The sequence below is a fragment of the Polypterus senegalus genome, chromosome 17, assembly GCF_016835505.1.
Source record: "Polypterus senegalus isolate Bchr_013 chromosome 17, ASM1683550v1, whole genome shotgun sequence".
In the NCBI taxonomy this organism is placed as follows: Eukaryota; Metazoa; Chordata; class Cladistia; order Polypteriformes; family Polypteridae; genus Polypterus; species Polypterus senegalus.
The window spans coordinates 84,379,515-84,523,693 of NC_053170.1; the positions used below are offsets into that span (position 1 = coordinate 84,379,515).

General features: G+C 37.4%; 4 protein-coding genes across 6 annotated transcripts in view; 2 read left to right on the forward strand and 2 right to left on the reverse strand.

Moving 5' to 3' along the window:
- Positions 1-7,738: 7,738 nt before the first annotated feature.
- Positions 7,739-16,505, forward strand: tefm (transcription elongation factor, mitochondrial). The gene is made up of 4 exons (XM_039740787.1): positions 7,739-7,898; positions 12,662-13,128; positions 13,342-13,491; positions 15,661-16,505. Exons 1-4 carry the CDS (start codon positions 7,859-7,861, stop codon positions 16,087-16,089), a joined length of 1,086 nt encoding a protein of 361 aa, XP_039596721.1. The 5' UTR covers positions 7,739-7,858; the 3' UTR covers positions 16,090-16,505.
- Positions 16,506-19,721: 3,216 nt separating this feature from the next.
- Positions 19,722-47,486, reverse strand: atad5a (ATPase family AAA domain containing 5a). 2 transcript variants are annotated; one of them, XM_039740784.1, is made up of 24 exons: positions 47,161-47,486; positions 44,584-44,653; positions 42,680-44,385; positions 42,295-42,367; positions 42,033-42,188; positions 41,337-41,457; positions 38,026-38,101; positions 37,261-37,442; positions 35,915-36,069; positions 35,561-35,711; positions 33,495-33,842; positions 32,285-32,375; positions 31,372-31,451; positions 27,369-27,514; positions 27,075-27,240; positions 26,761-26,937; positions 26,502-26,644; positions 24,895-24,988; positions 24,747-24,811; positions 24,330-24,510; positions 24,027-24,142; positions 20,897-21,750; positions 20,203-20,361; positions 19,722-20,098 (listed from the first exon to the last, which is right to left on the reverse strand). In XM_039740784.1, exons 2-24 carry the CDS (start codon positions 44,632-44,634, stop codon positions 20,020-20,022), a joined length of 5,370 nt encoding a protein of 1,789 aa, XP_039596718.1. In that variant the 5' UTR covers positions 44,635-44,653; positions 47,161-47,486; the 3' UTR covers positions 19,722-20,019. The 2 variants fall into 2 exon arrangements, with proteins under 2 accessions (XP_039596718.1, XP_039596719.1); XM_039740785.1 differs by lacking the exon at positions 47,161-47,486 and having other exon boundaries at positions 44,545-44,629.
- Positions 47,487-53,758: 6,272 nt separating this feature from the next.
- crlf3 (cytokine receptor-like factor 3) lies at positions 53,759-93,347 on the forward strand. The gene is made up of 9 exons (XM_039739574.1): positions 53,759-53,898; positions 59,097-59,233; positions 74,620-74,827; positions 75,419-75,506; positions 75,969-76,146; positions 76,776-76,998; positions 77,090-77,228; positions 77,308-77,420; positions 90,946-93,347. Exons 2-9 carry the CDS (start codon positions 59,117-59,119, stop codon positions 91,203-91,205), a joined length of 1,326 nt encoding a protein of 441 aa, XP_039595508.1. The 5' UTR covers positions 53,759-53,898; positions 59,097-59,116; the 3' UTR covers positions 91,206-93,347.
- A 4,733-nt stretch (positions 93,348-98,080) lies between these two features.
- Positions 98,081-144,179, reverse strand: part of LOC120517995 (polycomb protein SUZ12-like) — a 48,111-nt gene continuing 2,012 nt past the window's right edge. The window contains exons 2-16 of one of the 2 annotated variants that reach the window (XM_039740540.1): positions 120,121-120,167; positions 117,540-117,604; positions 113,174-113,242; positions 112,949-112,998; positions 111,398-111,483; positions 110,782-111,013; positions 110,314-110,416; positions 104,527-104,632; positions 102,952-103,129; positions 102,644-102,732; positions 102,096-102,239; positions 100,976-101,133; positions 100,517-100,772; positions 100,044-100,123; positions 98,081-99,866 (exon numbers count right to left, since the gene is read on the reverse strand). In XM_039740540.1, the coding sequence (XP_039596474.1) occupies positions 99,524-99,866; positions 100,044-100,123; positions 100,517-100,772; positions 100,976-101,133; positions 102,096-102,239; positions 102,644-102,732; positions 102,952-103,129; positions 104,527-104,632; positions 110,314-110,416; positions 110,782-111,013; positions 111,398-111,483; positions 112,949-112,998; positions 113,174-113,242; positions 117,540-117,604; positions 120,121-120,167 (2,006 nt within the window). In that variant the 3' untranslated portion in view covers positions 98,081-99,523. The remainder of the gene's footprint in view (positions 99,867-100,043; positions 100,124-100,516; positions 100,773-100,975; positions 101,134-102,095; positions 102,240-102,643; positions 102,733-102,951; positions 103,130-104,526; positions 104,633-110,313; positions 110,417-110,781; positions 111,014-111,397; positions 111,484-112,948; positions 112,999-113,173; positions 113,243-117,539; positions 117,605-120,120; positions 120,168-144,179) is intronic. The other variant, XM_039740541.1, reaches the window with a different exon arrangement.

The window sequence follows — 144,179 nt, forward strand, 5'->3', positions numbered from 1 at the left end:
TTGGTGATTCTAAATTGGCCCGTGGGTGTGTTTGTGTGTGTCCTGCCCAGCATTGGTTCCTGCCTTGTGCCCTGTGTTGGCTGGAATTGGCTCCAGCAGACCCCTGTGACCCTGTATTTGGATTCAGCGGGTTAGAAACTGGATGGATGGATGGATGGATGTATTCAACAAAAAGTGTTACTGAGGCTCCTTTATACCTATGGCAATACACCTTTAAATGCCAGACTGTGACTACTCTTTAATCTTTAGCCCAGTCAGAAGTTCTTTTTATTTTTCTTCTTTTTTGTAACTCTGGTGTGCATCTTACTGCAATCGTTGCTGTGTGTTATATTTCTTGATCTTCTGTAAGAAGACAAATAATGTACTATCTATACGATAAAAACACTGTACAACAAAAATAACGTTTATTTATATAGCACATTTTCATACATGGTCCGATGGCCATGGAGGACAGAAAATACAAAAAAAACTCCAGACGACTGGAGAAAAAAATAAAATCTGCAGGGGCTCCAAGGCCACAAGACCACCCAGCCCCCTCTAGGCACTCTACCTAATATAAATGACCTCAATCAGTCCTCGTGGTATTCAGGGTTCTCATGGAAGAACTTGATGACGATGGTCATGTGGACTTCTGGCCTTTAATCCATCAATGTACAAAGAACTAATGAGTGATCCACTGCTAGCTGAATATTCTGCATTCTGGGTGAGCATTTCATTTTTTTTTTTTTTTTGACATGAGTTTACTTAGCTTGTGGCATGAAATAGTAAACCACTTTAGTCTTCAAAAGAGATGGTTATGAGGAGACCTAATCCAGATTTTTTTTTTCCCAAAGGCATTCATAAAATTTGATCCGGTGGGATCCTTTCATATGTGACGGACAGCCGGGTCCCATGCCCGGCTGGGACGCCCCTGCTGTGTATATTCCGGGGGAGCCACTACGGACAGCTCAGTACCTCCCCCGGGGCGCTTGGTGGCAGCCCACATGGCGGACAGTGATTCCCCAACCACCCGCAGGGCTCCATGGGAGATGGAGTCCTCCACAGCCTGGTTGGGGGCTCGGGTGGCCGGCAGGGGGGAGCTGTATGGACTCCGCAGCCCAGCTGCTTGAATTCTCAGCCCCACCCGGAGGGGCAATTAGGACCAGGTGGTCAGCCACCTGGAACTCTTCCGGGTGGGGTATAAAATGGGCCAGCCACCTCCACTCGAGGCCAGAATCGGGAGGAAGAGGACGAGGTTGGCTGGGAGGAGTGGTGGTGCCAGGAAGCGGTTGGTTTGTGTGAGTTTTGGTGCTTGAACTCTGTTGGGCCTGTGGGACACGGGGAAGACGTGTGCCCACGGCTGAAGAAACAAAAATAAAGCCCTTTGAGTGTGAACACGTGCCTCTGCGTAGTCTGTGCCGGGTCGGGCGCTATATAGCGCTTGTTTACACATATAAATAATGAATATGCACTTGAAGACACTGGTGGAAACTAAAAGGCCTGTATTCACAATGAAGGCCAAGAAGGACTTCTTAACACAAACCAACTCTCACAGTTGCAGCAGAAACCTTGACAGCCCTTACAAAATATTTAAATGAGACATTGTGGCAGTTAGCTAATAAAAGATTAACAGTCTCCTCTTCTTTGCCCCACTTACTATGATTGACTTACCAATTAGACCATAATACTATGTAAAAACATTCATATTTTTGGACCTTCTGCTCTTATTGCTTATTTGCATGATGTCAAGTTATGGCTGACCACCAATTGTTTTTAACAGTGAAAAAAAAAAACAATAGAAATAAAATCCTGCAGTACTTCTTTATATTCCCTGCTCTGTGCCCCAATAAATGCAAGTTATTGGCAATATACTGATAACCCAATTGTGCTTCACTCGCTCAGAATATGGAACCAATGTAGAAAGCATTTTAAGATGGAGAATCTTTTATCAGTGGCACCTCTGCAAGAGAACCACCTCTTTCAACCTTTACAAACATATGCAGTTTTTAATATCTGAAAAAAATTTGGGATTAACTTACTTAGAGATCTATATATAGACAATGTCTTTGCGTCCTATGAACAATTACATTCCAAATTTAACATTCCAGCTGCACATTTCTTTCACTATCTTCAAATCAGGAACTTTGTTAAACAGAACCTTCCCGATTTTCCTCATCTTGCACCCTCATCCCTGCTGGAAAAAATATTGCTCAATTTTAAGGACTCAGACACCATCTCTGCAATATATAAAATCAGTCCCAGATCCAAGAGGACACTGGGAAAAAGATCTCTCAATTAATATATCAGAAAAGGAGTGGAAAGTAGCAATGCAGAGAATTCACTCGAGCTCCATATGCGCAAAGCATACAATTATACAACTTAAAATTATATATCGAGCACATCTGTCTCGACTAAAACTCTCCAAAATGTTTCCAGGGCAAAATCCAACCTGCGAACACTGCAATCAAGTCCCAGCCTCACTGGGTCAGCACCATATTAACATCATTCTGGGCCAAAATTTTTAATTACCTTTCAGACAGCCTTGGACTCACAATCCCTCCTAACCCATTAACAGCTGTGTTTGGTGTTCTTCCAGAGGGGCTTAAAGTGGAGAAGGACAAACAAACAGTGATTGCCTTCACTACACTTTTGGCACGCAGACTTATTCTGCTAAACTAGAAGAATCCTAACTCTCCTCTTTTAAGTCAGTAGGAAACCAATGTTTCATACTATTTGAAATTGGAAAAAATCAAATTCTCAGTTAGAGGATCTGTACAGATTTTTTTCAAAACATGACAGGATTTAATCTGTAATATTTTACAACTAGCAAAATACCCGTGCTTCACAGCAGAGAAGAAGTGTGTTAAAGATGTTATGAAAAAGAAAAGGAAACATTTTAAAAATAACGTAACATTTGCTTTCTATCCCTTTGCATAAGCACAGTCCTTCACCAGCAATTATTTAATGGTAGCTCAGACCCGGCACTTAAAAGTTTCTGTCGCACTTTTGCTGAGTTTGTGCCAAACACTATTCTATCTCTGACCATCTCATCTCCGTTTGCATAAGCACAGTCCTTCACCAGCAATTTTAACTCCATTACAAAGTGATCAAAAGTCTTGTTTATACCCTGGATCCTCTCAGTAAACTTGTATCTTGTGAATATCGTATTCGTCGTAGGCATGACAAACGCCAGCAGTAGCGTGTCTATGAACTTAATTTAAACGTACGCTTTACACTGTGCTTTGTTTCTGCAGTAGCTACACTTATGAATATTCTTGTATGCGTCACTCATTTCATATTCTTTTGCTGTCTTCTCAATTATGTACTGTGTTTTTTGTTCAGCGCTCTTCCTTGTTCTCTGCGTATGGCGTTCACAGTCAGTTCACGTGAGCCGCTCGGAGTACATGCATCAAAGGTTCTCAGCTGTGTTTGTGCTATCTCGTGCGATCTTGCAATGTCTACGGCTTTATTTAATGTTAGCTAAGACCCGGCACTTAAAAGTTTTTCTCGCACTTTCGCTGAGTTTGTGCCAAACACTAGTCTATCCATGACCATCTCATCTTCGTTTGCATAAGCACAGTCCTTCATCTGCAAATATTTAGCGGCAGCGTGTCTATTGGATTGCTGCCGACGGACGGCCTTATATGGGCAGGCACTCAATTACGTAGGAGGCGTGATGATGGGGGACGCAACTCCACGTCACACGGTGACCGAGCTGCAAGCTATGGCCGTATATATGTACGAAAGAAGGTTCCAGTTATGACCGTTACACGTAGAATTTCGAAATGAAACCTGCCTAACTTTTGCAAGTAGGCTGTAAGGAATGAGCCTGCCAAATTTCAGCCTTCCACCAACAGGGGAAGTTGGAGAATTAGTGATGAGTCAGTCAGTCAGTCAGTCAGTCAGTGAGTGAGGACTTTGCCTTTTATTAGTATAGATAAGCTCTTAAAGCACAGAGGAAGCAAATATTTCTGTATTTCTTTTTCTTTTCCATTCATCTCTATTGGCTTATCAAACTCATCAATTTAGGTATGTTTACAAGCCTTCAGTTTTACTCCGTTGGCCTTGCTCTCTCTCTCAGGGGTGGGTGTCGATTTGCTCTCAATCCTACTTTCTGTAAAAATTGATTGATTTGTATGGAATGATTGCAATAAAATAAATCCATCCATCCAGCCATTTCCTAACCCGCTGAATCTGAATAGGGTCACGGGGGTCTGCCGGAGCCAATCCCAGCCAACGCAGGGCACAAGGCAGGAACCAATCCTGGGCAGGGTGCCAACCTACCGCAGGACACACACAAACACACCCACACACCAATCACACACTAGGGCCAATTCAGAATCGCCAATCCACCTAACCTGCATGTCTTTGGATTGTGGGAGGAAACCGGAGTGCCCGGAGGAAACCCACGCAGACACGGGGAGAACATGCAAACTCCACGCAGGGAGGACCCGGGAAGAGAACCCGGGTCCCCTAACTGCGAGGCAGCAATGCTACCACTGCGCCACCGTGCCGCCCCAATAAAATAAAAAAAAAAAACTGAAATACTTTTGACTGCAAATAAGTCTAAGATGGCTAGAATGGATTATTTTACATTAGTAGTTGATGATATTCATGTTCAGGCTTCAGCTGTAGTTAGAAGTCTGGAAGTTTCAATTGATTATTTCTGTCACTTGTAAATAAGTTAACAGAAACTTCCTTTTATCATTTAATGACTTCTGACTGACTTCAACTATCTTTGACCTTGGCAGATGCGGAGTGTTTAGCCCATGCATTTATTACATCTAGGCTAGACTACTTTAAAGTCTGACTCTACGGCCTTCCAAAGTTCATTCTAAATAAACTGCAGTATGTTCTGGACTCTGCTGCTAGGACTCTCACTTACACCAATGCCCTGGGAACATATTACGCCCAGTTTTCAGGGAACTATATTGGCTCCCTAATGAATCTTGTATTTATTACAAAATACTTCCATTAATTTAAAATGACCAAGCTATATTTTATTTCTGTGACCTTTTACACCTGTAAGTCCCCAACCGGCAATTCCATCAGCAGAAATCAGTCTACTACTTAGCTTACCTAAGACTAGGAAGAGTACAATGAGTGACAGAGGATTCTGTGTCTCAGTTCCATCATTGTGAAATGTGCTCCTCAGAAGCTCAGAGAAGTCAAGTCAATGCCAGTTTTTAAAAGTAGACTTAAAACTAATTTGTTTAATAAATCTTTGGTATAATCTGTTTTGTTATTCTTTTCTGGTTTCTTTTATGCAAAGAGAAGTCAATCAAAATGACACCTTTTACTGGCTAACTAAAAAGATAACAATATGCAAGCTTTCGAGGCAGCTCAGGTCCCTTCTTTAGGTCAGAGCTGCTTTGAAAGCTTGCATATTGTAATCTTTTTAGTTAGCTAGTGTTTTATCTTGGTAGAGTAATATATATATATTGCTCTACTGTCCCATATTGTATTATTAATATGTAGCCTTAGAATTACTAATCTCACAGACTTACCACTGTATATAACTTATCCCCACCTTCCCTTCTATATCTATAACAGCAGGCAATTAGATGTAATAAAAAGACAGGCAGGAGTTAAGTTACACATAAAATAATGTATTACTGATAATATTCATAAATAATAACAAAATGCAAAGTACATTTGAATATTGGCAACCATACAACCTGATCAAATGGTGATGTGTAATTCAGGTGGCATACAGACTTGCAGTTACTTAAAATGTCTCTAGTTAAGGCATCGTTGGTGCTCAGCTTTCAGCTGCATGTCTGTTCAATATGGCTGCTGAGCTGTGTGTGCTCTTCATTGTGTTGTCTTCATCATCACAGGTTAGCAAGAGAGGTGCTTCTTCATCATATGTTGGTTAGAGAGAGAGAATGCGGTTGAGCAAGTACATTTATAGGTTCTCTCCAATTCCTAGAACCAATAGGACATCATGGTACTTAAAGGCCTCTGAGACAAGCCAATTCCAAACAGCCATATCTCAGACCAATGGGAGAAATGGTATATTTTAATACCTGCAACCCCCCCAAGACCATATGTTAAGCTAATCTGGCTTTGTGTGGGAGATGAGACAAAGCCTTTAGCAAAGAAACATTCAAACTGGTTTAAGACATTCCCCTAAATCCTGTCATAAAATTACAAAGAGACAGTCGTAAAAAGGGGGGGCTAACACGAATACCTCTCACCACTTGGTTTGCCTAAATTATAAATAAAGACATACAAAACATTTATCAAGTTATATGCAAAATCCCACATCACAACAGCTAGTAAGAGTGTAATTTTGATTGACTTTTCATTGCATCCGTAATGGGTAGCAACACCCTACTACCCTACTACTACAGACATACATGGTCTCATTTTAATTATTTTGACTATTTTTGTTATGTTTTGTCCTTTATTCCTGGCCTTTGAAAGGCACGTTATAAACATATTATTATGTCACCCAATATTTTCTTTCATTTTGCAGTCCTAGTGAATCCAATACCAACTGCTGTGGAGAAGAGCATATCCCAGCAGCTCTGGCTGGCCACAAAGTTAAAATCAACCGTGGATATTGTACCAAACCACAAGGCATACTCATAATAATAAAGCCAAAGACAGATTTCTTTATCTTTTACGTCAGCTTTTCAAGCAATCAATTCAATAATTCCATTACCTCTGATTTGGGTCAACTATGCAATGCAGGCATTCTGTCCGATACTTATTTATTATCAAATAAATAAGTCTTCTCTTGACTCAGAAAGTCAGTAATACTCCAAAAGCTCAGTAAACATGTTGTGTTCCCTATATACATACAAGAAACAATGACGATTTTCTGAATTTTAGACTCCACACTGTCTGAAAGTCAATCTCTAAAACCTTTGTTAAACATACATTTCATTTTATATCTCTCACACTCTATAAAAACCTCTGTTGATGAGGCCTAATTAATTGTATTATTTATAACAGAAAATGTTTGGAGTATAACTAATACAATATGTATAAACCAATACTTACACTCCTCTGGTCCTTTTCTCTTCTCAATATCTCTCTACTCTCTACTGACAAACTGTTCTCCTGCCCATGGAAATGTCATCTCATGTACTTCTTTCATAAGATTGGATGGCCCTGCAGAGATTTCACTAAAGAATGATCAGTCAGAGGTGGTAGCTAGTTGACCAAGGTCTCAAGGACTGTGACCGTGTGTTACTATGTCTGTTATAACCAATCGTGAAACCCCAGGGGTTTATTTTCTTCAGGGATGGCACCAATTGCACTTTTCCTTTCCTCTCCTCTGTTGGCAATTGGCCATAGTCAAACAATGAATTAATGCCAGATATTCTTGGTTAATCAATTTCTACTTTCTTTTCTGTGTGTTTTAATAAATCTGTGTCTTCATATGTAGTAATTCTGCAATTAGCAATTTGTGAATTCTAAACGTATATTTTACCTGACAACTTGTCACAGCGCTCTGCGCTTGCACCCAGTAAAGAACGCAATACAAAAATAAATTGAATTGAAGACGGAAACCTGCATTTTACTCACGTACTCTCTAACTGCTATTACTACAAATAGATCTTAATGTGCTTTAGAACATCTTTCACTGTCTATCGTTGATCATTCTTTTCTTTTTTGCTGTACTTTTAAAATTCCCCAGGGTGCAGAACATTCTGACATTCTCCAGTCTTATTACTATAGTTGTTTTAAAATGTTAATTTGTGCGCGACGTTCAGATTTATACCGTAATCCTATAAAAAGACATGTACGCACCCATACGGGTGCCTCGAATGACACAATTTAAAAAGCCGCACGACTGCACGGACGGAGATTCGTTGTGGCGCCACCCGGATACCGGAAGTGGCGGACTAGTGGGCCACGTGATGCCATGGCGGCACTAAAGAGGTTTTGCTTGCCGCTGTTTCGAGGTGAGTGAGAGGCGGCTTGGGAAATGTCGAGATCAAAGAAACAGAAAAACAGTTTATGTAATGCTTCTAATGAGATGATGCTATTTATCTGTTCATATTTATCATCTGCGCTATTTTCTGTAAACTCTTGTGAGCGCCTCGGGATGCATTTCATTTAGAACTCTTGGAGTTCTGATTAGTCGACAAGGGGGTCTTGTTGAACGTGTGTGGTACACCCTCAGTAAACAGAGTCCTAGTAGCGGATACCTTGTGGAAAGCCTAAGCTGACATAGAGAGAATGTTAAAATTCCACACGGTTGTGACCGCATGAATAGATAAAAGATAAAAATGCAAACAGGTGTTAAGATAGAGTCGAACTACTATAGATATCCCTTCGCGTATGGCCGAAGTTAACCAACCTTTCGATCTGTAAAGTATAGTTTTGCAGCAGTGCCAAAGCGACTCAAGTTGAAAGACCATTTCAGGTTGCTGCTGTAGTAAGAATTTGGCTTATAAACAGCACCGAGGTGTGAAAAAGATGATGTCAACACTAAAAGATGGACGCCAAACTCGGATCCTGGAGGATCCTGCTGCAGCATTTCATCCCAGCCACTTTTTCCATTATTAACCAATTAATAATGATAATGGAACATTGTGTTGCCATTTTAATTGTTTCTTCTTTAACAAAGCAGCCAAACAATGACAGACGCAAAGCGTGTCACAAGATGACTGCGCTGAGATCTCATTTGCAACTGGGTCTTTCATACAGTCAGTCATTCGCTATATCAATATCTGTTTAAATGAAATATCTGAAAAGAGAAAAATGAAGGTCTGAGCAATACTGATCTGCTTTGGTCCATAATCAGATTAGGATCAGTTTTGTAAATTACTAGTGTGGCAGAATGAGAATGGTAACAAGCCATCAAATTAAAAAAATGTGTTTCATCAATTGCTAAATAGGAGATTAACTGTAGCGAAAATGGTGGCCCCCAAGGACTGTTTGAGACACCTGAGTTTGTCTTCTGCTGGCTTACTTTGTATCTCTTTATTATTTGACTTCCAGTTAAGGAAAAAAGCAATTAAGCAAGCCAATCATAATTAGAGAAGATGTATTAACTGAAATTAGGAACAGTAACTGGACACTAATTAAGAAATCCCTTTAACAAAAACCTGCCGCCACAGTAACTCTCTTGGACTAAAGGCACTGTAGCACTTTAGGAGGAGAAGCGCTGCAGAATATAGGAAAACGCTGTCACACGCATAGAGTACAGTGAAATTCTCATTTGCATGTCCAACCAATGTGCATTATATAGAATTACACAATGTATGACATTTGAGCTCCTATCTATTGTTAAAGAAAATGAGACTAATCATACAGGCCAAGTATATTTTCACAGACCGATCACGCAGTACACAATAGCTGCATATTTTTATACAACCCAGTTGGCTTAATTTAAGATCCATCCTTGACGATAATATATTTAACCTCATAGCTTGTATTTTCATTCTGCCACGTCAAGTCGCCCTTAGATTTTTCCTTTCCAAGGATATCATCCAAATGATTTGTGACCCAGAGCTTACTAATTCTTAACCATTCTCTTTTTTTGCAATTCATTTCTTTCCAAATATGTTACTAAAACAGGTATTTCATGATGAACATAGACTTTTTGCAAATAAGACTACGGTATGTGGTTCCTTTTGTCATTTGCACTTCATTGTTAATTGGCAGCTGGTTAAGAAAACGAGGCAATTCAAAAAGTGAATGCTTCTTCTTATAATCTTCAGAAGTGCAAAAATGTTGTTTGGAACAACAGCTGCTTCTGCAATAATTGGTTTGGCACCAAACAACTGCAGCCACTGTGCACCTCCATTACTGAACCTGCACCATGTCATGACCAAATCTACAACTGTTATGTGTTAAGTTATATAACAGAAATGTGAAGCCACTTATGGAATAATGGATGGATTTTTTTTACTCTTGTATTAGCAGGGCTAGACAAAGTAAATAAACGAACTACTGCTACGTATATGAAATAGGTAATACTCGTTTTAAAGGAATGTAAGTAAGCATAGTGACCTTAAAAACTCTCCAACTGATGCTTTCTTAGAAGCATTTGGCAGAATGGCTTGTCGCAATACCCATGTCAGAGCTATCATGTTTAGAAAGCAGTGGACCATCCATGCTTTTTCAAAATCTCCAGTGCATGGTGTATTGGGAGAGTTGCCCATTTCAGCTGCAGTGGGCACACAAGGCTAACCCTGGGCAGGGCATGCTTGCTCATACAGGGCCATACTGGACTCCTCATTAAGTGTAAGCTGTCTTTGGGAAGTTCTATATGGACATGGGGAGAACATGGAAACTGTGCAGGAGTTTGATTTGAGTCCAGGAGTCTGAACTTGTCAGGCAGGACCACCAAACGTACTACTCCTTGCTACACCATGCCACTGCAGTACACTTGTAATTTTACAATTTAAACGTTTAATGCCAGTGATAATCTTTTCCCTTTAATTATATAAAAGTGAACAAAATGTTAATTGGCATATGATATAGTAGTAAAAACAAAGATGTACAACTTTATCTTTTAAAATATAGTAGGTTAAAAAGGACCGGTACTTTTGATCTGTAGAAGTTCGAAATATTTTCCCTCATCTTTCCAGTAGGTGGTAGTAAAACATCATCGTATGTGAAGGATGATGAGGTTAGGAGCACACACTGATACAGTGCATTGCCGCACCCACCACACGACAAACCAACTCGGGATCCAGATTCGGACCCGAGTGCAGCTATACAACGGGTGATACCTCCGCACCACACTAGTTCAGACTGCCAGTAAAAGGGTTACGAGATTTAAATAGACAAAAAAAAGTTTTTACCAATTTGCTGAAGGCCACGTGTCCTGGGATTTTTGTTCTTTAAAAGAACTGCAGTAGTATCTGTGGTATGTCAAGAAATTACTCTACATGACCAAAGATAAGAGAAGTGAATTACAATTAGTTACAGTATAGTATACTGTATTAATAACATTTACCCCAATATAAATGTGTAGGTTATGATCTACTGTGTATACTTGTTGTGTATGCAGCTTTTTGTCTATTTTGGTTGATTTGTGTTTCTGCCTGGCATTTCTTCCGAGGTCAGAGCTAGCAGGGTAGAAGGTAGGTTGAGCCTCTGGTGCCAGTCCATTATAGGGCCCACTCACGCAAATGTCTTTTGCTATATAATACAGTTTTTAGCAAAACTATTTGCTACGAAGAGAAACATTTTGAAGGTTCTACAGCAGTGTTGTATTATGCATGTAGACCACTTTCTCTAGTACCTGGAAATATTTCTTACAGGGTGGTAGCATATATAGTGCCAGGAGACTTGGTGTAAATATGGTCTATTTAGAGTATTCAGATTGGTTTTTTTTTTTTTTGGATACTTCATTTTCTTCCTACATCCCCAAAGTATGCATGTCTAGCTAATTACCATCCCTCATCTGGCCTAGAATGAGTAGTGTGAGTGTGTGCTTTATTCAGGGTTGATTTGTGCAAACCCCTGCCCCGATCCTGAATTAGAATACAGGTATTTGGAAACAGATGAAATATTTCATAAATAAATGTAAGATGACAGAAAAATTACCCATCTTTCTGTCCTTTTTTTTTGGATAGACAATATTAGTGTCCTGGAAGTGTTGTCTTAAGGTGGAAACAAACCCTGGGTGAGGTGCCAGTCGCAGCCAAGCAAATGTTCATACTCACTTATACTGGGAATGTTCAGAGTTGACATTTAACCAGAACTACACGTCTTATGGATGAGGGTGGAAAACCTCACCAAAAAAAAACACCACCCAGACAAGGGGACAACTTAACAGGTTCCACAAAGGCCATGCCAGTGCTGAGATTTAATACCAGCACTCTGGGGTGCCAGACAGCAGTGCTAAACTACTGCACCATGATGCCACACTGTTGACAAAATATCAACCTGAAATGGGTTATTTTATAAATGATTACAAACTTTGCTTCTGGTCTTTAAAATTCCTAAAACAAAAGCTAAATTGTTGCAATTTCTTAGAATATATAGGTTTTACTACTAATACAAAGAATGCAGATGAAATTTTATTATACATTTTTATTTATATTGACATTTTTATTTATATTGCGCCTTTCCCATGCTCAAGGCACTTGCAGAATATAAGAAAGAACGGCAGGGTATACAGTATATAGCATTATACTAAACCAGATAAATAAATAAAGGAGATTACGACAGTAAATTCAGAGAAAGCCTAACAGACAACAGAATTGATTATAAAGCCCAACTTGCCTTGAACAAGCTATATCTTTCTAAGCCTGTTCATGGAGGTCATTTTTAATTTATATGTATTAACATTTTTTTTGTTCAATTTTATATGAATTGTTATGGCTTGAACTTTAGAATTGCCTACTAAAACATAAAAAGGAATACTGGAGATTGTGCAGAATGGATGGGATGAGAATCCATTATTTGGACTCTATAATCATAAGAAACAACACAGAAGTGAGGACCTTCTATGTTGCTCCTTTTATGCATCTCCTCACTCAGAAACAACAATACTAGAAGTTTACTTCAAGGAATGCAACTCCTTACAATAACATGTTAAGTTTTGAAGTACTTTTCTCTGCCAGAGCACCCAGTTATTACTGGACATGTTTTTTATTTTTTACAAGTATATGGCATGACAATGATATTCAGTATTACAGAAATCCTAAAATGCATATTTTACAAATGAAAGATTTAAATTCAATTTTCCTTCTTGTTTATTTAGGTCCTGGCTTGTTTCTCTGCCCCCAAGTCTTCTACTCCTTTAGACCGTGTCGTCAGTGTACGCTATGTCGACAGAACTGTATTTCATCTACCACCCTTGAGCATCGACCCTCTTCACAGACATGCTTTGACAACAATGAAGACCAGAACCAGGCTCCGCTTGATTCTCTCTACACGCCTGAGCAGCGTGCGATGATTCTGCATGTCCTGAACACCGCATCCGAGAGTGAGCTGGCAGCTGTGAAGCTGCTGCGGGGCCGCAAGGCAACCAACATTGTTGAATACCGAGGCAAACATGGCCCCTTCCTTGACCTGAACAGTGTCCTTAGTGTTCCCCTGCTGAAGCACAAAACGACAGCTATTGTGTTCAGCTCTATCCTGAGCCCTTCTTCAGTACCAGCAAGGAAAGTGTCCAAAGGAATAGCTGTGAAGTTCATCAAGCCCGAGGTGGACAGAGAAATACTAAAGGCAAGTAAGTCATTGCAAATGTGTGTGATGAACAAGAGCAAATATTCTTGCAGGGGTAAAATGAAGCACTTTCACGACACATACCACTGCTTGAGACTTTGCTTTGAAAACCAGGTGACTTGAGATCAGCATGTATGCATTAAACCTCTTTATATAAGAAGAAAACTTTTTTTTTTGGGTAATCTGTTTTTGTCTTATTTTAAATGTCTTCAGAGTGCAGAGAGCATAGTGTCGATAGTGTATGGCACGAATAGGATTGCATGGGCTCACATGGATCACAAGTGTGTAGTCCAGGATTGGCAAGAAGCAGAGTGCCCAGCATTCATGAGGGGTACCTACCTGGCTGCAGTGTATTTGGAGGATGTAAGTTGCATCTATCGTATTGTTTAAACTTTTTCAATGTCTTGGCTTAACAGTTTAATAAATTCCTTGTTGAAAAATAACGTTAACAGATATGATCTAAACCTCAATTTACTTCATTTTTGTGTGCTTTCTATCTACACAAAGTGTTATAAGCAGTAACGGGACAAGACTTGAATGAAATGAACTTCATTGGAAGAAGAGTGAGAGGGTAGATCTCAGTTAACACAAGATTATAGTTCTGTTCTTAACAACAGAACAATTTTCTTTACATGAGTGAGACTTTTTACATTCACTGATGCCTGGGAAGTAATTTGTTAATATACACTGCTGAAAAACAAAAAAGGGAACACTTAATCATCACCGTCTAACATCAAGTCAGTGAAGCTTCAGGGATATCGGACTGTCCACTTAGGAAGCATAAGTGATTGTGAATCAACATTACCTTCTTTGGTGCAAATGAAAGTGACAAGAGGTGCACTGCAGAGGCAACAGCAAGACAACCCCCCCCCCAAAATGAAATAGTTTTGTAGGTGGTGGCAACATACCATTGCTCTCTCTTTATCCTTCCTGACTGATTCTTTTCTAGTTTTGCATTTTGCCAGCGTCCTGGTAGCATGATGTGGTACCTACTGCTGATTCAGATTGTAAAGGTAATTCGGCTTCTCCAGGGTGGCACATCCATAAATGACATCACAAAGTTTGCTGTGTCTCCCAGCACAGTCTCAAGAGCATAAAGAAGATAGCAGGATACGGGTCTTTACACGAGGAGAGCTAGACCGGGCCATAAAAGGGTATCAACCAAGCAGCAGGACCTGTATCTGCTCCTCTGAGTGAGGATGAACAAGGAGTACAGCCTTACAAAGTTACCTCTTGCTAGCTACAGGTGTGTGTTTTTCTGACCAAATTGTCACAAACAGACTTCATGAGGATGGGTGGCAGGAGGGCCCAATGTTCTCTAGTGGGCCCTGTGCTCACAGCCCATTACTGTGCAGCTTGATGGGCATTTGTCAGAGCATATCCTTTAGAGGGTTACTGCACATGCTAGGCTACAGTATCCTGACTGCTGTTAGGTACCAGGATGAAATCCTTAGAGCCATTATCAGACCTTGCGCTGCTGTAGTGGGTCCTGGGTTCCTCCTGGTGAAGGACAAAGCCCGGCCTGATATGGCCAGAGTGTAAATAGGCATCGGTGCCTTCATCATCCAGAACCTGCCTAGACTGCCCTGCACGTTTCCCCAGACATGAATCCAATTGAGAACCGCTGGCACATTACATACCGGTGCATTCGATGGCGTCAAGTAGCACCACAGACTGTCCAGAAGCTCACTGGTGCCCTGATTCAGGTCTGGGAGGAGATACCCCAAAGGCACCATCCACCATCTCATCAGGAGCATGCCCAGACATTGGCGGGAGTTCATATAGGCACGTGAAGGCCATACACACTACTGACTCGTATTATGAGTTGCCATGATGAAACTGACGTAAGTTGGGTCAGCCTGTGATTTCAGTTTTTGACTTGGATTTTCAGTGTGATCTTGAATCCAGCCCTCAATGGGTTGATGATTTTTGTCTCCACTGACCATTGTTACATCATTTTGTTCTCATTACATTACATCATATTAATCAGTAAAAAAATTTCACTTTTATATTTCATTTGAAATTCAATGTATGATTTAAGTCTTCCCTTCATTTTGTGAGTAGTGTAAATTCTAAAATAAAGCTTCCTCTTTCGCAGGTCAGTACAGAGATAAAGTCAACAGTGTTTGTAACGTGAGTGTGTAGGGCAATCTTTAACCCCCTTTACGTGTTACATTACATGATTAAGTATACAGTACTGACATCAACTTTAATGTTCTAAGACATGTAATGGATGTGGTCTTTAATTGGTGTGCATCACATTCATGAGAGGTGATTACTAAACAGCAGTTAGTCTCAGTGTAGTCTGACATCTGATGATCATGTATATCATCACTTTTTCTGCATAATATATAATATTTTGGTTTTCTGCAGTTTTTGTCGATTCAAAGCTAAAAATTGCCAATATGGTGCATTTATAAATGACATGCAATGTGACACCATTTTTGCCTAATACCCAATTCACGTTACAGGTACAGCATTTAAAAGCCTGTTTTAATTTGCTTGTCTTTATTTTAATTTTTTTTTTGGTAGATTTCTGCTGTCGCATCCAGGATTCCACAAGCAGATTTGTATATTCTGGAGAAAAGTGCACTTTCTCTTCAAAACACCAACTTGTTTCCCATTATGCTACACCTGCGTACAGTTGAAGCAATGCTCTTAACTCTGTTGGCTGCTAGGTTCAAAGAGGAGAACTACCCAAGGGTACTGAACATGCAGCGTACTAGTGTTGGCAAGCATTTTGGTCTCATGGTGGGGGAATCGAGAACAAGTGGAATCACACTATTGCAGCAGATGTTGTGCGACTCTGTAATACAGAAACACTCAAGGGTATATTTTCTTAAGGATATGGTGGTGCGCTATAAGAATATGTTTCAGCCAGGTGCAAGAAAGCGAAGGGAGGAGATGTGTGATGCTTTACTACAGGCTATAGCATTTTATGAATTACTGTCCAGCACCTAATATTTAAGGTGTGAATTATGTGAAAGGATGTACAAGACGTGTGCTATTCGTGTGGGTGATCACAGTATGTGGATAGATAAAACACCAGTTAGAATTCTTCATGCACAGTATTTTCAAACCCCTTTTTTCTTATTACAGCTCACTATTTGAGATATGAAACCATTTTCTGGACTTTGGCTTTTTTTTTTTTTGAGGGATTAAATACTTCTCAAAACATTCTACAAGGTTACATGAAAACCATTATGCAATAATTAAAAAGGATTTTTGATCTAAGCATTTGCATGGAAAATTTTTATGGTCCTAACATTGTGGTTGGAAACATACAAAATGCATTTATAGATCTTAAATTATAGGTTAGTATGGTAGAATAAACATGCATATGGAGACAGTACCTACCACACTCAAATTTTGGATATTGTTGAGCAAAAAAATTAAATATGGTTGTAATTAAAAATACAAAAGAAGAATTCTAACAACCATACATGCATATGTTCTTAATCCTGTTTAATGTAATTCAGGGTTGCGGCCTATCCTCACAGCACTGGATAGAGTACAGGGGAAAAAAAAAAATAAAAAACCTAGATATGGAACTAGTATGTTTCATGGCAGCACAGATGTGTACCTTCCCACACTCTCCTCTTCAGTGGGGCAAATTTAGAGACCACAGCTAACCTAACCTGTCCATGTTTGAGGATATGGGAGGAAAACCTACAATCAGTGGAGGAGAAAATGTACAAATTCCATAGTGGCAACTTGACACAAAATTCATTTGGGGGAAGTCGTACTAACCACTATGCCACCTAAATCCAATGTTAAAAACCTAAAGAGAAAACACAAAATTTAAATTAGAAAATACTAATTTAACCTCTTTGGCATTAACATCAAACATGACTCCTGTTCAGAATTCTGTGTGAAAATATGGTCTGAATCAGGTTAAACTGGAATAACTTGAGATGGTATTCTGACACTATCTAATGCAGTGGTTATCAACGTCGGTCCTGGGGACCCCTTTGGCTATAAGTTTTTGTTTCAGCCAGCTATTGTTTTTAATTGTAATCTTGGGCTAATTAAGTGAACTGTTATTGTCCAGATTCTGTGGGAACAATGTAGAAATTAGAAAACAAGGCTTGGTATATATAAATAAATTAAAAATGTACTAAGCAGTTATATGGAATTTTTTTTGTCTTTTTAACAATATTTTTCATCTTGATGTTCTATTTTTCCAGGTGTTGTAATTGTTTAATTAATCCATTGTTTAATTAGTGGGTCTGACACTAAAGTAGTTGCAGCCTTTCATGATTCAGTGTTTGCTCGTTTTTAATTGTCATATTAAGATACAATGAAGGGACCAAACTGCACAGAGGGGGTAAAATATAATGAAATCAACAAAAGTGAGTTAAGCATTTAAATCTATAGCAAATGCAGAAATATTTCTAAATGTCTTATGAATGTAAAAAATAATGCTGCTGTGCTTTCTTAATGTAGAATAAGAGGAAAAAAATATCAGCTAATTAATTGAGATCAGTGTTACCAGTTGTCACGGATTATGAATGTGCTTGAAGCAAAAAACAGAAGCCACAGTAGGCCCATCCCTGATCTAATGGATAAAATATGCTTTGAAAAATTAATATTTCAATATGTTATGCTTTATGATAACTGGAGCCTTCTGCCAAAAACACAATACCAAACAAAAAGCCGCAAAGCCAGATTTAGAACAAACTGAACCACTGCTTGACTCGCGCAATAGTGATGCTGATGTGAATTGATCATTCAAGAATCCAGCACCTCCTTTTTGCTCATTAACATGTAACCCTGGTATAAAGATGTCTGTTGATCATGATTATCTGGACTATTTACAGTTTTTTTAGCAATTATCTGGTGGAGAAAATAGTTGTTGGAATGAACCTCTATGATGAGCAGTGTCGGAAAAGTCACAGTAAACCATTATCTTGTCACAGTTGCTGTAGACAATGTGGGTGTTTTTCATTCTCCTGATACTGCTGTGCATAGTAGATAAAGCAGTCCAGAGATGGTACTGGAACACAAACCGGTTGTAGCAGGCACCCATTTTCGTTGAAGTTAGGAGTGAATGTCATTTTTCACTTATCATGAGATACCTGCATTTAACTAAGAACGATGGCTATGATGAAGCCAATCACTCAGGGTCGAAGTTGTAGGATGTTTATCAGACGACCATCAAAAATATGCAGACGGTGTATGTTTCCAAGTGGAGTAGCATGTATAGTCAATACATCATCTGTGCTATCATTGGTGGAACCTTTACTGGACCAAGGTTACTATATAACAGTTGACAGTTTCCATACCTCACTTGAACTGCTTGAGATATTACTTCAAAGGAAAACTGATGCATACGACCAAACCACTGTGAAATGCCTCGTGAATGGGTCAAGCTTTAATGTGTTGCAGTAGCTGGTGTGACAAAAAGGCAAAGTGATTGTGATCAAGTGTTAGAACAAAAAAAAAAAAAAATGTCTGCCTTCTAACCACTGTTCACAATGCAGCACTTGCCAATGTTCGTGTCAAAGAAAATGAAGTCACTAGGCCTTGTGGTGTGGTAGGCTACAGCACGCTGGGCAAAGTCGACCTTGCAGGTCAGGAACTGATATTCTACCCTGCCAAGTGCAAGCAACAGAAACAAATATTACAAAAAAAAAATATTTAACATCTGGTTGAATACTGTCGATGTGCATTGGTGACTGTTTAACATAATGCCACATACAGAAATCAGTATGCATGCTTCATTAGTATAGCAGTGGACAATAGATCGGTCCTGCTGCATTGATGTTGACATTTTGGTATTCAACAGAAACATGTAAACTTTTTTTTTGGTTCAAAAAAATGTAATGCTTACAGTAAATTAATTGCCTACATGCTTTATTACTTCATCATTTAGGATACGTCTGCTGCTGTGATGACCTGCTGGATGAATGGCCAGGTCTCCACATAAGTCTCATACAGCCATCCTAACTACACAATTTCTAGGACGACCAACATAGATATCTATCTATAATAAATATCTATATATAAAAAACGTCAAAGTCTTAACACTGCAGATGTGAAGAGATTATGTGCACATATTTATTAGTACGTGACCAGGTTCATTCATAACTACCTTTATTGATTATGCAGCACTTTGTGAAAATGTAAAAGTTCGTCCGGTAGATAACTTTTTAAAACTAAGGTAAGCTGAACAAGTCATTCTTACAATAGAACTTGCACCAGATTATGATTCTACTGGAGAATATTTTTGTTATTTGAGGTGATTTATTGTAATGATCTCATAACAAGAAAAAAAAAGTAAGACTCTGTATGGCTATAATTGGCACATGCTGTAAGAATCAGAAGTCTAAACACACAATCCAAACAAACTAAACTCCCAAAGATCCCTGACAATATGTGAATGCCTTGACCGAGTTTACCTGGAGGCAGTCTATTTTGACATCCTTTGTCTACTGGTAGAAGCAGAAACTTTGCTCTTGTTTGGATGCTAGTAATTTAAACTTCACAGCTTGTAGTTCCACACTTCTTACCGTCAATAGAGAAATGCCATTTACACTTCTTTCTAGGAATACTACATTCAATAAATAACTTTCCTTTTAACCAAACACAGATACAAAACAAATGTAATGGATTTATTTAATGTGTACACTCTTTATAGAAAATATTGGCTGTTATACAGCAAAAGGATGCTTATGTACAAATGATTTCCAAAAGTAAAAACATGATTAATAATTAGAAAACGTCTAATCACGTTTAAAGACTGCACTATATACAACGTCATTTATACCAGCATTTAAGTACTGAAATTCAAAATTAAAATTCATAAATAGTTATTTTTTCCTTATAAATGTTGCGTCATTGAGTTTGACAGGCCTAAGGATTTAGCATCTAACATCGTCTTTGAACAGATCAAGGAAAACCAGCTGCCATAGCATCGAGAATGGGTCTTGGAAAATTAAAGTGAATTCCTTCCAAGTAGTGCATGAATCTGTTTGGGAGAATAAGCCATTAGAGTATGATTACTGATAAGCAGCTTTATTTCAAGCCAAATAATTTGGCGTTTTTCTCCTTTGTGAAAAGAGTAGCTCTTACCTTCGTTTGAGTTTGCACTGCTCTCTAAGCTTTTCAGCTTTACAGATCAAACGAAGTACTGGAAGACAGTCCACGGCAATCACCTGTCTACTTCCTGAATTTGCAAAGAGCCTGCTGGAGGTGATGGCTTCCATAACCTCTGATCTCTTCCGCAGAAGGCTAGTTTAATAAAGCAAAAAAAAAAAAGTTCAAACACTTTAGTTCAAAATCTGATAAGAAGCACATATGCTATACTATTAGTAGTTGTACATAAGCCTAGTACAACACCCAAGAAAAGTGAAAAACAGTTTTGTCCTAAAAATCATAACCCATATGGTACCCTGAAAGTGTTAAAAATTTAAGACTGTGAGAGTTTACTTTTATTTTGTCTGATCTTTTATAACATCACCACCCCCAGAAACTAAAAATGTTGCCAAGCCAGCAACACAACAGATGCATCCCAATTTTTCATCCATTGTTTCCAAATCTCTAGAAAAAATAAAATTGAAGCTCCCACACCCAACCCACAGGGTGCTAACTTCAAGTACATTTCTGCTGAACCATTTGCATGTAACTGATTTTAAAAAAGTCTGTGCGAAAAAGCATACGTCATACATTACAATCAAACGTTTTTAGTTAACCTGATTTTTAAATGTTCGTAAATATTTTAAAATACATTAAAATGATCCAGAGGAATGAATCTCCTTTGAGTTACCTGGGCTTACACATCGCTTGCTGAACAAGGCTCACTCCCAATCGGTGATCAGCAAGTGGGAGAGTGATTTCTTCAGTTGAATCACTCCCTAGTTCTATACACTGAATTAGTGTGCCATTTAGTGCTTTATCAATCTGCATATGGCATCTCTGAAAACTCAGAGCCTCCACAGTAGCCTTCATTTTAGTGGCACTGTAGCTATGCCACCACACGTTGTTTTCTATTCTGGCCTCATCTGAAAGACCATTTTTTATTTCAGCAGCTGACCAACAGCAAACCCCATTATTGTAAGGTCCTTCTTTTTCATTTTTTTCTGTATACAAGGAGGAGTCCAGAAAAGATACATTCTCGAGGAAATCAGCAAGTGAATCAAGAGTTTTGGACACTAGCACGCAGCTCTGTTTTTCTGATGAAGTTTTTGGTTTTCTTTCATGTCTCTCTTTCTGTTGCTTGACAAGGTCGAGATCAATTGTTGCATTCTTTTCAATACAGGAGGTAGAATGTGTTGCTGATAAAGTGACAAAGTTGTCCTCAGAATCGGACTGAAATAAATCCTCATCATCCCTTAGACAAAGCATTCGTTTTCTTTTCATCCTAGATGACAATTTCAAAGGGCTGGGGTCTGGGGACTGGTTATTATCCTCTTGTTTGGAAATCTCCATTGGACTATGTACTGTATCCTCCATCTCCCTTGCGTTGTCTGTTTGTGGTATGTCGCCACATGCAGGAATAATTTTTACTGGCAAAGGGAGCAGGAACTCTAAATTATTGTAGGTAAAATACAGTTTCATATCCTGACATTCAGCCAGCATTCTGATGTGATCGTTCAGCTGCTCTTCGCTTGTAATCTTACTCTGAAAGACACAATTTCAGTTCAGTTTAAGACGCAGTGCATCTCAGACTATAAGCACAGAAAGGTATACAAATTTTAAACTGCAAGGAGTACACTTGGAAATGCATTTCAATTTTCATTAGCTTAAAACTAGACAAACAATTCTAGCATACACAGGACTGATCCTCTCCCCACGCTGTGTTTCAATAAATATATTAAAATACATACTTCACCGACTGCTGGGAGAAATTACTGTGTGAAATACAGAAGCCTAAAACTAAAAACTTTCTGTACATTTATTTACATGCCTTTACTTAACTATTTAATTATATGATGACAGGACACTATTATGTCTTTTAATACTTAAGATTTAATGTAATTTAATTGGAATATTTATTTCATGGATAGCCTGAAATGAAGAAATGCTCAGTTGCAGTGAACCACAAAAAAAAAAAAATTCTATTGCTGGGAAAGGCAACTGTAAATTGGCCCCACTTGAATTTGGGTGTATGCATGATTGGGTCTTACGATGGATTGCTGCTCTTATCAGGGCTTGCTCCTTCTTTGTGCCTTGTATAGCCACATAGGTTCAGACCCTCTATAACCCTGAATTCAACGGCTTTGAGGAGGTTATGTAAACATTGCTGTGTTTGGTAGATACGTATCTAACAATGTAACATTTTTGCTCAATTGTTTTGAAAGCTGCTAACTATATTTACTGAACATTAGGTTTAACTTTATATTGAACTTCATTCATATTGAATTTCATTCAAGGAACACAGGGTGACATATTAGAGTGGAGGAAGATTCACACAGGTAGAGTATATCCTATACAGGAGGAAGGAGACTGGACACAGCCAAGTGGTGGCAGGAGAAAGTGTAGTTAGGCTACATAGGTTGGTGGTCTGCAGGATGATGCTGGATATCAAGAGGAGAAAGAGTGAGGGTAGAGTCAAGGATCAAATGGTGGAAGTTAAAAAAGGAAGACTGTAAGGCTGAGTTTAGGGAGAAGGTAACACAGGCACTGGGTGGCAGTGAAGAGTTACCAGATACCTGGGCAACTACAGCAGAAGTAGTAAGGGTGATAGCTAGAAGGGGTGCTTGGCGTGACCTCTGGGACCTCAGGACAGTGGAAGGAGGATAAGGAAATCTGGTGGTGGAATGGGGAAGTACAGGAGAGTATACAGAGGAAGAGGTTGTTGAAGGAGGAGCAGGATAGTCGGATAGATACAGACAGTAGACAGGAGTACAAGGAGATAAGGAATAAGGTGAAAAGAAGGGTGGCGAAGGCTAAAGAAAAGGAGGTCAGAGGAATGGTGAGGATGCAGGGAATAGAGTTGGCAGAGGTGGAGGAGTTTAAATACTTGGTATCAACAGTACAAAGTAACAGGGAATGTGGAAGAGAGTGTAGGCAGGGTGTAGAAGAGTGCCAGAAGTGATTTGTGACAGGTGTGTACCAGCAAGAGTGAAAAGGGAAGGTCTACAAACAGCAGTGAGACCAGCTGATGGGTTGAAGACGGTGGCACTAACCAAAACACAGGAGACAGAGCAGGAGGTGGCAGAGTTAAAGGTGTTAAGATTTGCACTGGGTGTGACAAGGATGGATAGGATTAGAAATGAGGACATTAGAGGGTCAGCTCAGGTTGGACAGTTAGGAGACAAAGTCAGAGAGGCGAGATTGCTTTTTTATGGACATGTGCAGAGGAGAGATGCTGGGTATATTGAGAGAACGATGTTAAGGATGGAGCTGCCAGGTAAAAGGAAAACAGGAAGGCCAAAGAGGTGGTTTATGGATGTGGTGAGAGAGGACATGAAGGTGGTGGGTATAACGGAGCTAGATGCAGAAGACAGAATGATATGAAAAGAGATGACCCGCTGTGGTGACCCCTAACTGGAGCAGCCAAAAGGAGAAGGTTTAACTTCATATATTTACAATTGATCTATACATCTTGTTTGACCTTTCACATAATCATAATTCAATAAATATATATCTGATTGACTTTGCAAAGAAAATGACTATTCAGAAATTGACCCCATGTATAGTAGATTTGATTCTATAGTGTTCCATTTTACTGTTTACTTTCATGTTTACTATATTTCTGAAAATGTACATCAATTTTAAATGTTTGCAGTAAAAGAATAAACTATTAAAAAAAAAAATCAATGAATTCCATTTATTGTTCTCAAGCTTCCGGTTAGCAACATATTGTCATTTACATTCCTAAAAAATGCACATGAACATGTAACCAGTCTCCTCTAATTCCATTATCCTGTAATCATGAGCAGCATGATAATTACCTTTAGAAAAGAGAGAAGATCTGGTGAAGTCTTATTATTATGTAAACCTAGCAGGCTTTCTGTGCTTCCTTGGTCACAAAATGGTACATGATGCAACTTTTCATTACTTGGTGGGGCTATAAGAGGAAAGAAAAAAAATAAGTTTGTTACCTTCGATTGATGCAGTTTCCATAGAAATTTATAACAATTCAACATTTGGCTACAAAATTGGACTTTAGCCACAAACTACCTCACAAAAGTTTTGAAAAAAATGACAATACAGCACAATAGCAGAAAGCCGAAGTCTGAGAAATGAAATGTTACCTTGACCACAAGTCTGCTGAACCAAAGCATTACTGCCACCACTTCTTATCCAGAACTGCAGGTGCAGCAAACTCTGACGTATATCACAGTTATTCCACGCAAGTAGAGTTGCACAGTCTTTTACATTGGTTTTCAGATTTTCAGCCAAACACACAAGTTGTAGGTAAGTAGTAACTGTGCTCTTAAAACAGAGAGGAAAAAAAAAAAAAAAGAAAGAGTTTCACATGCTCAGTATAGTCAATTCAGTTAGTGATACGAAAAGTAGCAATTTCATATTGGCTCAGTAAGTTAAATACATTTTTTTCTGAAGTTTTCCTATTCTACACTTGGAAAATTCTTTAATATGAGGGCTCATGTGATAAGTCAGACTTAAGCCTGTTAGTTTATAAGTTAAAGAACTTTTGTGCTGTCACTTACCACATCAGGCATTTTGAAAATTACTTCTTCAAAGCAACCATCAAATTTCAGACTGAAATATGGATCTAGGAGTGTAACAGAGAAGGACAGCATCACAGACAAATATCCAGAAAGTGCATACAATTAACAGAAGAAAGCAAAAGCTCACCATTTGTTGTTAGAATTACAGGCCTTTTTGTTGTTGCCATGAAAGTCTTAATAGCTGCCCAAAAACCAGAGTCGTCATCAAAGATGATGTCCACCTCAATAGAAATAACACAAGTGTTAATTGCTCAACAGTACAGCATGCTCTTACATACAATCAGTTACTTCCACAAACAGAAAGCACAGAGGTAGGCAGATGAGGAGAGCGTATTCAATTTTAAAAATCTAAGTAATGCCAAATCAAAAATAAGTATTGTTAAACGGAAATGCAGCAGTCCTGTTCTGTACAATTTATTATGGTACTGCATTCATTTAAATGCAAAAATTGTATATTTAATTTACCAGTGACAAATAAGTCATCACCCTAAAGTACATGTCTTTTGTGCTGCATTAAATGAATTCACGTACTTCATTCTTGATTATAATGTCACCTGAGAGTGGTGTTATGTTGCATGTCGGTGGATTATGCAATTATGAATTTCATTGTACTCGATGCACAAGACAACACTACAACAGCTAATGCTACTACTGCCGCCACCACCACTGCCAGAATGAGGTTCTATAACAAGGTTTCCAGGCTCATTCTTGGTGACAACAGAAATTCTCCAAAGAGAGCTACAGCTCTTACAGACAGAGGAAAAACCAGTTGAGTTAAACTGATCATTTAGTGAGGATGCCCCCAGATGTCTCACAAGGGAGATGCATCAGTCTAAGCTTGCTGGGAGGAGGCCAGAGTCTTGCTTAAGAATTGTAACTCTCAGTTGCTTTGGGAGCACCTGATTTCCCAACTGAAGCTGGAAACCCTTGCTGTGGAAAATCATTTATGATGGAAATATTGAGTAGGAAAGACTAATTTTCAACAAAAGTGATATTTAAAAAAAAAAAAGGGAGAATAAATCTGAGATTCATTTAATATACTTAACTGTTCCTTACCTGACTGCTATAATTGTGTTTATAATATAAACCACCATATTTCACTTTTACACAATGGTTTGTAATTAAGATGCATTTTTAATACATCCGATTGTTTTTCCTGCACATAATACGCTCTCTGGGTCAAGGAAGCAGTCAAGTAAGAAAAGTTAAGGTGCCCAAGTCCTATACCAGTCATGGAAAGTGGAATACACCTTTAAATTTGAAGTTATTATTTGTTTGAAATTTAAATTTGTACACCCCTTTTCTTTTGACATGATAAACTTTGAAAACAATAAATAACTGCAATTTCCTCAAGAACTATGCTCAAAGCTACCAAAACTGTGAGGGGGAAAATTGGCCTTTAAAAATATACTGATGGCTAGGAATATTTTCAGTCCAAAAATTGCTAAGCTGTATTTTTTGTTCTTTTTAGGAAGTATAAATATTCACCGTTTCTGTAAGTTGAGCAATGACACTTTATGAGAAGTGATTTGCTCAGTAATGGGAGGTGTAATTTACATTCAACGACAGATCACACTACTTCATTTATTTAAATGAATACATTTTCAAGATTAAAATGAATTTTGGTCTTTGTCTTCATTTTATATTTCCCTTTAAAATTTTGTAAAGATATTAGGTGTCACATACAATATACAGGTTGGCAAAACACTTCAAAGTTAAAATGCAAAAACCTACCTCCTCGAAGAGGATGAGAGATGTAGCACCTTTCTTGTTTGGCTCCTCGAAAACAGAACTTTTAATTTCAGATAAACCCGTCTTTAATGCCTCAACTTTTTCAAAGCTACTTTCTTTTTCTTTAGGATGGTTTTGCTTTTTATCTGTGTATAAACATATATTTTTGCTTCAACAAGCAAATTCGTCTGTATACATCATTTAACATGTTTCCAGAAATTAAGTATTTAAGCAAATAACAGTGATAGTCACCCAGTCCCACCTTTAAATTCCCTCTCTGACTTTATCTTTTCGTTTTTACCAGCAGGCCTTGAACCTAGTTTGAAGAACTTTTCCAGGGCTGTGGGTGCCAATCCTCCTTTACTTATTCCTGTTCTACGATTTGACTGAGGAGAATTTCGAGGAGATGAAACCACCTTTTTTGGAGAATTAACTTTTCCTACATTTGATAGAAATAACAAACAGACTATAATGCAAACTCCAGCTAGTTTAAAATTTAGAAACATTTGGAGGGGAAAAAAAAAAAACAAAAAACCTCATATTACCCAAATGTAAGAAAACATTTCAAAAGCTTACGTGGGGAAGTGCTGCTGCCACTGAATGACCTACTAGGATTACTGAAGTAAGCTGGTTTGTGTGTGTTCACTCCTTGAATGTCTACCTGATGAGACTGGGTTGCTTCCTTAAGCTGTGACAGAACCTGTCGGCCACTTCGCTGTGAGGAAGCATTCACCTCAAACACCTGGTAAAACAAGTAAACCATACTTATCATACACAAAATTACAATTGCCCAAAAAAACTGACATGTTAATTTGGATAAAGAACGTGCCAGCAAACTGAGCAACCTTAATCACTCTGCAGGGGTCACACCTTAAAACCTAGCTCATGTGCGCAGGCATACACAGCTGCTGTCTTTCCAACTCCAGAAGGACCAGTAACTAGCATAGTGTTACACAGAAAGTCATCATTTTCTTCTTCCGAGTCGTCTTCCTTAAAATCCCCAATGTCCCAAGTATCTGAAAACAGAGAATAAAACATATGAAATGGTTGTGCATGCCCATTTCATGACCAACCATAAGTAAAATTAACTAAATATTAGGCACAATGAATCAAGAGCAAACCTATAAATTAAGGCAGAATGGTGGCACAGTGGTTATCACTGTTGCTATACAGCTAGAGAACAGAGTTCAAACCGGCCCTGTTATAATATATGTGGATTTACAGATACTCTTTGTCTGCAATGAATTTCTCACATCACAAAAATGTATATGTTAGGTTCTTTGGCTGACGTAATGGGCCGATATTCAATTCAGAGCTGGTTCCAATTACCCACAGCTGCTGCAACTAGAAGAAAACTGATGACTCTCTTAAATGTGGAAAATCAGCTGATATTAATAGGTCATTAATTAATCCAAAACAAACAAGTAAAATACTCTTAATAGTGCTGAAGTACCAGTGGTATCCAGTGAAAATTCACCAAACAGTAGACAGCATAAATCACTTGATATTTTACAACGTAACTACTGACTCGGTTCAGTAGGCAATCTGGACAAACCTGTTTTAAAAAGCCAAATATTTTTTAATAATATTGTGCAAATGCAAGAGCATGGCGAACCACAAAGTCAACAGGTCAGAGCAATCAAAAGTCAAAAGGACTCCTATTAGCCTATATTCACTAGTTATCTTTTACCAGCGAACCTGACAAGACCACAGGCTGTTTAGCAGATGAATGTCCAGAAGAAAAGTATGTAATTTAGTTTGAAAATTTCCAAAGAAATGACTGTTTACTTCCTTTCCACAGAATAATCCCAAACAGAGGGCAAGAAAAGCTATATATGACCACAACGTCAAGGTGTTTGCATTTCTTAAGGTGGGCAATACAAAGTCTACTTCTGTCACAACCCAGATAAATAGAAAACTAGAAATTATCACATCTTCAGATTTACAAAAATGTTAAGCTCATATTTTTAAAGTTTTGTCTGAATAGACAATAAACATGGTGCATTTGCCTGGAAGGTATATCATTTAGTATACTGTAGGGATGGGAATTCTGTGTTATTTGCTTTTTCTCATTTTAGCAATGTCAATTAGCTAGCCTATTTCTGATACTGAAAGCATGTTTTTCAAACAGTCCCTTTTTCTCTCTTTGCTATTATTAAGTCAAAAGTTTATAAACTCAGCACAAGCTGAAATCAATTTAGTTATGGATCGACAAGGAAGAAAATATTCCATTTTTTCTACTTGATAAAAAAAAAGTAACTGGCATAAGTGCCATAAACCAGTGAAAATTAGTAAACATTTTCAAGATACACACACACATAAAATTAAAAGACTCTTTCCAGATTAGTTAAAAACATGAAATTTGGCAGGATGGTACCTCTAGGCCATCAAAGAACTGCTAAGAAAGAACATTTCAATATATTAATATTTAGGGTTATACCCCTAACCACAATTTAAAAACTAAGTATTTTTGATTTTGATATGCTTTTGCCACTCTGTGATATACACAAAAATCTCAGAAATGCTTTCACTGATTTGACTGAAATTTGGTGATGTTGCACAAAAAATAAAATTAGATATTTTTTTAATCGATATTTGTCAGTAATAATGTTGTAGCAAGTGGGATATTTTTAGATGGCAGCATGTCCTTTTTTCGCTTCAGTTATGATTACACAGAGAAATATACATGCACATGAACACCAAAAGCAGAAGTGTGCCACTGACCAAGCAGCAGCAATAATTGTGCACAGAAACGAGACTGCCAGCGAGTGAAGGACTGTTGCCCTTGAAGTGAACAAAGTTATTCAAAACTCAAAGAAAACAAGGTTATCTAGAGTCCTCTGGAGGTTCATGCAGTACTCGCTATTCTGTTGGCTTCTTCTTACTCCTCCTGTTTTATGCACATGGACTCTGCTGCCAGAAGTGGAAGGAAATCAAGCAAAGCTTTTTGAAGACATGCTTAGCAAGTTGCATTATTGGGTGCACATTGTACTCCCTATCGTTGAATTAATCTTGCAACCCCTGTGGTTGGGTATAAAATACATACAAATTCAAGCTAGACTGGTTTGCCGGACACGCTTAAATACATAGCCTTCAAAAAATAAGGTGGAGAGACAACGGGCCTTGGAAGTGAAATATAAGCTGTGAAGAACTAAGGTGTTCTCCTTGGAGGTCAGACTATGATGTGGCACTATGCTTCGGTTCACAAAGCTGAAACAGTGAAGTGTCAGTAACTTACCCAATCAATTCCAAGCCCATGGTACAGCACAACCCCAGAGCGATAGCATGCCTTGGTCACTTCGCACAGCTCAGTAAATGGGTCCCCACAGAAGAGGTGGACATTGTACATAATTTACAATATTATTTCATGTCATCTGCTCTTTTCTGGACAATGCTTGGAACATTCAATTCATTGCACAGCCCATGTAAATGAGCAGACTATAAATGTCAAAGCTGTATGTAATTAAAGTAAACCCAATTCATATTGATCTAAACACTCAAAAACTTTGTATATATAGAAGAGTACTCAATTAGTTAAATAGTATTTCTGATATATTCAATTAACCCTCAGCACTATAACTGAGGTCAATCGTCTAAGGAAATTTCATAACACAGCTAGTTATTTATAAACTAGCCACGTGCGCCCAACTACGTTGCACGTGTTAAAGTTGTCTGTGAAGGACTCCCTGTTTCAACGCGGCTGCCAGTCGTGAACTGGGCCCTTCGTCGCACAGCATTATGATTTTTTATAAGGGAAACAAAATTACAAAAGAAAACCCTTGGACATTGATTCAATAGGAACGGCCTAATCGGAATCACTGTCCGAATCGTAATTATGTGGTGGTGTAGGAGCATTTCTGCTTCTGTCCGTTCACAGTCCATCTCGTTTTCACGATGCTATCGTTTTCTCTCACAATGTCTTCTCAACCTTTCTCCAATCTCGCAGGTTGCTTTGTGGCAATCCAAAGAGTAAGGTAATATACATGGAGCAATGATTTTAAAAGTGGGACACATAGGTATCCAGGCTCTTTAAAGCATAAACAGGGATCACTTCACGGACATGTGAGCAAGCCACGGTACAACTGTGAGACACGCAGCACTCGCCGGCTACAACGTAACAATAATAATTTCTGGAACATGGCGTTACTTTGTCATTCATTTTACCCACTGTCTCTCTTTCATTCATATGTTACGTAGGCACGTACCTTTTATCTTCGACAATCTCATTCTCTAACCAGGTCTCAGGAGCTAACCAGCGTAACACTGTCCACCACCCCTTCCGTTATTCCGGCACATTGTTGACATCCGTGAGTAACAACAACGTACTAAACTGGAAGGTGGTCTACGCATGCGTGGAATTCACGGACAAAGATCAAGATCTAAATGAAGATCTCTTTAGTTAATTTAAAGCACAACAATTTGTTTAGTTTGAATGTCTGTGTTTTGAGGTGTGACTGGAGTACTACAGTCTTCAGTAGTATAAGCCTGGAGAAGATTCTTAATGCAATGCCTATGTTTTAGCTGTCTCTCTACTGCCATCTAGTGCTTCTTCTAATTCATTCACGGACAAAGATCAAGATCCAAATAAATGAATATATATATAGAGATTAGGATTGACAAATCATTGGTGTTTTTACATGGTTTTTAGGATTTGTCATGTTATAATAATGTGCTATTTATTACACAGTATAAGTAACCATGTGGAGACAATTCACTCCAATATTCCTGGTCTAAGGATATCTAATAAGAGTCACTGTCATAAACCTATCTGCATTATAATAAAATCTAATTAATTTAGTCATTTCTCAAATTTTCCTCATGCCTGCCACAAGGAGAAACCAATTAGTGGCAAGATAGCAACTTTAATATTTACCATTTTTGTCTTTTAGCTTGGATTCAGTCTGATTCTTGCTTTCTTCACGGTCCGTTCTCAGCTTCCATTCCTTTAACCAACTATTTAAAATAATTATAAATGAACACTGAAATATCAAAACACAAGAATTTAAGCATAAAATTTCTGAGCACTATAACTTCTCAATTTTACAGAATACCAGATTTTAGACTGCCAAGTATGCGGCTTGGGACTGTCCATCTCAGTCCATGGATATAGAGAATACAAGGTGACTACTAGAATTGCAAACAATCCCCTAGATTCAGGACAACTGCCACCCATACAAGCAAGGAAACAACACCTTTTTGTTATTGTATTGTTCACCCACTCATGTAACTGTCTTGTATACATATTAACTACATATAGTTTTAATTATGTTTTATTTTGTAATTGCATGTAATGTGAACCAGAAAAGCTCATGTACACATAGCAATTAATGAATTGTACAGGACTCGTTACTTTGTAATTAGTATTTTATTGGAGTGGAAGCCTTTCACTTTAGTACTTTCTAAACAATTCTCAAAGCCCGTGTAAAGACAGCAGAATTTTTTTTTCATGAACTAGAATTCTTTAGCAGAAATCAAGCTTCATAAATTCTATTTAAACACAAGGCCAAACATTAACATTATACAGAATCCAAAGAAAATAGAGAAAAAATATATAACTAAAAAAGTTTATATAAAAAAAAAAACACAACAACACACACACACACACACACACACACAAATTAACCCTCGATTATTTGGTTGTTTGCTATGAAAACCTGTAGCTATACAAAGTTTAAGTGGTTTAATCAAGTACAGATTGACCACAGACACAGTGACTGCAGCACAAAAAAAATAACCAAGACTAACAGCAGCTGTCTGCTAACCTGAAAACCAAGAGACAGACTTACCTGTGCAATTTCTTTACGGCTCCACAATTGCCAACTATTTCACTGGATTGCTGTGGCTGGTATTTTTCAGTCCACAATACGTCCTCTTTAGCTGATATAAATACATACAAGATTTATTTAAAAACAGATAACATATGCGACTAGCTTAATTTACTCAACTCTGGTGGAGAATCACAGTATGATGGCTAGGGGAGGAAGGAGAGAGAAATATTAAAGATATCAGAAGCTGCATGAAGACAAAACCCAAGAAATAATCCATAAAACTATCAAATGGAGTTTAACAAATAAAACCATGAAATGAATGCATAATATAAATATATTTCAGAGATACTTTAAGCAAGCATTCAAAACAAGCAAGTTCCTAACTGCTCTGTTTATTTAAAAAAAGTCTTCAGAGAAAACTAGATCTAATAATTCACCACACTTTCCTAAAGGTATTTAAACAGTAAATTATTCTGTTTTATTTGCATTACATAATTAACTACAGTAAATCTTTACAGTAATGATAAATATGTTTACAATTAATCCTGACAGTTTTAGTCTGCCTCTCACATCTTGCTAAATCAGCATAGGCAGCAGGGGAGCACAAACATTTAAATTTGAGCAAACACTTTGACATCAGCCCCTATCTATTCTGTGTACATTTAAAATAAAGTAGGACCAATAAGAGAATTGGAACTTTAAAACACTGTGACAATGCATCAACTAATTTAACCTAAACCTCAAAAAAGGTGCTAAATACATAATATTCAATACTATTCTAGTCTTTAAGAAAAATTCATAATATCAAAACAAACATACAAAAGAAATTCAATTCATCTGTACTAAAAACAGTTGATGGCCTTAACTGTCCCACAATACGCTCCGTACTATTTAGCTTTGATAAATGTGAATAAAAACGGTTCCATCATATGAAGCTCACATAAACAGATATTTTTGGCAATTTTCAATTTTTCTTTGATATATTACATATATTTGATATAGGTTTAACATGTTATGCATGTGGTGAAAGACAAGAAAAATAAACTGAGCACCAGAACAAAATGTCTCTTTATTGGTAATGCCAATAGGAAAGCCAATGATCGATTGAACCAATCTAATCATCATACCCACGTCTTTTTCTGATATCTCTCCCTAACCGTAGTTTTGCTTTAAGCTGCATATAGATTTGATTAGAATATCTTCTTACAATGATAAGATCATGGATTACCTGTCTCTTCAAGTTTCGCCTCCAGAATTTTGTCAGTTTCAGTCTGAATTACTTTCACTGCAATCTCCTCATTCTCACATTGCACTGATGCCTGTTCCTTTTGCCTGGTGCTGCGACTTAGTCGAGATTTTCCAGACACCTGGACTGCAACTTCATCCTTAGCTCCCCGGCTCCTCCTCGTCACTCTTACTGGTACACATTCTGCAGTGTCACTTTCAATCACGATTACATCAGAGTCCTGCATGTTTGGCTTGCTTCGTTTTGACTCCTTTTCAACACTGCTTTTTCTTTTTCTCTTTCCAGCATTCTGTGGCAGGTTATTGGGTGCATTTGCCTCTTTACCTAGTTCTGTATGAAATAAACAATATATCAGTTCAGGTCTAACTTCTACACATTTCCTCAAAATCATAAAAATAGCAGTTGCCATATTCAGCTTATTCACTTTGTTCATCTCTCACAAAAACTGGTACAAGTGTAGCATTCCAACCACTAAACTGCCATGGCTTGGCATTGTGAAAATGCGCACCAATACTCAGATGAAGAACACATAGAAATAATTTAAATAAATTAAAATACTGTAGAAAATATTACAGATTACATTTAGTCCATCAAACCTGTCTGCTTACAAACCTGTCTAGTTGTGCTATTATCTTATTCAAACTTTTTTTTTTTTTTTAATAAAAAGGTATCCGGGTTTTACATTAACTGCATGGCTTAATTTATAGATGAAGTGCTTCTTGGTTTCCTCCTAATTTCTACTAGTACCTTTGAGCACATGACTCACTATTTAAAGCACAAAATTTTAGGATTTTTAGATCTCCTGCTTACTAATGTCAAATGCATAAAAGTCCACACTGTACTTAGTGAATTACAATGCTGCACTGCAAAAAAGCCTATTTGAGCTAAACAGGCATGAGGCTGGAATAAGAAAGTGCTGTATCTATGCTTTAATATTTTTATATCTACACTGTTGCACATTTACAGCAATATTTTGCAACTAAGAACTGATATAGTTAAAGAAAAGTTTAATCTACACTAGCCTGTCTTAATGTTTACCTTATATATTAGGAGCTCCTATCAAATAAATAACAAAACAAGATCAACAGATAGATCGATAGATATTATAGCATGCTTACCAGCGTGTAATTTCACCCCAATCAAACAAGCACAATGTCAAAATGAACCGCAATTAACCTTAGCTGCAAGTGCATAATACTGTACTTTCACAACTTTTTCAGCAATTTTCACTTGAAAACAAACATGATATAGTTTCTTCTGACATTTAGAAAACAAAGAAGTCTTCAAAAAAAGTTCAACACAATGCTAAAAAGTGAAAAATGGTTAGTCTTAAGAAAAATCTATATGTTTTTAAAGTTAAAAATCTGTAATGAAATGAAACTTAAAAGTGTCAACTTACAACCTGTTTAAACATTATTGGATCAATGGTGGCCAATCCTCTCTAGCACAGTAAATTCCATGCAGAGAGGTCTAAGGATGGCACGTCCTGCCACGTACTTTATGCCACTTTTACAGTACTAAGCTAAGCCTTTCCGCTCTATTCAACCAGGATTTGTAGACTGGTCTTCAGATTTTTGTTAGATAAATTTGTTTTAACATGCCTTGTGTGTGGTGTCAATATGAAGGTTAAAAAAAAAAGTGGACTGAAAGTGAGCCTATAGTACCAATGACTGACTACATACAGAGCAATATACTGCTGTTTTTGCATATAGGTACAGCATGTCCAAAGAGATGCCATTTGCTTTGGCAAACATCATCAAACAATCTGAACTATACATGACAAACTGTCTCAGAGAGTGCTTTAAAGAAACACTCACATTTATATGCAATGACCCCACCCTTTTTTTAACCAATGCTATCAATATTTAGTTAAACTACGTTATGTATCTGAAAGGAGCTGAACCTTATTGGCTTGTTTGTTCACATATTGCACATTCTAATATATTATAAATGGCATTTACAGTAAAGCTACTTAGCCAGAGCACCGCATCAGCTTTCAAAAATAGCCAGAATGATCTTGTCTTCTCTAGACCCCTACAGTGGCTTACCAGATACTGAAGGAAGTAAAACATGTTCAGTACGTCTCTTTAAAAACCAGTTGAAAAATTTCTGCACAGGGAAGGATGGGTTGGCAAGCCTAATATCTTCAAGCAGCTGCTGCCTCATTTCCTCAGAGAGGTCTACTCTCCAGCCAGACACCTTCAGTGCAAAAGAAATAAAACACACACAAGACGTCATTCCAATACAGCATAACTATTATTAGGACAGTCCCCATGAGATTTTTGTGTTTCAGGTAAGCTCTTTTCAGTTGAGCTAGTGGACTTTTTCCAATAGTGCCCACAAAGAAATACAGCAACAGTTTAGAAGAATGTAACATGCAATCTGAAGTATATTCATCTCACCTCAACCACTGGGGTCTTAGGAGTCCAAGAAGATTTTGCATATGTAAATTCCCCCAAAGTCATGACATGGCGGTTCATTTCTTTCATCTCAGGATCGTCTTTCAGAGATCTCAAGAAAGGAGACTCTGGCCAAGTTAGCTGCCAAAACTTGCTCCCTGATGGGAATGAAAGAAAAAAAAAAATAAAAATCTGAAAAAGCCTAACCGCTTTATTAACCAAACTAAACACACTTTCAAAATAAATTCTTTCTCCTCTTTGAGGCAAAAACCTTTAAATTATTAAACGGAGTATATAACAGGTTTTCTTCTGAAATACATTTATTGAAGTGTGTGTAATTGCACGGTATGCACTGAACTGAACACAAGTGCACAACAGTGGTGCATTGGTTAGGACTACAACTCAATAGTTCCAGGAGAATGGGCTTGAGTAACAATTCACTGCTTGCATTTTCTCCTCATATCCCTAAGAAATGTGTGTTAATTGGCGACTTTCAACTGGTCCTATAAAAGCAAGTATGAACGAGCGAGCGAGTGAGTGTGCCCTGTGATGGTCTAACACTAGGCAAGGTTCCACCTACGTGCTTAGCAACTTTGGAATTGACGCCTTAATCCCCAAAACATTCCAAGTTAGATTAAGTGGATAGATACAGAGAGATATAATTTAAGTCCACCACCACTGGACAAGCAATGTATTTACTATTGTTGAATCTGCAGCAGACCTGAAACCATGACCATAGAGGTCACATTCATGTTGTTGTGCGGTAAATTTCTGTACTGTACAATCAAATATTTGTCTTTCCAAAAACAAAAAAAAATGGGGGGCGGGGGAGTGACACTGAGTGGTTTACCATGCTATTTACAGGTAAACTATTTTAAAAAGACACAGGCATCTTCCAAAACAGATATTCATTCTAGCTGTATTTTATTAATGTAGGGGTAATAATGTGTTCACTTATTACGCACCCTCAGTATGGAAATTTCTGCCAGAGCAATTAAGAAACCGTACGACTCTTAGCAGTTTACTTCTATGTCTGTAGAGCCTTTACTGGTCAGTAAATATATTCTGTTCCAATTTCTGTTTTCTAAAGTGACATTATATGAATTTGATTAAGAAACCCAAATCTACAGGAAAAAACATTAACTGTTTTAATACTTCAGTACAACACAGTGGTTGGCAATTATCTGACTTAACCTTATTTTTTCTTTTCTTTGTATTTAATCACACAAGGACTTGCTTAGAAGCACCAAGCATTTACGAAAGACATCTAGGAGCGAAAATTAAGGAATTTTAACATTACTATAGGGGTTGGTATAGTGATACATAAAGAAGTATAAAGCTGAACATACCCTCCTGCTTTTGCAAAATATGGACAACAGCTCTGAAGGAAACAGCTGCCTGGGAAAATGCCAACTCAGAAGCAGCCTTCTTAGCAATGTGCTTCTTAAAGGAGTCTGGCAATCCACTTTTTAAAAATTCCCTCTTTGCTCTAAACTGCTCATCATCCTGTGAATTTTCAGATTCATCCCGGCTTCAGTCAGAACAGAGAAAAACAGGCAATACAGAAGATTAAATGTTATGGGGAAAGTAAGTATAAACACCTAAGCAAATACACTAAAGTCACTTCTCCTAATTAAAGACTGCTTGCCTTTATGTTTAAATTTACATGTAAAACATTTTTTTGTCAATAAAATTAACACAATTGACATTTTCAGATCCTACATACACATATATGCTGCAATTTTAAAAATATGGCTACAGAGTTTAAAAACCGAGAATGAGATTTCAAATATATATATATATATATATATATATATATATATATATATATATATATATATATATATATATATATATATATATATATATAAATACAGTAGATTGTCTATATATAAACATATAGACAGTAGATTGCTTCTAAGACAGAAAGTCAAGTCTCCAAAACATAAAACATATAATACCAAACCAGACTGATATACTATCTTCAAAAAAGTGACAACATTGAGCAGTTTCTACAGAGCAGCACCAAAGTATTTATTTTATTTTTTGATGTATCTGCAGCAGTTCTATTTCTGAAATTTATTTACCAATTTCAAAGCTAGCTCCTTACTTACCTGCTGTCATCAAAAATGGAGATAACAGAGGGTTTAGTGGACTTTTTTCCCAGAAAGATTGGAGCAACCTTGGAGTCTGCAAGAAGATGGGGGTAAAAAAAAACAAAAACAAAGGAAAAACTTCCAAATAATGTAACATCCAAATCACAATGATCTGCCTTTTTTGCATTAGGAATACTCATTCAAATGTAGGCCAAAAACTCATTACTTTAATCTATGATAATGCAGGAGGGAGTAGAGTGCCAGCCAGTCTAAGTCATTCATCCTAGAAATTACCATTATATAATAATGTTGAAAGATACTACATTAACATTCTGGGTTCATTAATCATTTCCAAATATTACACTGTTATTTTGGGGCAAGAATTCAAATGAAATGTATGTACATCTATGAGAATATCTGTTTTAGTAAAAACAAACAAAAAAAAAAAATCACATTAATGCATCTTCCATTGACTCTTCTTTAAATCCAATAGAAACTTCCATATGCACACATATCTTGAATCGGCAAGCAAGATTGATGTGAATTTACTTTCGTTTCTCCTGTATTCTATTTTATGTGTGAGGGCTCTCTAAAACTCCATTTTGATCAAACTCAAACAATTTTCAGTCAATTTTCCAAAGGGTATGCAGCATGTATCAAAGAAGAAGAAATAAATTGCCCCATACATATCTTTGTTTTAATCAGTGATTTTCACCCTGTGTGATGCAGCCCCATGAAGACTGGTAGCTGGAAAGTGTCCAAGCCTACTGAGATTTTGGGAGCTAACTTAAATAACAGAGCAGGAATAAAACTTTTGAATTAGGTGGTATGGGAGGCAAATAAAATAAATACGTTTAAGTACCCTATCATGTAGTACAATTTACTATATACCAAATGTCCCCTCAAAAAGAAATTACTGTTGTGATATTAAAAAAGAAGGCTCACAACCAACTAAATCTTCTATCACTTTGAGAAAAAGCTTTTGAATGAAGAGTTAAAAGTATGACACATGAAGCAAATTAGCAGCTGTTACTGAGTGAGGGAGACTCACTTTTGTGTGCTGCAATTTCACCAAGCTAACTAAACTGAAAATCTTTGGAAGTGAGGTAAAAACATGATAAATTTCAGAAAACCTTTCTATATAAGCCATTACCAACATGTTCTACCATTGAAGACATTTGTTGTGTCTTAAATGAGTTTATGATGTCAAATTGAATAAAAAGGTCAAAATGTTTGTGATTGATCAACGATGAAGCTTAAAAAAATGATAGGGCAACACAGGAAGCTCATCATGTGTGAGTGAGCTGTGGACCTACTTGTGAGATCTGTTTACTAGAATTTAATTAGGTAAGCATTAGCTGCCAACAATTTGTCAGAAGATCGTAAGAGTGTGTCAACTTCATAAAAAGCCAGTCATATTTATTTAAGTTGCATCTGAAGAAATGGGCGGTGATCATGTACAACTTCTTTTGCATATTGAAGTACAATGTCTTTGTGGAGATAAGGTGCTTACTCAGTTTTTTATATGACTCAAAATCTGAAGTCTCAAACAGTTTTGGCGATACTGAATGCCGTGTTAAATCTTTCAGACACTTTCAGTCATAAAAATTGGACTTTACAGTAGCCTTTAAGGAAAAAACAGTGACAGCTTTCCAAGACCAAAGTAAAAATTAAGGCAGCAATAATTAAAACCACACTAATAATGTGGACCAAATGTATAGGCTAGTGACTTGTGGATTCATTTCAGAATGTTATATTTTTGATAGAAGAAAAAAAATGCAGCTGCTAAATTCTGTTCCAAAGATGAATTAAAAAAGTGTCTGCAAAGATTCAAAACCCACCTGAAGGACTAATTACTGGCTCCATATGCCCAACTCAGCTGGACTGTAAATCATTTCATAAACCTAAGTGAAGAGATCCTTTCAATTTTAAGCACAGAAGGGCAAAAGAGACGTGCAGGCGTATCTTGAGAAAGCGCCTTAAAATTGTTTTTTTTTTTTTTTTTGAAAACAAATTTTAAAATTTTAGCTTCATGTTATGTCAAAATACAATACCTTATTTTTTCAGACAATGCTAAGAAAGTTTCAATTCCATTTCTTAGAATATAAAAAAATAAACTTATTATTGAATCAGTCCTCATTTGTCAGCTTTTTTCCCCTGGAGTACGACAGCCAGAAATTAAGAATTGGCCAAACACTAGCCCTATCATTAAGTGAGTCAGAAAGATTTAGGATTCTGTGGTTTACTAGTTATGTTGAAAAATTATGCACTCATGCCTCCACTGTATGGAAAATTTGAGAGCCAAATGTCAGGTTTAGTTTTCTTTTTTTCATGAGATTCTGATTAGATAGCTATTTCCCTAATCACTTAAAGGTGTTTGTCAAGAAGCGTGTGTAATCTAATTTTCTGCGATTACCTGACTTAATTGCATGTTTAAACCTGAACAATAATGATGTTTTCATCAAGATAGTGAAGTTCTGTTAAATGCCACAGACGTTTTTGTGACCTAAACTGCATTGAGTTGTAAAAAGTTATAAAACTCATTTACATAAAATTATTTGCAGAAAACTTTTAAAATGTTTAGAGGTCTTATTGACTAACTGCACAGTTAGTTTTTGTACCATCTTATCAACAAAACACTTTCATTATGTTTCTGAAGTCTTTCCAATATCCACTTTTAATCAAATAGTTCTCTACTGCACATAAAACCAACATTACATGTGCTCCATCTTAATACACAAGTAGTAAAAATATAATTTTAGATGTGGTTGGAAAAACAAGATATTTTATTATTATACTGGAAGTGTATATATTTCACTGTTATATATACTCAATACTGGGCATATTCCTTATATTTACCCTAATATTTACAAAACTGAAAAATTCAACTCAAGGCTGCTAATCAGGAAATAGACCTGGACATGATGTCAAGTACAGTGAAAGAGCAACTCAAACACACATCCTCCATACAGGGGTCAATTTGGAATCACAACGTAATCTAATCTGCAAGTCTTTGGGGATGTGACACAAAAACCGGAGTATCCAACAGAAAATCTATGCATTTTAGAAGTGCAAACTCCATATAGACAGATACTGCCCAGATGTTGGATTTGAAATGCGGATACTGAATCTACGAGTAAGCAATGTCACCCACTAGTTGAAGTGTTTATAAAGTTTCTATTTTTAAATAAATTAATAATGAATTATTAATATAAATTATATACATATATAACATAAATTTATATTATATATTTTATTCATATACAAATACACAATTATATTGAGCTTTAAAAATAAAACAAAAAAAAAAAAAAAACACCTGCACTTACCTGTGCAGTCCTTGGAGCATTTGCTTTTGCTTTTACCCAATACTTCATTCAGGTTTCGCAGTTTTTTCCCATTTCGTTGTTCCTTGGAGAAATCACCATCTTCTATCAAGACAAGGGAGTTCTATGGAAAGCGACCAAAAAACACGCACCTTCAACATTATACTAGCTTCTACAGATTTCTCCACTAACATAGTCCTCAATTTACAGCTAATAAGAACCAACAGTTTTACTTGGCTTTTTTACATGTATAATATTTTTTTATTTATTTATTTTAAGTCAGAGCACAGGCAGGTTAAGTGATGTGCCCAGGGTCAAACTATACATCTAAGTTGAGGAGTGAACTAGCAGCCTTAGGGTCTGATGTCCAGTGTTTTAAGCACACCAAAACACTTCCTGCCTACAGTCAGATGACTTGAAACAGGGCAGTGCAGGCATAAACTTTAAATTGTTGGGAAACTAGTAGATACTGTACAGTATTTAATGAGATTTTATATTGGTTGCAAAGTGTTTGATACCCTCTTTAATAAACAATATTATGCCAGTACTTTATGCCGCTTAGGGGTTAGTAAGATGCAAGTGAATTTATAAATGCAGATTAAGTTGCAAAGCCATATCCACAGATATTAAGCTGCTCCTACAGAATTCCATTTTGGTAAAACAGACCTGAAAGCATATATCTTGTGTATTTTGATGTACCTCATCAGGAGTAACCTTGCTTTGCTGACGAGCCCTAGAAGATCTTCTCAAACACACATCTTTATCCTGCGTTGTTTTACACTTGCTCTGTTGCACGGCTTTTGCCTTCTCCACCAGCTGTTTGGCTTTCAGTGTATTTTTCTTTGCGTCAGCTTTCTACAAGGCAAATATATATATATATATATATTTTTAAATACATGACAATTTCAAATCCTGTATATATGCTGCAGTTATAAGACACCCACACAATTGCCTTGCCTACCTTTAGTAATGTTTCTGTGTCTTCTCCCCCAGAGTTCAGCAATCTTCGTGGAAATACACGAGTAAATCGCATCCTAAAGCCAAATGATAAAAACAAAAACAAATGAACAGCATTAAAGGAATGCCACACAATGCACTTCTTTTTTTTTTTGCTTTGAAATTCAGAACTGCTGTATTATTTTGACAACATATGGTCTTTTTTTCTTTCCAATCCCCTTCAATAATCTAACTATTTATGTATGTACATAGGTATCATGCTGAAATTTCAAACAGAAATTTGTAAGACCCTGGGGAGACACCATGGAAACATTTTGTAAACCACAGGTCTCAATTTTCTAAAAGCAGCCTAAATAAAAATGGAAAATTAAATATAAATATTGTAATACCTGATTGGAGACTGGGCTTCATCCGGTGCAGTTACCATCTCGGATCTATAAATTCCTTTCTTCGTCGTTTTAGGGGTTGACATCTGTACTGGGGAATCTCCTGCAAGGCTTGAACAGACATCTGAATTCTCTTCGTTACGTTTGTTCAGACTTGTTAGGTTCTTTGCATCACTCTTAGCTTGACCTCTCGTCAGCCTTCTCGAAGACACTGTACAAACAAGATTTGCTTCTTGCAGAACCTCTTTTTCTTCACTTTTGCGGCCTTCTGGTTTTTGTGTCTTCTCCAGCACTTCTGGAGTCACATCATCTACTGAAGATACTTTCCCTACATTTCTCTTGCCCTTCCTCTTTAATGATTTTCCTTTTTGAGCAGATGTGGTCTCTTTTACACATTGCACACCTTTGCTCCAATTACCTCTGCTACCAGAAACTTCTGAATCAAGAACATTTCTGACAGCAGTCTCTTCTGTGGTATTTTCTGTTACCTCAAGCTCTTTTGGGACCTTTTCCATAGGTACTTTTGGATTTCTTTGCACCTTCTTTTGTTTATTCTTAGCTACATCCAGTGGTGGCTGTTTAAACACATTCATGAACTGTTTCTTCTCAGCTGGGGTGCATTTGGGTTTGGACAGACAGCTTGTTGAAGTCTCAATAACAGACAATTCTAGTGCCTCCTCATCTACAACTACATTTGATTTTCTTTTTGAAACTTGCTCAGCTGTTTTGGTTATTGGAGGGTCCACTTGCAGAACTTCGACTGGATCAGCCTCCACATACCTCTTTTTCATGAAAATAGATGCAATTTTCTTCTGAGCTTTTGAACCAGAAGATTTTGCAGCAAGAGAATGAACTTGGGCCTGAATGGTAAGAGTCCTTGGAGAAACTTGACTGGGAGAGCTTTTTTGCCCATCTTTATCATCAGATGACTTAATCAAAGACCTGTCTGGTGAGGAGAGGTTGTCAACTTCCTTTTGGCTTTCCAAAAAATCCTCAAAGGAGATGGTAACAATGCTGTCATTTAGACAGGAGGTCTCATTAACACTGACATCCAGGCTGGTATTGCACACTGATTTCCCACACTCATTATGAGGTGGAAGCAATGTCACTCTGGGGCTTTCATTACTGTCTTTATTTTCTAACGGCTCTTTAATTAAAACCTTGGAAGAGGTCTCTAACTGTTGTGGCTTTCTCTGCATTTTCTTTGTTTTTTTCATTGTCTTACTTTTCAATGCAGTCTTTGGCTGTTCATTTAAGTTTGTGTCTTCTTGTAAGTCATAACTGTTTGCACAGATCTCAGCCAGCAAGGCAGCTGTCTCACTACCCAAGATGCGAGACCCCACAGTCAAGCCGTTATCACGGGAATCATTGTTCACATCAGAGACCTCATCAGAGTTCTCCTCAACGCTGTCAAGTTGTTTGCTGGAGTTCTCTTTTTTAATCACATTTCTTCCTCTCCGTAGGCTTCTCACCCCTTTTACTGGTATCTTGTCATCCTTAACTGTCACATCATGCTTCTCTTGGTTTTCTTTAACTTTTTCCTGTACAACATGTTTGTTGTTTGCAGGAGATGTTTTTTTGAAATAGTCCATAATATTATTGGACTTGGGTGGCGAGAATGCCTTCTCGACTTTAGCCATTGGCATGAAATAATTTGTGATGGTTTTAACAGGTGCATGATCACCTTCTTTTTTTCGCTTCTTACAGTCCTAAAACATGAAGGGGTGGGGAGGACATGCATTGTGAAGGTGAAAATGTCAGATTTTCTCACAAAAAAAAAAAAAGTATCAAGAAGGTAAATGAAAGTCATTTAAAAAGAAGCATTTAATGACAAGCATGTCAGAAGTATGCGAGATGACTCCACTTACTTGCATTTGAAATTTTCATAACAGATCAATGCAAAATACCTGAGTATCAAAGTCTTCCACAAGTGTTGCCATCCCCACTATGCTCACCATATCTGGCTGCTCTTTAAACCTTTGCAAATAAATAAATAAAGCAAAATTACACACACCGGGAAAATTACATTTCCACATGAAGGTATTTTAAATAAAAATACGGAGGAGGAGCTGCAAGGTTTCTGCAAGCTGATTTTACAAAAGTTTGACCTTGTGCCAAAAACTAGACATTTTTACGTACCAAAAACTGACCAAGTTTGATTCTCATTTAGTAGTCTTACAATCACGAAGTCATCAGAAGATTTTAAGACGAACCTGCTTTCAATTTACTGCAACAACCACTTGTGTAGAGGATTTACAAAGAGGTGAAAGAACACAACCCTGTGGTTACACTATAGACGAGGACAGCATGTCAAACTGACATTTTAACAGTGGTTCTTTGTCACTCACTATACCGAACTGAAGTCTAAATTACAAGTGTTATTTAGACTTCACTTATTTAGTGAAGAAGTCTACAGATATGAGCCTTTGTGAGTCTTGGTGCTCTCCAAGTGGTCATAAAACCAATGAAGCAAAGTGACATTTGTATCCTCTGTACCTCTTGGTGCTGTTGTATCAAAATATCAATAAGTATCAATTGTAGCATTTTTAAAATCGCTTCAATACTTTTTTTTCCCCATGGTATCAATTCCACAATCTACAATACGAATGCACTTCTAGTTCTCGCTGACATTTGAAAGTTGAACTTCGTAGGCTAACAAATGGCACTGCTAGAGATGCAGCCCTCTTTCCACACTCTCACTGGTGTTAATAAGACGGCAACTTCAGCATGGTTGGAGCCTTCACCTCACACTTGGTGACAATTATTGACAATAAGGGAATCTGGAGTAACATTTTGAAATACTTATTTGGCACAAAGCCGAAGCACGGAGAATCATAAAAGACATGCAAGTCTGCATACAAGATTTGTTTCCACGCAATACTAATTAAAAGGGCTAATACAACCAATTTAGCAAAAAACTTGGAAGGACCGACACACGAGTCAATACAAAGACCATCTTATTTCTGAATTACGGAAACAATCAGTATAAGCCTTTAAACTGGTGTGTTTGAAGTAGAGATATGACATTTGTATTTTTCTACTGGTTAAAAAGTTTTTGTTTTATTTTTTCAGAGTCACTTAAATGTTGACTACATTGAGACAAACGTCTACAATTACTCTTAACTGTGGGTGAGTTTAAAACTGTGCCATTCATTGAGGGGCAACACTCTTTTACACCAGGGCTCCAACAATTCCTTGATTTTTTTAAGACTTCACAGTTCTGCCATTGCACCTTTCTTTTATTGTGTACGTTTTTTAAATTATATTTCAACACATTTGCTACATAATGTAAGGCGCTGTCATTTTTTTAGTGCCTCAGTGAACACTTCACATAAAGATACGTTGACAAGCTAGCCTTCCTTGCAAAAAATTTGGAAGTTACAAAGACATTGTAGTCAGTTTAGAGAAAAATTCAGTGTGCATTTATTGATTGGCCTTTATGTGTGTTACATTTCTGAATAGTTTTTAATGTATGCCTTATTTATTGCATACAAAAGACCACATTAATGTTCTTTTTATTTGAATGTTTATTTAATCTTTAATACTTTTATGTATACTTTTGCTCTGCTTATTCGAATATTTACCGGTGTTTATAACCTTTCATTGTACTACCTCAGCAACAGTATTTACTTTCAATTAAAAACAAAATGAGCAGCTTTGAAAATTTTTGCAAAACTTTACTCATACCTTTTATATATAACTGCACTACTTAAAATAAATTTTACTAATGCATATTCTTTTTGTTTTCATCAATGTAAAGAGTTAAAAGCATACAAAATTAAAATTTATTTAAATGGTACCCAATTTCAAAATGTTCTTAGTAAAAGCTTGAAATGTTGATATCGTGACAACCTAAGCATCTTTATTAGAAAGGCAGGCGATTTGAAGCGTATCTAATAAACCCTGTGTTTTCTGTTATCTTCCTCTTTATAGTTTTTTTTTCTAATTATTTCAAAACCAGAGACTGGGGTCTGAAGTTTTTCATGGTTTTAGGGGGTTTTCTTTTCAGATACTGGAAATATAGTAGTCTGTTTCCACCGTTTAGTAAACGTTTGCGGTTTCTAATGACAACCTAAAAATAAAGTAAAAAATTAAGCTGCTCTACACAAGGCTTTAGGAGCCTTTTTCTAAGATAATCTGTTACGTGACTTTTCGTTTTTATTTTAAATGCTCTCGACATCTAAACCACTGATGCGGATGAGGGGAAGGGAGGGGAGAGGAGAAATTTTATGACGGGGGCACGAGGAAAAGGGGGCGAGATTCATGGCACGTATGGGAGACAAGGCTTCAATGTGAGAACTGTTGACATATGAAGCGATGGCACCTTGAACCGGGGTTACGACGCGGGGCGTGCAAGGGAATTCGACTTTCCGCAGAAACCGTATGTCAATATGAAACATTAGCCATATATTCAATTCCGACGCTGTGTTATAGAAGACAAAAAAACTGTTGTTTCGGTTAGTCTATTACTAATGTACACCTACCAAAACTGTTGTCGCTTCTCTTCCCTTTGTGCCGATACTCAAATTCTGGGGTGGCCTGGCGTCAGCAGCCCTCTGCAGCTTCATAGCCGCTCAGCTCCCGCGGAAGGCTCAACGAGCCACTGCAATAAATAGCTCTTCACAAAATTCCAACGATAAAAACATTAACCATTCCTGCAATTCTTAAGGCAGACAAAAGCGGTAATAATTTTTTAAAAAGCAGAATTCATCAAATCGCCATAGTTACTAGTCAGATTTAAAATTGCGCCTAACGAGAACAACACAGCCTGGAAATGGCGCCAATCTTCGTTGCCCTTCGCCAGTCATTCAGCTGCCCAATCAGAAGGCTTCTCTGCCGGTAAACGTCACACTGCTTTGCATATACGGAAGAATGCAAAAAAAAGCCGCGTTAGCGGACATCCTCTGACGTCATGAAGTTGTAACCTCGCCGTTTAAATAACTTTATTTATATTAATTGATTGTATAAACATTATATGACAAAATAGGTATGCATTAATCTTTAAATACAGTCTACATCCATCTTAATTAAAGTATCAATTATCTTGTTTTTAAAGATTTAGGTAGAGATATAATTTAACGTTAAAATTGGTGTCGTGGAAAGATAATTTACATTTATCACTAACACATTTTGCTTCCATCACTATATCTTCAACTTTCTATTTTTTAATACGCAATCACAAGCGGATCGAAACAATCAATAAAATAATTGAAACTCTGATAGCATTTTTACATAATTTAGAGCACAATAGCTGAACATCCTTAAATTTGATCCACTCAAACAACAGTGTCTGAATTCAAACGTTAATTCTCTGAACTTTACGTCTTTTTCTCAGCGATCTTTCCTAAAAAGACAAAAACTCTTTGAGATGGAAACCAAAATACTGGTAAACATTCTACCATTACACTTATTCAAGTAGGCCTATCATAATCGGATTTATCATGGTGTGACTTGGTAACTTGACTTAAGGATCGCAAGTTCCTCCAAAGCTCTCTCTGCACTGCTCCTAAAATCGCTGGAACTGACCTTCCATAGCTTCATACCATTTACTCGAAGGCTGAATCCATCATCTTTGATACCATCCATCCAGCTCATCCCATTTTCCCATCTCACCATATGATCCATCTGCTTCAGGGACAGCTTCTTAGAAGATAAGAAAACAGACAAACGAGAGGTGACCATTCAGTCCTTCAGACTAATTTGTTAAGATAATAGCTAAGTGTCCCACTGTCTTACTCAGATATTTCTTAAAGGGTGTCAAGGTTTTTGTCTGAACTGCATTTTTGTAGTTTGTTCCCACAACTCTTTGCCTAAAAATGTGCTTCCTGGCTTCAGACTTTAAAGCGCTTTCCCTTAATGTCTACAAATGAGCATTAAGGGGGTTCTGAGGTGGCAAAGATAGATTGGCCATCTAGGTCTGTGAAGAGGACCAATTGTGTTCTGTTTAGTGTACTGTATTTATCCAATTTTTTGACACCCATTGCACATAAACCTTCCTGGAAGGGGGTTTATCTGGATTTTTTGGGATTTTTTTTTAAATTTTCTTAGGGAGTCATTGCTGGGGAGCTGACAAACAACAAGGTCCATTAAAGCCCATTGGGACACTCTTTGTGTGGTTATGGGCTATACAAGAAATACATTGTTGCTGTTGGTGGTGTACTCAAGTACATAATTCACCCTTAAACTGGTCATTCCAACAGGTCATAAGATCACTAAACTCTCGGTAACCTGATGTTACCTGCCATGTACTATACCCACATGCTGGTTTATGTCTAATTCTACTGTATATTACATGTATACTGCCATCTGTACTTTATTCTCTACTGTTGTTTAAGACAATCTATACATCTGTACAGTTCTGTTTTGCTCTGTGCAAATTAGGCCATTCTTCAGCTACTGTTATTTATTGCATTTTCTTGTTTATTTATCATCTTTATGTCTTATTGCCTGTATATATTTCCCTGGCCCCCCAACTCCTTCAACAACTGTGGCACAAGAATTTTACTATGCTCTCGCAGCCTAAAGAATGTGACAAAAATGAACTAATCTAATCTGAGTTTCAGAGGGCTAATGAAAGTATATTAGCAACAGTTATAAACCTGAAGGGACCATTTAGGATACATAGTCATGCACTGTCAAAAATAACAGTTTCCAGTTTTACACCATTATATTCAGGCATTCATTTTATCATTACCTAATTTATATAGTATAAAAGCTATTTACTTATGGAAAAAATACATTTGGTATAAATGAAGAAGAACATGATTCTCATTTATTGATTAGTACACCTATCCTTATAGATTAAAAGATTTAAACAAACTTCATTTCTTTTATTAAGTTGGACAAAGAGTTGGGCATTAAAAATACTGTTTTTGAAAGGCAAACCAGCCATTAGATAGATAGATAGATAGATAGATAGAATGTGAAAGGCACTATAAGATAGATAGATAGATAGATAGATATGCTTATCACACATAAGCTAAAAAGTGGTGAAGGGTGAGAGAGATAGTCAGCCACTTAGATGATTAGGAAGCCAGAATGGATGAAGCAGTGATAGCAAGAACATTGGGGTACACTCTACATTTTCGAGACAGTCAGGACTGCAGTTTTACATCTCATCTGAAGGACAACACCAGTGTTTACAGCACAGTATCTCATTCATTGCACTGGGGCATTGGGATCCACACACAGACCACTGAGTAAATACCCCTAGCTGGCTACACCAACAACTCTTCCAGAAGCAACTCTGCAACCCAAGCCATTCTTAGTTGGTCTCCCATCCAAGTACTTTTAAGGCCCAAATATGCCTTAAAAAGTTCAATATTTGTTTTCTATATCAATTGTCCATTCACATATCCATTTTTGAATGAGTTCACAAAAGCTGGCATTTATCCTGGTGACACTGAGTAAAACGCAGATACCAACCACAAATTGTACAACATTCAGTCACAGGGCACATTCAAAGACATATGTTCAAAAGAGTTTAAATGTATTTGACACATACATTTTTGGAACAAGAACCAGAGCACCTAGAGAAAATCTCAAAAGGCAAACATGTAAACTACTAAAGAAGTAACTTGTATGGGGTTCAAATGCATTCTTCTGGAACTGTGAATCAGCAGAGCTAACAAATGTACCGCCCAGTAAATCTATTATGACCCCTATACTCTTTACACTTTTTTTTAGTTTGTACATGCTATTTCACTGTATTATTGCATATGTCCAATCAATCATTAATGTTTATTTTACATTATGCACTTCACAGAGTACACCATCTCAAACTGTTTTACAAAACAAAGAGCAGAATTCAAACAAAATTAGAAGATCATTCAAGAAATATATAATCAAAAACTCACCATTTGTCTGTCCAAGCAGTTATTCTTTTACTGATGCTTCAGAATCCATCTGTGATCCTGCTGTATATTTTTAAGATTCAGAAAATTAATTAATGGTTAAAGAGACAGTAGTCTGTTTTTATTTGAATGAGGCCAGGCTTTTAAGGCAACTGATTGTCATCTAGAAGGCTGCTGGTTCAAATCCCATTACTGCCAGAACGAATCCTACTCCATTGGGCCCTTGAACAAGGCCCTTAACCTTAAAATTGTTCCAGAGGCCCTGTACAATAGATGACCCTGCACTCTGACCCCTAAAGGTCATGTGAAAAGACAATATTCCCTTTGGGATTATCAAAGCGTATTGAATCAAAATCAAATCTGGACAGAAAGTTCAAGGCAAATGTTTCTTATGTTAAATGTGCACGTGTTGCAGTATACTTTCTGTATTTTTCCCCTTCATAGCCTTATCTGATTATACAATACTAGCCATGTGCGCCCAACTACATTGCATGTGTTAAAGTTGTCTGTGAAGGGCTCCCTGTTTAAACGCGGCTGCCAGTCGTGAACTGGGCCCTTCGTCACCCAGCATTATGATTTTTTATAAGGGAAACAAAATTACAAAAGAAAACCCTTGGATATAGATTCGATAGGAACGGCCTAGTCGGAATCACTGTCCGAATAGTAATTATGTGGTGGTGTAGGAGCATTTCTGTTTCTGTCCGTTCACAGTCGTCTCGTTTTCATGACGCTGTTGTTTCCTCTCACGATCCCTTCTCAACCTTTCTCCAATCTCGCAGGTTGCTTTGTGGCAATCCAAAGAGTAAGGCAATATACACGGAGCAATGGTTATAAAAGGGGGACACATAGGTATCCAGGCTCTTTAAAGCACTTCACTGACATGTGAGCAAGCCACGGTACAATTGTGAGACGTGCAGCAATCACCGGCTACAACGTAACAATAAGAATTTCCAGAACGTGCTGTTATGTTGTCATTCATTTTACCCACTGTCTTTCTTTCATTCATTTGTTACGTAGGCACATACTTTTATCTTCGGCAATCTCATTCTCTAACCAGGCCTCAGCAGTTAACCAGCGTAACACTGTCCACCACCCCTTTCGTTATTCCGGCACATTGTTGACATCCGTGAGTAACACCAACGTACTAAACTGGAAGGTGGTCTACACGTGCGTGGAATTCGCAGACAAACAAAGATCAAGATCTAAATGAAGATCTCTTTAGTTAATTTTAAGCACAACAATTTGTTTAGTTTGAATGTCTGTGTTTTGAGGTATGACTGGAGTACTACAGTCTTCAGTAGTATAAGCCTGGAGGAGATTCTTAATGCAATGCCTATGTTTTAGCTGTCTCTCTACTGCCATCTAGTGTTTTTTCTTCTAATTCATTCGCGGACAAACAAAGATCAAGATCCAAATGAAGATCATATATACAGATGATTTTAGAAAGAACAAATACCAATCAACCTGAGGATGGGACAGAAATTACAAGGAACATCAAAAGCCCATACACCTTTGCTAAAATTTTAGCTTTTGTCAATGTAATGGGTGAAAACAAGACAAAACATGTTAGGCATTTTTATCATTATTACAATTTTAAAAACAATAATATTTCAGTGAAAAACAAGTATATAATTTCTGTGAATACTAATTAAAAACAAAACAATTACAATGCCTTGCTTGTGTAAGTGTTCACTCTCTTTCTAATAACGTTTCAAATCATATACCAAAGTAATCCATCTTCACCTGATATTAATGCAGGTGATTCTGACTGCACTAAATGATATCAGTTATTATTAAAAGACATCACTGTGTTCTTCTTGTTGCATAATGCAAAACTAATCATGATTCAAAAGAAGCTAACAAAATATCTATAGGATTTTATTGGTAGAAGATATACTACAACAACAACATTTATTTCTATAACACATTTTCATACAAATCAAGACAAAAATGTAAAACGACTTTTCAGGATTTACAAAAATAATGGAACACATTGAAGATTGTAATTAATACAAAGAGCAAATAAAGCACCACTAGAATATTGGAATGATAAGGATGTCCCTGTAAGGATGATAACTAGCCAAGGAGAAAGATCTTCAAGGAGGCTACAAGAAGACAAGGCCAGACCTAAAGAAGACACAGGAATTTATGGCAGTAATCCGCAACTTAATACCCACATATTACAATTGGAACATTTATCAATGGCTAAGGTTAGAGTGGCTAGGTGAAAGCTTTTACTCACAGAAACGAACATACAGATATTTTGGTATAAAATCTTTCAGCCAGAATATTTAAAAACAAATTTCTCCTTTCAAGTTTATAATTCCCCAAAGTACACTGCCAACTCAAACAAGGACCAACTTAAAACAGTAATGGTTAATGTCATGGAATGGCAAGTCTGAAACTAGATTTCAATCTTGCAGAAAAACTGTGGACTTGCCTAAGAGGGTTATACACAATAGACAGTCTAGAAATGCTAAAAAAAAGGTGTACAAAGTTGGTTGAGTGCTATCTAAAAAGTGTTACTGTTGAAAGTAAATCCATATGTTTCCACAAAGTGTGGCGTGGGCTCGAGTATGCAACAAAAGGTTTACACGAGTGATTTCTGCTTATTTGCTCAAAAATTGTTGGTTACGAGAATTTATTAAAGACGAATAATCGTCTGACAAGATTTAACTAGGATCAACAAAAGTCTAAATTGCAGTAAGTTTACGTAGACTTAACACCACACACACAGTACATTTACAAACACACAGCCTTTGAGCAATATTTGCTATTTGTTAAAATGAATATCCAGTTATTAGTAATCTACCGTATAAATGTCATTAGAAGCTTGACAAAAAATGAGTGAAGCCTCATACGCGTTGTTTTTACATAATTTGGCAACGATTCCTCGAACAATAAAAATAAACAAAACTAAAGTTTACTGTTCGTTAGAATTAAATGAGTTGAACACTTAAACTTGAACAAAAACACTGCCCTTGGGTAACAGGTCGAGTTCGTTTTTATTCCGATGAAGCAGGTCATATGTGAAACACGAAATAAACTGCATCAGCCGTTATCTTTTCTCAGACAACTGCCGAGCTCTCAAACCAACACAATGCTAGACACAGCTATATGGAAATCGCCCCGCCTCTTCGGTTTTGCGGTCCAAGTATGTCACGCTGCTCGCTTTCTGATTGGATAACGTAAACCTCCTGTGTTTTTTTTCTGCCGCCCCGCCTCTTCCAGGGTTGACTGACGCTTACCGCGAAGCTGCCTCTGTGTTAAAGTGAGTGAAGAAGAGCACGTCTAGTAGAACTTCTCTTAGTCCTTGAGTTAGTCATTTTAACATCTTATTCTGGATTCAGAATTAATGTTGACTCACAGGTACGTGGCTTTCTTTATTAAACAAATTAGATGGTGTTTTGTGAGCCTAGTTCTGCTTTTATGTGTTAGACACATCGGTTATCACCAACTTTGGGTGTTTCCTTTAAAGTCCCAGTAACAAGTAGCGGCGTGCCATTCAGCCGCGTGACGCCCCCCAAAGGTACGGGGCTTTTGTAAGGCAGGTTTTTATTGATGAAGAAGTTAAGGTTTAAAAACTTTTTCTCATCTTTTGCGTGTTTGCTTGTCAGTGTTGTTTTGTGTAATCTATGGAGCGGAGCGTCTTGAAGGCGCGAGGCGTTTATCGAAACTTGTGTAATGATTTACGGAAGTGCGGAGTGCACGTTGGCAGCGCGACACCCCTCGTTTTTTATCTGTTTGTATATCTCACCATACACACACATCAATTCTTAAAACGCTTTTTAATCCAGTTTAGGTCAGCGGTAGTTTGAAACAATTCAGGATGCATCCAAAGCAAGAACAAGTCTTGGACGGGGCGCCAGTCTAGTACCAGACACATTCGCGCCCCAGGTGGCCCAAGGCGCACTTAAACCTGGGGGCTTAGCAAGCCGGGAAAGAATATACACATACGGTCCACATACTGTACACTGACTGGTCCGGACTCCTTCTACTGTCTGCTCATCCCAATAGTTCTATGTTTCTCTTAATTGCTCATCCTCCTTTGATCTGCAACTTGTATTCCTCCCTGCCTCTTTCACATTTGATTTCATTTACTGTTTTATATAAAATTTTAATCACGCTGCAGTTAACAATACCAGCATAAACCCCAATCACTAGAGTGGCCAGTATTAACCTCCGCATCATTTAGCATCTCTCACAATCTGATCGTTGAAACAAAGCAGACTTCAAAAATAATTAGGATGCGGTGTCATGCATTTATTATCCGCTATACAGACAAGCTTGGCAACCTTTATTAATCGATCCTTTATCAGACCTGCTTCATCCGTTTGGGCTAGAGCCTATCCTGGGCACTTCATCTGCCTGGAGAAAGTAACTCTAGATGGGGCACCAGATGGAATACATGCATACACACCCGTTTGTTAATAAAAGTCAATTAAGAGTCCACATTAATCTGGCATGCACAATTTTGGGGCGTGGAAGAAAAGAAAAATCACAGACAAAGGGGGAACATGCAAGATCCATGCAAACCTTGTCAAAGCCAAGGCTCACAATCTAGAATACTTGAGCTCTGAAGCAGCACCACTAACAACTTTGCCACTGTGCCATACTTGATTGATTTGTAAAACTGGTGTTATGTTGTGGTTCTGTTAGTTTCCAACATATGCATCTCCTATAATGGGACTATGAAGTAATTACTTGTAAAATTTGGTGTGCCCTGACTGTGGTAGTTTCTCACACATGCAAAACATTCCCCTTGGGACAGTTGTCTGTCTGTCTGTCTGTCATGGAGTTATTGAACAAATGGAGAAAAAATAAGGAGACCCTCTGTAGTTGTTTTAGGAGTAGATATTAAAAAAAAATTATGGACCAGTGTAATTGTATTTAAATATTGCTTGTGTTGACTTTTCATAAGCTGATTTATTCATGCAACATTGCCAAAAATATTGGAAGTTGATTCTTTTCTAACTTTTTACTTGTGCTCATGAGATTTAATTTATATATTGTTTTAACCTCTTTTTTTGAATGAGGTTTTGAAATCCTGTCATATTTTATCATTAGCCAGGAAGTTGAGGGTAAAGGAATAGGTTGAACTGATTTAATGGCTGAATTTATTTTTGAACACTGCATTACATATCTGCTCACTTTCATCCTTTATAAACTAGCATTTTCCTAGCAACTGATTGTGGGGAGATATATTCTGTCACCAAAATAATGTTTTTTTTTAATTTTATATATTTTTTTTATTTATATTTTATTGGCTCAACACTCAAAGGAATAACCCCCACGCCTATTGGGCCAGTTTACAGTTGGTCATCAAGTGAATTGGATTTAAACCTATTCCAGTCTAATGTGAACATTCTCAGTTTTCACTGAAGCTATTAAAACTGGAAATAACACCAGATTAAAAATAAAAAAGGTGGGCAGCAAATATACCTGCTATGCCACTCTCTCCCTCTTCATTAACTATTATAAAATTATAATGTTTAACTATTTATACCGATGAGTAAAATGTTTGACTTCTAGAAGCTATTAATTGTTTCATTTTTTCTAATGACCACAACAAAACTTGCACAGGCAATAAATATTGTAACAAGAAGCATTTTAAATGCAATGTTAACATTTACAAAGGTTCTCTAATAAAATGAATTGTTGCAGCTCAGGATAACAAAGTGGAGACACTAGTACCCTAAAGACGATTTGTCAAGCACACCAAAATCAAAATGCCCCAAATAATACAGGATTCCAACAAATCTGAAATTCTTTCATGGTTCAAACCACACCATCATTATAACTATTAACGTGTAACTTCAATGTTATTAAGGTATACTGACATATGTCTGCATTCCAGTTTCTCTTTAACATTGTCAGATTATCACAGAAGTAAAGTTCTTGGGTCACGTTTGTGCAGCTTTGGTGGGGTGAAACAGGCTCATTGGTGTTTTGGAAATGCCTGTTTTTCTTTTGTTCTTTTCAGTATCGTCTCTTGTGTTTTCTTTAAACCGTCCCACCTCCTGCACAGTTTTAAGTTGACAGTATTTGGTTAAGTAATTTCCCCAACATATTAATCCATGGGGGAATCTTTCCTTGAGGTGTGTAGTGTCACTTCCTGAATTACAGCTTATGACCTGTGAGTTAAAGCACGCTGGCATTTAGCAGTAAATCCACGAAAGACTGAACAGGATGTGGTAGACAATGGAACTGTTCTGTGGTGATATTTATAGTATTAACAAAAAATTACAGAGATTTATAAGTTGTTTTCTTTGGTGTCCTTCTTTTTTCTGATGTAATTAGTAAAGAATGCTTTTGTTCAATTGAGGTTTACATTTTGTTACCAAGCATCTGATTGCCTTTGAGACAAAGTCACCTTGCTTCACTTGTGTTCATCTTTGTGTGATGCAGGGTAAGAGTTGTAACCTGTTTGAATTCTTTTAGTTTTGCTGCCGATTCCATGTGCATGTGAGTCATGTTGTCTTACTAACCTTTATGTGAGGCTGGCTGCCAGGATTTACTTTACCTCTTTTCTGCAACCCAATACATACTTTTATGCCTGAATTCAAGGAGACATAATACTCAATTATCAGATGATGTTTAGTATAGATACAGTGTAGATTCATTTTTCTCTTATCAGCCAGATTTGAGATTTGCTTACTTTATGACAGTATCACTCATTGGTTTAGGACTTGACATGCCCACTTTTAGTGAAAGTCTCTGGACTGGGATTTTCCAAGCCCTGGACAAACTGGTGGGCCAAATGTTGATATTTTTTTGACGCTTTGAGCATCGTAACTGAGTTCTTGCCTCCAGCGAAACATTTTGTATCCAATCTGAATTAAACCACCTTCTTCCTTTGATACATGTTGGTGACAGAGTTACAGTAGTAAGAAGCACTGCATAATCTGTCAGTTTATACCATGACAGAAAAGAGTTACAGTATCAGTACACATTTACTACTCTCCATTTGCCACCCACCTGCTTAATTGTTTAGATATTCATGCTTTCCTTTGTACTGGATATTTACATCCTGAATAATATGTGTTTTTAAGCGCTCAACAAATAAAAATGGTATGGTATGGTATCCTCCAAAATGGCTATGAGATAAGCATGTAAACAAGAGTAGAAGAGTGTCACTGGGTGAAGAATACATCTCTCTACATTATGGGTAAGGTCTTTTATAGCATAGAACCACAATTTTCACTTTTCTGTAAGGGGGATCTTGAATCATGTTTAGGCCATGGCTATTAATAGTGTGATTTGTTGACAACGCTCTGTATTAGTCATAATTATTATTTTAGCTTTCCTTTATCCTATACATTGCCACGTGAATAGTTATGTGTCATTGCTTTATTGTTGCCACTACATTGAATGACTGGTTTGTTCATCATTTTGTAATTCTTTGATATTTTATTCATCTCAGAAAAGTCTCTCTGGATTGACTGGGGCAGCTGCAATTGTCTTGTCTTGTATGTGGACTTTTTTATGACCCCACAGCATTCCACGGCAGCCCATTGCTCTAATTGTTTTTTTTTTTGCCAGGTGGTGTACCTAGTCACATGATGCTACTTGCATCCAGAAACATTATGAGGGTGGGTGGGGTGTATAGCTAGTCTGCTGTTAGAGAAACTAAAAAGGAGGCAAAAGATTTGGTAAGAGCTACTTTGCCAGGAAGTGGTTTTTGATGGGGGAGGTGACAGCAGTGGCAGTGGTATCGAAAAGACCTTTTAAGGATCTTTGAGAACTGAGGAAGCATAATCATATCACACTGTCACTCTGCTGATTTCGCTTTTGAGCTTGACTAGTAGAACCATGCGTGATACGAACATCAGAACTTGGGATGCTGCAAACCCAATGGGTAGACCATTTGACACCAGACTGCATAAAATAGTCCACTTCAAATATGCACTCATTACTGTCTCTAAAAAGGATTAACTGAACACAAATCCAGTAAACTGGTACTGAAATACATTAATTTAATTTTTTAAATTGTTTTTCCATGTTTTTAAAAATGTATGTTTTATGTTCAGCAGATATCTTGGGCACCTTTGCCAAATCATTCCTCTGTAGGGGCTTTTTTCTGTTCCTACTGCTTTGTTCCAGTAAATTATTTATTACACTGACCACTGTAATAACTTCCAGTACTTACACAGATGCCTTTGTGTCTTCATATTTCTCAAATGGCTTTTAAAGTCTACTACTAGGAATATAAAGCTAATCAGAGCAAGAGCAGAGTGCAGATATCATGGTTTAGGAGGATTTGGTTCTGAACTGATGGTAGATATGCCCTAAAATCTCCAAGGTACAAATGTCTGGGCTCAACACATTTTTCTCTTTAATTTTAAAGTACTTTTTGATATATCCCCCCTTTCTACTATTTGGAGTTATTATCCTTAAAACTATATGGTTCATATTCAAATACAGTTGAGCCATTTGTCTCAATTTGTTGTTGCTTGGAAGAAGTGCCTTGAGCATCGGGAAAGGCTCTATATATGTAAATACAATGTATTATTATTGTGGAGAATACCAGCATTTCCCTGACATGCTTATGTTTGCCTGTCTGACAGGGCAGGGTTGAGCTGGAGCCATGTCGATCGAAGCTGATATCTTGCTCCAGGAGGCAAAAGAGAGCATTGAGGCAGCCCAAAACTACAAGACTGAGCTACAGCAACGCCTTCAAGATCTGAACCAAGCGCGTAAACAGGTAGGTTAATTCCTGTAAGCCATACTTCTGAGGGTGTTTTTCCTTTGAAACATTCTGCTCAAAAGTAAAAAAAATACTTTTGAAGGGAAGCATAAAAATGCTTTTTGTAAGGTTATTTTTTTATGACCTGACATCTTACATTTGGATTATTATATTTCCAATGTTTTACAGAACATTTTGTATGCTCGTGAGAAAACATGTTTACCTTGTCATAACACTGTTTGTACAGAATTTAATATTTAAAACTATTGTCTTATAAACTAAAGTTTCTTTATCAATACATTGGTTTTCTAACTACTTATCAAATTCAGGATTGTGGGATACCATTGCCTATCTCCAATTGGTTATTTATTTATTTATTTTTCATAATCATGCCACTGTATTACTACTTTGGTTAAAGATTCCAATATGAATATTAAGCAGTCTCCTGCCTTCATTGAATTTTTGTCTTTTGTCAGTAAAGATCACAATCTTTTGTTAATTTGCTTAATGTTTCTTTATTGTTATGTTATAGTTTTCCAGCTTAATGTGATAGGATTGCATGAGTTTTCAATCCATATGTGCTGCTGTCCTAATTGGAATTTTTAAAAGTTTATCATTGCATATATTATATTTTCATTTAAGTGAAAGAGGATATATTTTAGCTTATAGTTTGCTAATTAAATTAGATGTTTGTGTACTGCAGTACATAGACGATGATGTTTGTGGATGACATTGCTATCTGTAGCTAGAGTAGGGAGCAGGTCACTGAGACGTTGAAGAGGTGGAGATATGCTCTAGAGAGGAGAAGAGTGAAGGTCAGTAGGAACAAGACAAAATACGTGTGTGTGTGTGTGTGTGTGTGTGTGTGTGTGTGTGTGTGAATTAGAGGGAGGTCAGTGGAATGATGAGGATGCAGGGAGTAGAGTTGGTGAAGATGGGTATGTTTAAATATTTGGGATCAACAGTACTAAGTAATGGTTAGTGTTGAAGAGGGGTGAAGTAAAGAGCACAGGCAGGGTGGAATGGGTAGAGAAGATTGTCAGGAGTGATTTGTGACAGGAGTGTGCCAGCAAGAGTGAAAGGGAAGGTCTACAAACGGTAGTGACACCAGCTATGTTATATGGGCTGGAGGCGGTGGCACTGACCAGAAAGCAGGAGACAGAGCTGGAGGTGGCAGAGTTAATGGGAGCAGCCAAAAGAAAAAGGGTACTACAATATTATTAACAACAGTGTTACCTATTATTAACAAGAAAATAATCTACTAGATAAACTAGTATGTGTGAATGTAGAATGTTTTTTCATTTTTTTTTTTAAAGTTGCCACATTGATAAAATGTTTACTCAAAAACATTTTATTTAATTTAGACACTCACACTCTACATATAATAACCAGTTTATTATTATAATGGCGAATCCTTGTAATTGCATTAAAAAAAAAAGAATTGCAGTACTGACCTGTTAACTAAAAAAAATAGGCTAACATTTAAGTCTTGTAATTTAAAACCTTAGGTATTCTGGCACCATTTTATCAGTCATGCTGTATTTCATATAAACAAAGACTCTGTGTGCGCCTCCTTATCAGACTCAAGCGGAGGTTGCCCATTGATTGGGTTTTTCCACTATCAGACGGTAACAAACTTGACTGAGTATTGGCCCCATTTGTTACAGTGTCTGGATGGTACATTATTAGGTTTGCAGTAGCCAAATAAACATCTTAACCTCTCATCCTAATGCCTAATCTCAGGCGTTCTGGTGATAAACTAAAGAAAAAAATATTTTTGTCCATTTAAAATGGTTGTAGTTGGTAGAAGTGTACAACCTTTTATATTTCATGTCTTGTATTCTTTGGGTTATGATCCATTAAGGCAGCTTATACATAAATATTCCGATAGCCTTGTAGGCAAATGCCTATGTACAGTTATTGTACAGAGTGTTCAGAAGCTATTGAAAATGATCCAGAAATGATGTTCATCTGTCACTATTCCACTAATTTCAAGTTCTCCCAACAACTTTCACACATTTCTGTTTGGCCAGTATATACTAAAATATCTATAAGAATGCCAAACTAGAGATGTGTGCAATGCAAGCTTTCTATCGATTTAGTTAACTGAGGTCACATATGATTAATTAATTTTCTGTCTGACTCTGAATCCAAAATATATTTACATTACTGTTTTTGTGTAAGTAAAAATTTTGCTTTATATAGTTCTTGCTGTGCTACCCAAATAAGATGGGTTGGCATCTAAGTAATCAATGTAGATGTCAGCATTAACATTTTCAGTGCATCATGCAATACATATATCTCTGTTTTATGCCATTTATTATGTGATTCGTAAAAGCAGTGTTCATGTTTGTGATGCAAAATCTTTTGGAATGACCGAGAAATAGCAATTGACAGCAGACCAAGACACTTACTCTTTTATTAAGGTAGATAGTATATGTTGGTTATGGTGGCCTCACATTTTAAAATTTCTGGCTTTGAATCCCAGCCTGAGCACTGTCTTGTGTGGTGTTTGCGCATTCTTCCTGTTTCTATGTGGAGTTTCCTCCAGTGTACTAAAGATGTGTGGGCAGGTTGATTGGCGTCTTGAGAGTTTGACTGTGTGCATGAATATGTCATGACACAAAGTGATGGTTACATCATACTTAAAGAAAATCTTTAGACATGTATTCTGCACTAGAATTAATAAATCAATGTAATATACAGTAGTACCATCATTTTAAATACAAATTTGCATAGGACATAAATACATTTTGAGCTACACTTAAAAAAAAAAAAAAAACTATTCATTAGACAGTAATATTTAAATATTTTCTACATTCTTCTATATTTTCTGTGCAGAATTCTGCCTGAAATGTGTCCTAATTAACTGATCTACCTCAGTTTTATTGCCTTCTGTAAATTTGCTACATGTGTGTTTATGCTGTTATGAGCCTCCTTCAACATACTTGCATCATTACCCGTTTCATATTCTATTTAAATTAATTCCACTTGCACACACATACAGCACCCTGAATTCCTTAAGCTAGCAGCATAGCAAGACAATCTAGATGTACCTTATCAAAATCTTCAGCTGCTGACCTCTGGGAGAATTAATTCTTGTTTCCTCTTCCTCACTGTAAACAGTTTCTTACTCATTTCCTCAAGGTTTAGTCAAGACAGGCAAATTCCTTGGGAGATCTGTTTATTGCAAATAGTGACACATAACAGAAGGTCTGCTGTCAGACCAGAAAACCTCTCCCTGTCCCCTTTTATATGTTCACTGTATAATAGTTTGTGTAGACAGTATACTGTACTAATTTTACAACATATTATGCATCATTGGTATCAGTTTAGTTGTAAAAGTAATTCGTGCACAATTAAATGATATAAAGTGAGGCCCTTTTGATAGTCCCAAGCAAATGTAGATTTTTTTTTTTTTCTGGGTTAACATGACTACATGTTAGAACTAAAAGAACTCAAGTCAGTTATTCTACAATTATTGCATATTTTCTAAAGTATTTGTGTGCTATTATAAAAAGTTGTCCAGTACATACATACCATAAATAACTTCAACAATGGGCCCCAGTTTTGAAATGTAAAAATCAACGATAAATGTTGATACTGAACATTTTTTCTTTGTTGGTTAACACTGAATACATAACTTTATAAGACACAGAATGAGATAATGCTATTAATGTTAAAATGAGCATATCCATTATACATTTATACTGTATGAAATCCCTTCTCACTGTGCTATTTTTTCTGACGTAAGAAAAATAAGAACTAAATTTAGTAAGTTGTTATTATTGGACACAGTTTAAACCAGCAGGTAGCAACATACGTCCTCATTCCCTAAATAACTTTTAAATACTTCTGTTACAGTAGGTCTCCTCTTAGACTCCCAGTTGCTCAGGCAAAATGTTCCAAGTCCTTCAGCCTGTCATTATAGGTCATACTGCATAGTTCTGGAGTACGTGTAGTATCCCTTATCTGGAGTGTCTCTAACACTTAAGTTCTGCCTGTAATGGAGAGGCTAAAAGTTACAGAGTCCTCGCAAATGATTTTATTTGTTAAGCATAACCTCTTGATTTGTATCTCATTCAAAGAGATGCACAGTACAAACTAGTATCAAATTTGCCTTAAACTCCAACCACACAGAAAAGCTAAAGAAATGTATTTTTAATAATTAGGCTGTAGCTGTACATTAAATACGCTGGGGTGGGTAAGGTTATTTATATCATCGGTTGAGCAGCTTGTAAAGAATGTGTTTTCTGGTGATGAAAAAAAGTAAGCCTTCTGAAGAAAAGTGTTCAGAGTCAAATAAAATCTAAATGAAAGAAACGGCAATATGTTACCTCGAACTGTAATTCATTAATAAACTGAATATTCAATTCATTTCAATATATTAATGTATTCTTCCTGAGAGAACTCTTATAGTATACATCATCACATTTATATCATAACTAGCAAAATACCCACACTTCCCAGCGGAGAAGTAGTGTGTTAAAGAAGTTATGAAAAAGAAAAGGAAACATTTAAAAAAAAAAAAAAAGTAACACGATTGTCAATGTAAGTGTTTTGTCACTGTTATGAGTGTCGCTGTGATATATATATATATATATATATATATATCAAAATACCTGCGCTTCGCAGCGATGTCGTGTGTTAAAGAAGTTATGAAAAAGAAAAGGAAACGTTTTAAAAATAACGTAACATGATTGTCAAAGTAATTGTTTTGTGTATTTGGCGGCAGCGTCACAAAGTTGTTTTCGGTAGCTGCATCAGAAAATATACCACGACGTTTGACACGCCTCCTTTTTACTGTTTTCTCACAGCTTGGATTGCTGCTGTCATAATGGGTTTGAGTCTACATATATACACACATACATATCTTCATATCTATATACATATATACATATCTACATATATACACATATATATATACATACCTATCTACATCATATATTCACACATACATGCATGCATACATACATACACACACACACAAATTATATGTGTGTGTGTATATATGTATGTATATATATATATATATATATATATATATATATATATATATATATATATATATATATATATATATATATATATATATATATATACTGTACAATGTAGATAGGGGTATGTATATGTGTATATATATATATATATATAATATACATACATATACAAACATACACACAGGTATATATATATATATGTGTCTATATGTGTGTGTGTATAGCTTTGGTCACTGAGTGCAAGGGAAAAATAATAAAATGTAGTCTAAGTTATTAAACAGTAAAACATTAACGTTTTAAGAAGTACAGGTACATTGAGCACTACCGGAGTGTTTGCGGGTAAACTACATTTTAAAGATGGTGTAACAGAACAGGTAAGTAGTACTAACGGCACCTAAAATGTATATGGATCATCTCTCGGTAGTAGATCCCTTTTGAAAGGCGCTACACGACGGCTGTGGTATAGAAATTACATTTTCTATGTGAACGTCCAAATTTCTGCCTCTGGTAATGTGCCTTACCGCCATTTAAAGAAAATTAGTTTTGTGTCCTCTGCAGTGTTAAGAGGCTTTGGTTTGGGGTAAAAGGAAAAAAGGTGTAAAGAAAGGAAACTTGCCTTTTTCTTTTATATAGTATAGAGAGATGTGTTCGCTGACGATATGAGTGCCTTTTGGGGACAGTCGCGGTGGGTCTTGTGTAGACTGGTGAGACGTCCCTGCCATTAATCGGCTGTGATGGTACTGTCAGTCCTCCACTCCTGTGCATGTCTTCATAATCCGAGCTGATGACCTCATAATCGTATACGTGCAAAAGAAAGTGCGAATCGCCTTAATATTAGTTTGCCACAATGTAGAAAAGGGGTCACGTGTTTGCACTTGTCTGGGCTATAGCTCAGGGGGAGGATGAAAAAATGAAAAGTGCTCACTTTGACTTAAGGCAGAAGCGCAGTCAGCGTCTCAAAGGCCGGCACAGCTATGCGCGCGCGCCGGCTGCTCGACTTTCGCTGGGCAGGAGACCCCATTTTTTGCAGACTCGTTCACGTGATCAAAAGTCTCAGCGCTCTTTGGAGGTCATTCATACATATATATATATATAGCAAAATACCCGTGCCTCGCAGCGGAGAAGTAGTGTGTTAAAGAAGTAATGAAAAAGAAAAGGAAACATTTTAATAATAACATAACATGATTGACATTGTCATGAGTGTTGCTGTCATATATATGCCTGCCTGAATAAGTCACCCTCGCTTCGCTCTTACTTTTTTACCGTTCATTTAATCATGGCTAGTGGCGGAAAAATTATAAAAAAAAAAAAGGAGGATTACACTGAGTATCGCTTTACCAAAACAATTATTGATGGCGAATCAATTATTCATAAAGCTTGAATTGGTGATCTGTTTTTCTGTGTTAACCTCATATTTTTTCATACTTCTTCTCAAACCAAGGGGGTGCGAGGGTAAAATGAATCGAGAAGAAAAGGAAACATTTTAAAAATAACGTAACACGATTGTCAATGTAACCTTTTGTAAGTAGTGCCTGGAGGATTCAGTGTGGAGAAACTGTAGAGACAGCGTGTGTATTAACTTGTGGATTTTTCTGTGAGTATTTGGTGGCAGTGTGACGAAGTTGCTTCGGAAGATGGCGTTAGCCGCGGAGCTCAGCTCAGAGCGAAATGAGGTGAATGGGAGGGGAGAGGATGACGTCACTCCTCCACCCGCCTTAACTGTCAATCCCCCACAAACACAGTCTCTCAGAATTTGCATAAGCACAGCCTTTGACCAGCAATTTGAACTTAGTTAGAAAGTGATCAAAACTGTCGTTTATACCCTGCGTCCTCTCATTAAACTTGTATCCCGCATTAGCTGTGGGCATGACAAACGCCAGCGGCAGCCTGTCTATGACCTTAATTTAAACTTTAGTTTTACACCATGCTTTGTTTCTGAAGTAGCTGCAGGCATGAATATGCTTGTACAGTATGTGTCACTCGCTCGCTTCTTATTGTTTCGCTGCCTTCTCAATTGTATAATGCATGTTTTCTTCAGCTTATTTTTGAGCTCTTCCTGGTTTTCTACGTAATGCGTTGACAGTCAGTTCACGTGATTACGTGGGAGGCGTGATGATGTCACACGAAACTCCGCCCCCCACGTCTTTCCAGCTCAACTCTATTACAGTTAATGGAGAAAAATACCTTCCAGTTATGACCATTAGGCGTAGAATTTCGAAATGAAACCTGCCCAACTTTTGTAAGTAAGCTGTAAGGAATGAGCCTGCCAAATTTCAGCCATCTACCTACACGGGAAGTTGGAGAATTAATGATGAGTCAGTCAGTCAGTCAGTCAGTGAGGGCTTTGCCTTTTATTAGTATAGATTATAGTTAAACAATGGATTGTCTGAAATGAGAACACAATCACTTTGCTGATCACTGAAAGCAGCAAACTCTATCTATCTAATACTGTACCTGTGTGTAATACATGCAAGAATCCATACAGTATATACCACAATTAAGCCTGTATACGTGGCACACACCACCTGCAGCTGGCTTACTAATTTCAGAATGTCTCTATGCCAGTACATGGTGTTATAGTAACATATTGTTATGTGTGCATTTGTTGTGCATTTCATTTATTAATATATGAATTCTGTTTCTGTAATTTACCTTCACTTGATTTAGCAAAGATTTATTTTGTATTTATGCAATGCCATTCACAGAAGTAACGATATACAAACACAATAGTCGCTCCTTGCACTATACACAGATGGCTAAAGTTATTGTCAAAGCTTGTCCATATTGTAGTTGGTCTTTAATTCAGTTGGTCCGAGTATTAGGTTTGACCCTTCTGGTTGCAGCTTCATGTTGACTATTCTTTTGCCCTTTGCTCATTTTCTTTATTAGCAGTCGGGTTTTTGGAGAAATGTCATTTATCCCTTTTGTTTTGACTCCTGTCAGTTTTTCGTTACGACGCTCCACCACGTGCTCCATTTTCGCATCCAACAAACTGACTTGGTGGATTATATATAGAAAGGCAGCGAAACCGCACAGAGCAATGAAAAGTCTACAGTTCCATCTTTTCATTCACTTTCTGTTGTATCCTCAAAGGGTCTGGCTGCAGACATCCACTGTTCACTTGGAAGTCCACCACAAGGATTCAAGTGGTTACTACAAGCCTACCATTTTTCAATACACACGGTGGAAGTATGTTTTCTAGCATCCTAAGGTTATAAAATGTGACTTCATTAATTAGTGATTTATTAAAAATATAGGACAGAGGTGCATTGTCGAACAAAAGCCAACAATATAACAAAACAAAGGCAATATGCAAACAGATGTTCCTCTGCTCCTCTGTCCGTTACTTTGTTGTCAAACAGTTTTTCACAGTCTGTACACCTGGAAAGCCACAGTTTACACATACAGTATGTATATGTAGTCATGGCTTGGAAGGAGTTTAAAGTGGCAGTAGCCATGCAGGATGGTATCCTTTCATAGTGATTTAACATTATGTACAGCTTGTAATGGCTTTTAAGTCATGAGGACTGCAAAACTGTGCTTCTCCCATAACATCTCTCTTTATAAATTACCAAAATGGAAAAATATATCTTTTTTTTTTTTTTTATTAAACAAAAAATAATTTTGCATTCTGTAGATAACAGGGTAAACAGCAATATTATATTTATTTATAATTTATTGGATAATGAAAGTTATCTTGTACAGTGATCCCTCCTTGATCGCGGGTGTTGCATTCCAGAGCCCCCTGCGAAAGGTGAAAATCCACAAAGTAAAAACCACATGTTCATATGGTTATTTTTATATATTTTAAGCCCTTAAGCTCTCCCACACTCTTATAAACATTTCCCGCACAGTTATACAGCATAAACCCTTTGTATTCTCTTAAATATTAGGTAAGATTAGTTGAAATTATGTATGTAAAAACACTGTTTATATATAGTAAAACCTAAATATTATTTTAAAGATATCGAGCATCTCCGATATCACATATGTTACAGCCATTACGATAGACAGGCCACCAGCAATAAATGCGTACAATGCAAAAAAAATAGTATACAGTAATATGTGTGTACAGTGACACTAAACGTACGTACATGTACTAAGTACTGTACGTGGAAAATTAATTATGGTTACTCACCAACAATGACACAACGACTTGTCTGATAACGATGAGTTTAATTTTACTGCACAACAAAGAAGAAGAGCGTTACAGCTCTTCTAAAGGAGCCTCTTCAGGTGACTGTGTAGCACCACCGTTGTTCTTCTTCTGGCAGTCATCAATCCAGATTCCATCCGGACTACCACCTTATTACATCCACTTACAACTCATTTTGCCCCCTGGTTAAAGGACATTGCGGCCGTAGATCTTATATTCTTTTCCTCCTTTTTAAATAAAAAGAATCATGGACTCATTGATGCCGTAATGGCATCCTACAGCGGTGTAGCTGTTCCTTTCCTTCAACATATCAAAAACTTGTACCTTTTTGGCAATCATTAACATCTTCCGTTGGCGCTTGGGCACGGCCCCTGAAGCAGTAGCAGGAGCAGATTGTTTTGGAGCCATAATGAAGGGCTTGACTACGCACAAAGATAAACACAAAAGAGCACAAAAGTTAACTCTTTACCCAGCGAAACACGTTGATTCTGAATGAGCGAGACGAGACTTCCTGGTTAATGCGGCAGAATCAAAGTCGGCGCTCTGTCGCTGAGCCAATCAGCACACAGGAATTTAACTCCGTGCTCTGACTGGGTAGCTTCTCAGCCATCCGCCAATAGCATCCCTTGTATGAAATCAACTGGGCAAACCAACTGAGGAAGCATGTAACAGAAATAAAATGACCCATTGTCCGCAGAAACCCGTGAAGCAGCGAAAAATCTGTTATATATTTAGATATGCTTGCATATAAAATCCGCGATAGAGTGAAACCGTGAAAGTTGAAGCACGATATAGCTAGGGATTACTGTAAATCAAAACTCAAACTATATTAAATTTTGGTGCTCCAGTAACTTGGCAACAGTTTAATATTAAAAAGTCTTTTACATTTGTTTTAACATTGATACACTTAACTCAAAATGTCCATGAATTTCATATTATCAGTCTGAATATTATGGATATGAAATTTAATGAGAAGTTTGTCAGGAATTGCATGTTCTATTTAGAAGTACCCTCAAAACCAAAAGCTCTCTCTGCTTGGGAAGCTAACTTTAAGAGTTGAATTAACTGGAAGAAAGGCAGCTTATCACTAAATATATCTATTGCATCTCAAAGCCTCAGAGATCCATTCTAAAATGTTATATAGAATTTATCCTATTAACACATTTTTGGCAAAATTTTATCCAAATATGCAAGTCAACTGTAAATTCTGTGTGCCTGAAACATTGCGACATCCTTTCTTTATTGCTTCTTCTCTTTGCGTTTCTGGAATGAAATGACCAGATGGTTTACCTGTCTCTGGATACCAGGTTTACTTATTATTAAACCAATATTTTCTTTTATGACAACTGAATATTATTTCCTATTAACTTTTTATTATTATTTGGTAAATATTCACAAATGTACATGGTTAAAAGTGTAAACCCTTATTTAATTATTTATTTCAGATTGGGCTGTTTACCATAAATCCCTAGAACTAATGCATTAAAACTACATAAAGTCTTAGAATACAAATACTGAAATTAATTCCCATTTTACACTCACTCTTACTATTAATCTGTTTTCTTTTATTTTTTTCCTGTTTTATATATTCATTTTGATCTTTAACTATTGAATCTTATTTAACTTACTAATGATTTTTACTTGACCAGTTTAATATTTGAAATTTATGTATACTTATATAGACAGTGCTTTGTAATATTTCCTGTATTATTTGCAATTTATGATTAACAAAATAATGAAGACAGCGAAGGAAAAAATAATTCACCTGAAGCTATACTACAGATCAAGTTAAATACACTCACCAGCCACTTTGTTAGGTACAGCTTGCTAGTGCTGAGTTGGACCATCTTGGCCTTCAGAACTGTCGTAATTCTTCATAAAATAGGCTTAGCAAGGTGCTGGAAACATTCCTCTGAGATTTTGGTCCATATTTACATGATAGCATCAAGCAGTTGCTGCAGATTTGTCAGCTGAACATCCATGATGCTAATTTCCCATTCCACCACATCCCAAAGGTGCTCTATTGGATTGAGATCTAGTGACTGTGGAGGACATTTGAGTCCAGTGAACTCACTGTCATGTTCAAGAAACCAGTTTGAGATGATTTGAGCTTTGTTACATGGCTCGTTATCCTGCTGGAAGTAGCCATCAGAAGATGGGTGCACTATGGTCATAAAAGGATGGACATGGTCAGCAACAGTACTTGGGTAGGCTGTGGCATTTAAATGATGCTCAGTTGGTACTAAGGGGCCCAAAGTATGCCAAGAAAATATCCCCCAAACCATTACACCACCACCCCCAGAAACCTGAACCATTGATACAAGGCTGGATAGATCCATGCTTTCATGTTGTTGATGCCAAATTCTTACCCTATCATCTGGATGTCGCAGTAGGAATTGAGACTCATCAGACCAGGCAACGATTTTTCAATCTTTTGTTGTCAAATTTTGGTGAGCCTTAACAATAATCCAAACCACGTTTAAAATATCTTGGGGTGTGTGCACTGTTTAAATTCAGTTGTTATCCTTAGGTTTAAAATATAGGCATGTTAAGGAAACTACATTAAAGTTTTGTTTAGGACTATATAATTGTCCTAAATAGGATAAAGCAGGAGTTCTGATCATTTTTTGCTGTACCTTTACTTTGGTCTTAAATTGTTTGGATCTGAACTCATATTAGGCAAAATTAGAGGTGATCGGGAAATATTCACCATCATATTCAGGGGCAGATTAATTAGGTGTTACTAATAATTTGTGTGCGTGTCTTTTAATTTTTGTTATATACATCTAATGTTTTTAATTATTTTTAATGTATAAATGGTAGTGTTGTTTAATGTTAAATAATAATTAGACTAAAATTTCTATACTTTTAATTTACAAAGAAATTACAAACAAATACAGTTCTGTGCCCTCTTTGCAGCAGAGATGTGGGATTATCCCCATCTAGGGTAGCAGCAAATGAGGGGCATTTTATTGGTTTGGGGAAGTACAGTGGGGTGTTTTTATATACAATGATATCATCACTATGCGCCCAATATATCTTACCGTGTGCACATACTAAATGCATTTGCTTATTTTTTAGTCAATTAAATGGAAAAAATAAACGCAGATCAAAACCAATTCTAAAATATTTAAACATTACATCATTGCTATGTGAATCGGTAAATAGCCAATAATTCTGGATATTTTCATTTACTCAGACTCCTTAAAGCTGTTACTTTTTATAACAGTACTCTTTTTAGATTAGGTGTGTGATATTTGCTGTCTTGAGATGTAAGGAGGAGTCATACACTTAGAACAGGTTTTTTTTTTTTTTTTCTTATGATCCAATCTTGCCCTACTTAGTGTTTTCTAGACGTATTCCATGACATTTAATGTCCCCCTAGGATTGTAATGGGGTGGGTGTTTGGAGTCCCTCTTTCAGAATAGTTGCAAATCGTCATGACAAAGCCATGTTAATTGCTTATTAAATCTGTAGCGACCCACCTTGACATATTTCACAAACCATAAATGACCTGTTCCTATTAAATACAGCAGTCACTTGTGACCTACAACCATAGTTTAAAAAACTCTGACTTAGAAGGCTAATATTTAATGGACAAGTCAAATTACCTCAAACTTATGATACTTTCATTTTCCGAATCTTTGTGACCTTTTTTAGATTGTCTAACGTTCATTAGTATAACCAACAACGTTGGTGGTCGCCGTCTTCCTCTTCCCTCATTGACATATTTGGGTATTAAAACCTTCTGTGATATTTTTGACAGCTCAAGCCTCTTGACTTTTCAGTCACTACACTCAGGTCCCCAATTCCCGCTGTTTCTTTTTATCTTTATCCACAATCAGTCCTAAAGACATATGGTATTTCATTGTCCCTTCTTCCTCTCTTATCTACTAATGATTTCCTCCACTCCTTATCATCTACGAAGAAGCCCGTTTCCACACTTTCAGATAAACAAAACTACTTGACGACCCCTTCTCTTGTGTTTAGTTGGGTCTTGTGACCATCCCTGTGCCTCCCTATTATATTAGAAGAATATATTTAATAATATGTCCTGGCTTCCAAAAATCCAAACTATCTACCTGATGAATTTAAAACTGTTCCCTGGTTATGTCCTACTACTGCAGGCGTTATGCAGTGGGTCTAGCTTCTGATCCTTTCTACCACCTCTGTAGCCATTGTGTTCCTGGTACCTTTATCCACATGTTTAGGATCTCTGTCACTAATATTCTGTCTTTGAGGAAGGAAGGAGAGGAATATTCAATGTGTCCTGCTTCCTGGTCTCTCAATTCTATGCAGTTCTTTTTTCATTGTGGACATTTCTCATTACCAAGTAGACAGTGATCTACCAGTAAAAAGCTCCTGAGTATATATTTCTCGCATCTATGGAAACCTTTGTTTTATAATTTAAGTTCTTCTTGAACTTAATGAATCCTGCATTACTTTTTTTTTGTCATCCTCTGTCTACCCTGGGATCTTTACTAGAATATGTCTGCCAGGGACCTCCCTTGCATCCCCCCACTTCTCTTGTCCTCTTTCCATTCATTGAGTTGGTTGGATTTATTTGTTATGGGGGGCAATCAGGTCGTACTTTTGCCTCTCTATTTTCTTGAACTTGCTGTTGTGATTTCAAGATGATGTATTTCATTGTTTTTATTGAAAATGAAATAAAATAATCTGTAGAAAGATTGTTATTCCTTTGGGTACATGTTAGCTAAAACTTTTGTTTATATTATTCCTACTGTGATCCACAATATGTATCCGGTCCAGTCAGTGTTGTCAATTACCTTAATTATGGTGTTTCTGGCCAGGCATCCTACACAGACATATGCACGTGCCCAGAGAGGATGTGGTGTCAAAGAAATTTGGTGCACCTTCTGTAGAACTACTTTATTAAAATGGATTTACCTGTATTTTGAATTGTATCCATTTTGGCTGCTTAAACTGCAATGAATTTGATACTCTTTATGAATGTATGCTCTAATATTAAACAGAAGCTTCCCTCCTCTCTGATTGTTGTGTGTTATATAAATTGGGTTTTATTGTAAGCCAATTTGTAGATGTAGTTCTCTGAAGCCACTGTGGATTTCGCTGTATTGTCTGTGTGTTTATTAAAGGTTGATCCGAAGCTGATCTGTGTTTTCCTCACTAGCTCTTTCTGGATAGTAGCCTTACTCCCTTGGATGCCTCTCAGGCATTCTGTTTCCTCCACTGAGAATAACTGAACATGGCATGTCTGTAGTCTGCTGTAACATGATATCATTGGCTGCACCAGGAAGCCTCCCCCAAGTGTGGTGACAGCCTTGTTTATTCTGTTTCCATATCCCCTGAGTTAAATAGAGATAGTAGACAATTTACAACTGAACCCAAATTTTAGGAGGAGAGTTTTAAGTATTCTTACCTTGTTAATCTGTTTACATTACTGCCTTGTTAGACCTTTTTTTCTGTGTTTGCACACCTGCTATTGTTCACTGCACTCCTTCATTATTAAAGACTCTGGAAATGACACAAATGACTTGGGGTGCACAGTAAAAATGAGTGACCACTGATAAGTATCAAACCAAATCATGTGAAGGTGATGAGATCGTGCTCATTTTTATGTTTCAAACATTTTTTCAGCATGAACTGTAATATCTAACTGAAATAATGATTTATTGGCATGTTAAATCTGGTGTTGCAAAAACCTTTTCTTTCAATTCAATTTTTCATATCATTTTAGTATTTTCATTGATTATGACATTGTGCCAAAAGTTGGGCTGAAGAAAAGGTTAGATATTTAGCAAGAACTACAACAAAAAGGTTAGACATTTAAAAAGAATTACAACAAAATAACAGATATATCTATCAATCAATCCATCTGTTTACCATACTTGCTTATCCAAGTTTGAAATAAACACCCTTTTCTCTTTGTTGTGAGCCTGCTTTCTCACAGTATATAGGGAGCCTGATCCTATTTCTGCCAGATAAGGAGGGAATCAGACATGTTGTGAATTAAACATATTTAATGCTGGTAATATGATGATATTAATATAAAAGACAATGCAAAATACACTTATTTAGCAATAAGAAATATTGGTAAATGCATAAACCTGAAAAAGGCCTGACAGATAGGGGACAGGTTCCATATTGGCTTTGACACACTGTATTCTCACTGATTTGCAATGTTTCGTACAAGAACTACGTTACACTGTGGCAACGGTTAATGAACAAGTCTGTATTATTTTTGTTTCTGCTGTTGCCTTCCAAAGGTAAAAGGCAGCGCTACTCAAACAAGAGAGGTTCTGAAACAACATTTCCGAGATCTGGGTGGGGTGCTGACAAAGCTGTTGGACGAACGGTTAGCTTCACTGCTGCTAGAAGTGGACACAATTGAACAGAACAGCATTCGGCCGCTTGATGACTGCCAGAAGCTGATTGAACAAGGGGTTGGCACAGCGGATGAGCTCCTTCGGGAAGGTCAGTGATTTTTAGGAGTTTTTTGGGTATGGCAAATTTGCACTGTGCGTTCTACTCATTGGCACTAGTGAAATGTACTTTTAAAATTTGCTAATTTTAGTTTAATCGGAAGTATTTTGACTGATTTTTATAGCACCTTTACCTGAACACACTGGGGATGTCCTCATGAAAGTAATAAATTGTGTGTGTACGTCTTGCAAACATCAAGGTGCATGGGTGCAAACCACAAGGGTACAGGTTATGTTTTCACAATATATGTTAATTGTGATATTGTGCTCTTTAAAAGGATGGCAGTGCCTGGTAATGAAGACATAGTTAATTTTGCCATCAATATTAAATGCAAAACTATATAGTTAGTTTTCGGCTATTTTTCAAGCTTAGCTTACTGCCATAAAGTGTAATGTTAATTCACATTAAGTTTGTGACTGACCCGAGCTGACATTGCTTCCTTGCTTTAAACAGTAAATCATATAATGTGGTGGTCCTACAGTTTATTGGTTTTGCACTTTGTGAGCTCACACAAGTAGAAGGAGCCAACATTTCTAGACTCTAAAAAGCCAGGCTATAATCTGAATGCTTTTATCCCTACAGGCGAAGCAGCTCTGCGGTGCAGCATTGGAGGCAAGGATGATAAATTATGCAGCTTTACTAAAAAGGCACTTCAGATCCAGTTGGATAGGTGAGGGGAGACGCTTGGCGTCAGAACTTCTTAAATATGTGTTTTAGTAGCTTCTGGAAGGAGTCCAGTTCAGGGAATGCAGTTAGCTGCTCTTTCATGTAAGTGCATGCTCCATGTGATATTATGACTAGATTGGATCTGCTTGGGCCTATCACAGCAAAAAGTTGAGTCATTGACTAAATATTTGTTGGTAGAACAGTTAATTCTGAAAATCCCCAAAGATGCACTCTCTGGAGCCTGTGCAGGGAGCTGATCCTGAATAGAATTAATACTATTTTTTTGATTAAAAGGTGAACTGTATTTCCAAAGTCACTCCCACTGCTTGAAAGATTTCAGTTTGACCAATTCTCATTATAATCATACAAATCTATCTTTAGATTCTATACATAAAGCTCTGATGTGCAAGAATGCATTTAATGGTAATGATTACACGACTTTCACCTACCCTTTTTCTCTCTTCAGTCTGCCGGAGGTCCCAAGCCTAGTGGATGTACCATGTTTGTCGGCTCAGCTGGACGAGTCTCTTCTTGGGGTGTTGAGGGAAAGAATTTTCAGCCATGGTACAGTGGCATCCCACCCTCCTGTTCAGATCGATGAGCTTACGGAAAGGCCTGGTGGCATTCAGGTCCGCTGGTGTAAGGCAAGTGTTCTGCCTGAGAAGAGTTTTTCATGTAAAATTTAAAGATAGCTTTTGACTAAACAGATAAGAATGCCCCCCCCCTCACACCATTAACTGACCTTAGTGTCAGTTAGAGCAAGATAAAAGAGTTGTAAGGAAAATTTAAAATGATACTGTCAAATGAAATTTGGAATAAGCAAATATTTACATGTACTGCCAGCTTTATCCAGGAGAGAATAAGCCTTGTGGAGCACATAATTGCATCCTCCACCCCAATCTTTGTTCGAAAGGCAAACTGCAGTGGGTCTGGGTTGTTTACCGCAAGAAGATTTGTATAGTCCTACTATTGCTACTACTTTGTGGTCCTTTGCTACTTGATTAATGGTACTTACAGTGTTCTGTAGTCAGTGAGGATGGACTGCACTGTGCAGCAATAGAATTTGATGAGCATAGATGGAGACATCCTGGCTTGTGTTGGGCCTACTTCAGGTTATATGTTTGGACAGTAAAATCAAAGTGTTATGTGTTAACAATTGCAAGTCCCTCCTCATGTTTTGAGATTGGTGTCACCCTTCTGCCCTGTAGTTTCTACTTGTGTTTCAAGATTCGTTTGTCTGCTTTTAGCTCATTACACTTTTGCATTACTCCAGGTTGACGATGAGTTTGCTGCTCAGGACTATAGATTACAGTACCGTAAAGGAACCTCTGGCCTTTTCGAAGATGTGTATGTTGGCCAAGATATGGAGTATATTGTACTTCACATGGACCCCAATATGGATTACCAGTTCCGGGTGTGTGCTCGTGGAGACGGTCAGCGAGAATGGAGTCCCTGGAGTATCCCTCAGGTGGCCTACACAACTTTGGCTCCTCATGGTAAGATGTATAGTTCACATTTACAAGGTTGTATAGTGGGGCCTATGAGATCTTCTGGCTTGTAGTTTAACTAACAATCTGATTTCTGTAGAGTGGAGTACAGGCACTGAGGGCTACAGTTTGAGCAGTAGAAGGAATATGGCTCTGAGAAATGACACAGCCTTGTCCAGGGGGGTTGTGCTTTACTCGAAAGCTCCCACCTACTTCTGTGGCCAGACGCTTACCTTCCAGTAAGTATTTCCCATGTGCACCTATCCTGAAAGTGGCATTTGGTGCACTTGTAATATATATTCCCTTTCTTTTTTGCAGGATCATAACTGCAGGGCAGGTTGATAAACGAGATAGCATCGGTGTCTGTGTGGAGTGTGTGAATGGTCAAGAGACTCTGCAGAGGGACAGAGCAGTCTGCATCTCCACCAATGGTAAGCGGTGAACTGTTCAAAGAGGCCTTTACATATTCAGGGCACACATATATCTCAGTCCCAGCATACACTGGTTTGCAGCGAGGGTCTGTGAATAAGCTTACCACTTGAGTAGCATTGGGCACTCACAGAACCTCGGTCTTACTGGCAGAGATCCGTTTGTGTATCCTGGTTTGAAATTTGTTGTTCATGGGCCTAAACATGTCCTTTGAAGGATAAACAGGCCCATTAGGGCAAACAAAATCATGAACATTTGCAGCTCTTGACCTTTATCTGCCATTTATTACTCAGATTACTTAATGTAACTATATTATTCCTCATTTTGATATACTTATGTTTTTATAATAGTGCATTAATAACTGAAGATTACTTTGCAAAAGGTTATAATGTCTTAATTCAGTGTGTGTCCATGTACTGTATTAGTTTTTAATTCATACAAAAATTTGATAACCTTCTGTAACTCAATTTCATTCATTCCAGTTAGGTTTGTTTGGCAAATTTTAGTTGTGTGATGACCAAAAGCCTTGAGTGCCCGAGCCAGTGGAAGCCAAACATATGCACACTTAGTATAATAAATAACCAATAAGCAGAATTTGAGACTTTCTAAATAATGCATTTTCACAACTTGTTCACAGAATGTGCCTCAAATGCAAACAGAATGTTGAAACATTGAGTGTTTGTTAGATTTGAGTGTTATTGTATGTGAACATTTTTAGTTATGTATTTAATCAATCCTTTGGTCATACCCATGGCCCAATGTTGGCTCCTGAGAGATCTGGACAGACTGAGCATGGCTGGTTTCATTTAGCTGTTGTAATGTGGCACAATCAGTCCATTTTACATGTGCTTCAGTCAACTGTTTATTCATAGAAACCTGATTTCTAAAATGCCATGTAAACCCTTATTCTGATCAGAGAAACCTGACTAACAGAGGTAGATTTCTCCATAAATAACCTAATTATGTGGCCATGTAAACCCTTAACAGGGGTACTGTTAAGGATTTTGTAGTCTGTGCATGTCCATTGCACTCTGTCATGTACTTTGCACAAGCTCTCAGTAGCCGCGAGCAGAAACATCCACAAAATACATTTCCAGAAGCAAATATTCAGGCGATTGCATTATTCCTTCTACTGGCTAAAATAATCTGTCTGCGTATTTCGGAAATGAATAAGTTTATATTAATTATCTGAATGTACAGTGCTAACCTTGCAACACAATTTTGAGAGCAGTAGGTTAATGCATTAAAAGTAACACTGCCTACATAGTGTGATTTACTTTAAATAACGAGTATCCTGACAAAATATATCTCTCTCTATTATATAAAAAGCTCTTTAGTCTTATTAAAGTAAAAATACCTGCATTGTTATTATTCCAGCAGCACTGGGTGGTAAGTCAAGAAGCACACGTGCCAGTATAGTCAGTCCTTCATAGGGCTCAATCACACAGCCAAGTGGAAAAAAGAAAGCTGCTTGTAATCTGGTAACTGAAATCTATAAATAAAGCATGAATTTTTGATTAATCATATTTATAAAACACAACACTTTGGGGCATTTTGACAAAGGAGAACTCAAGAAGATTGCTTGCCCATGTAAATGTGGTTTATTAAGAAACCAGGTTTCTGCTTTAACTGGATTATTCATGTTAATCTGATTATGTGTGTGCACGTAAACGTACTCATTGAATCACATACTGCCTGATGGCATGGAAGAAAAACACAGTCCCTGCCACTGTAGAATACTGGCTGCTGCCAGCATATTGCACTTGTGCAAAACAATAGGGCTTGGATCATTTCTGACACCTGGCTGTTTTAACAGCTGGCAGCTACTGGTGTTGTGTGCCTCACAGTATTTGTTGCCCAATATGGACAATGTCACAATGTTTCTATTTTAAACCTGATCAGCAGAAAAAGACTCTTTAATGTCAAAGTGAAAACAGATCTCTGCAAAGTGGTCTAAATTAATTACAGATATAAAACCCAAAATTGTCAGTCACATAATCATTCAAGTCACTGTTGGTAGATACACCTATAGTAACCATAACAGTCTTGAGTCTTTGTGCACAGATCCCTACCAGCTTGGCACATCTGACCACTGACTTTTTTTTCTTCATTCTTCTTTGAACATTTTCTCAAGCCTGTCTTGTTGCATGGTGATCATAAATGAGCAGCGTTTATCAAGTCCAGCCACAAATTCTCACTTGGGTTGAGGTCTGGACTTTGACTCTGCCACTCCAGGACATTAACATTATTGTTTTTCTGCCATCCCTGTGTAGCTTTGCCTTTATTCATGGGGTTGTTGTCAAGCTGGAAAACAAATCTTCTCCCGAGGTGCAGGTTTCTTCCAGGCTGTGTCAGTTTTTTTTCTGTATTTTGCCACATTCAATTTACCCTCGCAAGCCTTCCAGGGCGTGCGGCAGAGAAGCATCACCACATACTTCATACCCAGGCTGGTGTGTGTTTGAAAATGGCCAGAGTTCAAACATAGCATTTAGTCTGCCGGCCAAAAAGACTGATTTTGGTCTCATTAGACCATAGAACTTTTTTCCAGCTGACTTCAGAGTCTCTTTTTTTTTTTTTTTTCTGGCAAACTCTAGTTGAGGTGTCCTGTGCCACTTTGCCACTCTCTCTCGTGAAGCTGGGAGTGTAAGAGGCAATCTTAGAAAGTTAAAGCTTTGAGTTAAACCTATATTAGTGTTTGCTTAATTTCAATAGAATATAAATTTTGGTAACACTTTACATTAAGTGTCCATAATTACACTGTAACTACTATGTAATTACCTATATAAGTACAGTGCAACTATGAGTTATTACTCTGTACTTATTGTGTAATATAAAGTAACTTTCTAGTTGATTACTCAGTTGTCATTGTTATGCCACAGTTTATATAATTGCAATGTATCACTGATCCAAAAGCAAATGTATTTACATAGTTACATTGTATCTGTACTTTCAAAATGTAATAAAAACATCAGGGTATGTAACTACAACTATGTAACAGATTTTACCTGGTCTGAGAAATTGTAATGGAGAATTGCAGTGATAACTGTATAGGTTTTCAATGATATTTCAAGATCTTTTCTAAATGGTGAAAACACCTTTGCAAAATGATTAACGCTTTTTCCCAAAATCTAGAGGGGCACCTCCTTTGACATGTTTTGCTTAACCAAGCATTTGTCACATTCTTGTAGTTGTGTTACATTATTTACTGTTGAATTTTTTTGGGCTATTATTATACCCACCCCTAACATAATACTGCCAAACTTGCATCATTCAATCAAGGTACACAGGGTCACAGAGCCATTCCAAGCATCACCAGGCACAAGTCAGGAAATAGCCCAGGATGGGGAGCCATCCCATTACAAGGCCTACATCTCAGGATGATGGATCTGTGAGGCAGAAGCGTTAACTATTTTGCAAAGGTGTTTTCACCATTTAAAACAGATCTTGAAATATCATTGAAAACCTATACAGTTATCACTGCAGTTCTCCATTATAATTTCCCAGACCATGGAACATCTGTTACATGCTGTAGTTGTAGTTACATACCCTGATGTTTTTATTACATTTTGAAAGTACAGATACAATGTAACTAACATTGTAAATGTAACTTTAACCGTGTAATGCTGGATAAAACATTACCTGCCTTCTTCCAGTATGTGGACTTTAACACCCGGGGAAATAGGACTATCGACCTACTGTATGCAAATGTTAAAGACGCATACAGCGCCACCCTGCTGCCTACGATTGGGAAAGCAGATCATAATCTGGTTCAGCTTCAGCCTCACTACAAACCAAGAGTGAGGGTGCTACCTACAACCACACGCTCATTCAGGAAGTGGTCCACTGAGGCAGACAGGCTCTGAGAGACTGCTTTGGAACTACAGACTGGGATATCCTGCTGGGGTCACATAGTGAGAACATTGAGGATGTTGTTGACTGCACAACTGATTACATCAACTTCTGTATGGACATTGTAGTTCCAGTAAGAACAGTACGCTGCTATGCTAACAACAAGCCATGGTTTACAAGTGACATCAAAGGCCTTTTGAACCAGAAGAAAAAGGCTTTTAAAGACGTTGATCAGCATGAGCTCAAGCGCGTGCAGAAGGAACTTCGAGTCCAGTTTAGGGTGGCGAAAGAGCAGTACAGGAGAAAGCTGGAGCAGAAGTTGCAGAATAACAGCATGAAGGAAGTGTGGGATGGGATGAAGATCATCACTGGCTGTAGCTCGAAGCGTGGTGCCACCAACGAGAGACGAGGAGAGAGCAAACCAAATGAACAACTTCTTTAACAGGTTTGACTACCCTAACCCACTCTCACCTCGGAGTACTGCATCCTCCAACCATCCTTCTGCTGGTACCAGCATAGGTGAGACATCCCCACCCACAATTACAGCAGCACAGGTGAGCAGAGAGCTGAGGAGACTTCGTGCCAGCAAAGCAGCGGGTCCAGATGGTGTATCACCACGACTGCTGAAGGCCTGTGCGTTGGAACTGGGGAGTCCTTTACAGCGCATCTTCAACCTGAGTCTGGAACAGGGGAGAGTCCCCATACTTTGGAAAACATCTTGTATCACCCTTTTCCAAAGGTATGACGTCCTAGTGAGCTCAGTGACTTCCGACCTGTTGCTTTGATGTCACATGTAATGAAGACCATGGAGCGGCTGCTGCTTCACCACGCCCTCGACCCTCTGCAGTTCGCATACCAGGAGAAGGTGGGAGCAGAGGATGCCATCATTTATATGCTACACCGATCCCTCTCCCACTTGGACAGAGGCAGTGATGCTGTAAGAATTATGTTTTTGGACTTCTCTAGCGCCTTCAACACCATCCAACCTAGGGACAAGCTGACTGAGATGGGAGTAGACTCACACCTGGTGGCATGGATCGTGGACTATCTTACAGACAGACCTCAGTATGTGCGTCTTGGGAACTGCAGGTCTGACATTGTGGTCAGCAACACAGGAGCGCCACAGGGGACTGTACTTTCTCCAGTCCTGTTCAGCCAACATACATCAGACTTCCAATACAACTCGGAGTCCTACCACGTGCAAAAGTTTGCTGACGACACTGCTATCGTGGGCTGCATCAGGAGTGGGCAGGAGGAGGAGTATAGGAACCTAATCAAGGACTTTGTTAAATGGTGCAACTCAAACCAATTACACCTGAACACCAGCAAGACCAAGGAACTGGTGGTGAATTTTAGAAGGCCCAGGCCCCTCATGGACCCCGTGATCATCAGAGGTGACTGTGTGCAGAGGGTGCAGACCTATAAATACCTGGGAGTGCAGCTGGATGACAAATTGGACTGGACTGCCAATACTGATGCTTTGTGTAAGAAAGGTCAGAGCCGACTATACTTCTTTAGAAGACTGGCGTCCTTCAACATCTGCAATAAGATGCTGCAGATGTTCTGTCAAACGGTTGTGGCGAGTGCCCTCTTCTACGCAGTGGTGTGCTGGTGAGGCAGCATAAAGATGAAAGAAGCCTCACGACTGGACAAACTTGTTAAGAAGGCAGGCTCTATTGTAGGAGTAAAGCTGGACAGTTTAACATCTGTAGTAGAGCGACGGGCATTAAGCAAACTCCTATCAATCATGGAGAATCCACTGCATCCTCTGAACTGTGTCATCTCCAGGCAGAGGAGTAGCTTCAGTGACAGACTGCTGTCACTGTCCTGCTCCACTGACAGACTGAGCAGATCGTTCCTCCCCCACACTATGCGACTCTTCAGTTCCACCCGGGGGAATAAATGCGAACATTACTCAAAGTTATTGTCTGCTTTTACTGTACATGCATTTTTATTACTATTTAATTTAATATTGTTTTTTTTATGTATCAGTATACTGCTGCTGGATTATGTGAATTTCCCCTTGGGATTAATAAAGTATCTATCTATTTAACCATGTAAGTAAGGACACTTGTTTTTGGATCAGTGATAAATTGTTACATTGTAATTGTATAAACTGTGGAGCAACAATGACAACTGAGTAATTAATTATAACGTTACTTTGTATTACACCGTAAGTACAGAGTAATAACTCGTAGTTACGCTGTACTTATACTTGTAATTTACATAATAGTTAACAGTGTAATTATGGACACTTAATGTAAAGTGTTACCTAAATTTCTTTCATAGACAATGGTATAGTCTTTTTCCCCCTGTAAGTTTGTATGAGAGAGAACGTTCTTGCTGTAATCAAGATACAGTGTGACAATTGAATCAGTTGATGTTTAGAAAAGGTCCAGTCCACAAGGACTTAAAAGACCCATTTTCAACATAGAAATGGGATAGGCATACAGTTTTGTGACCGTTCTGAAATGGTTCAGAAACGTTTACAAGTGATTTTGTAACAATTAGAAATTTAACAAAATTTACGCTTTGAATAGAACTTCTCTTAAACAAGAACTTTCTTTTTTTTGCTATATCAATTTTCTCTTTTTTCTGTGTGAACTAAAACTTTTAAAAACGAAGATATTTTGTCTGTGGAATCATTTCAATGCATCAGACTTTTTGCTGAATCCCATTTACAAGCTGGAGCTGCAGAACTTTGGTAATTTCAGATAAATGCAGCTACATTTTTCATCAGAAAACTTGCCATCTGAAGGCATTGAACTGGAAACACACCATCTGAGGATACTTGTGCTCCAGAACTCATCAAAGAAAGAAAAAGAACTGAGCTATTGCATGGTACTGTACTACTGTGCTCTTATCTTCTATCTCTGCATGATCGTAAATGAAAGCAAGGTCGCCATACCTGAACTTGAGAAGATTTAAGAGACTGTGATATAATATAAGGCATTGTGGAGGAGTGCTTGTTTTTTTTTTTTTGCCTGAGTCATGGAAGGAACTGTAAGGAAGCAGTTTGGTTTGCAGAGCAGCCGATTGTGACGTAGTTGTTGCTAGGAAAGGCGCTGTCAGTAACATGAGCTGCTGTGATCATGGCAATGTCTAAGCATAACTCAAGTGAAGTTGGGAGTGATCGGAGTACAGACTCAAAGCCAGAGAATGTGATTAGGGATCTTAAAGGTCACATAAAGCAAAGGAAAGATCAACTTTCTGAACTTATGGCTGAAATCGAAAACCTTAAAGACGTTCCGGAAAATCACATAGAAGTAGCGCAAAAGCTTGGACTCTCTCGTGAGACACACAGTCAGTTCGAAGGGCTCAATAAAGGTCTAATATCAGCGCTAGGAAAAGAAGGTGCAATTAAAAAACAGAAAACAACATTCACAGAAACCTCTAAGAACTGGAATAAATTTATTGACGCTACAGCACCATGGCTGGAAGATGCAAAGAGCCTTTTAGCACACTCATCTGACAAACAGCTAGCTAATCAATTTGGAGAGATGCAATTGCAAGAACGGGATCGCATGAAGTCCAGAATGCAGCAAGCTTCTCCTCCGTTAAAGCGCGCTCTTGATACTAAGTGTGGCTCTTTAAACCAGCAAATCGCTGTGGCATCATCACCTTCTTCGGCAGTGTTGGTTGAACAATTGACACTCGATAGAATCCTATAAAAGTTTCCAGAGCTCCAAATTAAAGTAGGAAGGCAGGAACAACTCCCAAACGAGCGCAAGGGCCGACACTCAGAGCTCCAGAAATGATATATTAGATGTGTCAGAAGCAAGCTGAATGTCAGAAAGCAATCACTGAAATGGCTAAAATGTAACCCAACAAAAGATAACTCCTGCTCCAGCACCTCCTGCACCACGTGGTGAAGTACCGCACAGGCAAGTCCCTTCATTTTCAGGTGACCCATTGGCTATACAGACTTTATTAGGGCTTTTGATTGCGCTGTTGGGGATGTGCTAGAGCAGCCCCAAGGTAAATTAAATTATTTGATACAATTCACAAGAAGTCCTGCTCAGGATTTAGTTAAAGGCTGTGTGTGGCTGTCATCAAGTTGAGGTTATGAAGAGGCCAGAAAGCAACTTGAAATTGACTCTGGTGATGAAGTATTCATAGCTGATGAATACATGGAAAGGGCATTGAAGTGGCCTCAATTGAAGCAGAATGATGGAGCAGCCCCGAGAGATTATGCAACCTTTCTTGATAGCTGTATAGACGCAATGGCAAATGCAGGGAGTCGTGACGTATTCAACAACAATCCAAATATTCGCATAATAATCTTTACGAGATATGTGGTGAAGCTGGGCCTCTGAATTTAAAGAAAGGGAAGCCAGAAGGGCAGGTATTCATCACTTAATCACCTTTCTACATCGTCAGGTAAGAATGATAATGGATCCCTTTTATGGAAATGTTTCACAAGGTAGCACAGAGAAAAAGGAAAAGGCAGACAAAAGTAGGTCTCCTCAGAAGTACAGCTAGAGATCAGGAAGTATTTTTACCACAAGCATTTCCAACGCTGCTGAAAAGGAGACTTGAGAAACCATGGTCAAAAAGAATATTAATGAAGTCTGAGCATTTAAAAAGCTTTGTGTATTCTGCAATGGCCAGCATACCCATGCTGAATGTAGAAAATCAAAGAACTGCCACAAAGAAAGAATTGATTTTTTTTAAAATCAAAAGGTTTATGTTTTCGCTGTCTCAAACAGGGGCACCTTGGTAAGAATTGTAAAAAAAGACGTGTCAGACATGTTCTTTGCAGCACCCAGATATCCTGCATGTTAACAAAGAGTGTGGAGCAACAGCTACTGAAGGGGAAAGCGAGACTGGAACTTGTGCCTTTACTGGGGCCAGTGAAGAGTGTGTACTGTATGTGGTTCCCGTTAAGGGAAAATCTAAGAAGAGCAAAAGGTATGTAGAAACCTATGCCTTTATGGATACGGCCAGTGCCAACGTGACATTCTGCACCAAAGATCATTAAAGACAAGGATGAAGAACTCCAACTCTTATCAGCAAGGAACCAAGAGATGATGTCAGTACAAACAGAAATTGCACCAGCAGCTGGATGATATCAAAGGGAAAACAATTTGCCCAGTCTGCCTGGGTCATATAAAGAATATGGTCTTCATGTGGCCATAGCACTTCAGCAGTGTGGTGGCCAGTTGAGCGAATGTCCTAATTGTCGCAAGACAATTGAGCATAAAATTCTCGTCTGTTAATGTGATGTTGAAGAGGAAGTGGCGGTCTTTACAAAACGTCTTTGAAAGTATGAGAGGTTTTACATATATGTATACTAGGAGGCTTCGCTCATCAACCCCCTGATGGCAACACAAATTAGACAATCTAAAAGTCTCCAACTTAAAGTTTAAATCCGAACAATATACAGTGCATCCGGAAAGTGTTCACAGCGCATTACTTTTTCCACATTTTGTTATGTCACAGCCTTATTCCAAAATGGATTAAATTCATTTTTTTCCTCAGAATTCTACACACAACACCCCATAATGACAACGTGAAAAAAGTTTACTTGAGGTTTTTGCAAATTTATTAAAAATAAAAAAAACTGAGAAATCACATGTACATAAGTATTCACAGCCTTTGCTCAATACTTTGTTGATGCACCTTTGGCAGCAATTCCAGCCTCAAGTCTTTTTGAATATGATGCCACAAGCTTGGCACACCTATCCTTGGCCAGTTTCGCCCATTCCTCTTTGCAGCACCTCTCAAGCTCCATCAGGTTGGATGGGAAGCGTCGGTGCACAGCCATTTTAAGATCTCTCCAGAGATGTTCAATCAGATTCAAGTCTGGGCTCTGGCTGGGCCACTCAAGGACATTCACAGAGTTGTCCTGAAGCCACTCCTTTGATATCTTGGCTGTGTGCTTAGGGTCGTTGTCCTGCTGAAAGATGAACCGTCGCCCCAGTCTGAGGTCAAGAGCTCTGGAGCAGGTTTTCATCCAGGATGTCTCTGTACATTGCTGCAGTCATCTTTCCCTTTATCCTGACTAGTCTCCCAGTTCCTGCTGCTGAAAAACATCCCCACAGCATGATGCTGCCACCACCATGCTTCACTGTAGGGATGGTATTGGCCTGGTGATGAGCGGTGCCTGGTTTCCTCCAAACGTGACGCCTGGCATTCACACCAAAGAATTCAATCTTTGTCTCCTCAGACCAGAGAATTTTGTTTCTCATGGTCTGAGAGTCCTTCAGGTGCCTTTTGGCAAACTCCAGGCAGGCTGCCATGTGCCTTTTACTAAGGAGTGGCTTCCATCTGGCCACTCTACCATACAGACCTGACTGGTGGATTGCTGCAGAGATGGTTGTCCTTCTGGAAGGTTCTCCTCTCTCCACAGAGGACCTCTGGAGCTCTCACAGAGTGACCATCAGGTTCTTGGTCACCTCCCTGACTAAGGCCCTTCTCCCCCGATCGCTCAGTTTAGATGGCCGGCCAGCTCTAGGAAGCGTCCTGGTGGTTTCGAACTTCTTCCACTTACGGATGATGGAGGCCACTGTGCTCATTGGAACCGTCAAAGCAGCAGAATTTTTTCTGTAACCTTCCCCAGATTTGTGCCTCGAGACAATCCTGTATCAGAGGTCTACAGACAATTCCTTTGACTTCATGCTTGGTTTGTGCTCTGACATGAACTGTCAACTGTGGGACCTTTATATAAACAGGTGTGTGCCTTTCCAAATCCTGTTCAATCAACTGAATTTACCACAGGTGGACTCCAATTAAGCTGCAGAAACATCTCAAGGATGATCAGGGGAAACAGGATGCACCAGAGCTCAATTTTGAGCTTCATGGCAAAGGCTGTGAATACTTATGGACATGTGCTTTCTCAATCTTTTTTTATTTTTAATACATTTGCAAAAATCTCGAGTAAACTTTTTTCATGTTGTCATTATGGGGTGTTGTGTGTAGAATTCTGAGGAAAAAAATGAATTTAATCCATTTTGGAATAAGGCTGTAATCTAACAAAATGTGGAAAAAGTGATGCGCTGTGAATACTTTCCGGATGCACTGTATTTGATCTCTTTTCGTTGTTCTATTGTTTGTTCCAAAGTTTGTTTGCAATTAATGCGATCTTTACTATCATTTTTTGGAGACTTTTGAATTTTCGTACTTCCATTATTTCTAACCTGCTCTGCATGAGTATCGCGCCAATGTTTTTGGATTCTTTATGACATTCTACTTTGTCATCTACTCTTTGTCTCACGGGACGTGAAAGTATCTCTCTAAGAAAGTCACATCTCTTCTCTCTGAAAAAGTCTTGTCCTATGATTTTTTTTTAAATAATAGAGAGACACGTTTTTAATCTTAAGAACTCACTCCTACTTTTTTTTAGCCCAAGCCTCTGTTTAACCGATGTCAAAGAAAAAATAGTGGTCTTCACCAAAATTTTTTGTAATTGAGAGTACACGATGAAGTTGCACACAGTTTAGATCTGATTCCTGCATCAACGCCATAGGTCAATTCATTTCCAGATGAGGGCAAGGTAAAAGTCATGTGCTTGGATAATGCAACTAACTTTATTGGAGTAGAAAGAAGCAATTACAAATCTTGAGTAAGAAAAAATCAGCAATGCTATTTATGAAGAAAGAAATCCAAATGGATTTTTCAGTCCACCATCAGCCTCTCATCAAGGTGGAGTGTGGGAGAGACAAATCATAAGCATAACGAAGATTCTAAACTCAATACTATAACCAACAAACACTCAACAATAAACATCTTCAAATAGTAATATGTGAAGTAGAATCCATCATCAACAACAGACACCTCACAAAGACATCCAATGACCCAAATGATTTGGAGCCACTCGCATCCAATCACTTGCTGTTAATGAAGACACAACCTGATATGCATCAAGACAATGCCAGATGCCAAAGGTGCAGTCAGCAGAGTTACTGTGCAGACCAAAACCAGCTCACTGGACAGGCCCATGAATAAACTGTGCCTGCTTCAAGAAACAGCCAATGTTTGAAATACAAACTTTTTAATTGTTTTTCTTTGTATTGCTGATGTGAAAGCACCAGTTAATGTAAAAGTAAAGTTAGTTGGCTCATATTGAAGTAAAGTATAGTAATTGTCCTTGGTCCTGCATAACCAATTAGGGGCTGGAAATGTAAGAGCCAGTCTTAGAAAGTTAAAGCATTGAGTTGAACCTTAATCTCAATAGAATATAAATTTCTTTCATAGTCATAGACAATGGTATCGTCTTCCCCTGTAAGTTAGTATGAGAGAGAACGTTCTTGCTCTAATTAAGATACAGTGTGACGATTGAATCAGTTGTTGTTTAGAAAAGGTCCAGTCCACAGGGACTTAAAAGACCCATTTTCAACATAAAACTGTATGCCTCTGTCATTTCTGGGGCCGTTTTGAAATGGTTCAGAAGCGTTTAGAAATGATTTTGTAACAATTAGAAATGTAACAAGATTTAAGCTTTGAACAGAACTTCTCACACAAGAACTTTTTTTTTTTTTTTTGCTATATCAATTTTCTTTTTTGTGTGAACTGTTTTACTTCGAATTTTAACTAAAAACAAAGATATTTTGTGTGTGGAATCGTTTCAATCCATCCATTTACAAGCTGGAGCTGCACAACGTTGGTAATTCTGGATGAACGCAGCTACAGAGAGTGATGAAGCTCTCATGCAACAGTTGTCTGTACAGGCTGTCCAATCTTAGCCACTGTAGTCTGTGACTCCTTTAGAGTTCTTCTGTCGCTTGCTGGCCTCCCTCTCTCATCTTCTAACATAGTCATTCGTTTTTGTGGACGGCCTGATCGAGGCAGATGTACATCAATGCCACACTCTTTCCATTTCTTAATAAGAAGTGATTCTTCAAATGTGCATAGCACTCTTCACACTACTCAAAGCGCTCTTCATGAAGCATTGAATGATTTAACTGGATTCTGGGCTATTCAGGGACTTGGACAGCTTTTTCTTTATCCCGGACTGATATTTTTGCAGAGTTGCTTGGAGTGTTATTTTGTCTTCATTGGTTAGGTTAGTCCACCATACTGACTCACCACAAGTTGGACCTTCCACATACTTGTACGAGAACATTCATACCACAAATAATTGAAACCCCAGACAGGTGACCTCCAATGAGTGAATTCAGTAACTTTTAAAATCAAATTGTTGTCAGCAGTGATGATTTAGGGGTGTCTTATTAATGGGGGTGAATGGTCATGTGACCAATTATTTTGTATTACTGTATATATTTTAATTAATTTAGACCACATTGCAAAAATCTGTTTTCACTTTTACGTTAGAAGAGAGTCTTTTCATGTTGATCAGTATTAAGAAATCCAATGTGATTCATTATTGCATAAAACCAAAATGTGAAAAATTCCAAGGGATGAATACTTTTGATAGGCACTGTGACAGAGAGGTTAGGGCTTTAAACTTCAGACCCCGAAGTTGTGGGTTCACGTCCTGTTCCTGACCCTGAGCAAGTCACTTCACCAGCGTATGCTTTAACTGGAAAACAAAATAAAAACAGAAGCAAATGAACCTCAAATGTTATAGGTCACCTTGAACAAAGACTTCAGTAATATTAAAAATAAAAGCAAAATCTGCTTAATCCAGTTATCGCATGAAGGTGGGTCAAAGTCCATCTAAAACATTTATAAATTTGAATTACAAGCTGACCTTGTGACATTTTTGTTTTGTTCCAGGTGCCGTTTTTGTAAATGGTAAGGAGATGACCAATCAGCTACCACCTTTTACAATGGGCTGCATTGTAACCTTTGACATGGAAATGGTGAACTTGTATCCTGTGAATAATAACCTTGAAGGCGGAAGCCATAAGCTGCGTGTTACCATTGGCTCTGGCAGCAGAGAGGTGGTCTTTGACTGGCTGCTGGACGAGCCATGTGACTCTCTCCATTTTGCCTGCTCCTTTGCTTACCCTGGATGGAAGGTGCTTGTGTTCTAACGTGATGAGAGCCGTCAACAAAGCCTTGGACTGGTAACGCTGGTCACACATGAGATCTCAAGACTCCATTCCAGTGCTGATTTCCACAAGAACATTGTGCTGAAGTAAAACTGCACATTCATCCAGGATCTTAAATTGTTTTGGCAGCATCAGCTTGATGGTGACTAGAATCTTGCTGGGTCCAGATCATCTACCTAGAATGGTAAATACTTAAGGAGGTTAGAATAATGCTTGGAGTGACCGCTTATCCCTAGATGATTAAGATCAATATACTAGTCACACATTTGAAAAGTCAGTGCTCTCATAGTAAAATCGGAGGACAAGGTAGGTCTTTTTATTTTATAAGTGAAGACAAATCAGCACTATTTAACTTTGAGGGGAAAGTGCTTACCTGCTTTTACTTGCCACAAAAACAGCAGCAGTCCCCTTATTAGAGGAAACTCGTTTCAAGATACAAATGCCTCACCAGGGCTGTTTCACAAAAGTGCCTTACGTCAGTGGGGTGAGACACAAATGCTTAAGGTGTGTTTCAGCCTTTTAAAGTTCTCACAGTTTGATAGGCTGGGCGAGGTGAGCCATAGGTACGTCTGCACGACAGACCATTATGGTACTTGATGTTTTTCTCTCCCTGTTCACTTTGTATTTGCCCAAAAGTGCATGTGAATTGAATGCCACAACTACACATCAGATTCCGGACCAGCAGGTGTTGGAAGGGGCTGTGAAAGATTTACAAGCGAAACAGGCTCCTCATTAAACCGACATATGCCTGAAATGCAATTACAAGTCAAAATTAGTGAAAAGAAAATGTGGTGTAGTAAGAAGACGAGGGTTCAAATCTGTGGTCCACCCTGAATCTATGACAGGCAGGATATGTGGCGATAAATTGTTGTGTGTGCGCTCACCCTGTGCTGGGCTGGCAGGCACCCTGGCCAGAAATCATCCCTTCCTGGCGCATCATACTTGCTGGGATAAGCTGAAGCCCATTGCCCACGCTCAGGATAAAGTGGGTTGGAATTTTTCAATTCTTCGATGAGAGAGATAACAAAAAATTTTGTTGAAAGTATGTCTAAAAAAAAAACACATTCAGATTGTGCAAGTCTCTAAGGATGCCTTATTTGAACAGTGAATTTGTGAACGATTTGCCCTGCAGGGTACTTTTACACTTTACTGATGAGCTTTCTAGAGTTAAGTTCCCATCATGTTATGACAGCTTTCATTTATGTAATCTTAGTGAGTCAGGGCACTTGTGTGGTTTGACATACCCAGCCAGTCCCCCCTGATAAGTCACAGCGGCACCTCCGTCCGTCTGTTGGAGTAGACCAGTGATGTGCACTCGCCCACAAGTACAATGCATATACTGTCATGGAGTGATGCAGGGGGTTTGGACCTTGCAAACAGCAGAGAGGCTTGTCTGCCTGATGTCTTGTGTTTGATGTACCAGGACACAGTGGCAGAAAACGGTTAAACCTTTCACTCAGGCAATGGAAAGTCCTCATGCGCTTGTCATATTTGACATATGCTGTGATTTCTGGTCAGCAAGTACTGTCTTCGAGTTTGACATCCCCTCAGTGTAATGTCAACTTGAGCAGTATGGCTTACCTCTGCTATCTTTTCGTAGGTCGGTTTTGTTTTACACTTCTAAACTAAGCAAAACACCAGCTTGACTCTAATTCATCTTCTACTTATGCAGGTCTGTTAGACGATTTTTGAAAATGTCAGCAGCTTGTACGGAAAATGTGACTTTTTAAAAACTGTGCGTTACAACTCTGACTTGGCAATCTGAGCCAGCATCCCCAAAATTCTCTTTGCAAAAGCAGTTGCACAAAAATAACAAATGCCTCAAGTCTTAAACTTTAATTTGAAGCTGTCAAAAACTGAGAAAAGAAAAAAAACAAAAAAAACTAAAAACTGTGATGATGAAGTGGTGACAGCTGCATACATTTTTGTATTATTTTAATTGCCTTTGCTGGACTCTGGGCAATGAGTGTTAAGTTTCATACACTTACATATCATGAACAATGAGCTGGGTTCTGAAAATGCAAATTGCTTTTCTTTCAAAATAAAAGAAAATGGCGACGGTTTGTCCAGATCCAAAAGCCTTTGCTCCTGCTTGGTATTTGAATAAAAGTGGCTTCTTATTAAGTTGTGTTGTTTTAATTCAGCATTGCACATACAAATGTGTCGGGGTCAGTGGCTGAATAAACTGAGCAGGTGTGTGTGTGGGGCAGTGTGGGCAAATGTGCCCTCTCACTTGGAGTAAAATTCTTCAATTCACTGTCACATCATACAACCTTTCAGTCACAGACATCATTTACATAACCTTAATGAATGAGTTGGGGGGGGCACCCCCGTGACCACCAGTGGTATAGTCGAACATGCCCAGTGACTCGGGCTAAGCAGTCCATGAATCGCTCTAAAAATAATCAAACCTTAAGTTGTGGGATGGGTGCTGTGTGTGTGAGAAAGCCGAGAACCAAATGAGCACTCGGCTCGACGTATATGCAGAGGCGTAAATAACGCTGGTATTGTGGACCTCACAAACAGGCTCATTTGGCTGAGGTCTTGCGTTTTATGTACTGTACCACAACAGGATGTGGGGAATCGAGGGGGTTTGAGATTGTGGCTGAGCTTGCTGCACCTTTAAAGCCTGGCATTTGTGAGACTCCTTTGTGTGAGATTTTAAATACATACATTTGGTCATAACTAGGAGTAAATTCTGCATAAACAGGGGTGCTAAACATGCTACATTCCAGTTGATGTGAGAAGTTTTCATTTGGTACGCCCCCCGTAACTCTGATTTGAAAAAGCCTTGAGTTCAGATCACAATGTCAATACAAAATGGCGATGTATGGCGCAAACGTTAACGAAAGCTGTAGTATTGTACTGTTAATACTGACTGTGTCTCATTACATCCACCCGAAACACAGTTCTGCCCAAGCCATCGGTGGACTTTTTGTGTCCATATTTGTCTTTTGCATATTTTGGTGGAATGCTGTCAACTTGGTTGTTAAGTTCAGTGCCAGACCTGTCATCCAAACTTCAGGTAAATGGAACAGAGCATTAGTGCGACATTTGGAAACGAATCCAATATCTCCTGAAGGCAAAGCTCTTGAGTAGGGGTGATGATTTTGAACTGCTAAGAGTGACGGTGCTCTCATGAACTTGGTCTGACAGAGCAGGCTTCTGATTACAAAGAACCAGCTACAGTGGTGTGAAAAACTATTTGCCCCCTTCCTGATTTCTTATTCTTTTGCATGTTTGTCACACAAAATGTTTCTGATCATCAAACACATTTAACTATTAGTCAAATATAACACAAGTAAACACAAAATGCAGTTTTTAAATGATGGTTTTATTATTTAGGAAAAAAAATCCAAACCGACATGGCCCTGTGTGAAAAAGTAATTGCCCCCTTGTTCAAAAATAACCTAACTGTGGTGTATCACACCTGAGTTCAATTTCCGTAGCCACCCCAGGCCTGATTACTGCCACACCTGTTTCAATCAAGAAATCACTTCAATAGGAGCTGCCTGACACAGAGAAGTAGACCAAAATCACCTCAAAAGCTAGACATCATGCCAAGATCCAAAGAAATTCAGGAACAAATGAGAACAGAAGTCATGGAGATCTATCAGTCTGGTAAAGGTTATAAAGACATTTCTAAAGCTTTGGGACTCCAGCGAACCACAGTGAGAGCCATTATCCAAAAATGGCAAGAACATGGAACAGTGGTGAACCTTCCCAGGAGTGGCCGGCCGACCAAAATTACCCCAAGAGCGCAGAGACAACTCATCCGAGAGGTCACAAAAGACCCCAGGACAACGTCTAAAGAACTGCAGGCCTCACTTGCCTCAATTAAGGTCAGTGTTCACGACTCCACCATAAGAAAGAGACTGGGCAAAACGGCCTGCATGGCAGATTTCCAAACGCAAACCACTGTTAAGCAAAAAGAACATTAGGGCTCGTCTCAATTTTGCTAAGAAACATCTCAATGATTGCCAAGACTTTTGGGAAAACACCTTGTGGACTGATGAGACAAAAGTTGAGCTATTTGGAAGGCAAATGCCCCGTTACATCTGGCGTAAAAGGAACACAGCATTTCAGAAAAAGAACATCATACCAACAGTAAAATATGGTGGTGGTAGTGTGGTGGTCTGGGGTCGTTTTGCTGGTTCAGGACCTGGAAGGCTTGCTGTGATAGATGGAACCATGAATTCTATGGTCTACCAAAAAATCCTGAAGGAGAATGTCCGGCCATCTGTTTGTCAACTCAAGCTGAAGTGATCTTGGGTGCTGCAATAGGACAATAAATATATATTTAAATAAAGCTGAATTACAACAATTCTGCAAAGATGAGTGGGCCAAAATTCCTCCAGAGCGCTGTAAAAGACTCATTGCAAGTTATTGCAAACGCTTGATTGCAGTTATTGCTGCTAAGGGTGGCCCAACCAGTTATTAGGTTCAGGGGGCAATTACTTTTTCACACAGGGCCATGTAGGTTTGGATTTTTTTTTCCCTAAATAATAAAACCATCATTTAAAACTGCATTTTGTGCTTACTTGTGTTATATTTGACTAATGGTTAAATGTGTTTGATGATCAGAAACATTTTGTGTGACAAACATGCAAAAGAATAAGAAATCAGGAAGGGGGCAAATAGTTTTTCACACCACTGTACAGTCAAAGACTCCTAAAAAGACCAACTTAAACATGCAAATGTGTGTGCAGAGAAAACACTGCATGTGTTAAAAATGAACATGTCACAATGGGGAAAAAAAAAACACCTTTTTTTCTGTAAAATCAGATCAAACATTGGCATTTCAAGACCTCACTGGACTTGTGGTAAAAGTGAAGGATGCGTTGTCACAGTTGCCGTGTGTGTGCTCTCTGTTCAGTGACGACGATGGTGTCAGAATAGCAATACAATAGTCAAAATGACAGAAAGGTAACGGAGCAAACAGAAGCACTTCTGAACTGCTTGGAGCCAAGTAGCTGCAGTGGTCTACGTGCGAGTCTGTCTCTACAAAATACAAATCAAGCTGCGGTTATTTTGTGCTGCTCTAAGCAACTGATAATTTGACCCTTTATTTTCTGTCTTTTTCTCAGTTTCTCTGTAATTATTGCCTAGATTTACAGTATCTGACACAGTAGTAGAAAGGGACACTGCAGCCCTGAACATGCAAGGTACAAACTGCAGCACTTTCACCTTTGGATTTCAACAACATTCAGTACAAGGTTTTTAAGCGAGTTATCCCCAGATATATTTTGCTGTTTTGAAATATCACATTCGCCCCCCACAAGACTATGTGCATACTGATCCAGCTCCATGATCAGCCAGTTCTACCACCGTACCTTGGAAATTCTGCCTTTGCCATTTTAAAGAGCTGCCTTGCCTCATATAGTTAAGGAGTTTTCACAGCTAGTTGGTTTGGTCTGATGAGATTTCCCCAAAAGTCTGATTTGTTTCTGACAGATTATGCCCATCGCACTCTGGTGTGGACCAAAACCCCTTGGAAAGGGTGGTCTCAGTACAGTACCCAAGTGAACCCTATGAATTATGAATGGGATCTGACGCAAGACTGATGTAACTACACAAAATACTATGCATCCTGGGTGAATTTGTGTTTGTGAATCGGTAGTCACGCCAAGTGTGTGCTGTTGGTAATTGGGGAATTTCATTCACAGCATAAATGCTTAAGGTTAACATGGAATATTAAAACAATGAGAAAAAAAAATAAAATGTGCAGATACAAATGTGACAATTTACATAAACCATGCACAATTACCAGTCGATCAGACCAATTCTAGCACCCGCTATGTGCCCTTCGCCCACGTGATCGATCTTGCAACAGTGGAACAAAGGTGCAAATTCACTTGTGGTCGGGTTGATGAACTCACGTAAAGAGCAGTGCGCCACAAGAGCAACGATCAGACCACCTAAAACCTCACACCAGCAGAGGGGTGTCCTCATAATGCGATTGCTCTTCAGGCACAGTAACTGACATTCTGCATATGGTAAATGTTAGTCAAACATTACAAAATAAAACATTATTGATAGTTAGAGGAGTTAAGGCACTAAGACAAGTGATTTCAGATAAATTAAATTGAGGTTACGTTCATATGGCGGCTGCTGGAGAGTAAATACGCAACATCATACAGTTAAAGTGAAACTTACCTGATAGACGGGACCTTGTCAGAAAATGGAGGCACATCAGTGGATGCCCTATGAAGAGCTCGACTTCTGTCGCATTCTCGACTATCTGTAACACCTCCTTTTAGGACCACGTATGGTAGGTAGCGCATACTTCTAGGTAATTTCCCAGTTATTCAATAATAGTTTTGGTAAAACCAAATAATTATGGAAAATGCAGTGTGCCAACAACTGTAGTTGACCCTTAATGGTTATAAAAAAAAAAAAAAGCTTCATGTCCATGACAAGTCCACAGGGGGTCATTGATATGTTTAGCTTGCATGAAAAGGTTTGCAGTGTGAAACAAAATTGAACTGGAAAACGAAAAGGTAACAAACGTCTCCCAATTCAGAACAAAGCAAACGAAACTGGAGTGTGAAAAACGCCCTTAGACTTCTTACTGGCCGCGTGTTTGAAGAACACACTGAACACCAAGAGTACAAAGTAGTAATTCAGGGCCCTTCAAAACTAGGCTTGTTAATTTGGAAACTTGCGTAAATATCACTGGTGAGCGTACTGAACGTTCTAATAGCGGGTGGCCGTCTCAATGTGAATTAACAGCAACTGCAACAGAAAGCTAGAAAAACCGGACTCCTTGTGGCAACGCGGTGAACAGCAAAACACCACAGTCCTGTATTCTTAAAAAAAAAACAAAACTGGTTCAACCAAACTGGGCACAAAGCATCAACAATTGTAAAAATTATTTTTATTTTAAATAGAAAACATCCACATTTTCTATAACTTTTATTACAAAATTCACAACATGGTGGTTCAACATGTAGTTCAATGAGTTGATTTTTGCGCTGAGATTTTTTTTTTTTTTCTTCAGTGGCCGTTGACAACGGGTGCAAAACAATGCCAAGTCTTTTTCAAAGCAATAAAACCAAAAAAAAAACAAAAAGCTTTACCTAAGAAATGCTGTAAGCGCAACAGACAACTACACACCTCTCCACTTCAGCCTACTGCTTTTTTTTCCTCCTTTTTTTTTTAAAAAATCATATGTGCACAGCTTTAGCAAATTAAAGCAAAAGTTCAGAAAAGCTTTTGCTACTGTTCCTCCGAAAAAAATATGTACCCTGCCAGGGCGCTGGTGGTGTCGCCCACAATGAATTTCCAATGCTGCACCTGCATGCCACCTTTCTCCTCTTCCAAAACTCAGCCAACTAATGACAGCACAGGAAACCGAGAAGAAGAACACAAGACACGTGTGTAACCTTTGAAGAGAGGTAATGCATTTAGACATGAAAACGAGGCGATGGTGGCAATGGAGCACCAGTAGCAAAAAAAAATAAAATAAAATAAAATAAAAAATAATTAAAATGTAAACAATGGCAGTAGTAACAACAGGTTCTTGTTGGTGGCTGAGTTTTGCCAGATGGTTGCTTTTCATTAGTGTCTGTGTGGAGCTCCCAGGGAGTGGACGACAAGAGTTTGCATAAAAAGATTGGCCACCTTCCCCAGCGTGGCCCGAATTTTGCAGACGCAGAGCATCAGACGTTAACTTGACCAGAGAACACCCCATCTGAATCACTGCTCATATCCATATTAAGAACAAGTCACCACAGAGAAAGCTGCCAGTTCAAGTTGAAAATAAAAGAATATATTTATATATATATTTATATATTTATATGTAAAAATGCATCAGCTAAGTGATGCACCAGCCAGACTGGGGGGAAAAAAAAGGGAGTCGGGGTAGGGTGGTAGTTAGACTGTGTGTTCATTTAAAAAAAAAAAAAAAAAAAATTCTGGTCCTTCCAAACGAGAAGCAGGGACAAGCCGACAGAAGTGCTAATACTTGTTAAACCAGATGGCAGAATTGCTGCAGTCAGCTGTCGGTGGGGCACTGCAGGTCTTTAGCAATACAGATTTTGTCATTTTCTCCAAGAATAAATAAAAAGCAAATCCAGCTGCAGTCCTAATGGTTTAGTGTGTTTATCTTAATACATGTGCAGCAGCACCAAGTCAGAAATGGAGAGAATTCAAATGAAAATGTTCAGCAGCCTCAGGCACAGCTTGTCACCTGCAGAATTGTTTAGCAGATTATGCTCGCTGCTGGCTGTTTAGATCACCATTAAAATTGTACCACCCAAGTCCAGGCCATAGATCCACGACCCGCAGCTATGCGTCCTTTAGAGTTTCTGCCTTCTGTTTTGCTTTGTAACTCCAGAGATGCCATTGTCAGTTTCAGAAAGTCTCTCACTGGTGCTGGTGTCGCCCGATTTCTCGATAATGGCTTCTTCAGTTAAAGCAATGTTAACTTTCATTACTGGCTCATCCTTGTCCAGCTTTTGTTGCATTTCATGAAGTTTGCCCATTGCCTTATCAATGGTGTGAATGCTGACCAGATTGAAGTCATGCATGCTAACCAGATGAAGGAGGAAATTTCGACACAGATTTTTTTCAATTATCTGTTGTCCACATTTCTCTACAAAAAGCATGCACGCTTGATTCATCTGATTGTCAGCAATGAACCTGTAGAGAAAAAGCATAAACACTATTAGAACGATAGAGCATGGAAGGCCAACAAAGACAACTGTCTTCAAATTTCTTTGTTCTCTTGGCTGCGTTCGGGCAACTCCCCATCGCTCATTACCAATTTACTTCAGACAAGGGCTCTCTCCAACAAATGTATTAAATCTCTGCGCTTACCCATACTTCATCACATGAAGGTTCCAGAGCTTCATTACTTCTTTCTCTCCTTCGTTCACATCGGTGAACTCTTCTATTTGCTAAAATGGAAATGCAGCGTGTTGAGAGAGAGAGGGAGGTTGGGAGCAGGCACCACAGGATCCCAAGCAGCCTATTGGGATTGTTTAAATTAATCTTAGTCTAGTCTGCATGCTCGAAACAAAATGTGATGCGGTAGGTTCAAGATATGGTCTGCTTTGCCATGTCAACATCTGCATCAATAAAGCAGCAAGGTTTCTGCCTTTTATTGCAGAAAAGCTATACCCTTGGCCCAGTGAACTGCACGGCACAGGTGGGCAAAAAGACTGTCTATGTTTTATAAGAAAGATGTCAAACTCTCATCTCATATCCACAAATATACATGGATACATACACATAGGACTTGAGCTGTAAAGCTCACTAAAGTGTTACTCTAACCCACCCACACTACTTACTGTAATAGTTTTTTCCCTTAGCCATTCTGGATCTTTCTCATCTTCACTGTCCACCTCCATTTCCTGTGGACGGAGGGGTAAACAGGTGTCACTATGAAAATAAAGTCGGTTGTGACCACTGATGTATGTGCGCTGCTGCTCCACTTCTCCATCTTCAGACTCCAGGAACTCGGAAAGGCTGGGCTTTGTGCGTTTTGGTCTGGAAGCAAAGGCAGACAAGTTGGATTTTTTTTCTTCTGGCATGATGTAGTAAAACCTTCAAAAAGGTATAAAAGCCATCCACATTAGGTACTCATCAGGGCTACGCTCTGTGCACACACACTCTAAGGATTTCAATTTAAGTGTACCACTAAAATTTCACATCTCAGGCTGGAGCATCTCCGATTCTCAGATGCAGTTAACACACAAGCCTTTTTAAGTTTTGTGCAACTCTGACTGCACCACCATGCTGCTTCTTACCTGCAAACAAGAATATGTGTCACTGGTGTCCTCTTTACAGGCCCATTACGGCTAAAAGCAAAGCCTGGCTGACTATGGATATCTTGGGGGTTTCCCACATATGAGCCATCATAGCATTCGTTGATGGAAACGTCTATCCTAGCACCTTTTGGGTGAGGCTATGAGGAGAACAAGAGAAAAAGCATGGCATTCATTCAGTACTGTGTCCTTATATTAGGTGCAGAGAGAACGGATAGTCCAATGTTTTAAAATGTGATTTTCCTTCCTTAAACTACACACAGCACCATTAGATGTGGCTGAAAACATTGGTATCCTTGCATTTTATTCTAATAATACATTCTTCTTCTTCCCGAAAAGTACCGACTTTTAAAAATCTTTTGTCATCCATACATGCATTTTTTTTTAGTTTGCAGTGGAACAAAACAAAAGGAAGTTAAAAGAACTAAACTGTTGTTTATTTCATAAAGACATTCCAAAACGGCCTGGCTGAAATTCTAGAATCCTTTAAAATTAAATAAGATCTAGTTTTATTGTAGTGACATTTCATGTAGACAATTTACAATCATTAATTCAGCCAGTTTAAATGGAGGGAAGTACTCACGCAGCTGTTTTTTGTTACCATGTGTATCACGCTAAATATGAAAAAGAGAAAGAAAAGCAGAGAGGTGTCTGAGGAAATAAGAAGAGACGGTAGTTGCCAAGCATGATCAACTTAAAGGGTGAAATACCATCTCCAAAGAGCTTGATGTTTCTGTGACCTCTGCTGCCAATATCATCAAGACAGTTATGGCTCAGGAGACTACAGCCACTTGACGTGGATGCAAGATGAAAATGAACACTAGGTTTAACAGAAAGATTGTTCAAATAGTGGAAAAATAAATACACAAGAATTTCAGAACAGATCCAAGCTGACCTTCAAACTCAAAGACGCAACGGCCCGAAGTCGTACTGTCTGTTGCTCTCTGAAAGAAAATGGGCTCCTTGGTTGAAGACCCAGGAATACCCCATCTTTCAACTGGAGTTTGCAAAAGTGTATATTGACATTTAGGGAGAAAGTCATTTGGACAGACAAAATCTGAAGGTGACATGTGATGCCATTCAATAAATAAATGCAACTTACCACATAATTGAAGATAAATCTACTGTGGCAAAGTTTGAGGTGCTTGAGTAGGCTGTACAGTTTACGGCAATTCAGTGTACACCACGGACAGTGCAGGTCATCACGAGCCTCAGTCTGCTGCCGTGTATTATTGTTGTATAAAAACTAAAGAGAACAATAGCACTTGCCATTAGTGTTGAAACAAAAGCAGCAAAAATACCACACCAAAAAACCGCACATCGAAAGATAAGTTACTATTAAGTCGTATTTAAGTGATTAAAAAAAAAATAAATAAAATGCTCCAGTATCTGGTAAAATTGAATATATAGCCATGTTTTCTGATTTACAATAATAAACATCTGAGAAAGTATTTAATGGGATTTAATTATTTTTCCAAAGCACTAAAATCTGGATCTTCACTGGAAACTGTACTTAAATTAGACATTATGTGCTTTTCACAATCTGTGTGCACACAAATGTGAACAAATCATGGTTTATAAAATTATAATCCTCAAATTACTCCAACTAAAAACACATTCAACCATCCCAACACAGTATTCTGTTATTACCTGATAAAATATTCTCAACTTCTGCCTTGGCTCACATTGAATTTGCTCTCGTCTAGTCTGCACATCTGCAGTAACCGAATCTTTCAAAGCTTTAAAAACACACACACAAAAAAAAAAGAAAAAAAAGAAAATTGGCATTAAGTAATAAAACATGTACAAGGAGACGCTGTACAGGCAGTAGGGCATGTCCTCAAAATAAATGCTTTGACACACATTTATGCCGCAACGGATTATTCACATATCTTAGCCTGCAACATTCTACTTGACAGCACTTGTTAAACTCTGCCGTCAACCCCAAATAGTTGTACCTATTGTCTGTGTGGTCTTCTGAGAGTTCAACTTGTTTTCATGAGTGATGGTGTCTGCATTTCGTGTTGCAAGAGGCTTAGCAACAGGTGCTGTAGATTTATCATTGACATCTCCGGTCCACCGAAGGGTGAACTGAAGTGTTGGGCCCTGAGAAAATGTTTCAAATGGAGGCAGCCTCTGAAATAAAAGGAAAAAAATCTTTAAGGTACAGCAGCAATTTCAGTAACAGAATTTACAACTTTCCCATACAGTTGGAACCAATTAAGAATGCTTTACTTTTCAGAGTCGGTTCTATTCTGTATTACTCATGAGAAATACTTTCCTATCATATTTTAATTAAGTGGAAAGGCACACAGAAATATTTATATTTTTTAAACCGGGCAGAAGCTTTTAAATTGCATGATTGGTCATTCCCTGGACAACACTTCTTACTAGGCTTAAAAAAAACAAACATCAAGTTTAATAACTGACCAGCACAATATTAACAATTTCATAAAAGATCTACAAATCCAATACTGTTACAGTGTAAATGGGCAATATGGGATATAACACAATAGAGCATAAAACAAGTTAAATGAAAAAATGTGTAGCGGATCAAGAAACTCTCACTACTTTTGTGTGTAATATTAATCATTTTGATAAGGAAACTTTTTAGGCAAAAGAGCAGCCATTTAAAACCCAGCCAGTAAAATGTCAGTCTGTGACATTAACTTGAATAAGGCCTTAAAAAAGACCAAGAAAGAATTTAAAATACAATAAGTTCCACAAAGCTTACACAGCGCTCGACAAGCTTTACTAAAAAAGGAAAATGGAGAAGAAAGGAGACCACAGTCAGAAGATGGTGTAAAAAGTATCTACAGATATTCTATCCTCTGTGTTTAACTTGGGTGAAGACTCTGGTGGAACTGTTGCAATCGATTGCTTTTCATTGCAAGAAGTATATTAAAATGTACAGTAGTCAACTGCTAAGTAATAAAAGCATTGCAAGATATAGCATCTGACCTCGGTGGACAGGGGTGGACAATGGCAAAAAAAATTAAATGAAGTTTTCAATGAGGCAGAGATGCAAGATTCAAAATTCAAGCTCTTGCCATCGTTTAATTCCGAAGAAATTCACAGTATAGAATACTTTTATCTGGTTTAAGGTTTAATGGTAAGAGGACAAACTCAAGTTTCCAGAAAATCAATTAGGAAGTAATTGTTTGATTAGTTGACTATGCCTTCTTTCTCCAAAGACGTTACTAAGAACCATCATCACCAAACTGACCCAGCTATTTTCCTTGCAATTAATCCAATGGCACTACAGTCACATGTAATGTTTGCTACTTTTCTTCAGTAATGTACTGATGAATATTTGTTATACACAGAGGAGAAATGATACAAAACCTAAATATGCCACCAGGAGAAGAAACACACAAGGACTATTTGCTGCTACAGCACAGAATATGTGGACACTATGGAAATGAATGCACAGAAAGGTGGATAATGGCCACAGACTACAAGACACAATCTGATCTGAACATTTATAAATGGTGAAGAAACATCCTCCATACATATTCTAAACTACTATTCACCTTTCCATCAAGGATCGTCTCCCACGTTGCCCTCTTTTTACTAACAGGACAGTCTTCCATTTCCTGCATTGATACTTCATATTCTCCATCTAACAGTTGTAATCTCCTGTGGTGGGAGGGAAAAAAAAAATGTAAGTAGAAAAGAGCAAGCAATGAGACTCGGCCTCATGTGCAACATTCATCTGGTTTTCCTGCACAATAGCAATTTTATCACTCAGTTTTAAAAAGGAAGCAAGAACTGGTGGCCATTCACATTTGCCAGCTATAAAAGGCAATGCTGTATTTGTAATGATTGTGTGTCTTTTGTACACAATGTTCAGTAACGGTCTCACATTAAAATATTGCACCGCCAGTTAAATCCACCTTTAAAAGTGTAGCTTGAACACATTTATGGAAATAAGATTTAGACAATTATGAATGTCAAACTCCTCAATAACAACAACTACTGTGTGGTGGATCCTTTATTTTTGTTAAAGCCTTTTCACCCTAAATGGCTGTATGGGATATAAAGGTTTTATCCCACGTCCAGTATCTGAATTACACTCTGGAAGAACCATGTGATTACAGCCAGAACATTCACCTCTAAATGTCAATCAATTGCTATGTAAATTGAAACAGATCTATTTTTTTGATACATACATACATCATTATTGAAAGAATAAAATCTATATTTGTCTGTCATTTGTATGTTTATTGTAAGAGTCATCTTTACTTTATCTGAATGCAAGAGTGAGTCTTGGCTAATAACATGCTAAAAATTAAACACATCACAGCAGCCAATTTCTTCGCTCATCAATGGTCATCCATATGACTAATTTCTGCATTACACACAATTTTAAGCTGCATTTAGCAATGCACACTTCTACCTAATCTAGCTACCACTGCTGGTGGGTCATGTCCCTCACTGGCTGGAATGCTGGCAAAGACTGCCCAAACCTTCAAGTTCAATAAATCTTCAAAATGTTTTAACTACAAATAACAAAAAAGATTCAAGATTTTAATTCTGCATTGCATTCCTCAATCCCCAACAGCTTCCACTGCAAAGAATTAAGTATTGCGACAGTGAAGTCAAAATTTCAATTTCTGCTTTATACATCAGCAGTCTAGTGTTAACATGAATAAAGAACGAGGCAACTCCTACATGTCGTGTTTTTTTTTTGTTTTGCTTTTAAGCAGAGAAAAGTAAAATTTGGGTGATAGATGGTGTCAAATATGAGTCATACAACACAGATGTGGCTCAAATGTGTTGTCCAATATTTTGATGAAGCAGAATTCAGAGTGGAACAGCAGGCGTGTGGGGGTGGGAGAAGGTTTAGCCAGCCTGAGCGCCCGTTTCTTTTGCTCCAAGTGCCACATCTGAGTCTCACTTTTGAAGGGAAGACCCTACTTTAAGGCACAGCTTTTAACAATTCAATTTTTGTCATAGTATTGGGGTGAAATCCCTACAACAATTATTGGAGGAATTTCAGCATAGAGAAGTGATAATTATACCATGAGCATATACTAATTTAATTCCCTCTGTATTTTTTCTATACAATGAATCAAAAAAAAAACCCTGCTTAAAAGCAATGCTAAAATAAAAATTCAAATATATCAGACACAAATAGGTGAATATGAAGATCATTCAGGATATTTTAATTTATATAAACTCTTTAAATTTTACTTTAATGCTAGAACATTTTTTAAAAATCAGGTTTGTCAGAAAATCAGTTTGTAAGCTTTGTGACATCTGCTGCTGTAAGCTTTATGTTTGCATCAGTATATGAAGTACATATTAGTTGAATAATTAACACATGCATTTACAAGACAAAACAAATTTCAAATTTAAAATATCAAACTACTAACTTTAATATTCTAAATCTTTTTTTGTTCCAACTTTAAGGCTACCTCTGTGAAATTAATCTTGAATTACTAAGTTTGACCTCTCACTTCAGAATTCCAGCAGGTCACCCTTTATTGAGTTAAGGATTCATTACTGCTTATCCTTGTGATGATGCGGGTTCTACCCCATGGTCCCATCTGGGAGCCCTTGAACACTACACTGTCGGTAATGTCACCGTTGAGCTAGGCACAACAATGAAGCAAAGGGATGGTGCAAAAAGTGCAAAGTGCTTTTATTAAAAACTAAATCAAATGCCGTATCCAAATAAATAGTGCAGTGTCTCAATCTTTAAATAAATAACCCAATAAAAACAGGTGAACTGTGGAAGTTAACACAATAGATCCTTTAAAAATGAGGTTAAAATAATGGCTGGAAGCCGTCCTTTTAAAAACAAAGCCAGGTGCCTTCTTTCTACTGGTGACTCCCCTGCTTCTCCCATCCAGGCTATGCACCAGAGGAGTCACTCTACCTGCAGCTGACCTTCTCTCTGCTGCCTTCTTCTGGCCTGTTCACCTCACCATGAAATGGGCTCCCCAGCGACCAGGGCGCTTGCACTCGGGGGTTCATTTCCCAAGTCCTGACTCCCATTGCCTTTGCGGCCTTATGTGACGAGCCATCCTCCTTCCGGTCACTCCCGCTCCTCACTAATGCTCAGCGGGAGTAACCACTACCAACTGCTCCAGGGGTGCCGGCCAAACACCCAGACTCACTGCTCATTTGCATGTGTTCTCTACAATGAGCAGCTTCGCTCGTTCACGCACCGGCTTTCTCCTCCCTGTCTTCTCTCCTTCTTAACCTCCGCCCGTCTTTTCTTTCTCCCTCCCCCTAGCCGCCTCGCGCTTCTATTTATCATCACTGGGATGTGGATCAGGTGTGGCAATTAGAAGCTCCCAACATCAATTACTGATGCGGACGACTCCTCACCTGTGCACTTAAGCGTGGACTGCCTACATCACGAATTCACCTGGGAACCTGCTCCGGCCACAATACCACACCCCCTTCTCCAATTTATTTAAAAAGTGGCCTTTTTGACTTGCTGTGGACCCGCTTCACCACAAGCATGTAAACTAAACCAGAATTACCTACTAAACAGGACTGTCCATACCTACACTAAATACTTACAACTGGAGATGGCATCTCATTCTCTCCTGATCTATTAAAATGTGTTGCATGTGCTTTATAGGTTTGTCACATTTAATGTGTTACTTTTGCTGCAAAACCCCAACAAAAACAGGTCAGCGTCATATTAAAATTATTTATAAGCCGAGGCATAACGAGTGACTGTCCAATTTGGATATTTTGAAACACTATACTGTAAAGGAATGAATATAAGCAGCAACTCATTTTTCCACTTTGAGGCTAGCCACAGGTACAGATAAGAAAAATATATGGATGATTGGAATGACAAGCATAGCCATGTTCATTACATTAAGAAACTGAGGCCAAAGATTACTTTCATTTAAGGGGTCTAAATATAGCGCTTCATTAGAAGAAGGAAAAAAAAACACCACAGAAATTTGCCATCTGTAATTGACTCATTTAAATACACAACCCGAGTTAAGATTGAAACTTATCCCTAACTGTTCACATTAAAATCTCAAAAGAAAATACAAATTATATCTATTTCTAAACCAATTTCAGACAGATTTTAATTTTAGAGTAGTAGGCGCGAGAGAGAGATCATCAAGAATTAAACTTTAATTTAAACCAGGCAGGACATATAAATAGCCACAAAACCTGGAAGCGCTTATTGAAATTCAAACTCTATATAAATCAAGGCTTAAAACCTAGAATAAATTAAACTTCATTATGAATTCTCCTGTGCCTTGCATGTATCTTTAACCTCAAATAGGATACCTATACCTGTCAAGCTCTCTGCATATGTCCAATTTTATAGATTACACATAATTTTAACGAAACTGAAAATGCATTCGAGAAGGAAGACCCGAGGCCACAGAAAACTTGAACAGCCACTAGCTGATGATCCCAGCTCTATAGTAAGTGTTATTCCTGTACTTTTTCCCCATTGAGCAAAGCAGCATATCCAATCTGCAGTTTACAAAATCCATTTTGAATATATGACATACTTTCACCTTCTTTTGTCAAGCACATTTTTGGAATACAAACTTGATAAACATTTTAACTTCTGCCAGCACTCATATACAAGCAGTCATACAGTCAAAGTAAAAAGTATGTGAACCCTTTGGAATTATCTGGTTTACTGCATGAATTGGTCATAAAAAGTGATATGATCTTCATCTAAGTCACAGGTAGTGATATACACAATGAGCTTAAGCCAATGACACACAAACAATTCTACTCTTTCATGTCTATTTTACAAAAGCATTCAACGTTCACAGTGGTAGTGGAAAAAGTAAGTGAACCTTGGGATTTAATTACTGGTTGATCCTCCATTGGCAGCAATGACCTCAACCAGGTGCCTCCTGTAACTGCAGATCAGACCTGCACATCGTGCGGGGAGAAGTTTAGCCCATTCTTCCCTGCAGAACTGCCTTAACTCGTCCATATTCTTTGGTTGTCTTCTGTGTATGGCTCTCTTCATGTCATTCCACAGCATCTCAGTAGGATTGAGATCTGGGCTCTAACTAGGCTACTCCAAAAGGCTTAGTTTGTTCTTCTGAAGCCATTGTGCTGTGGATTTGCTGTGATATTTGGGGTCCTTGTCCTGTTGCATCACCCAGCCTCTTCTGAGCTTAAGTTGACGGACAGACACCCTCATTATCCTGGAGAATTTGTTGATAAACTTGTGAATTCATTTTCCCCTCAGTGATGGCAAGCTGTCCAGGCCCTGATGCAGCAACACAGGCCCAAATCATGACTTTCCCTCCACCATACTTTACTGTAGGGATGATGTTTTGATGTTGATCTGCAGTGCCCTTTTTATGCCAAATAAAGTTCTGCTTGTTCCTCCCAAATTGTTCAATTTTGGTTTCATCACTCCACAAAACATTTTCCCAGTACTGGTGTGGAGTGTCCAAGTGCTCTTTCGCAAACTTCAAGCGAAATGTTCTTTTTTGATAGCAGTGGCTTCCTCTTGGTGTCCTGTCAAGGACTCCTTCCTTGTTCAATGTTTTGTGTATAGTTGATTCATGAAGAGAGATGTTAGCCAGTTCTAATGACTTCTTCAAGTCCTTTGCTGTCACACTAGGGTTCTTCTTTACCTCATTGCTGACCTTGCAGGGCGCCCACTTCTAGGCAGAGTAGCCACAATACCAAATTGTCTCTATTTATAGACAACTTGCCTAACAGTAGACTACAGTAGAATACCTAAAATCTTTGAGATGACGGTCACCTTTTCCAGATGAACAATTCTCAATTGTAGCTCTTCAGACAGCTCTTTTGTGTGAGGCATGATTCCCATCTGGATATGCTTCTTGTCAAAAGCTCAAACTCAAACTTTATAGTGTTTGTTATCAAAGTGATTCTAGGCCACACCTCTGAACTCGTTTCATTAAATGGACTCCAGGTGTGCGAAATTCGGACTGCAATGAGCTTTTTAAAAAGTCATTAGCTTAGGGTTCACTTTTTCCAACCTTCAGAGAATTTGACCATATTGAATGAATCATTCAAACTGTGAAACTGAAAATCTGTGTATCTTTAGTTATAGGTGTTTGTTCATTATTGTGACTAACATGAAGATACGACCATGTCTTATGTTGGAATTAGACAGAGATAATTTGTAGGGGTTCAAATACTTTTTACTTTGACTGTATAATCTATGAACGCAGAAATGGACACAAGCTAAAGTAGAGAAAGACAAACCCGAACTATTTAGAAAAAAAATAAATACCTTTAAAAAAATTACAGAAATCAGGTGCAACCATATTTTGCAATTAGTACCTGAAAGACCGTTTTAATAAGTGTGCAAGGTTCTGTGTACATACCGATTTTTATCAAAAACAGTCATTTGTGCAACAAACGTTTTTTCGCCATCTTCACAATGGGACGAATTTCTCTTTTTTCTCAATGGAAGCTCTTCGTTTAGATCTAAAAAAACATTAAAATGATCAGTTACAAGAGAGCTGGCAACGATTTTTTTTCTTTTGAACCACTGGAACAAGATAAGGGTAGTTTTCAGTTTCAAAACTGAAAAAAAAAAAAACACCTTAAATATCCTGGTAAAAAAAAAAAATGGAAGGAATGTGTACTAATATCATAGCACAATTTAATAATTTGTTTCTAGGATTCTCTTAACCAAGAATATTATTCTATACCGATCGAAAAGCCAGAGACAAATGGGTCTGCAATGCTGTACTTCACATTGAATTATATAGCTATGCTGACCCATAAGTAAATATGACAAGTATATACACCAATTGTACAAATGAATCCAGAGTATCAAAAATTCTTACCAATATTTTCATTGGTTTCTCCATTAGACAGTCCATTAACTTCCCGCCTCCCTGGCCGTGTTACTCGAAACAACAAGGAGTAGGATTTAACCATGTGGCTATTGCTAGGCTCAAATTCATTGCTAGATACCGCAAGAGAGGGGAAAGTGCCTGGCTTAGTCTGGTTGCTGTCAGGGTTTAAAGGCACCTGCTTTTTACCTGTAGGCACTTGCTTGACAGGGCAACTTACATCCTGCAAAAACATAAAACATGAAGGTAAGCTGAATAAATTAACTTGAACTGCTGCAACAGCATCAGTGATTAGTTGTTGACTCAAAACTAGTTACAGCTACTAGTCTGCAGAAGCAGCAAATTAGTAGGCAAGAGAGTGAGGTAGAGCTAAAGAACCACATCACCTAGCCATCAGTGGTGACTGTGCTTACAATTATGTATTTCTTCCCACAAAAAGAATGTGAAAAAGTTGCTTAATAGTCCAATAATGATGTAAAATAAACCAATTAAAAATTTTGATCAGGTACAATTAGGTTGAAATTACAATTGCTTAAATTAAAATTGATATTACCACAAAAATACACCAACTGCTTGAAAGCATATATTAAAAAAAAACTATTCTCACCTTTCGCTTTTTGTGACAAACTTTTACTAGTAGCACCTCTAAGGAAACAGAGTTCTGTTCATTTTCAGAGTTGTGGGATGGCTTTTCTGTAAAAATCAAGAAAAAAAATCTACAGTAATATCTAAATATTATGTGAAGCTAAGAAGAAATTAAGCTCCGCAAACAATAGAATGAAGGCCCAATAACTAAAGAAAAAAAAAATAAAAACAATATCAATTTTCAATCTGTATAAAAGTTAAAAAATGTAACTGAAAAGAGCTATTCATTATTTCTATCATGCATCATTGAGATTAATCAGTGCCATTAAAAACCTTCTCTGCTTTGGGGACAAATACTGAAAATGCACAGAACATCTAGTTTTTTGTAAAGAATATTCAATATAGTCCCTTCATAAAAGTAATACTTAAGTATAAATAATACATGAAGAACCACAAAAAAGCACCAAAATTTGCACACAGTGCAGCAAAGACCACAACTGTGGTAAAGTAAATAACTGCAGAATATTGGTAGACATGCCTAGAATTGCATAATATAAATGAATAAGTTAGGAAAAAAGAAGAAAAGTAATATGCTAGTGTTTGGAAGTTACAGTATGTTTTTATTGTCAAACCACCTAGATGCTCCCTAGAAAATATTCCACAAAACTCATTTCATATAGTTGTATTATGGAAAATTAAATATTCAGTGCTCAGATAAAACGAAAACAAATCTTTTGGCCAAAATTCAAAAGAGACAAGCATGGCTCAAATGTACTACATCTGAAGTTTTTTTTTCTTGGTAGCATTAACTCTGCTTTTCATCTGCAGGGACAGGGAATCTGGTTTAAACAGAAAGAAAAGTGAATGATGGGAAATAAAAGGAAACACTGCAAGTGAACTAGAAATAAAGCTTGGGTATAAGTAACCCTGGTGGAGCACAAGGAGAATATCCTACAAGGACCCCAACCTTTCCTTGATCTCAAACCAAAAAAAATAATTGTACTACTCATGCATCATCTGGCTAACCTGAACAACCTGGATCAAGTCTCCCTGGTTCAATATTCCAAAATCACTCCCAAACAGTAAAAAAATCTGGGTACATGTCCAAAAGCCTTAAAAGCAGTTATTCCTGGCTATACAAAATATTAAAGCATTAAGACTGAAAGAGTACAGAATTTCAGTTGTCTGAAAATAAATAAATATTGCATAACAATTACAGTGTAGTGATGCAGTTCAATACAATTAAGAACTATTCTAGTGACTGAATACTTTTAAAAGGTTTATTTTAGTTTGAATATGTACTTAATGCTTTTTAGCAATTTGCCACTTGTGATAACGAGGCACCATCAACAACTCATCATTACTGCTGCAGCTAGAACACATGTGTTAAGGATGGTAAAATGTGCCACTAATGTATTACAAGTTTCTAGTCTCAAAATGCACATGATCACACAGTCACTTCAAGATAGTAGGCCCAGATTTTAAAACAGAGTTAACATCAGGCTACAATTTCTAAGCATCGTTTTGAAGTAAAACATACATTTTGGATGCATGCATGCATGCACAAACATACCATTTTTATGGAAGAAACCTGTAAACGTCAGTTGAAGATGGGAAGCCAAGCTGCAGAAAGGGTAAGAAAAAGCAATTATTCAAAACAATAGGATTAATAACTACCAGTTTGCATTCATGAAAGACACTTAGCAGGAAGACTTCCAAAAACCCCCTGGCTCTAATTTAAACTTTATAATAGGATGATGGGAGAAGACTTTGCTTCCAGTGCACTAGATCTGCCTACCTGTGAGATTCTTGTTCTCCTTTCATTTTCTCTACTTTACACAGAATATCATCCACTTTAAACAATTTTCTGTAAATAGAAACAAAAATACATTAGGGCATATTTTTTAACATTTGCCCCACCTTTTAACTTTTTTTTTTTTTGTTGAGGACAATACAAACATTTTCCAAACAGCATAGCTAATAAACTAATAACCAATCAAAATTTAAAATTAAATGATTTCAGGTCTTCATAGTCATTAAAGAAATTAAACACAAGAGCATCCCTTTAAAGTATCCTTAAATTAATCAGACTACAGCTAACCACAGTGCAGAGAGAGAGAGAGTCAAAGGATCAGTCTAGAATGACAGATGGATATGTGAGCCCATGCAAAATCAAAAGTAAACCTGGAGAACAGAACCCGTTCGACACTGGCTTAACATATTACCAAAGGGTACAGATGACATGCCCTTACTCTCAACTTGTCAGGCAAAGTAAAATTATGATGACTTAAGAAGACTGAATACATTTGCACTATATTGAGCTTTTTTGTGGTTTGTATAGATAATGCAGTTTTAACTATTAACAAAATTTTTTGCACAATATGATAGTTGCAAAGGTGTGCGATTGCCCTTGAAGGCATGCTGGTCATTGAAACGGCTTATTTAACATTCAAGTTTTTTTTTTCAAATTAAAATGTTTTTTTGGTTGTCTTAGTGTTTAAGGTAAACACACCATTATCCTTCACTTTTTACTTTGCGAAAGTAGTACCCAATTATGTTTATGTTCAAATGACTGTCACCTTGGTGTCATTTAGGATTATTTTGTCATTGGGCGGAGTGGTGGCTCTGAGGCTAGGGATCTGCACTGGCAATCAGAAGGTTGCCGGATCGAATCCCGTAAAATGCCAAAAGGGACTCTGCTCTGTTGGGCCCTTGAGCAAGGCCCTTAACCTGCAATTGCTGAGCGCTTTGAGTAGTGAGAAAAACGCTACATAAATGCAAAGAATTATTATTATCATAACCTGTGTAAACCTGTAGCTTCCAAAGCAGAGGTTTAAATATTTATGCAAACAATAACTCGGGAGTTTCCTTATTCAGTTAATTATCTGCAGAAAATGGCTTATTTTGAATTTGGAAATGTACTGTTACAGCATTAAAAAAAATACTGAACGGATATATGTGTACACTTGTTTTGTCATGAAGAAAACAATGACTTTCAAGGAGATTGAATAATTTTGCATGCCACTGTAGTATACATTCAATATGATAATTTTATTTATATAGCACGCTTCCCATGTTAACAATTATGCATCCATCCTCCCATCCTTTAACTTACACCATGTTAACTAAGGATGAGAGTGTTATATTCTAACAAGGTTAACAGAAGCTGAAAACTATCAAAAACAAACACTTTATTATTGGTACCAATAGGCAAGCAAAACTAAACATTTTTAGAAGGACTGCAGCTGGCCAGTCTACACTCCTAAACCCCACCACTTGACCATCTATACTACCTCTATCTCATCGACAGATAGTACAGCAACATCCATTTTGGTATAAAAATGTGTATGATACTTGCTGCATTTGATAAAGTTCATGTTCATATTTAGCATGCTTTTTTTTCCTAAAATTGATTACTTCTGAAAAACACAATGTATGAGATAAACCAGAAAGACACGTTCCCAAAATACTGTGTGTTTGAATTGAGAATACACGTCTCCCACTCACTTCACAGGTCATAAGTCCTGTCTGATGCTTACAAAGCTAACCATCTGTGCTACATCAGGAGATTTCCTAAAACACAATGGGCTTTGGTTGTAGGGCCAGAAGTTAACTGGATGTATCAGAAGTTCTATGTAACAAAGTACTTTACTATATAATTTAAAGGAGCTATAACTTTCAATGCTTAATTGTATAAACAGTGGGGCTACTACTCCAGGTTGTCATATACTTCCAGCTGTGCTTTAGAGCATGCATTTAGTATGTCAGTGCTAAACAAATGCACAACTTAAGAGCGTGTTGAAATGCTTGTCTTTCATGCAAAAAAAAAAAAAAAATAAATAAAAAATCAGTAGGTTAGTTTCAAAAATAATGTAGTTTATTAATACAAAAGTGTAATGTGTACTGTTTGAATTTATGCAAAGCCTTTAAGTATGTTAGTGGTCTGTTTGATATTTTTCTGAACAATTGTTAGCAAACAATCACATTGCTCTTTTGACTTGAATGTTTATATAATGTTTACATTTTAATATGTATACTGTTTACAAAAGACTGCAATACCTATTCAATTAACATTTAATGACAGTTATACCACTTCATTGTACTACTTCAGTAACAGTATTTGTATTCAATGTAAAAAAAATTGAATGGCTTTAAACTTCCTATTGTATAAATAACTTTCACCTTCAACATTCTACAAAATATCACACTACTTGTACTAACATTTAATGACTTAAATTTCTATTTGTTACCTTCACTGCAAACATTTTAATGCATACAGAACTGTAATTTATTTATATAAATAGAGTTACATCTAATAATGCATTGTATATTGAAAATGGTATTGAATTTCAGTATCTTTCTTAGTAACGCATCGATGACAGTTTGGCATTGTGACAACCCTACCTGGCAGACTTTAGAGCATTTGAAGAATAGAAACATCCCTCTGCAAAGGACATGCACACTGCAGACACTGTTGAATTGTTTTATCCTCTGCTTCTGCCAGTAAAGCAAGTCAATTCTGAAGCAGATATACAGTAATCCCTCGCTATATCGCGCTTTGACTTTCGCGGTTTCGCTCTATCGCGGATTTTATATGAAAGCATAACTAAATATATAACGCGGATTTTTCGCTGCTTCGCGGGTTCTGCGGACAATGTGTCTTTTTACTTCCTGTACATGCTTCCTCAGTTGGTTTGCCCAGTTGATTTCATACAAGGGACGCTATTGGTGGATGACTGAGAAGCTAACCAATCAGAGCACGCAGTTAAGTTCCTGCCTGCTGAATGCAGTGTTAACCAGGAAGTCTCGTCTCGCTCATTCAGCATCAACGTGTTTCGCTGTGTAAAGAGTTGTGCTCTTTTGTGTTTATCTTTGTGCGTAGTCAAGCCCTTCATTATGGCTCCAAAACGATCTGCTACTGCTTCAGGGGGAGTGCCCAAGCGCAAACGGAAGATGTTAATGATTGCCGAAAAGGTAAACGTTTTGGATTTGTTGAAGGCTACGATTCTTTTTATTTAAAAAGTAGGAAAGGAATATAAGATCTACGGCCGCAGTGTCCTTTTAACCAGGGTGCAAAACGAGTTGTAAGTGGATGTAATAAGGCAGTAGTCTGGATGGAATCTGCTTTAGGGATTTGGATTGAAGACTGCCAGAAGAAGAACAACGGCAGTGCTACACATTTGCCTGAAGAGGCTCCTTTAAGGGCTGTAACGCTCTCCTTTGTTGTGCAGTAAAATAAAACTCAATGTTATCGGACAAGTCATCGTGTCATTGTTGGTGAGTAACCATAATTAATTTTCTACTTACAGTACTTAGTACATGTACGTACGTTTAGTGTCACTGTACACACATTTACTGTATACTATTTTTCTTGTATTGTACGTATTTATTGCTGGTGGCATGTCTATCGTAATGGCTGTAACATATGTGATATCAGAGACCCTCAATATCTTTAGAATAATATTTAAGTTTTACTGTATATAAACAGTGTGTTTACATACATAATTTCAATGAATCTTACCTAATATCTAAGAGAATACAAAGGGATTATGCTGTATAACTCTGCGGGGAATATTTATAAACAGTGTGGGAGAGTTTATAAGGGCTTAAAATATATAAAAATAACCATAGAAACATATGGTTTCTACTTCGCGGATTTTCACTTATCGCGGGGGGGGGTCTGGAACGCAACCCCCGCGATCGAGAAGGGATTACTGTATTACTGTGTCTGAAAATGAATTACCCAATTCATAGTTTTCCAGTACTAAGATGAAAGAAACTCAAATCTTCCACTGAATTTTTTACAATACAAGGTAAAAGTTTTCAATCACAAGAAATCACACATTTTTAAAGATGACAGGATTGTTGCGGGATGTCCAAAAAAAACCCTCAGATTCTACAAGCACACTTCCATAGCACAGCACCTCAGCATTTTATGCTATCATGGAAAAAATACATGACAAACACAAAGTAAAACTAAGTTTCAAAATATATGCTGCACCCTCACAGAAACATCAAAAATGAAGTATTTGACCCCTATAAAATTGCAGATAGTGAACACCAAAATAAAAACATATTACCTAGTTACTAACATTTGCTCATTCTTGTAGTAGACAGCGACTGTCAAAATTTATTAGATTAAAAAAGTAAGAGTAAACATTTACCTTTTTGCATTTGTTCTGGAATTCCGATGGGACATGTAAGTAAGTGTTCTGTGCAAAAATATAGGCTGAAAGGGAAAAAAAAAAAAAAAAGGTTTACAAATAAGTTTCTATATTACATTTTGGTTATATGAAACTGAAGCATTACTTATAGAATACAATTATAAACTTGAGTAAATTACCATCTAATGAGCTTTTCTACTTATATTAATAAGATGGGCAACTATTTTTCCTTGGCACAATTTAAACTTCTGAATATCACATTAGCTTAACCTGTATACATACAAGTACTATGGTTGACTTTAGGCATCCTTTTATAACCTCGTTGTACCCTTTTGAAATGAGTATTTTTTAAACCATGCCACTGACTTCAGTTTACTCTGTTGGCTTTAACAATGACTCATATCTCAATCAAATTGTGTACATTTTGAATGAAATGGAATAGAAAGTTTACACACAACTGTACAGCCAAAAATAAGTCAGCAAGAACCCAGATCAAGTGCCTTGCTGAATACACACTTTGAAGAACGCACACCCTAATGGAGGCAAAAGTGGGGCATATCCAGTACTAGGTAGATGTACTTAATACAGTGGACACCGAGTGCACTTTTGCATCTTCACTTCAAATGTACTTACTGTAAAATGAAAACTTCCACTTCTTAGATATATGGGCTCAAACAACCATGGCTTATGTTTTAGTTTCTCTTTGCAGAAAAATATATTTGGGCAAAAAATAATCAATATCAAAACCAATCTTGCATATCTTAAATGCATAACGCTCCATACCCTGGCTGTATCTGACACTCGAAACAACGTGTTGGAATGTTTTATTCCTCAATGTGAACACTTCAAAATTTAGAAATTAGTGTTTACAATGTGAAAAATTGAAAATAATTCATTATATATTGTTAACTGCCAAAGGAGGAATGTTATCAGGAAGTAACAGGTGCTATTTCAACTGGTTTGTACAAAGTATAAATGTGAACAGCATGATTAAAAAAAAATGTTCTGGAAATGGATTGACATTCAACGTATTTCTAACAGTAATTTGAATTTTAAAGCGTATGTAGTATAAGAAGGACTGGAGTTAAACAGTTAAGAGGTGAACTCTCCCTTTAAAATATTTATCCTGATGCCAAAATGATCCTGCCTTTGTTTAATGGAACACAAAGATGCACACTCATCCTTAAATTTTCTGAGAGGCTACAAATTAACTTTAAACTGGGACCTGCAATGAACACCGAAATTCTTGATTACCACCCTAATTCCCAAGTAAAAATCAGATCAGTAATTCTTAAAAAAAAAAAAAGTCAAATTAAGGTTTTGTTTAAATTACAAATTATAAATGAAATCAGCATACAGATCACAGCATATTTTCTTTTTTACACACCGCAAATGTAAAATTAAACATTTATGTGCACCTCCAAAAATTCAAATTGGAATTCATGGTTACTGAAGACATTGCTCCATGTGAAGGCCTTTAACACCTTGAGCACAAATGGTGTTTTGAAGTTCATTATGCTATAAAATTACTATGACCCATCATATCTTGGCATTCCACCAACAGGTGTTACCCACTGTGATATCGATAGCTCAAATAGTTTCTTCCAGCATCTTAGCAAATTAGTCCTTACTGACTTTCATGGGGCTGCATGCTAAACCACTGGGTGAAGAAAAACTTCATCTGTTGATATTAAGATGCGAGTAACCACATGGGTTAAAATGTTTTCCCTACCATTAAATAAGTGAGAGGACTATCCAAAAATTTAAATCATTCAATCACCTGACCAGTAAGCCAAATCCACACCACTTGCTTCTGACTCAGGGAGGAGGTGGTTAAAGGCATTGCAGTATATAATTCTAACATAAATTATCAAGTCACTGTGAATTTCTGAAGTGGGCATACTGCGACCTAGTAATTGATTGTGTTGCATTTTATACAATGTTCTTATTTCAGCAAAGTCTCCGACGGTTAACATATTCCAGTGGATACAATGGGTTAATCCATTGCTTAGACCACTGGTGACAAATGCAAAATTGGCACAAGTGTTTTGGTTTGGGAATAAATCCACTCTGCTTTTTAAATAAATAAACAAATAAAAAGTACTCCTGTCCCCAGGACGGTTTACCAACCCAGAAACGACATAACTTATCCAGCTTGATATGATACAGTCCAGACAAATTAGAAATTGCAATTTAGGTGGCAACACACTGTTTATGTCCATTTTCAACTGATACAAATATTAGGTAAGGAAGACTTTACTGATAGCTACCTGCCCTCTCTTTCATCAGCAACAATAAAACTGATAAACGTTCTTCTGTTCATTGATTTTACCAAAAGCAAGATCCAACAAATATTACAGTATATACAAAAGCATCCCTTTGTAAAGCTCTCAGTTTCACGGAAATGTAATTTTAGTTAATCTAGAGGGCCATTACCTGATATTTTTGAAGAATGCTAAAAGTTAATTATTACAAATGATAATTTCATATTCTTGAAATGTACCTCACCAATAGCACTATGCTAAGAAAAAAAAACCCAAAAGGAATAAACACTAAACAAAAGGTTACAAGTTCAGCTTACCGTTATGATATTTCTAGTTCGAAGAAATCTGTATATTTGTGTTGGCTCTGCAAATGAAGAAAAATCTCCAAGTTAAAATAAATATTGCATACACACACATATATATGTACACATATACAAAATATACACAAATAAAATACAAGATACTTTCTAAACCATAAACTGCCAAATACAGCTTTAATTGTCAAGCAGTTTAAAAGTCTCTCTCTTCAACTTCAATGAATAGGCTTACTTACCTTTAATAACAAATTGTCACAAAGTTATAAAAAAAAAAAAAAAAACACACATTTGCATGATATAACAAAATGTCAGTGTAAACATTTAATATTTTAAGGTAATTTTAGTGTATTGCTTTGCTAACTGAATGAGCTAGAAAATCCTTCTGCCAAGGTGCCTTTACACCAGAACCCTTGACCCATCAGTATTGCAAACTATTGCACTATTTAGATAAAAATGCTACCACTTTATGGAATCCAAATCTTACTTTTAGAATGTAATTTGAGTGGGTTTTTTTTTTTTTAAAGTTTGTTTATCCTTGCACTAATTTTGCCATCATACATCTCCAGACACAATATACAACAGTACAGCATTTTACAGATGTTTGTGCACATCACTTCTAGGTATATGCTTTGCTGTACACCTATATTTTTCCATTGTAGTAACAGGTTTTTACACAATTCTCCAGCACACAGAAAAATGTATGATTCATAGCCAATTTACACGAGAGCTATTAAACATCCAATACAGCAAACAAAACTGGTTTTCATTTATCACTAAAGACTAGAAAATAGCAGCCATACTTCTGATTTTACTTTAGTTATTTGAACAACTCGTTTTTAAAGGTGTTATTTAATGTCTGCAATACTCATTTTAGTTAGCCTTGCCAACTTTACATGGTTGCTGACACACAATGCCTGAAACAATGAGGTATAACAAATTAAAAAAAAATAAATAAATAAATCCCTGTATGACATACTGTATTTGTTTCACCCATAAAGGGGATGAGGAAAGAAAAAAAAAAACCTGTTTAGTCCCATAATTATTCTTCGACAAACTATTCCAATGTGCATGACTGACCTGGTGTCTCCAACTTTCAAATTACCAAGTCAGATCTCGCATTACTGTACCTATTTTCAAGGCCGAGACTGTCTATTTTATTATTATTTTTTTTAATCTAGCCATGGAAATACCTATAGCTTATACTTGTGATTACAGCTTTACAATTAATCTATTTAAAATTTAAACCTTATTTGAACCTGTGCAATTACTACACTAAAAGTAGTGATTTTGTACCAGCAATATATATATATATATATATATATATATATATATATATATATATATATATATATATATATATATATATATATATATATATATAGAGAGAGAGAGAGAGAGAGAGAACCTCCAGTTGCTGTGCACATTTGTATTGGGTTTTGCTTCCAGTCTACTGAACATGAACTATGCATGCGTGGAACACACAGAAAAAACTGACCAATCAAAAGCCTCCTTAATCAGTGCCACTGCCATTTGTTTTGGGCTAATAGCCTAATGAAGTGTGTGCTTTCAGAGACAACAGAATAAGCTAATCTGTTGTTTATTCTGCCAATGTGAGTACAACAAAGGATGGGGGAAGTTTGTGAATTGGTACCCAAAAACCATCTGTCATTTGGCAGTACTCTGAACGATTGATGTCTCCACAGTGAAATCCAGACAGAGGGAGGTATTGTGCAAAACATGCAAAATTGAAGTTCCTATGCTGCGTGGAAAAACAAGTTATATCAACATCACAGACAAGACATACTGTAGAACTCTCCAATGAATGCATTTCAAAAAAGGTATATGCAATTTAAACTTCCGTAACAAAAAGGCCAACTGGGCCAAATCAAATAATATTGGTGTGCTTGTGAGTGGGACATCATACGCAAAAATGCTGAGGAGACATAAAATCACAGACATTCTCACATACAATATTACTGAGCAAAACACATGCTTCCTTTATATCAGCTTAACGACACAGTACATAAAGTGATGGACCTGAAAAGTCACTGCTTGCAAACTTTGCATTTCCCAGCAGATCATACAGGTGAAATCGCTGCTCTAGGCTTAAAAGAAGCCTGGGATGTGAGGGGGCTGTGCGAGTAGCATCTTATTTCCGTACCCACAGACAACAAATCTAACTTAGTCAAAGAGGTGGAGATGAATCAATGAACCAGATTACAGTTCTTTTCCACAGGCTTTACCTTCTAATTGGAAAGTTTAGGCAAAACGTAACCTATTACATTATTTTGAATAAAAAATTCTATTATTGTTTTTATTAAATGGCATCTATAACATTTGTGAATGCATATGCTCTTCGATGCCTTATATTAAAATCGGAGTGCAATGTAATAGCCACATATAATTTCTCACCTTAGCAACAGGACAGACATTAATGTTTACACTGTGGAGTGCATACACACTATTACATTTATTCTACAAACAAGGTCTAACTTTAAATATGTATTTAAATTCATCTAGAATGGTTTCTTTACAGTCACACTTTTACTAGTTAATTCTATAAAATATTAAGCACACATTGACAGAGTGTTAGTAACATGCAAGAAAATACTGGTTCACTGCTTTTCATTTTACTTAAAAATGAATACATAAAAATGGTATTAGCTAGGGCTGCAATGATTAGTCGACGTAATCGACGATGTCGACTACAAAAAATCGTCAGTGCGGAATTTTTTTTATTGTCGACAAGTCAAACAGAACCTTAAACAGAGGCTCCAGTCACAAAGAACGCCATTGGTTTTTGTAACTGAAATGCACTACATGGACGTCTGGGGGCAGTATCGTTTGTTATTGTTTGTCAAGATGCACACAGTTCTACTAACGCAAACATCCTGGAGCTGTGATGCTGCCGTCTCTCAAGAGGTAAGTTTTAGCGAAAAAAAAGTTGAAGTTACTGTCACGTGTTATCGCTGATGTTTGTACTATAATGTGTATATCAAGGTTTCGACAATGATAGTTAACCCTTAAACGGACACATACTTGGGGGTTAATGCACCCCTGGATGCCAAATATTTTTAGCTGCACTTTAAGTAAACATCACAATGCAGAAAAAAAATGTGAAATTAACAGAACCTGTATTTTTTTCATGCAGAGCATCACAATTATTGCAACACTAATCATTTTACACAGAGCAAAAGAATTGTAAAAACTATTTAAAAAAAACACTACTGTAACAATCTATTACTATATGTTCAATATGCAAATGAAGTCATTGATGAAATTCAGTATATCAACCAAGCCAACTGCGCTTGAACTGGCTGCATGCAAACACAAAGGGGTAAACACGGATTATTGCAGGCTCGTCTAGTGCAGCGGCTAAATCCCAGAGACAGTGTTGCTGCAGTTCTGCCGAGGCTGGCAGTGGTCGTGAGCTGGCTGCTCAACAAATATACGGCACTGATTGATCTGCTCCGGCATGCTGGCAAATTGCGGTTACGGGGTTCAATGAATGTACGTTGCCAAATATATGTCGCCGCATATACTCAGCTTTGGTGTGCTTCTAAATTGCACTGGAAACAGACTCTAGCTGGTTGCGGCGTTCAACAAATGTACTTTTCCGAATATACTCGGCTCCTGTGTGCAGGCAGTAATTCCCTTGTTACGTATTTTAGTCCATTATTTTTTTATTTTGGCATAATATAGTACATGATGTGATAAACTACAACACTTTTCTGTCAGAGTGTGATGATTAAAACATCTTTCTCGGTCTGCAAAATCATTCTTATGTATTCCAGCTACCTCTACTTCCTCTGAGCGTCTCTTCTCAGCAGCTGGGAACATTGTCTCAAAGAAGAGAGCCAGCCTCACACCAGAGCACGTCGAAATGCTCATGTTCCTGCACTGCAATCAGGAATATATGAACTGAATCTTTTATAAACTATACATTGTTTTATTTTATTTGAATTGAAGCTTTATTTAAACTTTTGGACTTTAAGACATACCAGTGGCCATTTTTGGTTAAGTTAAATGCACTTTTTGTGTTTAAAGACTATGTGCACTTTAGTTTGTATTGTTTAATGTATTTCTTTTTTATTGTGATGGTCACACTAATATTAAAAACATCTGATTATTTTCAAATTCATATGTTTCACTGATTATTTTAATTTGATTATTATTAAATTTTAATCGTGTTAATGTAGAGACATCAGGGTGACGTTCACAGGTAGATAGACGAGACAGATGAGGTAAGACATGCACTGGAGCCCACAACAGGATGTGCAACCACAGGTCGCAGGCATCAAAATAGTCAGGCATGAAATAATCGTGACTGAAAAAAAATTGAACGATTAGTTGACTACCAAAATAATCATTAGTTGCAGCCCTATTATTAGCTAGTTAAAGTTTAATATGAAAAAATACATCATAGAAAGCAATTTGGTCATTCTCTGGCCCTAGAAGTTCAATAATTTGTTACTTAAAAAAAATTGGGTTGATAAATATCGGTAAACATCACCTTAGTGCGATTATGCCATCATTTGCTTTTCTCCTTGAAGTTGCAATGCAAAACTTCAATACTTGCATATCACAGTTTAAATTGCAATATCTATTAAAATAATCGCAACAATACTTTTTTGATAAACCTGTGTAGTTCTTTGTGATCGTTTAATATTTTGTTTTGAATGTTAAATTTGTAGTTTTCTGATAAACACACTCATTTTTATTACTTTTGAAAACCGTGTTCAACTGCTTTGAGCAATCATGAGTGGTTTTGACTGGGTTTCCTAAGTATATTACACATAGAAAGATGCAGCATGCCTGGCTCTGCTTTCTATCATCCAGTGCCACCATTTACGTGATGGGCTGTTCCAATTGCTGAAATCTTTCAAAACGTGTAGTTTTCATGTGTGTCTTAAGGAAATCACATGTGTGATTAGCATTTCATGCTTTAGAGAGGTTCTGTGAGTAAAACAGTAAAAACTGCACATAGTTACAAATGTGCAGGTAACCTACATTAAAATATGCTTATTTATATTGAGAAAATCTGAACCTAGATATTTCGCTAAATTGATAGCCCCATCTTATACGAAAAACTTTATAGTATTTTAAAAAAAAAAGACTCAAAAATACTAATAAAGCTGCAAGCTTCTTTCTTCCAAGCACTGACAACTGATATAAACCACTCATGTACAGCGGTCCCCACTATAAACTGTTTTTCACATGCAGCACTCATGATTTGTAACAATGCCTTTGTTTTCATCTTTTACAATCTACTAATAATTGTTTGACCTTGAAATCAAACTGGAACATTTTAAACTGAACACATTTATTATATCATTTCATGATTATAAAATTTAAATATATATATTATAAATGTGAGCTGAATTCTGAAAAGGAAGATTTCAAGAGAAGACAATCTTGGTGTTCCTACTCATCCTTTTCTTAAAATTAAAATAAAGTCTGTGTCAATAACCTATAGCAATGATAAATACTCTATGCATCCAAATTCAGAAGAATTGCTTTTTTAACTGTTATGTATTTAAAATATCAATTTAAGTAATTAAAAATTGAACTGCACTAAAACAGTACTGGTTTCAATGTTAAAAAAATGCAATTACAAGGAAAAATGAGTAATATCCAGATTATTTTTTTTCTTTTTAATTGGAGAAATGGTCTTAGTATAAATCATTTCACTATATGTCACACTTTTGTTCATATTAGAGACGCACAGTGGAGACCAAATATGTTATAAACACAAAGACATGAAAGTCAAACAATGGCGTAAACCCTTTCTGTAGAAGGGGAATTATTGATAATTTTAATAATGAATGATAATTAGTTTTTCGATAGGCATGAAAGTCAGAAATGCAAGAGAGAGTTCTGTATATCATTTTTTGTTATAGATAAACACATTTTAAGCATCTGCAAAAAGAAAAATGACCCTAAAGGTGTATTGTTTTTATTTACATTAAATCAGTTTTATTTCCTTCCTTCAACTGCCACGTGATCAAGTATATTATACAGAAAGCCATGTAGTTTACTTGTTTCTTTTTTACAGTATGTCAAATATGACAACATATATAAAGATATGATCTAGTCCATAGTGACTAAAGCCATCTACAACACTACAACGCTTCATTTCTAATTGGGTACTGCAGGAGTTTTGATTTGAAAGAAAACTAACGTGGGAGTGACATTATAATCTAGTTGAATGTTTCTGCAAACCTATACCAAACTACATCCCCAACTTAAAGTCACAAACAAACTAAGAATAAAAAGCTTACCAGCAATTAAGAAACAGGAAGCTGAAAGATTTAAGGAGTTGCAACTCAGGTCCTCTAGTTCAGGAGGCCATTTATGTGGATTTTTTTTTCTTAAAACTTGTTTCACTGATTGCGTTAAACTATTATTGCAGTACTTAATATCTGCCAGAAAGTTCACAAACTGTACTATTTAAAATGTTTTCTTTATTATATAGTCTTGCACCTTCCTATACTGAAAGAGTCAAAGATGTAGTAAGCTCTCTTTCTCGGAGGTGGGGGTTGATTTGTTTTCAATCCTATTTTTGTAAAAATGTATCTATTTGTATGGAATGTTGTGCGATTATAAAAAAAAATCAATAAAAAAAAAAGATGTAGTAAGCTATCTTCACAAGTAATGCTACCCCTTTGTCTAATGAGAATTACATTCTCATCCAAAATATAATTTGGCTAGACAGATAATGAACTTGCGTTCTGGGTACACTGGTGGAAGATGCCTCTGGAAGGGTGAAAAGGCTCTTGGCCAGAGTGGAGGTGGACCTAGTTGTCATTGTCCACGTGGGACAAATGACATACATAAAAGAGTAGTCTGTCAGTTCTACAATCCAAATGGAAAGACTTAGGTACAAGACGGCCAAGGAAGTCTTCTCTGGAGCTCTGTCTGTGCCACGCACCAGTACAGGCAAGACTGAGGAGATCAGAAGGCTTAGTGTGTGGCTCAAATCTTGGTGTAGGGTGGAGTGGTATAGGCGTATGGGGCATTTGGACTCCTTTTGGAAGAGATGGGACCTGTTCTGCCATGATGTGTTACATCTGAACTGGAAGGGCATCAATGTGTTGGGGAGGCATATATGAGTAGGCTAGTCGAGGATTGTTTAAACTAGGGAAACTTGGGAGCACAGGGAGTTTTGGATAGGTCAGGTTTAGAAACGAACAAGGAGAAAAACAGTGTAAAAATAAAAATGAATAGTCATGTAAATTCTAACCCAACATTTAAATGTAAAACAAGTAACACACTAAAAATAGCTTGCCTTAATACTAGAAGTACCAAAAATAAAATATGCAAGCTGGAGTTGTATGTAGAGGAGCATAATTATGCTATTATAGCAATAGTGGAAAACTGGAAAAAATAAAGATTGGGAAGAACAGAGGGATGCACATTATGAGGAAGGACAGACAGAACAGAATGGGAGGTGGGGGTTGCTATTTATGTCAAATAGAATTTAAATGTGAGTCATCTTCAGTTGAATGATGAGCCCCATCTTAGTAAGAACACGTGTCATTGCCTGGAACACATTAGGGAATGAGATCTTACTTTAGGAGTGTGTTGTAGATCACCCAATGCAGACAGTAACTTCAATGCATGTCTTTTTACTTAAATTGACAAGGCAAGCTTACACAGGGTATTATATTCATGGGGGACTAACTACCCAAATATTAACTGGGATAACCTTGCAAATAGAGTATGAGAGCAGGAGTTTTTAGAAGTAATCAGTGACCGTTTTTTAACACAGAATGTTACATCATCAAGCAGGATGAAGCCCATCTAGATTTAGTATTTTGTAATAATCAGAATAGAATTGAGGGCATAGAGGTGACTGAACCACTAGGGTCAAGTGACCATAATACAATAATGATTTAGATAGGAATATACTGTAAGTAACAAGCTGGTTAAATGTGCAGATGATATAGGTAGATGGATTTGACAAATTTAGGATCAGTTGAATCATGACATTGATCATAATATTCTTAGAAATCGCCTTAGTCAATGGGTGGGCCTCTCTGGAAGTGTCTTAAATTGGTTTGAATCCTACCTGACAGGGAGTAAATTCTTTGTTAGTTGTGTTAATTACAACTCAAAGTCACATGATATTCTATATGGTATTCCACAAGGCTCTATCCTGGGTCCGCTGCTCTTCTCAATCTATATGCTTCCGTTAGGTCAGATTATCTCAGGGCACAATGTGAGCTACCACAGCTATGCTGATGACACACAGCTATACTTATCAATAGCACCTGATGACCCCGATTCTCTTGATTTACTAACACAATGTCTGACTTGTATCTCAGAATGGATGAATAGTAACTTTCTCAAGTTAAAGAGAAAACTGAAATCTTAGTGATTGGCAATAACGGATACAATGAGGCTATTGGAAATAAACTGGATACATTAGGATTAAAAGTCAAGACGGAGGTAAAAAGTTTAGGGGTAATTGTTGACTGTAATCTGAATTTTAAATCGCATATTAATCAGATCACTAGGACAGCATTTTTTCACTTAAGAAACATAGCTAAAGTTAGACCTCTTATATCACTGAAAGATGCTGAGAAATTAGCTCACGCGTTTGTTTTCAGTCAACTAGATTACTGTAACGCACTCCTCTCAGGACTACCCAAAAAAGACATAAATCGACTGCAACGAGTGCAGAATGCAGCTGCTAGAATCCTAACTAGGAAAAGAAAATCCGAACACATTTCTCCAGTTTTGACGTCACTACACTGGTTACCTGTGTCATTCAGGATTGACTTTAAAATTCTGCTTATGGTTTATAAAGCCTTAAATAATCTCGCCCCATCTTATATATCGAAATGTCTGACACCTTATATTCCAAATTGTAACCTTAGATCCTCAAATGAGTGTCTCCTTAGAATTCCAAGAACAAAGCTTAAAAGAAGTGTGAAGGTGAGGCGGCCTTCTGCTGCTATGCACCTAAAATCTGGAATAGCCTGCCAATAGGAATTCGCCAGGCTAGTACAGTAGAGCACTTTAAAACACTGCTGAAAACATATTACTTTAATATGGCCTTTTTATAACTTCAATTTAACTTAATCCTGATACTCTCTATGTTCAATTCATCATAATAATTACTCATGGTGGCTCTAAAATCCGTACTGACCCCTACTCTCTCTTCTGTTTCTTTTTCCGGTTTCTTTGTGGTGGTGGCCTGCGCCACCTCCACCTACTCAAAGCATCATGATGCTCCAACAATGATGGTTGAATTAAAAGGCAGAAGTCTACGTGAGCATCATTTTCAAGTCCTTCCGTGAGAACCCTAAATCCAAAGAGGACTGTTTCATTTATGTTAGGTAGAATGCCCAAATCGGACTGGGTAGTCTAATGGTCTGGAATCCCTACAGATTTTATTTTTTTCTCCAGCCGTGTGGAGTTTTTTTTTTTTCTGTCCACCCTGGCCATTGGACCTTACTCTTATTCTATGTTAATTAATGTTGACTTATTTTATTTTCTTACTGTGTCTTTTATTTTTCTATTTATGTAAAGTACTTTGAGCTATTGTTTATATGAAAATGTGCTATATAAATAAATGTTGTTGTTGTATTACAGCATACAGGCTAGGGGAAATTTGTGACAGATAAAATTTAATGTCAGTAAATGTAAAGTATTACACGTAGGAAATAAAAATGTTAGGTTTAAATATACAATTGGGGGTCTGAAAATCAAAACATACACCTCACAAGGAGGATGATTTAGGAGCCATAGTGGACTCTACACCATCAACTTCCACACAGCGTTCAGAATCTATTAAGAAAGCTGACAGAATGTTCGGTTATATAGCACCTTGATGTGTACAGTACAAGTCCAAGGAGGTTTATACACAAGCTTTATAACGCAGTGGTGAGGCCTCATCTGGTGTACTGTGTGCAGTTTTGGTCTCCTAGCTACTAATAGGACATAGCAGAGATAGAAAAAGTCCAGAGAAGAGGGGGGATAAATTGTAAGGAAAGATTAAAAGAGCGGAGCCTTTTCAGTTTAAGCAAAATATGTTTAAGAGAAGACATGATTGAAATGTTTAAAATTATGATCAGAACTAGTACAGTGGATAGAGACGGGAACACGGGGACACATATGTAAACTTGAGGGTAGATTTCGCACAAACATTAGGAAGCGTTTCTTTATACAGAATGACAGACACTTGCACGAAGCTACCAGGTAATGCGGTAGACAGTAGGACTTTAGAGACTATCAAAACTAGACTTGAGATTTATTTACTTGCGTACCAATTCAATGTTACACCATCATCCACTAATGAAAAACATCCGATTTTTTTCTGCCATCTGGTATTCTCCATCTATGACTTGCTCCAGCGCTACTGGGCACGAACATCAAACACAGCCACAGGTTTTGTAGAAGTTGTATATTTAATTTAGGTTTTCCTCTCCCACTTTCTTGCTTCCTGGCCACTTTTTGTACTGTTAAGTTGCATAGCGTGTCTGTGGATGTGAGCATGAGTAGCTGGTGGTAAATTTATTTACAAGGTTAGCTTAGATAGGAAAATTGATTCAGGTGTGTGTTTAAGACCCTACTGTGTACCTTTATACTATGCTCCTACACCAATTAATTATGTCAAACCCATTACCTAAGGCACAGGCATTTACTACAATACAAATTTACACTAAACCGAAAGCAATACATCCCACTTCAGGTAAACAAGAACTCCTCACAATGTGTTTTGCAAGTGTTTCCTAAAGGCTTTCGGCACGACAAAAGCAGACTACAAGAACATTGATCCCACATATTTCAATGGTCAAATATATATTACTATTATACATATAATATACATGCATAAAAGCACAAAATAAAGAATTTAAATGTTGACTTACAGGCAAAATTCATTTAACCTATTAGTCAAAAATCTATAAATGGGCTCAAAACATGACATGGCTTCCATGCAAAAAAAAAAAAAAAAAAAAAAAAAAGGAAAACAGCAACAGGAAAAGAAAGCAACACTTCAAAAATGGAAAGTTAAAAAAACCTATTGGTGTTATGGCCAAAAAATGAAGTGTGGGTTTCCAAGGGTCATGGACCTCAAGGAGAGTACAGACACTGGAATGGCATATTCTGCATGCCCAGTGATCCCCTGCTATATTGCAGTTCAGCTATCACTCCCCCATCGCAGATTTACTACTACGGGTCTCCACCCCCCGCTTGCTTCGCTCACCCACCCCCGGGTTTGGTTTACCGGATATACAATTTAAAGAGATTGTTATTTTCATGGGAATTGTTACATATGCATTATTTTCTTTTTTTACTTTAAAAAACTTTAGTAAAAAAACAATATAAAACTTATAACGCTGCTCACATTGTGAAGGGGGCATCTGAACGCACGCTAAAGACATCTGATCGGTTCAGCTGGTGTGTTGCTGCTGCTGGCCAGATGTGTGTTGTGCTTGTCGCGTTTTGCGTCAATCACTTAAAAGCCTGTATAGCAGCTGTCATTTTGCCACTTTGCGTCTCTGCCAATAGCGTTCTGGTTGAGGGCTGAACGCACTCTAAGGAGAAATGCTCGGATCATCTGCTGGCTTGCTGCGTGTTCTGCTTGTCGTTTTAACAGCTGGGAGCACCTGAAGTTTGTCTTGCAAAAGCATTCCAACAACTACTAGGTTAGATGTCAGTGAACTTGTTTTAAATTGTTTGTAAGTAGGGCGTGATGTGCAAAAGTCACTGTCTCACAGGTTTTGCTTCCTAAGGTTGCAATGTCTAGTCCTGCGTGTCTCTCCGAGATGATCTGGTCTCGATCGCTTCGCTTAACCCCCCCAGAGGTGCGCTACGCTCCCGCCACTTCGAGTCTCTCCCACTCGCATTGTGAATGGGGGAGCTGAAAGCACATTAGGCAGAAGTGGACATATCAGCTACTGGCTTTGTGCTGCTTCTGCCAAGATGCCTGTTTTGCTTGTCGCTCTGCGCATTGATCATTTAAAAGCCTGTACAGCAGCTATCCTTCTGTCTCACTACGTTGTCTTGTGCAACATCAAAATGTCTCTCGCGGGATGTCAAATTTTCTTCTGAGAAGAACAAGCCTTGTCTCCCTGCCAAGATTTTTTTTTCTTTTTTTAAAAATAGAGAGATGTTACTCATATCCTTAGCCCAACATCCACATATCAGATGTGTTTACAAAGTGTGTTTTAATAAGTTTACATGTGTTTAAAGCGTGTGTGAGGGGTATTTTAAGGCTTTCTATATTGTGGATTTTTACCTACTGCTGATGGGTCTGGAACGCAACTTCAGAGATAGGCAGGGGATCACTGTACAACAGAATCATAATCCACTTTACTAACCAGGTACACAAATGTTTACCAGGAATTTGTCTCGATAGTATTAGTACAACATAGAAGGACAACACAGAATACAAAAGATAAATAAGTTAAAATAAAAAATGATGCATTGATGATAAAAAAAAAAAACTAGAAAGAGACAGCAAGATTAAAATGTCCAGACAATCTAATGTGCAGGTTTACAGAGACACAGTAGAAGCTCAGACCAGACTAGTAAGAAAAACTGCTTTTAGAGGGGGAAAAAAAAAACCTTTAGGTAAAAGGTTGTTTTAGCTTTCACTGCTCAAAGACATTTGCCGACATGAAGCCTTTGGATCAGGTGATGTCCTGGGCGAGTCTGACCAGCAATGATCTTTGGGCCGTCTTTCTTATCCTGGACCCATATACTGTAGAACTTCAATGTGTGGTAAGTTACAGCTTATGATCCTTTCACATGCTTTGATGATGTGTTGCAAATTGGCCTCAGTCATAACAGAGGTACCCCAAAACCAGACAGTTACAGATGAGGTCAGAATGGACTTCATGATGGATGTGTATAATTGGACTAATACTGCTTTCAGGAGATTGAATTTCTTCAGCTGACGCAAAAAGAACATTTTCTGATGGGCTTTCTTAATAATGCATGTGATGTTTTTGTCCCACTTAAGGCTGTGTGACAGCACAGTGCCAGAAACTTAAAATACTCAGTTCATCCCAATGGTTAAGCCATTTATATCAAGTGATAGGTGAGCAGGTGACGGTTTCCTGAAATTTATGATTATCCCCTCTGTTTTTTAAATGTTACGGCCCAAATTATTATGTCTGCATCACAATGTCAAGATTTTCCACCTCGCCTGTATGTGGACATCATTGTTTGAAATGAGAGCTATTAGTGTTAGGTCATCTGCAAATGTAACTTTTTGAGGACCAATTTTTTCCCCGTTTCGGCCCCAAGCTGAATATTTTTTCCAAAAAAAAAAAAATAATTTTCCTTAAACACACACAAAGCAATGGTTTCACACATAAATTTGCATAAAATATTTATTTATGACAAATATCACTATGTTCCATGAGTCTCTACAATATATGAATTCACCTTTCCATTTCTTAGCATAGTTCGTTCTGCAAGGTATGGTAACATCTGAAGCAGCCAATGGTGTGCACTGCATACTAAACTGCGTGCATATGACACAATCTGGTTTGGATGTCGCATCATTGAAAGTGGCAGTCAAAGTTTTGCCAGCTTTTACAGCTGGTTACCGCCCTCTACCACTGGATGCTGACATCGGCCTTCATCCATATATGTAGACTAGGGATGCTCCAATCAGGTTTGTTTTAAGGCTAATACCATTCACCAATTTAATGTTACTTGATCAGCCAATTCTGATTGGTTTTTTTCGTTATCCCTTTTTAAAAAAAAAAAAACTTTACACTAATCTCCTGCACAACCAGACAAACAGAAGTGTCATGTCCTATATTAAAGTGCATTTTATAATGTTTATAATTAAACTATAGACTACAGGTATTAACTTTTTTTTTTTTTACAAAATTAAACTCTGTAGACTGATAAAAATTTCCTTAAAATACATCATTTAATAAAAACGTACAAAAATATTTATACACAATACATATGGCATAAAAAAATGAAATGCTTCTCATAATTACTAGCTGTCATATTGTTTAGTTTTTTTCTTTAATGTGTGAGTATATTTTTTTTTTGTTTAAGAAATGGTGAAAAGTACTTTTTTGATTAATTGATATTGGCAACTAAACTCTACTTAAATGTAAATATACATGCATGTATATATTTTTATAATTCTAAATCATTAATCACACTAGTTTTTTGCTATTAAAGAATACATTTACTATATTTAGACAGGTTCTTTTTTTCCCCAGTGTCTCACCTAGACATTTGTAATTCTTAAGGTGTAATTATAAAATATGAATTAACATTAATTTAGTACTTGCTTCTTACTAAACCTTGTGCTACATGACAAAGCAAAAAATAAACGAACTCAGTATAATCTTTAAAGAACAAAAAACAGGCCTATTGTTTACTAAGCAGCAATTTCAAATTCATCTTTATTTTTTCTTTTTCTAATTAAAACTTTGCAAAGTTTGGTATAGCGTGATGTCAGGTAAGTCCAATGAAGAGTCAGTAATAGTGTAATTCTGCCACATTTCAGTAATGCACAGAGTAGATGAAAAAGAAAAGTCAGTTTGATTAACAAAGTTGTAAGATCCATGGAGGTTGTTACAATATTCACACCAGGTGGCACACTCCCAACAATATTCAGAATCTCTTCCTGTTTATATGTTACACAATTTTTCATGATGACAATGAATTGAACAGGAAAAGACAAAGACAAGCACCAAACCACCATGGTTGCCTTCCTTGGCGCTATCTTGTAATTAACATGTATCCTTGGGTATGTGGCATTCTCCTCTGGTCAGCCACGGTTTGGGAACTCAACACAAAAGCAAGTATTCAAGAAGACGATACCCACTGTCAAGTAACCAGTCACCAGTCTGGTCACACTCCAGAGATGGACTAGAGAACCATCATGTATACTCCCAGGCCGCTTGACCATAGCATCTATAAAAAGTCCCTGATGGCCAGTTATGCATCACATTGACATTTGGTGCGGACAACCCTTTTTGACAAGTAAAGATGGGATTAAAGAGACTGGGATTATGACTAGGGATGAGCATTCCATCCATGGTACAATCAGCGCCAGGTATGCCTACAATGGCATGAAAACCAGTTTTCATTTATTGCAAGAAATATTTACCTGCTTGGTTGTTTAGATACAATTAGTTGCATTTCTTTTTGTTTTTCCAATTGGAGCATAAGCAGGTGAAGTGACTTGCTCATAATCGCAGTGTCATTGGCAAGATTTGAACCCACAGCCTCAGGGCTGTTTTGCATGTATAGTACAACAGTAATCTGGTCACTCCATGCACAGTGTTGAATACAGCAGCTTTGTGGATAGTATGTTAATCGGAGGAGTGTAGGAATCCACAGGTGGCATAAACGGTAGAGTTGGTAGAAGCTGCACAATGCAACAGAGAGCAAAATTACAATGTGTGTTATCGAAACATCAAGCAGGAACTGCGGTAATGCAGTTAAGGCAGTGATTCTGGTTGTGAATTCAAATCCTGCTACCTTTGATATAGTAAATATGTAAAACCAAAAAAATAAAATGCAATTTCTTCTGCTCCAGATCAAAGAGGGGGTTATTTCACCCTTGTTAGTTGTTCATTACAGAGATGGTCCACAAGGTTCACGTCCACCCACAAAAAGAGCACTCGGACCTGCAACTTGGCTTCATGAGTGGCACAGTCACAAATGGCACCTCTGGGATGCTACTAGTTGTCCAGTAGGGAGATATAAGAAACACATTACGGTTACAGGAAGCGATTGATTTCAGTTATTGTTTCCAAAGGGTGTGCTACCAAATATTAAGTTGAGTGTGCCAATAATTTTTGCTCAGTCCATTTCTGGAGTTGTGTGTAATATCAGATCTGACTTTTTTTCCTTAACTTTGTGTTGTTCCAATGAAAACAAAACAAATAAATGTATATACCAAAACATCTGTAATTGAAACAATGTTCTGGGAGAAGTGGTGCATTTTTAAGAGGTAGCCAATATTTTTGGCAGTGACTGTAATGAATGTGTTTTGTATTATATATACACACATACACACTGTATACACACATTTAAACAACAAGTGGGTTTTCTCACTCAATACCAAACAAGATTAAGTACTACTTTAGTTATAAAGGGTTTTGGGAAACAAATTAACAAACTATCATAAGTACAAAATAACTAAGTACTTAGCATTATGAAGTTTTCAAAAGACATCTCTATAAAACAAAAAAAAAAAACAAAACATGGGGTTAGCTTCGTGTGTACGAATGGGGACAACCCTAAGAATGCTCACTGGATGCGTTTTGGACCTCTCAAACAAAAGAGAAGCTTACCTGTCCGAGGTCTCACATTAAACCCTCCCTACAGCACAAACTCCGTTAAACAAGATATTGGCTGCCACAAAAAGGAACTAGTTGGAACTAAGTTGATAAATTAGACATAATCAGCAATTTTCAGTTGTTTAAGTTAACGTGGTCTGGCAATGAGACTGGCAACAACTAGAAGCGTTGTGTAATGTGACGTCAGCTTAAGTGCTACAAAAAGGACTAATGAGGTAATGTAAAAGATACTACAAACCACCTATGGTCAAAGGTTACTTATTAGCACAATTTCACATAGCAATTACCACACTTAAGGTATAATAAAATTCTAATGTATTTTTGAATTTAGATTTCAAAACCCCAGAGTTTTGTCAGTAATTCATAATAACCCCTTGGTCAGGAGGGAAGTAAAACAGCAGACAGCATAAAGGGTGCATATTAAAAGCGGCATGGAATTAAAGGATTTCAATGCCCAGAAGTGGGCTCTCCAAGATGACAAAGAGAATTAAATACAGATTGTGTACGTCACCGATAAAATTGGACTGGGAACAAACTGAATTTAAAGATTCAAGTGAGAGAAAGGGATCACAGGAAGCAAACAGCAGCAGAAAAGGAAAAACAGCACTGAAATAAAAGTTGATATTGCCATACAGGGGTCATCAAGTTCAATCCTGGAGGGTAACAGTGGCTGCAGATCTTTATTTCAAATCCAAACACTTATATAGAAGACAATCCTTTCAAATAAAGAAACATATTTACAATTGCCTGCAGTGCTTTCTTTCCGCCATCTTAACTCCCTCTTATACAGAAGATTCACCTTTTCTAACATTGTCTCCCAAATGATTCGTGAACCACAGTAGTTTAATAATTAGTCTTTCACTTTCTCTTCCATTTCAAACAGTTTTTTTTTTTTTTACTTCACAACTAGCACACAAAGTTTTAAATGGGACCAAGTTGTATCACTTTTTTCCTAGCTTAGTACTAGGAGCTCACTGTTCATTCAAAAAAGAACAGCACCCTGAGATTTACATTTGCAGTATAGTAAATTTATAGTATTTGTCTTAGCCATAGCATTAAATATTTAACTTTTTCAATCTCCTGTTAATTCACCTTTTTTCCTATGGACTTTGATGCCCAATTGTAATCCAACAGTGAAAATTAACAATGTACACCAGACCAAATGACACTAAAAGGCTGCAGCTTTTTATAGCTACAAAGTTCACTTGTAAATAACATCCCAAATAACCAGAACACCAGGAAAGGAAGAATGAAAATCATGGTGATAAAAATTAGACACACACATACACTCAACTATGCCAAAGTAACATGCCCAATTGTTTCTTACAATCCAATAAAATGCAATAAGCCCAGTTTTGTAATTTATTAATGGACATCAAAATATGGAAACTGGGAAATAAATTCCTTAAGATAAGAACCAACATTAAAAGCATTTGTTAGAATGAAAACCTGCAGACACAGTGGGACCCCAAGATTGAACTCGAGACCCATGGAGTTAGGACTGCAAATTGCTGGTTCTTTTCTCATTTGCATCTCATTATAAATTGACAGCTGGCTAAAAAACAAGAAGAAATTAAAAACAGCTAATGCAGATGTTTAAGATTAAAAGAAAACAAGGAGGTGGAAATGTAACAAGTGAATTCACTAAAATAAAGCATAAAAATGTTGCTGAAACAACTATTGCACAAGCAACAATACTTTTCTTCAGATTAAGAAACTGGGTTGAAAAAAAAATTGCTGTTTCCCCTGTACCCCTACTGTGAGGTTAAGGATGACAAACATTGCTATACATTCACAGAATTGTATAAGCCTGCATTTCTATTTTAAATCAAAGTAACTTCCATCTTTGAATGGTTAGTAGACAGGCCCATTTACCAGTTATAAGCAATGTGCTTGAACAGGTGGTATTATTGTATTTTGTGTTTCTACCAAGTTTCACAAAAGCCACTTATAAAATAAAGCAGACCAGTTCAAAAACAAGACCATTAACGTAGTCAAAAAAGATTTTAGATAGAATCAGTGTGTCACAGCCGAGTTTTAGCATTATAGTGACAGCAATACTTCTGTTCTGCTTTAACAAGGGAGCTTTTTATCCCTCCCACGGAAGATCAATCACTCAGGTGCCTGTTATTTCAGAATGTCTCCTTTTTTATTAATTGAAGGGCATGAATTTTGGTGTGGATCAGTTTATTTATATCAGCTGCACTAGGCTTGAGACAGGAACCAAACTTGCAGTACACCTCACTTGCACAGATCCACACTTACAGATATGGGGAAGATTCAGAGTCATACCTTAGGGATGCAAGAGGAAAAAAATACAAATAAGCTGTGCCAACTTGCAGCAAGTTACATTCAAGGGAAGCTTTAAAAATAACTGGCTGGCTATATGTCTACCTTTATCTAATTTACTTAATGATTCAGAACTTCCACTTTACCCAGATATGCATGTGGCACAATTTATCATGCTTTGAAGCACAAGAAAAGTTTGTCTAAAGATAACGCGTTAACAGAAGCACAGTATCACAGAGACCTGAGCTGTACAAACTATAAACTTCATCACTGAAAACAGCAGCTGGCAAACACTAAAGAGGTATCCTTCATTGAGATTTGAAGTCCAAGTGATGCTCATTAGTATAATGCCTAAAATGTCACATGTCATGAAAGCACAACATATTAGCGTTACACCTAATATCTTTATTATCGATTTTGAGATTAATTTAATTGGTTACTCAAAAACAAAATGTAAGGGAATATTCCAGATTAAATAAAATGATGATCATATTCACAAACTATCTTGAAACACCCTCTTATAAAATAATCCCTAATAACAACCCCACCTCCATTTTTTGCTGAAGAATGTAGAATTACCCACTTCTAACGCATATAAAATTCAAGTAGAAACAAAATTGTCTTACATTTCGGGTAAGGAGGACAAAACATTTAAGATAAAGTTGTCATACTCAAAAATAATGGTGTTGGATAGTGGCAATATGTTGAATTTCACATGCAGGAAAGAATATCACTCTCTAAATGAGACAATGGACCCTATATATGTAACACATTAACTTACCAACATTATGCATAGCATGGGGGCTTATTTTTGCCCATGACCTTGCATTTTAAGGGGCAAAATAGATTAGTCAGATGGCATACTTGCCATTGCCTCCTCCCCCCTTTTTTCTAAAGCTGATGTGGCAAATCATCTGTGAATTTCAACGGTTTTAAAATTGAGGCACTTCATAGTTGAACAAAGAAATTAGAAATAACACTGAGATGAATCTCTGGCTAATAACTCCACAGATAGCTGGAATTAAAGAAATTTTGTCTTTTTATGAATGCGAGGGATTCAATTACAGTTGTACGTCCATTCATCCTTTTAAAATGCTTACCTAGTCTCTAAGATTGCAGGAAGCCAGTGCTTGACCTGGAAGCACTTGACACAAGGCAGCAAGCACATTGGGATGAGGCACTGCTCCATCACATGGCACAATCGTGAACACACCACAACCACCCAAAAGGGGAAGGAGCTGGCAAGTTACCATATCCAATTGACTTAATCCACAGTTTTGGTATATGAGGAAAAGCCAAACAATTTAAGTGAATCCAAAAAACCAAATACAGTAGGCAGTGGAAAAAGAAACATTCAAATTTTCCAAAAATTAAAAAAAAAATAAAATAAAATAAAAAACAACATTATTGCGGCTCAGCTCATAACTGATTTGAGGACTGCTATAGAAGGCTTTCAAGACACCTAATGCATTAACATGAACAGAATCACAGAGCATAAGAAGAGACTTCTTAAAAAAAAAAAAATGTAATTACTAAAAGCAAACAGTACAGGTTAGGTTTTAGAGAACATTGTATCTTCAATTAGTACAACTTAAATTTGATAAAAGTAATGAAAGCATTTAAGCCACATTAAACAGTACAGGTGCAACTATGAACGGGGTCACTGATAACAATTACAGTGCTTTACACCATCAGCCCTGTTTTGTGTATAATTTTGAATGGATACCAGCATACACAAACAACCAATACCTGGTAATACATTGTTAAAACATGACATTTTACAATAATTCTGAAATAATGTTTAGATCTTCATTCTAGACGTAGTAATTTAATGAAAGCAATAAGTAAACAAAAAAATGAAGATAAAAAGAAAAAGTATCACGAGTTTGACATTTCAAATAGTACATTAACCTTTATATTCAATTTTACTTTTTAGAAAGTGTTGGCTATCAGGTAAGCCAATCAGGAGTCAAGTAATTTCACAACAGCAAATGTCAAACATTTAGTCAAAAAGATGGTGACTTTTTGACGAACTCAGTTTGAAAAGAATACTGTTGGCTTTGAAGATTTTTGTAAATTAAAGTACTCTAAATTATTAAAATACTACTGTTACACTGACAAAAACATATGGATTTCATTTTATATGCACAAGTCTTACATGGTGATCATTACTTAAAAAACCCTGTGTGAAATCAAATAAAACACAGTCACTGACTTCCACTTTAAATGCAGACAGAACAAAACAAAAAAAAAAAAAAGTCAAACAAGCATGTATTATTTATCGTAGAATTATCAAATTGCAGTACATATAATGTAGGATGGCGGCACGGTGGCGCAGTGGTAGCGCTGCTGCTCGCAGTTAGGAGACCGGTTCGCTTCCGGGTCCTCCCTGCGTGGAGTTTGCATGTTCTCCCGTGTCTGCGTGGGTTTCCTCCGGGCTCCGGTTTCCTCCCACAATCCAAAGACATGCAGGTTAGGTGGATTGGCGATTCTAAATTGGCCCTAGTGTGTGCTTGGTGTGTGGGTGTGTTTGTATGTGTCCTACGGTGGGTTGGCACCCTGCCCTGGATTGGTTCCTGCCTTGTGCCCTGTGTTGGCTGGGATTGGCTCCAGCAGACCCCCGTGACCCTGTATTCGGATTCAGCGGGTTAGAAAATGGATGGATGGATGGATAATGTAGGATTAAAAATATACAAACAAACCAATATGATGATATAGTTCTCATTAGAAAATGAACTTGTGAAAATGGACTTTAAAGAGTGTTGCAGTTTTAACTATATCAAAGATATTTCATTTTAGTTTTATGATGTTCCTTAATTAACGGCTACTTTATATAATGTTGAAGGCGTTTGTGTAAAATCATTTAGTAAGGAATCTTCTTGTACTTGATTTATGCATGCATGCATCCATTTTCCAACCTGCATGTCCAGTTCAGAGTTTGAGGCAGCCAGTGCCTATCCATCATTAAACTGGATTATTCCCTGAACCCTTTCTAGGATGACTCACAAAAGTAAAAATACTCACACTGAGTAAACCGAGAATCTTCAATTAACCTAACAGGTATATCTCTAGGATAAGGGGAAACACTTGCAGAAAATTCATACAAGCAGTGCTCAGGCCAAGATTTCAACAGATTAACTGGGGTACCAGCACTCAGTTTATCATTGTAAGTAAATCCAAGATAATGTAACTATTAATTGAAGTAATTGCAACAATATGAGAAAGCACTATTTTCACTAATGTGTTCATTTTTAAATTGTAAAGCCTAATGCTAATAGGTTCTTTATTATTTCTTTAAAGATTTAATTAATTGATTCCAGAATACCTTGAAGAGATATGAACTAAAAATAACAAGCACACCAAAATCTCCAGAACGTGTAAGTGTGTGTGCGTTTGTATATATATGAGAGATAGCGGAGGACCATGCACTGATACAGAGTGTTGCCACAACTACCACAGGATCCCAAATTTGGACCCAAGTGCAGCTGTGAAACAGGTGACACCTCAGCACCACAGTAGTTTGAATGGAGTGGAACAGTGTGTAATATACATCTGTATTACAGTTGCTATTCATATAGTACACAAGCTATGTGTTGTAGCAACCAACACATAACATGCAACTGAAGCAATGAAGTGAATGCTGATATATAAAAGAAACACTTTTTAAAGAACATGCTTTAAAAGGATGTGCACAATAAACATATATACACAAAAATTGTGTTTACTACAGATTTCTACAAATAACATTATTGCTTACATCTGCTTAAACTCTATCCACCATAATCACCTCCAACCTCATAAATAAACACAAACATCCAACACAACCAACATGGCACCCGTGTTAAGTCAAACACTGACAGTACCTACAGTAAATGTTGTTACTTGTTTAAAATGTGATAATACTGAATGTAAATACTGTTCAGATCACCAGTTTAATTTGACGTAATTCACAGGGTTTTACATAAATAATCTGACGCAGTAAATGAGTAGCAAAGTGAAGAGGTATGTTAAGTCTGTGTACTTTAATACACACAAATTTAAAGAACCAAGCAAACGTTTACACTATGCAAAGGTGTTACAAAGCACATCCTTTTCCTTTTTCTACCTATACGCTACATGACCTTGATGTTAGAGCACCTGATTCTTTCCCACTTTAAGCAGAAATGTAATAAATAAGCTGTTGTGACAAGGAGGGCAGCATTGTTTAGATTTTAATCCCTGGACTACCCTAACATTCACAATTCAGAAATGCCCTTAACATTTACAATACAGGGTATATTACCACATAAATACACTTCAGCTATAATGTGCCTGTTCAGAATTTTAGAACAAAAAAAAAAAAAAAAAGTAATTTGGATATTTACTAATGTGATAAGTAAAAGCAGAGCAGACAGGAAACCCAGAGGTGCAATGAAGAAAATGAAAAATCAGGTAAACTACTTCTACCAAATTTTGTATTTTTTCAGGAAATAACTCATCCAATAACACATACAAATGGATGACATTTCAAGCATGAACTGATGAGCATTAACATACTTCTGCCCTCATCTCTTTGTCAGGTTCTTGCTTACCATCTATGCAAGTTAACTTTCTACAGGTTTGTTAAATGTCAGCTCAAACCTACACTTCATGAACAACCACTTTACCCATATGACCAGTTTGCATCCAAATACATACGTTTCAGTATTGCTTCTTAGAGTTTTAGGAAAGGATAGAGGAAAGTTTTATTTTTAGACACAGGATGTATTAATGAACATTTATGCATGTTATGCATCAGCAAGTCATTAGAAAATGTTCAAATAATTGAGAAGTAATTCAAAAATCTCAGAACAAACTTAAAATGAAATGCTTACTCAAACACACATTGCAATCTTGAACCATTCTTTATGAAAAGCTGTTAATTCAAAAATTAAAATGAATAAAAGAAAACTCTCATGCACATATTAATCATGTTAGGCATGATGAAAGAAAAAAAAAATAAATAAAGGAACAAGACTAAGGAATATACTTTTCCCAAAGTAAAATAATTGTAACTAGCTAAACCTGTACAAATTATCTACTTACTTATTTTGTTGTTCCTCATTCTAAAACATTCTAAGGTCTACTTCAATTTTAAAAAATCTTTTCCAAGGAAGGGCAACCACTAAACTGTCACAGACTCACGAGACATTAGAGTTGTAAAACGTACAGAGATTGGACTGTAGGAGGATATTTTCGATTTGAAAGCTATTTAGATTTTATGAAAATGCTTTAAACATTTTTCCAACTTTTAGAAAAGATAAACCTTACATTTGGAAAGTTCAAATGCATTATGCTGACTTTCTCAAAATGTTCAATCCTTTTATTTTAAACCAAGCACATAAAAATGACAAAATAACAGTAAAAAAATAAATAGATTTACTCAATGAGCCTCAAACTACAGTGAGGTCAAACAGTTAAAACGTACATGCCAGTAAGGGAAAATTTAAAAGA

What these genes read in the sequence shown, in the direction of transcription:
- crlf3 (XM_039739574.1), top strand. Translation starts at nt 59,117, where the DNA reads ATGTCGATCGAAGCTGATATCTTGCTCCAGGAGGCAAAAGAGAGCATT. An exon ending in GGATGAGCTCCTTCGGGAAG is followed by an intron (nt 74,828 to 75,418) that starts GTCAGTGATTTT and finishes TTATCCCTACAG; the next exon opens with GCGAAGCAGCTCTGCGGTGC. An exon ending in GGCCAGACGCTTACCTTCCA is followed by an intron (nt 77,229 to 77,307) that starts GTAAGTATTTCC and finishes TCTTTTTTGCAG; the next exon opens with GATCATAACTGCAGGGCAGG.
- tefm (XM_039740787.1), top strand. Translation starts at nt 7,859, where the DNA reads ATGGCGGCACTAAAGAGGTTTTGCTTGCCGCTGTTTCGAG. An exon ending in TGGACAGAGAAATACTAAAG is followed by an intron (nt 13,129 to 13,341) that starts GCAAGTAAGTCA and finishes AAATGTCTTCAG; the next exon opens with AGTGCAGAGAGCATAGTGTC. An exon ending in CTGCAGTGTATTTGGAGGAT is followed by an intron (nt 13,492 to 15,660) that starts GTAAGTTGCATC and finishes TTTTTTTGGTAG; the next exon opens with ATTTCTGCTGTCGCATCCAG.
- atad5a (XM_039740784.1), bottom strand. Translation starts at nt 44,634, where the DNA reads ATGGTGAGCATAGTGGGGATGGCAACACTTGTGGAAGACTTTGATACT. An exon ending in GTCAGAGAGGGAATTTAAAG is followed by an intron (nt 26,645 to 26,760) that starts GTGGGACTGGGT and finishes GTTTATACACAG; the next exon opens with ATAAAAAGCAAAACCATCCT. An exon ending in CAAGCGATGTGTAAGCCCAG is followed by an intron (nt 20,362 to 20,896) that starts GTAACTCAAAGG and finishes TTATTAAACTAG; the next exon opens with CCTTCTGCGGAAGAGATCAG.